The 124,090-nt window shown below is 50.2% G+C and overlaps 3 protein-coding genes across 8 annotated transcripts; 2 read left to right on the top strand and 1 right to left on the bottom strand.

Annotated features, from left to right (window-relative positions):
* The first annotated feature begins 13,239 nt into the window (after positions 1–13,239).
* Positions 13,240–84,697, top strand: LTBP2 (latent transforming growth factor beta binding protein 2). 6 transcript variants are annotated; one of them, XM_041471935.1, is made up of 35 exons: positions 13,240–14,007; positions 21,900–21,970; positions 27,536–27,779; positions 45,559–45,740; positions 47,143–47,313; positions 48,866–49,066; positions 49,404–49,672; positions 51,188–51,290; positions 59,734–59,808; positions 63,553–63,675; positions 64,138–64,302; positions 65,074–65,304; positions 65,845–65,867; positions 67,562–67,601; positions 68,022–68,105; positions 69,145–69,270; positions 69,461–69,589; positions 69,997–70,116; positions 71,080–71,199; positions 71,408–71,530; positions 71,729–71,854; positions 74,212–74,334; positions 74,638–74,763; positions 74,861–74,983; positions 75,213–75,344; positions 76,303–76,428; positions 77,193–77,336; positions 77,611–77,802; positions 77,916–77,996; positions 78,591–78,719; positions 78,955–79,095; positions 79,341–79,508; positions 80,005–80,268; positions 80,504–80,653; positions 83,826–84,697. In XM_041471935.1, exons 1-35 carry the CDS (start codon positions 13,553–13,555, stop codon positions 83,990–83,992), a joined length of 5,247 nt encoding a protein of 1,748 aa, XP_041327869.1. In that variant the 5' UTR covers positions 13,240–13,552; the 3' UTR covers positions 83,993–84,697. The 6 variants fall into 6 exon arrangements, with proteins under 6 accessions (XP_041327869.1, XP_041327870.1, XP_041327867.1 ...); XM_041471936.1 differs by having other exon boundaries at positions 68,019–68,105; positions 77,653–77,802; XM_041471933.1 differs by having other exon boundaries at positions 68,019–68,105.
* A 622-nt stretch (positions 84,698–85,319) lies between these two features.
* NPC2 (NPC intracellular cholesterol transporter 2) lies at positions 85,320–87,461 on the bottom strand. The gene is made up of 4 exons (XM_041471940.1): positions 87,308–87,461; positions 87,114–87,221; positions 86,751–86,923; positions 85,320–86,127 (listed from the first exon to the last, which is right to left on the bottom strand). Exons 1-4 carry the CDS (start codon positions 87,390–87,392, stop codon positions 86,041–86,043), a joined length of 453 nt encoding a protein of 150 aa, XP_041327874.1. The 5' UTR covers positions 87,393–87,461; the 3' UTR covers positions 85,320–86,040.
* A 4,270-nt stretch (positions 87,462–91,731) lies between these two features.
* Positions 91,732–93,527, top strand: ISCA2 (iron-sulfur cluster assembly 2). The gene is made up of 4 exons (XM_041472040.1): positions 91,732–91,829; positions 91,991–92,159; positions 92,299–92,414; positions 92,610–93,527. Exons 1-4 carry the CDS (start codon positions 91,744–91,746, stop codon positions 92,782–92,784), a joined length of 546 nt encoding a protein of 181 aa, XP_041327974.1. The 5' UTR covers positions 91,732–91,743; the 3' UTR covers positions 92,785–93,527.
* Positions 93,528–124,090: the final 30,563 nt, after the last annotated feature.

Genomic DNA, 124,090 nt, shown 5'->3' with positions numbered 1-124,090 from the left:
TGAGGGAAGCTCACAGCATGACGAGATCTGATGTGCTGTAGATGATGTCTTGTTGGGGTCTCAGGGTTTATGATTTGAGGCTGAGGGTGTTCAGCTGTGGTGAATCACTGCAAACCACTTTAAGCAGCTGGTCTTGACTACCCCCTCTTGTACCCTGGATGGATAAAATCTGCTTTGGGAACGGGGCAGAGGGTCCTTTCTCTATCTGCAATTGTGGGGACTGCAGAAGTTCAAGGAGATGAAATGGGACACTTGGCCTGTGGGAACAGTGGAGGAAGTTTCAGCTCAGCAAGGGTGTTGGGGACAGCTGGTTGTGTATTGCCTGCCAGACTGCACCAGCTGCTCTGGAGTCAGGACTCAAACCCAAGCTTGGTCACCGTTCCAGACTTTTCCTTCACCTCTTTTGTTAGTGGCTTCAGATGCAAATTCAGTGGCCGGTACGTGGAGGCTTGGTTGGTTTTGTGGGGCTCCTGTCCAGTTGCCCTCACTCAATCTGCCTCCCTGGTGGGCCTGGCTGGATGTGAGCACTGCAAAGGTCTTGGAGGGAATGTGTGGGGCATCCAGGTTACAGTGCTGTCACCTCTGTGTGATGGCAGTGGTTGGCTTGGACAGAGGACAGGCCCTTCCCATGACACCAGTGATGCTGAGGCATCCAAGCACAACACAGAAGTGGAAGGTTTGCTCTGCAGAGGCTGTTCACCCCACCTCACAATAGTACAACACAGACAGCTCATGAGAGACGACCCTTCTTCCTGCAAAATAGCTTGTGCAGGCAGTGTGGACAAGGAGCAAGAAACAGACTGAAAAGAAATAGCAGGATAATGGAGAAAAGCTTGGAAAGGTCTCCAGGCCTGTAAATACAAAGACGTCCAGGGGCCGTGTAGAGGGGCTCCACTGTAGGCTTTGGTACCATGCCCAGCCTGGAGCTCTAGCACCATTTAGTAGGCTGGACCGGCCTTGTTTGGCTGGATGAAGCAGTTGTCATCATGTCCCAAGTACAGTATCATCGTCACTTTTTAATTCCTCCAATGAGGTGTTGCAAACAGATATACATGTGTTGTAACTGTAGTTTGGAATTAGACTTGTCTCTGGGGGCAGGCAGTGATAAGTGTTAAGAGCTGTTTGGTTCCCAAACTCCTGTGTTTCTGAATTTGTTTCTAACAAGAGCAGAAGTCACAAACCTGGGAAGAGGCTGAGTTCCCCGCCAGAAAAATCCTCTGGTTGAGGAAGGGATCCTAAACTGGTGATGCCCTCCCAGCAGCTGGGGTTAATAACCAGTCTAAGGTCATTGGAAGTGTTACCTGACAGTTGGGTTTGCCATTGTTCAGTGCCAGCCCCTGGGATTTCCTTGGCAGTTGCAGGGGCAGACCTGGGTCTGTGGACATGGGACCCCTGTGGGAAGAGGCTGCTGTGATAAAGGACCATCGATGAATAAGAGAATAAGGGATAGGAGGAGAAAGTTGCCAAAGCTTTAACTCTGATGAGTGCAGAGGTTCAGCCTGGTTCAGATCTGCTGGCAGGCAGGGAAGGGTCCTTGGCCAGCAAGGGTGTTAACAAGCCAGAGGTGAGCTTGGGTGAACAGGACATCAGGACTTGTTGCATAAGTCAGACTTAAAGTGCCAGAGAAAGCCTCCAGGGGAATAAAATGTCTTAAGTGTCATCAGCTCTGCAGAGATAACAAGAACCAGAAAACAGCAGGAGGTAAAATGGCACAGACCTGTGAAAACAGGCTTGTGGGCCTGGGATCACTGTGGATCTGTGCTGCCTGCAAGAGCTGGAAGGGAGGATGGCCATGGGGTAGTCTGGTGTTTATGGAGGGGCTGCAGAGTTAATCCTCCTAAATCTTAGAGGCAATCAACTCTGAAAGAAAAAAGTTTTCCTCCCAAGTGATGTCCCCTGCTCCCCATCCGTGCTTGTTCAGTTGTCTTGAACAGAAAGCAAGAAACCAGGGAAACAGCAAGGGTTGGATATGCTGTCACTGTGTTTGCATGGTCAGGGAGAATGAGGGTCCGGGCTTAGCCTCTTGACCAGCTTGGGGCTTGAGGGAGCCTCTTGGGACTGGAGCCAGGAAGTGCAGCTAAAATCATGTGTGGGTCCACGGGTGTCACATCCCCAAGAGGGGCACCCCACCCATCTGATGGTGACCAAACCCATTATAGCAAAGTTGGTGGATGGCCACCTGTGTTAGAGGTCAGAAAAGAGTTAACAATGCTGGAGCAAGTTGCCCAGGGGGGCTGTGGAGCCTCCATCCTTAGAGGGGTTCAAAAACTCAGTCGAATGTGATTCCGGCATCCTGGCCTGAGCAGGGGACTGGGCCCTTCTCCAGAGGTCACCTCTCACCTCAACCAGTCTGTGAGTGTGTGGGAGAGCACCAGGGAATGATCTGCCAGGACAACCTGCTTGCTTGTCTGCGGCTGAGAGGTTCATAACTGTCTGAGGCAAGGACAGTAGGAGCTTTTTTCTCCTTACCTCCACTGTGAAACCAGAGTGATGGAGTCCTTCACCACTCCCTTGCCTATGCCAGTCCTTGCAGGGCTGTGCTGAGACCTGCGGGGCAGGAGCACTCCAGGGCACAGCAGAGTGCTTTTGGAAGCCATCTCAGCTGGGCCCCACAGTGGTAGAAGTGACTTGGTTCCACGCCTCCCAGGGGGAGGCAGGGCTGCAAAGCAGCCGTGCAAGTTAGGCACCACCTGGCTGTCTTTGGCATTAGGCCTGAACTGGTGAGGGTGAGGGCAGGGCTATTTCACAAAATAGTGATGAAGTATCTGGTGGGGGTTTGTTTTCCTAGCTGCCTCCTTGCTGGTGCCCTGAAGGTGTGCGGTAAAGGACAGATGTTTGCACTTACACCTGTGCCTCAGGTGCGTGCCTTCCTCTGCCCACAAAGTGTTCCCAGGCTTGAGAGAAGCTCTGTGTTGGCTGTGAGATCTCAGGCTGGATTAAGTGGCAAAGGCAAATCCTCAGCTTTGGGAAGAGCACACTTGACCTTTGCCTCTACAGGGTTATGTTCTCCCTCGGGAGGAAGTGCTGGCTCAGCTGCTAAACAAAGCGCTGGCTGTCATGAGCAGGACCTGCCTGCCTCAGGGAGGAGGGCCTGGGGTGGGGGTCAGAGTTATGGTCCAGGGGGGAGAAAGAGACAACACACCCATTGACCTGTAAGCTTAGAGGTGACCAGCTCAATTTAATGAGAAATGTGAAGCTATGCTGCCTCCTCTCTCAGTAAAAATACACCATCTGGAATGGTCTGAGCAGATGGGCTCACTGGCCCATGCAGAAGGAAAAGGGAATTTAGCTTGGCAAGATCCAAATGATATTTTGAATCCCATTCCCTTATTTTCCAACCTCTTCTCTGTCTTGCAGTACCTCTTAACCTAAATTCCTTCCAGCAACTTTGTAGGTTCTCAAGTCCAATGGAAGAAGTATTCAGTAGTAGAACCAGGCCCTGGCATGGACTTCTGACAATGTTATATGTGCTCAGTGGAAGGAGCAGCTAAACATGGTGCTTCCCGCTAAGCAGTGACCTGTGTACAGCTCTCACATGAATTCAGGTGTTCTCTCCTGCCCTTTGTTCTATGCAATGTGGCTCACTCTAGCACCAGAGGGCCTAGCAAGGTTTATGGGCAAACACAGAGTGGGTGTGTGGGGTGGTCTCATTTCCACTTTCCCCCCAGGTTTTTAAAACAAACAAATAAAGACATAGAAATTGACTGAGTGCAAAGCACCATAGAAATGTATCTTCATCACTACAGGTACACTGTTTGAAGATTGGGGTTACTCCTGACCTTCACACCTTTATCTCTCCCCAGGCTCCTCCATTAAATCCTCCTGAATTTGGAACCACTTTGAATTAGTGACTCTAAAGAGGTAGTTCAATATTACTGAGAGCATGTGAGTTTGGGAGGGAAGGTATTCACTGGGGTGGAGCTGATGGAAGAATCTGTGTTTGCCCCAGTCTCCAAATGGCTCTATGGTCTCCAACAGTGCTCAGCCATTATGTTAGCAGAGTGGTTTCTCTTTCACGGGTGATGAGAGCATGGAGTGGTAGTCAGCACTGCAAGACAGGAATGATGCCTTCACCTGCAGGTGGACTGTCAAAATGGAAGGAGATGAGAGTATTGTTAATCAGCTGCTGATTAACTTTGGCCCAGACCATCTGAAGATCTTGTGGGAAACAACCACCACATTACCAAAGCTCTCCTGCATGCTGGGGCTAGAGCTGCCTCCTGCCCTATCAGCTTTACAGGTTGTGTGTGTCTCTTGCCTCTGTCACTCAGACCCCAAAGTATCGGCTGTGTTTCTGTTGGTGTGGGATGACTGGAAAGAGACCAAAATCCATAGAGCATGTTACTGAACACTGATGTGGGAGGTCTGTTGTTAGCACCAGCGTGAGTGCTGCACATCTGAGAAACAAATACGATGAGCAGGCTGTGCACATGGAACACTCAGGGCATGGGCCCCGTTCCTCCTTTAGATCTGCTTGGCGCTGACAAACCCATTAGTGGCAGCTTGGTGCTGCTGCTGATCAGGACTTTGCTGAGAGCAAAAGCCCTGGAGCCTGTTGGCAGCTGAGCTTTGCACAGGACCAAGCTGGTGGAGTCACTTACGCCCTCCCAACCCATATGGTGCATATTCACAATCAATTTTCTGAGCATGTGGAGCTTCTGGGAGACATTTGGCTGAAGTCTAGGCTTTGTGTAGCTGCGTCAGCAGGTTCTGGGGTGGGAAGGGCACTGGATTTCACTTCCCTGTTTCCTTCCTAGAGCCTTGCTGACACAACTTCCTGGACCACTAGTGTCAGGAAGGAGCAGTTCAGTTTCTAGAGGAAGGTGGGAGGGAGGAGAGGCTCAGTCCAACCTGCATGAGGCGTGAGAAGGGCACCAAACCATCCTTGTAGCCCAGCTGCTTCCTCCACTAAAGCGACTAGACAGAGTTTCTGCCATACTCAGACTGTTTGGAAACATGTTGATAAACTTCCAAATGTCTATTTTACAATCCAGATGTGCTAGTCTTGGCTGTAAACCCTCATCTGAAGAACAGGTGTGCTATAATATTTCTAGCAGTGGCTCTAAAGCCAGCTGGAGGCTTGAACTGAGCAGAGGCCAAGGGGCTGATGCCATATAGGATATGGATACTAGGGCAGGGACAGGTGAGGCAGAGAGCTGTAGTTCAGCTGTAGTTCACATCAACTCAGAGTCAGACTGTGAGGGAAGAAAGGGACAAGCCAGAATATCCCTCAGCCCCCAGGCTCTGCTTAGCAGCACTGGAGCTGTCACTGAAGAGGCTGTCCTGCTTGTATGGGTAACACAGATGCATCCCTGGGGTGCATTGGCCTTCGTTGGATCTGTCCTGGTGAGGAAGCACAGGGCTAGAGCTGGCCACCAGCCTCTGTGGTTTCTCTTGACATCCCCAGGAGCTCTGTGGTCTGGGAGGCAGTGCAGGTCAGAGCCTCCCTGCTGGCATTGCCATGGGAACTTAAATAAGTGGGGCAGCTGCTTCCTTGGGCCAAACTTCACATGTACTTTTGTCCTGAAAAGCAGGTGTTCCTTCTGGGCTGGGAAAGGTGTCTTGCTGGGCCTGAATCTAGTTTCTGAAAGCTGTGCTGAGGAGAAGCACAGTCCCAGTGGAAGGACTGGTGGCAGCAGTGGGCTTCCAAAGAGGAGCAGCAGTCTCTGGTGTGGGAAGGACAGCCAGCCCTAGGTGCAGGCTGACAGGAAGCTTGTGGATGGTGGGGATGAGGCAGGGCACAAGGTGCTGATACCACACCACTGCCTGATACCACACATGGTGCCTGTGAACTCAGACACGAGGTCTGTGCTGATAGCCTATTGTTCTACTCCCCAGGTCCCCAAACTTGCTCTCACATGGGATTTTAGCTCCACTGTTACCTCTTGGTGATTTGTGTAGCCTAAAGCTTTTGTCAGTGATGTTCATACTCTGCATAGCTCCCACAGATCCAGCCAAACTTGCAGGGAAGCAGAGCCTTACTGGGAGCAACCTGCCACAGGAGCAGGTGCCTTTGCTGAAAGTGGGCAGCAAGGTCAGGGTGACTCAGGCCAGGGGCCATATGGGTCCCATCTCCTCGTGGAACAAGAAACCAAAGTGGCATTGAGAGGGATGCCCAGAGACAGCACTTTTCCTGCCACCTGGGGTGGCCCTGGCCATGCTCTGAACCCAGCCAGGAGCATTCAGCATCCAAATGTCCCTTACAGTGGGCATAAGGCTAGGGAGTGCTGTTGCTGCATTTTCATCTGCTCCCAGATTGCACTCCTGGCTGGGGAAGAACTTTCCTGCTCTGTAGCCCTGCCTGCCTTCTTCCTGATCCTCTGCAGCTGGAGCTGCCCACAGACCAGCCCAGCTTGCACAGCCTCAAAGCAGGCAGTTCTGACCTGATGCTTTTGATGCAGGGATGCTCCCCAGAAATATCAGGAGCTCCCCAGCTCCTTCAGTCCTGCCACTCTTCAGGAGCTTCCCTTGGCTCAGGGATGCAGAGGGCCTGGCTCTGGGAGGGAGGTAGGAAGGATCTCTCCCATGTGGATGGTGCCAGCTGCCTTCCTCAGCTGCCACCTCTCAGGGCTTGCCAGCCCTGAGAGAAAGCAGGTGGCTGTCTGCTGTTGGCACTGATTTGGGCTTGAGCTGTGCAGTCTTCCTTGCCTGCTCAGATGGGCTGAAATGAGGAAAGGGGCGAGGGTGGGAAGGCACAGCCTGAAAATGCTAGAGCTAAGCACAGAGGTAATCATCGCCATCAGAGAACATTGTCCCTGCTTTTGTCTTTAGCTCCAAACTCCTCTGGGAGACATAGGAGAATCACAAATGCCATCTCTTTAATCATGTCATGGACTTCTGTGCCTGGCATGGCCCCTGTCTGGGTGGGAAGTTGATGCTTCCCCATCTCAAGCTCCTTGTGTTTCTCAGAAGATTATGACCTGATGTGGTGTGGTAAGAAAGGGGGCTTTGCTCATCTTCTCTGCAGCTGACCTGCATTTATTTATTTGTTAGACTCCCATTCATCATTATTCTTATTTCCTGTAAGAGTGTGGGTCCTTTCTTAAGGCTGTGTGCCACACCTATATGTAGTCACCACCTGACAGTAGTCAGCATGGCAGCTAGTGAGGGAGACTTGTGGAGCTGTGATGTCACCAGAGAGCTGGATTCCCAGCCTATGAAGTCATAGCTGGGAAATTGGGTACTCAGCCTAATCCCAATAATTACCCAATGGGACTGTAAAGTGTCAATGCATTAGTCTCCTGCATGATGACTATTTAAGCTCTAACACATGCCACCTAATAATTGCCACTTTTTTCAGTTCCCTAAGATTCACTTATTAATAAGCTATTAAACATCCCCTTGAAGTCATTGCATTGTAAAGAGCTGAGATCACAGCTCACACAGTGATTGCAGTGTCCAAACTGGTAGGAAAGCACCTAAAACCCTGTGATGAGTGTGAGCCAATCTCAGGATGGCAGAGTAATCAAACTAATATGCAGATATAACATCACCCCCACCAATCATTCTTATTTCAGGATCTACCATCATCAGTTTTACTCTGTTATGCAAAGTTGAAGAACTTAAAGTTCAAGTACCCCATGCCCTGGGCAGCCATGATGAGGTTTTTAAGGAAGGAACAGCAACCTGAAGGAAACTAATTGCTTTTTAGAAAGATTGCTTTGGAATCAGAAGTAGGAATGAAACTACTTTAATCACAAACACTCTGTAAAATTTGAAGTTTGATTCAGGTTTGGTTTTTTTTCTGATCTCTTTGTTGTTAAGAAGTTCAACATGGGAGGAATTTCTCAGGAAGAGCTTCTTCATCACAGTCTGAGCATTGCCTGGTTTCTTCTGTCTTCCCTGCTGGATCAACTCGTTTGCATCTCTTATATTTTCTACAGGCTGTGGTTTCCTTCAGAAGTGCTGCCTGTGAGTTGTACCAGACACCAGAAAGGGGGACTTTTCACTTAGGAGAGCACCTCAGGCTCCTTGCATACCCTCAAGCTGCAGTTCCTGTTTCCCTGTTCCCTTCCAGTCTGTGACATGCTGGTGTTCAATAGCTGCCACTGGAATAGCCTCCTGGCATTGAGACCCCAGTGAAAAGGGGAAGAGAAGGTTATGGCAATTCACACTATCAGGGCCCTTTCCACTGTTTTCAGCAGTGCCCTGACCTCCCAAGGAGAGGATCACAACCCATAAAAATGGCAAGATGTTCTGCTTCTTTCTTCCCTTTCCCTTTCCTTCCTTAGCGAGGACAGCTGACAAACGAGTGCAGCAGATGAAGTCCCCCATCCGGCTGATGTCCTGAGCAAGCTTGTTCCACAGGGAACATGTGATGGAATGGATTTCCTGGTCAGGGCAGCCTCTGTGCTCTTAGGGCACGATCAGGCTTTCCTGATTTTCAGGCCCTGTTCACTGCCATGTGCAGTTCCAGCCACAGGTACTGAAGAAGCAGAAAGGCCAGACCAGCCTCTTGGGAAGAGGGAAGATTGCAGTCAGATCATTTCAAACAGGACTTCATTAATTATAAATGAACAGACTCCCCTGAGCTGCTGTAGCTCTGCGTGAGTCACATTCTAACTGAGCATTCTTTTTTTTTCTCCTGAGGAGTTGCCAAACGGGCTCTAAATAGTGTGATGGATAAATAAGGAACCAGCTGTGCTCTGCAGCCAGCCCAAGCAGGGCCTTTCTATAGCAATAGCCCACAGCAATCTCCTCTCTGCCTCACTCTGCGCTCCCATCCCTTGGGTTTTGTCACCCGATCATTCTCTCCAGGTTTCTTTTTCCTAGTGGCATGTCTTTATCTTCTCTTGAACCTCTTTCTCAGCATGTGGTCTCAGCCCTTGGTAATGCATGGACATATGCATAGACAACAGCATGAGCAGGAAATCCAGTTGTAGGACTCCAGTTGCCTGGTCTGTGCCTCCTTCTCAGAGATTGCCCTGGTTAAATAAAAGCAGAAGGAACGATAGAACCAATAAGCCTTGGCTTTAGACTAGGAACTGGACAATTTCTCTTCTGTTTTCTGACAACAAACCACTGCTTACACATCTCTCAGCTCCCAGGGAGAAGCCAAGATGTCCCTACGGCTCTGAGGGATGCACCATGAGTGTGTGGAGGTGGCTGAAGGACCAGGCTGTGTGTCTGGCTGTAGTGGCTTGTCTGTTGGGTGGGAATGTCTACTTCCCTGAGTGCCCATAAATATGGGTGTGCTGAGGAGCTGCGTGCATCTCATGGCAAAGGCAATGGATGTAAATGCTGTCCACGGAGGATTTGCTGGCTGTGTTTGCAAGTTCAGAAGCTGCTTTTCCTTCCTCTCTGATGCCCATGGTTACAGAGATCCCCTCCAGAGATCTCTCTGTGTTGCTGCCTTGAAATTGTTTCTCGATCCAGCTCTCCACAGCTGCCATGTTCTCCCTCCTGGTGTGAGATGGCTCTTTTCAGAGAAGCTGCGTGTTCTACCTCTACAAGGCTGGCTCCACACCCTGATTTTTAAGCCAGTGAGCCTGGCCAACCTTCCCCTGCCCTTGAGCCCGGAGCAATGGGAGCATTCCTTCTTCCTCTGCGGGAGCTGCAGGCAGCTTCTGAATCCCTGGAATGTGTCCCATCTGCAGTGTGTTACGGGTATGCTCTCAGCAGAGGAAGGAGCACATGTGGGTTGTGAACCCTTCTGAAGAGGAAGAAAAGGGGCTAATTAATCGAAGGGATTCAGTGCCAGGAGCCACATCTGGGGGCCACTGGCCCTGGAAGCATGGCTCCCAGGTGTTAGCACCCCAAGGGAATTGTGCAGATCTGGTGTGGACCCAATGGCTGGGGTAATGAAGGTGTGAGGGGGCCTAGCACAGAGGGGCCCCCATCAGCACAATCTTGAAGAGTCTCTTCTCCCTGTCCTTTGAGAGGGCTCAAGATGAAGTGACCTACGCTAGTCCCTCCAGGTCACAGCCTGCTTTGACCCCTCTGCCTTTGGCCCTGTGGCTTTGGTCCTCAGCTGCCCAAGCACCCCACCCTGCCTGCCATAGACAGAGCAGGTGAGAAGTGTCATCAATGCAGGCCACACTTGCTCCTCTTCTCTGCAGGGTCTGATGAGCCCCTTGCTTTCTGAGCTGGCTGCCAGGTCTGCCTCATTCAGCTCAGTGCCCTGGCCCTAGAAAGCATGGACTTGTAGAGGTGCTGCAACCATGTCTGCCCTCGGACTCTCCTTTGGTGCCATTTCTGTCACCTAGAAGGTCACATGGTGAATTAAGGGAAGTGAAGGCAGCAAAAAGCACTTTGAACTGCCCGCCTGAAGGTCATGTCCCCAGAGGTGCCCTGTGCTCCCTGGGGGCTGGGCTGTCAAACCCTGCTTGCTGGCTTATTGCCCCATCCTCACTCTGCTGCTGCTGTTTTCTCTTCCCAAGTGTGGGCTTGACCTCAGAAGCAAGCAGCCCAACCATCCACACTCTGTCTGTGGGAGTTCCTGAGCAATGAGGTATTTCATGTTTGACTGCTGAGCCCCCACTGTGCCGCATGCTGAAGCCCAACCTGCACTAGGACTCCCCACACCCTCTGTCCTTCCCCTTTTCTAATGGGTTTGGTTTTGGGAATAGCTAAATATGAGCCATGGAGCACCTGCACACAACTCCTGTGTCCTCAGCTCCTCGTGCTCAGGTGGGGGGATTGGGGGCCACTGCCCTCAGCTGGCCCCTGTTCTGCTGCAGCACTCCTGTGGGATCAAATGGCATCAGCACATCGCTGAAAAGCTAAGGAGTGTTTGCCCGTGTGAGGCAGCAAGGAGCTCAGTGTCCAGCTCCAGGGGGTTACTGTAAACACGGAGCTAAGCTGATTTGAGAAGGGATGCCAACTCCCTGGGCCAGGCTCCACCGCAGCCAGGGGTGGCTGCAAGAGGTGCCAGGGGGCAATCAATGGCTCTCTTTGCACATCTCATTGCTCAGCGCCATTAGGGGGCACAAGCTCCTGGAGCCCCACTAGCGTTGGTGCCCCAAGTGCAGGCTCCTGTGCACATATTGTCCCCTGAGGATGCTGAAGTTGTCTTCTTCTCTGGGGTGATCCAACACCTCTGGGAAGGAGGAATGCACTTGTGCCTCCTGTTCTGGGGTCTCCTGTTCTGGCTTTGAGCACTATCCTGGCTCTTGGCTGCTTTGTTTATGCCTTTGTTTATGGCATTGATAATTTTCTCACGTCAGGTTTAGGCACAAGCATTCTTTCCACTGCTGCATAAGAAAGTAATTAGGTGAGGATGGAAAGGACATTCTTCCTCCTCAGAACAAAGAAACAAGCCACGGCTGTTAGTAGGCATTGCTTATGACATCCACTGTCATGCAAACCCCTGCCCAAGTGACTTCTCTGCCCTGACAGGACAGAGAGGCAAGCTGATTGCATCCCATGAAGTGCCAAAGCACCCTATGAAATTTCTGCCTGCCCTTCAGCTGCCAGTGCCAAGGTAAAGCCTGAACCCACTCTGCCCATTATTCTGGTCACACTTGCTCACCCGTGAAGTTACCTCCTATCTCCCTCACTTGCCATCCCCAGCCAGAAGGAATGTGCTGAGGTCCTGCTCCACTCCAGACCCAACATGCTTTCTGGGGGATTTATTCCCTGTGCTTTTGCTCCTCCCCCAGCTCCTCTGCATGCTGGAGGGTAGGCTGCAGTGCTCCTATCCCAAGAAAGAGGTGGCTGTGGTCTGAGAGAGGGTAAAAGTCGAGGGGCAATGAGAAGAAGGGAGATAGAACCACTGGTTTCAAATAGGAGAGACTTTAGGAGCACAACTGCTGGAGGCTGGAGAGATAGAACAGGGTGAGCTGGACAGACCCCTCTGCCACAAAGCTGTTGGAAAGCAGACAGCTTGGTGAGAACCAGGGAAGGCAGCACCTGTAGTAGGAGGCTGAAGGGAGAGGAGCATCAGTGGGATAGGGCTGTAACAGACTGGGGGAGCAGTGGGCACAGAAGAGGAGCCAGTAGTCCTATGTTGCAATCACCTCACAGATCAAAAGAAACAAAAGAAATCAGATAAAATCATGGACTGATATGACAATTTGCCTTTTAAAACCAGTGGCTGCGCTGCACCAGCTGGCTGGAGGAGCCCCTACCCTGCAAGCTGCTGGAAGACGTAAAGGTGCCCCTGAAGGATCACTCTGTGCACACACAAAGTTCCTTGTGTTCTCCTGCAGACATCCAGCTGCTGCACTCAGGGTCACCACAGGACCCACTCCAGGCCCAGAACCCACTGAGTATCTCCTTTCTGTGAGCATTTGCAGTGCCCTAATATGTCTCTTTGCATCTAGAGATGCAGCAAGAGGCCTTTAGTCACCCACTAAGGTAACCACTGCTTCTGTGGGTTGGAATGAACCCACCCCAAATAAAGGATAGTGTCTGCACTCCAGTGGGAGGATTTGCTCCTTACCCAAGATGGCCAAGAGCAGCAGAGATCTGTAAAGATGTGACAGAGCACGAGGTTAAGCTGATGTGTGTGGCTGAAAGGGGATTTGTGCCCCTGTTCTCCTTCCTCCTACTCTTCTCTCAGTCTCTCTCAGTGCATATAAAGCAAAGCAGTCATTTTAAGTCCTCCCTCGATCTCTTGGTACTCAAGCAGAGGCAGATGGGGGGAAGGATGGGCATCTACTCTAAGTTCCTGATATGTCTCCTGAAAGATCTCTCAGGTTGAAGGACCTCGAGCTTGTAGCTGGGTCCTTTTCTAGCCTGAACTTATACAAAGAAGATTATAAAACCCTGAATGGGGTTGAGAGGATCTAAGAGCTCTGCAGCCAGCGTGGGATAGCCAACAAGGCTCTTCCCATTGCCGTGCCTTTCTCCTGGTAGATGTGATCCAGAACAGCGAGAGGGCTAGCGGTGCTGATGCATCTCCAGAAGTCCCCAGATGCTGAGGGGCAGCGGTGTATTCCTCCGGCCTCCGTGTCTTCTGCTCCGCGCTCTCAAAGCCGGGGTCGCTGCGCCTTTCCTTTGCGTCCCCAGCTGCGGCGGGTCGCGGCGGGCCGGGTGTCGGGGCGGGCTGCGGAGGCTGCACTCCGACTGCCGGGCCGGCGGCGGCCGGGTCTCCCTGGCCAGGCAGGGGTTAAGGCTTCTCTGTTGTAGTTTGTTTCCCTTTGCCAAAGTGGGTGTTGCTGGAATGTCTCCTCTCCTAAGAAGGGGGGCCGAGCCGTGTCCTCTGGAGAGGGGGGATGTCAGCATCAAAAAGACACAAAGGGGGAGGTTTCCAAAAATAAAACCCTCCATCCCCTCCAGGCGCTGCCAGTGCCAGAGGCAGGCGCGAAGGTGCTTGGAGCTGCCTGCGGAGCGCGGGATCTCGCTGGCAGCCCGGAGAGCGGGGCCGGCCGCTCTTCTCCTCTTCCTCCTCCTGCGGGGGCCGCCCGGCAGCCCTCTCCCCTGCCTCAGCACTGCTCTCTGCGACCCCGGCCCCGGTGGGCGGCAGGTCCCGTCGGAGTCCCGGAACGGGATGGGGCGGTGAGCGGGGGCGGAGAGCCGGCGGTCCCCGCTGCCCCGCGCCCGCCGGGGGATGCCGGCCGGGCTCTGAGCGCTCCGCACCGCCCGTGTCCCCTCGCCACCGGCTGACACCATGCGGGGCGCTGCCGCCAGCCTCCTCCCGCTCACCTTCGCCGTCCTCCTGGGCTTCGCCCGCTGCCGGCCGGACTCGGCCGCTAGGCTGGAGCCGGGGGGCGGGGGAGCGGCGCGGCTGCGAAGCCGCGGGTCTGCCCTGGGGGCGGCGGGCACGGCGAACGGCCTTTCCCCAGCGTCCCGGTCCCCTCCACCGTCACGGCCCCTCCCCGCAGCCCTCCACGTGGATCGCGGCTCCGCGGCCGCCGCGGGGAGCCCGAGCGGTGCCGACGGCCGGAGGCAGCGTCCCGACCGCGGGCTGCCCACGCCCCGGGGCCAAGCGGGAGATGCCGGGCTCGGTCCAGGCATGGGACAGAGGAACAGGCAGGACGCCTCCCGCCAGCGGCAGGGCAGCGGGCTGAAAGCGCGAGTGGTGCCCCGGGCGAAGGAGCCAAGCGGCAGAGGGAGGATGGCGGGGTAAGTGCTGCGGTCGGGGGATCCTGCCGGGGGTGCGTAGCGTGAGCCCCGGTGGTCCCGGCGCTGGAGAGCCCCGGATGGAGGAGCAGGGTCCCATCCCGAGCCCCGTGCTGCACGCCCTTTTCCATCCCACGGGCGCTGCCACGTCCCCCGCGGGATGGCGGGGCAGTGCTCCCAGCGCTCCCGGGGTCCGGAGCGGCTCCGCTCGATGCTCGCTGTCCTGCGGCGCCTCTGCCCCGCACTTGCGGCCGAGCCGCTCGCAGCCACTCGTGGGTGCGTGTGTGTCGGTGTGCGCGCAGGGTGGCGTGTCACCCGGCTGTGCGTGGGCTGCCCGTCGCGGCCGTGCGCGGCTCGGGCGCGTTGTTCGGATGCAGAGCCCTCCTGGCAGATCGGAGCCTCGGCTGGCAGACAGCTGCGCGGCAGCGGGCAGCGTCCCAGCTGCCCTCTGGAGCTGCCCACGGCCGTCCCGGGACTCATGCAGGGTGGGGAACTCCCGAGGGGGATCTAATATGGTTTAGGTGGTGGAGGAGCTGGAGGGGCTTGCTTGGCTCTGCGGGACGGAGTCTGTCTGCTGCGGCTCTTGCTGCAGGTACCTGGCCTCTTGGCTCCTTCCTCCCATAATGGGCCCCTTGTAAGCACTCCACGCCGCAGCTTCCCATGGCTTGAGTTGGCTCAGCCGAAGGAGGCTTCCTATGACTTGCCTGGCAGGGCCGCTTCCAGCTCCAGTCTCTGGCTACAGCCCTGTGGAGGTGGAGGGGATATCGTATGGCGAGGCCAGCTGCTCGATCGTGAGGGGAGCCTGGAGCGGCCGTCTGTGCGGGACTGATGGACTTTCAGCCCAGGGCCCCTGCCTCGGCCGCTCCCTCGCTGCTCTACCGTGGCTGATTAGCTCCTTTGCCACTTGGGCAGGGCTGCCAAAACCATCACGCAGGAGTTTGACCAACCCATGTGGCACTGCGTGTGTCTGCTCTCATGTGAGCCTCGCTAGGGGGATTGTGGGGGCAGGCTCTGGGTTTACAGCCCTCTGACATGGGCAGAAATGTCTTCTTCTAACATCTGGCGGGGAGCTTCACTAGAACTTCTCTGGGTTTTCTCTCTCCCATACTCATCTCCTTGTAAAGTTCAGAGACAGAAATGTCTTCTGTGCCACTTTCCTTTGACGCATCCACAGAAGCACCAAGTTCACTCTACTTCTATTATGTTTGATACACAAAGTATCACTAACAGCTAGGCATACAGGTTCTGAGCTTACCCAGCTCATTATCTTGGCTTGTCAGCCACCCAGAGAGGGAGTCTTGGGAAGATTCAGTCCTGCTCAGTCAGATTTGGACATTTTTGGGCTCAGAAAGATTTTACCCTTTTTGCAGTTGGAATGTTGTCAGTGTTGCTTTGGGATCATATAGCAGTTTGGTTGAATTTGAGTCATCTGATACCTAGCATTAGTTTGTTTTCAGAGTGCAGCTGCCTCTGGTGACAACAGCTGGCCTGTGCTGCTGTCAGGAGCATGAGGGCAGCCCCAAGGCTCACACTGTGCTCAGAAGAGCGCTGAACCTTTTTGCAAGCAGCTTTCATCCCTCAATCCCGGGTGTAAACAGGGATGGTTGGTCCAGCACTTACAGTTTGCCTGTGACCTGAGAGTGCCATTGCCTCCAAGCTCAAAGTAAGGAAGAGCCGTGTCCTAGTGCTGTGTTCCATATGCAGGCTCTGCTGCACTTTCTGCCTCTGCTCTGCACTGGAAGATCAAGGCTGGGGGTCAGAGCTTTCTGCAATCCCCAAGAGCTTCAGTTCTGTAATGGCTTTCTGTCTGCTCCGGAGTCCAAAGTGTCACTTTTGAAGCTTCTCTATAACTTCAGAGCTTAAGAGAAAGCCTAGCTGAAATAACTGTCCATGAGTAACCCCATGGTGTTGCCCCTCATGGAAAGCTAGCTGCTGCTGCCTCCAGCCATTCTGGGAGACTCTGTCCTTCCACCTCATCCATCTTCTTACACCCCTTGCTGCCCCAGACACATTTTCATCCAGGAAACTCAGGGCCCTTAAAAAACTTCAGCTTGTGATGTTTCATTTTTTTGCCAGGTGGGATATTTTCTGTTCTGCTATTTACACTGAACTCCTGCTAGTCTCTGGTATGACAACCTTCATTTTCCCTTACTCAGGTAACTTTGCAGGTACACTAAACCCCAGTACTATTTATTTATACAATTATTTTGGCTAAAAATTGCAACTCCTACATGTGTTGCCTTTTCAGATTCCCCAGTGAGAGCTTTCTGCTGGTACCTGCAGGGGCCCTGTGGAGTTCTGTGGCTGAAAAAACCCTTTTATTGGCACTCTATGTTTTTCTAGATAATTATTTTCTCACCTTGTCTGATAGTTGCCTACCCAAGATTGAGTTTCTTTCCTGGGGACTCTTCGGATGCCATCCTGCTCATGTCTGAACTTTTTGCAGGTGTGACTTGTACAAACAATTTCATGAATGCATCCAACTTCAAGACTTGCAAGAGCTGGGTTTTAGTATTTTCCCCAGAAGACTCACTGTGAGGTGACTTTTGATATCCCAGGAAACATCACAGAAAACTACTGACTTCTGGCACTGAGTGAAGAAAACAATCCAGCTCTGAAAACATCACTGCTTTGCTCTGCTCAGCTTAACATCCCTGTTTCTCCAGCTCCCCTGACTAGAAGGATTTTCCTCCTGAGTGTTCTGTGGTAGGGTAGCAGGGACACATGCCAGCTATGACTGTACTTGTGTGCTGGATGCATCCCTAATTTGGGCTGGCCAGTCCTGCTTCGAGGACACTGTGGGCATAGCCCTCTGTGTCAGTGTCCCTTGGGATGTGTCCCCTCTTGTTCTTCTGCCCCGTGGCTGGGAGTGTGGGTCACAGTGGTGAGGAAGGTGGGTAATGGGAGAGTAATCTGGGGAAGCCCCTACTTCTGGTGCCTGCCTGGACAGTTTCAAGGGGAATTTGAAGCTTCCCAGGTAGCAAGCAGAGAGTCCCAGACTCATTCTTTCTCCATCTCATTTTCTTTTTGGGCATTCTACACCCCAGTCCATGTTTAATCACTGTTGTAGACACCATCTGTGGCTGTATAATCCTGATTTACTCCGGCTTTGTGGCATATAGGCTCTCGCTGGAGTGTGTTTACAGGATTGCTCAGGAGTGGAGGCAGTTAAATGCTGGTGTGGACTTGGCAGAGGGTTTTCAGTGACTCATCGATGCCAACAGCCTTTTGCTAATGTTCTTCACTGGGTCTGGCTGCAAATATTTCATATGCATTTGGATGAAATTCACTTTCCTTCAGTAGAAAGGCAGACCTGATGATCTAATGGTCCCTCTGGCCTCCTGTGAGGATGCTGTACATGGTCTGAATGGAGTCAGCATATCTGGCAGCACAGAGTTCTGCGTGAAGCTGAAAGATGATGCATAGATTGCTGTTAAAATAAGTGGTGAGAAAAAGTGTTCTACTGAATGCTTCAGAAACAGTATGTGATCATTACTGTAAAAGCCAAGATGCCAAGATCTTACTACTGTTTTCTTGTTTTCCTTCCCCTGGTGCCTGTTATGGTTGCTTGATCTTGTTTAAAATAGCACTGCAAGGTCTTGCAGGCTTTTCTCATCCTGGGTACCTCTGCATGCCTGAGTCTGATCCTGTTGGTGGCCTCCGGCTGCAGCAGCAAAGGAGGGGATGAAGGAGTGGCTTGCAGCAGCTCCTTTGCTCAAGTCCAAGGTTGTGCCAGTGCATTCAGTCAGGGCTATGAATGGTTCTTCTGGGTGCGGGGAGGCTTCATGACACTGGCTTCAGCTCTCTGGGGAGTTTCAAGGAACTGTCTGTCCCAGAAAATGAGCAGGTGGGTGAATAGTGCCTGGGAGCTCCTGTACACCAAGCTCATCATGCCAGGGATTATACCTGGGCATGGATGGTGCATGCTAGCCACAGAATGAAGAAAAAGCTTGTTTTGCAGTTGCTTGCTGTTGCCTGTGCTCTTTGGAGACCTCAGGGTGCACCTGGTACTTGAGGCAGAGACTGAGATGTGGATCCACTGCCCCACTCTGCATTTTCCCAGAAATCCACTGAGTTGTGCCTTAGGGTTTTCTCTGGTACTGTGGCTATTAGCTGTCTGAGCTATTCAATGCCCTTTCTCTTCAAAAAGGGGGAACTGGCTACTGGAAGTGGTCTCTGTCTGCTTTGGTCTGAGCTGGGCTGGAAACTATTTTGGAAGGTGCTAAGTGGCCCATGAGCCCTGTAGCAGCACAGTGTTAGAAGCAATCAAGTCTCAGTGCCTTTGAATGTTCTCAGCAATGTTTAATTTCACAGGATATGTGCTAGTTGACCTGACCCTTAGGAAGGCAAATACATTATTAACATCTTCCACTGGTAAGGAGACAGAGATAGGAAAGACTGATCGTTTGCTGAAGGCTTGTTTTGGCATCAGTGTTAGGGCTGGGATTAAGGCATCTCGTGGAATGTGACCTAGTATGAGGTTCAGTAGAACTTCAGTTTGCAAGACCTGTGTGAGGACATGCCTTCCCTTCTGCTTTGACTGTTGAGTTTCTTTCCAGCTGGGAGAGCTGCTGACCCCTCCACATGCCCATTCATCCTCTGGTCCCCCTGCAGCCCAAGCTGCCCTGGATGAGGGTGTGAGTCATGCTCCCATTTCCTTTCTGCTGTGCTTCCTGTTCCAAGCAGTGGGTAGCAGGAGAAAACCTGCTCAGGCAGCCGCTGAATGCTTCAAAGTTCCGATCATGGCTCTGGCTTATGTCACTGTTAGGTCTGCCAGGGGCTCGGTGTGTCACGGCACACAGCAGCTCCTCTTGTCAGGCAGCTCTGCCCGATGCCTTGGAAGTCCTTGTTCCCTGTGTGATGAGGGGTGATCAGAGGCTGCTCAGTGTCTGCAGGTAGCTCCTCAGGAGTCACCCCCTTTGTGGTGACACTAGACCTGGAGGGACCTTGCCACTTGTTTGTTCTCCAGAAGCAGCACTGGATGGAGAGGCCGGACATGCCCCACAGGGGCCTCGTGTTGAGCCACATCTTTGCCTAAAGTGTTTGTGGTGTCATGTGCAGCAGGACAAATGGATATGGAAGTCACCACTCTCTCTCAAGCGCCATCCCACAGTATGGTAAACATGCCACACTCCTTAAATTTGATGGGACTCATTCTGAATTCTTTGCAAGGCAGTACAAACCCTGTGGTGTGCAAACCAGGCAAATGACAACAAAATACTTGAAGTAGAACCAGAAGTGCTCAGGAATGGGTCCATGCAACAAAGCTCCCATAGCCATCTATTTTCTTGCAGCTGATACTCTTACTTACCTGTGCCTCGTGCTCTGTGGGGTCCTGCTCACTGGGCTTTCATCAGGAAATAATTGTGGTGTGGTTCTTTTCTATTCTCCAGTAGAACTGGAGAGAAGGAACTCTGTTCCTTCCAACTGCTCATTTCCAGTCTAGGAGGTCCTCCCTGCCTTCATCTGTCCCCATTCTGTCATCCAGGACCTTGTGGTAGGAAGGAACATTCCCATCCAGGTATTCCTTTTGCCCCTGCCCCTGAGGGCTCCCCTGCCAGGTTGTCCTCCCTCCAGGAGGATCTCCCTGGTTGGTGCTGGCATCAACACCAACCCCTTCACCTGCGGCTGGCAGTGACACAGAGTGGCTCTGTTAAGGAGGGATTTGTGCTGAACCCAACAGGGGTTTAATGACTTCAGGAGTGGTCTTATCTGCTCAGGTTTGAGCCCCTGTCTATTTTAGCCTCATACCTTTTTTTCCTATGACTTCTGGCTTGTTGTTGGCATTGAGAGCAGCTAGCAACATGCTCTCTCCAGCATGCCTGTGAGAGATGTAGATGAAAATTAAACATTAATCCCACAAAGAACTAATAGTATGACTCAAGGCCAAAACAGCTTCTCTGGATAAGGTAGCTATTTTGCCCACAAGAAACATGATTTTCTGGATAAGTTGAGGTGGGAAAGGACAAGGGCTTTGCTCACTGAAGAGACTGAATATGACTTAGAGGTGTGTTTCACCTGTGCCAAAGGAAGAATGGGAGCTGTGACAGTCTAAGCAAACCTGCTTGTGTTGCTGCTTGGAATAGAGTCCCTCTCAGGACCTTAATTGTCCAAAGACCTGCTCCAGCTCAATAGTTTTTTATTTTTACTGATCAGGACACCTTGAAAGTGTTTAATGCCTTTTAAGCTCTTATGCAGTAAATAAAGGATGGGTTTTGGTTTTTTTAATGGATGCTTTCTGAGAATGTCTTAAGGAAGAGACTCATACATCTCTTTGACTTGACAGACAAAATGCTGGAAATTGGTGGTTTTGCCCAGCCAGAGCAGATATGAGTGGGTGCTAGAATTACTTTGGCTTGGTCTGCTTGCAGGAAGTTACACCAAGGGAATTTAAGTGCTTTCTCCCCATAAAAATCTGCCCAGATTAATAAAACATGGATCCTGAAGGACTAAGTAACTCTTTTAAATGATGTGTCTTCTCAGACTACTTCCCTTTCCCATACAGAGCAATTGTACCTCGGCAGGCAGCTTCATTTGTGAGCACCAGAGCAATCCTTGGCATACCTGCCACCCACTGTCCTTGGCTCTCCTAAAACGTGAGCCCCACAGCTCGAGCCCTGGCACTTCTGGAGTCTCATCTCAGGCCATGTGCACGCAGGAGTCAGGAGGATGCCAGTTTAGAGCAGGATCTTCCTCTCACCCTGCTGTGTTCATGTTAAAGTCAACACAGAAGACAAATATGCATGTTTCTGTGGTTCCTGTAAATTCTGTCAGCGGCTCTGACTGCCTTGTCCAGCATTAGAAATAAACCATACTCTCCACTTCTATTCCAGAGGATTTCCAGAGCTTTCTGGCTATTTCTAAGTTTCTATCTTTTGACAACTGTTCTTTCTCATCTACCTCGACATGCAAAGGTTACCTATTTCTAAAATCTTCCCTCCATGATGATTAATATTCTTGGAGAGCACCCTGGAACTTGTTATTCCTTCTCATTATAGACACTTAAATATGATGTGACCAGAGGAGCAGCATTAGCTGCCTGCTTGGGCATTGCAGAGCACCCTTTAGATGTCCAGCACTGTCTATGATAGCTTTATGTTGACACTCATCCCTACCTGAAAGCACATAAGAAAGGAGAGGTGGGAAGGATGTAAGTGCAAAAAGTAACTGCAGCTAAATCCTGGATTCAACACTCATGGAAATGATTTCAGCATCTTGGAATTAGTGTAGCTCTATGCACATCAGGTAGACACAAATTTCATGGCACCAGAGAGTCCTCAGCACCCTGGGTCACTGCACTAGAGACAGATCACAAAGGCAGGACTGGGGTGCTTGCAAAGGGAGAGCAAGCTGGGGAGCGTCCCAGAGTGCAGCTTCTGATGTGCCATCCCTGCCAGGGCAGGGCTGGGCAATGAACAGGCACAGGCAGCAGCAGTTAGGTGGAGAATGAAGTGTTGTTTTCAGCTGGAGCAGCTCAGGACGTTGGCAGAGGCAAGGTACTATGACCAAAGTTGAAATTTGGCCCAATTTACACCCCAATACCATGAAGAACCATGAGATCTTTAATGATCTTTGGCTGCTGGCCTCCAATTGCTCTCAGGAGGAAAATGGTGCTGTGTGCTGTGCCAGGAATGCAGCATAATGCCAGTTCAAAAGGGAGCTCCTCTCTCAGGGATCGCTCACACTGCAGCATTCGCAATCCTTGGGGGTTTCTTTTCCAAACACTTAAACAACTCAGCCCTTGTCCCTTCGGTTTTGATCTCAGCTGCCGGTCCATCTGGAAGGAAATATCATATGCTGCAGGAAATAATTTTGTGGGTGACTCAGAGGTGATGGCTGCAGCAAGACCTCAGCTTCCCCCTCTCCTAACCACACTGCTTTGTCTCTCTGCTTAGGCCAAATGTCTGTGGCAGACAGTGTTGCCCAGGATGGACCACAGCTCCAGGCACAAACCGCTGCATCAAACGTGAGTATGACAGTCTCGGCCAGTGCAAGTCTCAGATGCACTTCTAAAAAGTGCTTGAATACTTCTGTGACCCCACACACCCCCCATGCACTGTGCCAGGGCAGGAGATAAATCATGGGGTCTGTGGAGGCAGTGCCACAGCCTTGCTCTAGGACTGCCAGGCTGTAGGTCTGATCTTCCTGTCTGCCAGCAAAGTTTGAGTAGAGTAATTATGGTTTTACTTCATTATTGTTATGAGTGTCCATCCATGGCAGGATCTTGTTGGGGTGCATTGTAGTGGCAAATTTATGTGTGAGTTTTGAGCCTTGGGCTCTCACTTATCCTGCTTGGAGCAAAGATGGGTCTGTGAGAGTCCCAGCAGCTGGGAACTGGCAGACTGAGGCTGTGCTCATGTGAGTGAGCATTGCTGATGCTGAGTGGGAATCAGGGCTGCAGATTATCCGAGTGCTATTAACGAAAGCAATTAATGGATTTGGCACAAGGGCTGGGGTGGGTGGGGCTGGGGTGTGGGGTGCCGAAAATGGCAGTGAGGCACAGGGTGCTAATGCAGTGCAAAACTGCCTGGGCAGGACCCTCCTGCCTACCCAGAGAAGTAGTATGGAGTGTTCTGCTCATCCAGGCAGCCCTGGTACGGCCCTGGGGGCTGCGGTCATTGTGGGCTCCCTGACACAGCACTGGAAGAGATGTTTGGGTAGGCACCAGTGCAGTGCACACCAGAGACAGGTGAACTGTCACCTCCATCCTCAACAGCTCCGCAGCTCTGACTAACCCCCGCTGCGGTCCCTGTCCCTGGACAACAGGGCTGCACCACGCAGCTCCTCTGTGGGCCTTCGCCAGGGCCTGCTGGGCCTGTGCACCTGCTCGGTCCGCGAGGAGCGGGGCTGCCTGTGGTGCTCGGGCAGCTGGGAGGGCAGGAGCACGGGCAGCCCAGAACATCTGCCTTTACTTGAGTGGCAGCAGCTGCCCAGATGTTCAGCAGGGAAGGAGCCTCAGCTTTGTTTGCCGCGGGATCTCACGGCACTTTGGCCGCGCTGGGGTAATTGCATTAGCAATCGCTGTTTGGGAGCAGGGGGCCAAGGGCTGACTCACCTCCCTTCTCCCTCTCCCCCATGCCGACAGAAGCCAAACGGTAGAGAGCGTGCTGTGCTGCCAGACAGTGTCTGTAAACACAGCGCGGGGCCAGCCATGGCAGCATCTTTCTCTCATTAGGGATTTTGGTAGGAGCAGTAGATCTGGGCTTGCAGCCACGCAGGCTGCCTGGTGATTGCTCAGGTGCTGAGCCCTTGTTCCCAAGGATTCATTAAAAGGACAGTGTCAACATGATCAGGCCTGACAGTGTCCCCCTGACCGGGGATGGTAATGCTCAGCCAGGACTTCGGTGGAGACTGGTGATGTGTAAACATAATTTCATTCCCAGCTACCTCCCTCCCTGAGCTTTTCTGCTGGAATTCAAGCTGCTGGAGACATACAGCTGTTTTTAAAGCTGCCAAGGCAAGCTGGACAGCCCATCCCCATTAAGTTTCTGCACTGTAATGCTGTTTAATATCTGTTCCCATGGTCTTTGATAAGTGGCATATCAAGGAAGTCAAGTGGGGTAGAAATGCAGACAGAGAGAACCTCTTAAGAGTGATGAAACATGGAAGAATTGGTATTCAGATGTTGGACAGATACTTGGTTTTCAAGGATTTGAGCCTGGGTAAAGGAAAGAAGACATGTCAAATTGTTGTCATAATCTACTTCCTCTCACCTACCAAGGGTGCTGGTTTCTTCCTTCACCCATGCTTTTGTAGGCACTTTATTCTTTCAATATCCCCGCATACGACTTAACTCCAGCCTTAGGGAAGTGTCTCTCTGTATGTTTCAGATTTGAGGACCAAAGTTGCAGTGAGGACTTGTGGAATTTTCAGACAGTCTGTGACTGGGAAGATAAAAAGAGAAACATGTTTCCCTGAACAACGTCTCCTGGGAAAGTGGAAATGAGCTAAGGGAGTTTAAGAGGAAGACCTTGCCTGTTTGCAGTGGGCTTGATCTCTGCCCACACGCTGCCAGGTCATCCCACTGAGCTGCGCACAGGGGCTCTGTGCCATGCGGCTCCAGAGGTCTTCTTGCAGAAGGGGCCATTAGGGATAGTGAGCTGCATCTGAATGTAGACCTGAAGGGTTCAACCTCCTGCCTGTTTTACTTTGTTCTGGAGTGAGACTCTGGCCATTTTGTTCTAGTTTGGTGGAGAAGAAAGATGTATACACAAGTAACCAGATGCCCCCTTACACTGGCCACATTTTTGGGGCTGCAGTGTACACTTGTCAGTAATTTAGCTGCTGCCTATTAGTTCATCATGCTCAGCCTCCCCACATTAGTTTATCAGCCTCCACTTTTGTCAACTTTATTCATGATGGTTCTTTGCTGCTTCCAGAGATAGTACCCTGGGCTGGGCTGGGAATGCAGCATGAGCTTTTTTCCTGACATGAATATTTTAAAGTTTAAAAGAAACATTTTTAATCAGTGTGTCAGGAAGGACTAAATAAACGAATGGGCTTTCCAATCTTATACAGATGGTCTTGCAGTTAAGATGGTGAATAGAGGTGCAGGGATTCCAGGCTGAGTCTCTGGCTCTGCTGTGGCCTCACAGCGTGACTTCAGACAGTCCCATTAGCATCCCTAGGGCTTTTCCACATCTGCAAAATGACATTCACATGCCTCTTCATTTGTCTTTCTTCTGAACAGTGGCTATAGGGTTTTTTGAACCCTGGCTGTTCTTCACTGAAATTCTGCTTTCTCTGTTATTCCTGCATTCCTGTTGATCTACCTCCCTGTCACTCTGCACAGATCTCACTTGTGGTAAACTGTCCATCCCTTCTGGGTGTGCTCCCACAGTCAGAGCTGTAAGTTAGAACTGAGTTTGCGTACATAACTTTTCCATGAGAAAGTGGACTAAATAACCCCAGTGGTACAAGTCCTTCAGCATCCTTCTCAGTTTTCCTATGGAGGCCCTAGCTGATGGGCAGGTTCCCCTGCATTTTAAATGGAACTGCAGAGGAGCTGCTTACAGTGAAGATCTACATCACTCTCCTAGATGAAGAGCATGAGCAGAGCTTCAGGGACTCAGTAATCGAATGTTACCTTGGATGTCATTGCTCAGCCCTGGGCCAGGTGTGCCTGCAAGGCAAAGCAAGGCTGAGCTTGGTGGCATTCCCCTCTGACAGGGCTGGCTGGGTAGTCAGAGTCGTGCCACAGTCATCCCTGCTCTGTGACCTTGCTGGGAGGACTTACCTTATGCACTAAGGACTAGACTTGATCTGTGGGGGCACTGCTAGATGTTCTTGAACAAACTACATCTTCTATTAGTGATACTTCAGCAGTGCTTCAAGTCTTATTCTTTTATTAAGAGTTTTGAGATTACTATTTTTTTTCCCCTAATCCCCAGCTCCTGGAACAGGTGATTACATGAGACTCCAGTGAGAAGAAATGAATGCCTGTCATCTTAACAGAAACTGTTTAGAGTACCCCAAGCTGGGGAGCAACATGTCAAAGTAACCCCTGAGGTCAGAAAACAGAGAGCAAAGAGAAAGGTTTCAAATACATATATGCATTTTGACCATCTTGTTTCTTCAGCTAATGTTATGGTTTGGGGGGCCTGACTAGTGATTTCACACACTTGTCAGAGGCAGTGCTGCCACTGACTGATCTGCTCTCCTTATATTGCATAGCTGAACTGAATGAAAACCAGCAAATTTTAAAGCTCTTTCAAGTCCTCCCTGAGTCTGTAAAGGCATCTAGGAAGGGGATTAATCCTAGAGCCAAAATATTTCAGCTAGGGCAGCTCCCCTAGCTTGAAGAGACCAGAAGACTAATCCCATTCCCTTCCTCTTCTCTATGTAAACTGCCTTAGGGGCTTTTTGGAGTGCCTGGTCACTTATCAGCACTTTCCTGCTGAAGGGTACAGCCTAAGGTGACTCTGTTAGTGGGAGAGGTTGTGAGAACTGCTGTGGTTCCAGGTCCCAGCATCGTGGCTCTGCAGTATTTCAGCATGTGAAGTGGTTGTTTTCAATGGCAGGCTTCCTGGGCTGGTGGCCTTTGTTAAAAAACAGGCATTTATTGGGAGATAACAGTAGGGACTGGCAGCCTATTTAAATCACAGCTGAGTTTTGTATTATAAATTACATCAACTTCTGGAGTGCCAGACTTCCCAGAGACGCTTAATTCCTGCCTGACTAGGACCTTGTCCCTGTTCCAGAGACTGCAGTGTTGGCTGATTTATTTTACTGGGAGATTTCATCAAAACCTCTGGCTTTAACCTATACAGCCTTACGTGACTTGGGGTCTCCTTTTCCTTGAGATCTCCCTCTCTTCCTGAGTGTTAACATGGTAATAAATGTCACATGAAGCATTCCAGTGAGCACATCCTTGATCTAGTTAGGAAAAGCTGATGGCAGGCTAGTTTTGGGATGAGGGAAGGGTTGTGGGGGCTATGCTGCTGTGAAAGGAATTCAAGTGTCTGCATAAGGACTTCTCTCACTTGATGACAGCAGGATGATGTATGGATGGCACACGAGGAAAGAGCTGTCTGTATGTTTGTTGTCCAGAAGCAGTGTTTCTCAAAGGCATGCTTGTATCTCACAGGAGTGGAGAGCACAGCTGGAAGGGGAAGGACACGCTCTTGAAAGCCTTACAGCTGTGTGTAAAGGTGGTGAGATGCCCCTGCAGTCTCCCTGGGGTAGTCCTGGGAGAGGGGGTTTCAGCAGAAGCAGTGGCTTCATGGGTTGAAACCCATGTGGCTGGTTAGTGTCCACCTTGTGTTGGCCAACAAGGTTGCATTACCCTTTGACCAGCTGGCACCTTCTTTCTATGAAGGACAGCCCTGTTTTCCAGTGCCTTTTCAATTACCCTTGCTCAGAACAATGAGCCCAGTCCTACTGGAGCAATCCGTGGATTCCTGGCTGGACACTGCCTGTGTCATAAACCCAATTTGGCATCTGTTGACTTGGGAAGTGTTAGGGTCCTGTGTATAATTAATAGCACTTTCCTCCCGGGGTGCATACTGAAGCTGATGTGCTGTAATTAGGAACACACAGGCTCAGAGGTTGATTTAGGCATAAGGTTAATGAACTGTAAGTCCCCGTAGCAGTGGAGGAATTTGAGTGACTCCAAAATCAGCTGCGGAAGGAAATCTGGAAAGCCCTGAAGGGGACAGGCCAGGGGCACTGTGCAAATCAGACCCCAAAACAGACTAAAGGTAACATACAATCCCTTGCTTTACGAATTAGGACCTATTCCTGTCCAGAGCACTCTGGGCAATGCTGGCAGCCGTGTGCTCTCTGCAGGCCGTGCTGCTCATTTCTGAGCTTTCTGAAATCAGCTTTGCTGGAGAAGAGCTCTGCAGAGACCAGTGCGGAGAGAAGAGGTGACCTTGTGTCAGGGGCCCACAGCAGTGTAACACCAAGACTGTGAAGGTCACCTGCCTGTAGAGATGAGATGGGACTGTCCCAGTTGTGCTGCCCCAGCTGGGTGTCACCACCGTGGGGCTAAAGTCCTGTGTCCACTAACTGCCTTTCTGTGTCTCCTCAGCTGTCTGCGACCCGCCGTGCCAGAACAAGGGCTCCTGCAGCCGCCCCCAGGTCTGTACCTGCCGCTCAGGCTTCCAGGGCTTCCGGTGTGAAGAAGTTGTTCCTGAGCAGGAGTACCACCCGCCTGGTGCCGCTGCTGCCTTCCAGCCCCCCACAAGCTCCCTCCGGAGGAGGACCAGCACAATAGGGCGGGATGCCTCCCCGCAAGGGGCTCAGGCGCCCATCCCACGGCAAGTCCCAGCTGTGTAAGTCAAACCTGAGTCCCGGCATGATGCTCCGCCGATCCCTCAGGCAAATAACACCTTGGTCAGCTGGGCCACAGTCTCTGCTTCGTGAGACCAGGCAACCTGGCTCTTGATGAAAACTCCTCCGTAGGCTGTGGTAGCTGACATAATGGGGTCAGGTCCTGCTGTCCCTCCAAGGGACTCAGTTTGTTTCCAGCACTTTGTCACATCCCTTGGCATACGCAGGAATGAAACAGGCTAATGATGATCCCATGAGGAAGGAGTACTGTGAAGGTTGTCCATTTGCCCTTGTCCTGTTGGTGAATAGCCTTCATGGTAGCAGCAGGATGGACAAAGGAGTGGTGGGTAATCTCTTTCCCAAGAGGATATGTTTAGAGCAAGATATCCAGGTAGTACCCACAGAAGAGTACATCTGAGGTGTGCTTGTAAGTGCTGCTGACACTCACAGATGTCTTCTGGCAGACTCCAGCAGTTATTGAGCCATTTGTTCTATATTTCTGAGTAATTTTGCTTTGGTTTGGGTCATTTTGGTACACAGGTGGATACCTGAATATTGGGTACAGAAGCAAATGTGGAGCTGCTGGAGCTCAGAGGTCCATACAGGAGGGACTGTGAGGAGTGTGTTAAGCTCAGGGTGACAACTGTGGCATCATCGGGTCTCTTCAGAGAGGAAGGACCTAGCACTTCAGTGCACCTGCCTCAGATCAATGCTGAGACGCTCCTGTACCCGAGCTACCACTCCTTTACAAAACTTTGTGTTTGTGACGTCCTACTGGAGCTGTAGCTGTTTTTGCTGAATGTGTCAGTAAAGATGGGAGAGGTATCTTTCTCTAATAAGCATTGCTACTGTGCCAGCAGCTTTTTGGGGATGGAGCATTGAGAGTAGTGCCTGCTGCTGTGCAACAACCCACACATATTATTTGTTTGGGCTTTTTAGACCATCTCCACTTCTCTGTAAGAGTCCATGAATGTGGGAGCAAAGTGTTAGACTGCATCACCCCTAAAGACCCCTGTGTTTCTTGGAGCTGTTCACCCAATTGCTGGGCCAGAAAGACTGGTTTTGTTGGTAGCCACTAAGGCAGAGAATTTTCTTATGGCTTCCAGCAGGAGCCCCTCAGTTGCAGTCAGGAAGACAATACAGCAACTTGCAGGTGCTTAACCAGGAAGCAACTTCAGTTCTTGCTTTACCTTCTCCGAACTTTTGGCTTTCTCTGTCAACATCACTTTGAGCTGCCTGAGGAGAGGGCAGTTTGGCCTTTGTTTTTCTATTTTCCTGCAGGTTGTTTCCAACCCATTGCTGCTACTGTAGCTACTGCCTTTCTGTCTCTTTTGAAGCAGAGGCAATGCACGGGCTGGAGACAATTCTAGACCCTTGGCTGTCATCAGTTTTGGAGAGGCTCAAATGACTGGCAGAGATTTTACTGGCACTAAGTAGTTTACTGAAGCTGACATATCTTGGTGCCCAAATGGAAGACTATCTGATAGAAACCAAATTCAGGAAAGGCAGAGGTGATGCTGGCAGGGAGAGGTGGCCAAGCCCCTGTCATTGCTGCTCTAAGAGAGGCTTGCTGCCCAAGTGAGCATACAACCCTCTCGCGTGCCTGTAATCCTGGGCATTGCTGATGAGCTTCCCTGCGGTGATAACCTCCTCCTACCCCTCTGTGCTACCACTCTGTGCCCAGGGACTGGAGGGGAGGGAGAGCAGTGTCCTTGGAGATACAGCACCTGTTGAAGGCTTTCCCTGTAAGGAACATGACCTCAGGCTCCGCACAGAGGACGGAGGGCTGTGCAGGCACTGGCAGAGCATTCTTGTCCAGTCAGTCAGACATAGCAGCTAGTGATCACTGAGCTGGGATTGCTGAATGCCCAGCTGCCCGACGTACCTTAAATCCTCTGGCACTATCCCAAGGAAACAGGACTCCATTAAGGACTGTGCTGTGCTGTTCCTCCTTCTCTGCCCATGAAGGCCATAGGATGTCACCTTTATCCCATGCTTCAGCAAGAGAATTTGACTATCATCCTTTGCAATGGCCACAGGTAGGACACCGGGACACGTTCACCACTGACTGCCTTCTGGAGATGGCCTGAAGGATTCGCTGAGGCTGCTGTGTGTCTCTCCAAGAGGGAGTGGTCACCACTCCTCTGAGTGCTGTGCTGCCCAGGCAATGTTTACCAGCCCTGCTTTGCAGGCAGGTGGAGGGCTGCCTGCACCCTGGCACTGGTCTGCATTGAAATGCCTCTCTTCAGCCCTGGGTGTTCTTCTGTGCAATTCAGTCACTTGGATTTTTTTCTGTGGTCTGTGGAACTTATAACATGGTGTGGTACTGCATAATTTAAAAGTCTTTTTGCTGTTAGAAAAGTTGTTTCCCAAAAGTTTTTGAGTGTCCCTTTCAGCATTCCAACTTCTGGGCTAGCTGCAGAGCCTGTAAGAGTGAGCATCTGCAGCCAAAGGCATGGTCTTGCCCATGCCCTCCCATTGCTTCACTTGTTGGTCCCCACCTGGTCTCTGGGTGAGTTGGCTCAGTTCAGTAAACCAGCAAAAAAATGAACACAGCAAAATAAAAGATAATTTTCTGCCACTTCAGTGGACTAAATTGGCTTATTGCAAGATCATGAGACCAGAAGAATTGGACAGAATTGCAAGTCTAGCAGTGAAGGGGAGGAAAGGAGGGGTGGGGAAGTCACTTCTGTAGGCTGGTTATTTGTCTCATGAAACCACACTCTTAGACTTGTCTGAACTTGCAGTGACAACATCATCTCTTTCCACTGAAGTACTTTCTGTGCTTTTGCATGAAGCTTTCTTCATACGGTTGGGCTGTAGCAGCAAAAGCAAGAAGTTTGTCTTAAAAGAGCTAGGTAGTGGTGGTTCACGTTTGCCAGTATGAGGATTGGTTTTTAGGCACTGCAAACTCAGAGTTGCATTCGCTGGAATTCAGTTCACTGTCAAGTGTGAGAGGAACAGCTTCTGGCATCTCTGGTCCCTGGATGAGGGTGGGTTGTGCTGGTGGACACTGACTTTTTCTAGTCAGCCTGGCATGATTTCACAGGAGCTGGCTTACTTGTCTGATTTGTCAATAAGGAAGAGGTAGAAGAAGTTCTTGAATGGTTCAGTGGATGGAGGACACTGGTGATTCTAGGTCAGTGTTGTGAGAAGACTGAGTTCCAGGACAAATACCCAGTCCCCAGTCTCCCTGTACATTTGCATTGCTTACAAGCAGGAGTTGCACAAGAGTAGGAGCTTATAGACATCTAAGCCTTGCCTTGCTGTTCCAAGACAGGAAATCAACCCTCACATGAGTGAATTTGCATTCTCTTTTTGTTTATTTGTATCTATATTGGCTTTATTCGTGTTTGTTTGTACAGAGCTAACTACCAAAAACTCTGAAGCCATGCACTAGAACAGTACTTCATTAGATTCCCTAAAAACATGCAACAAAATCCATGAATCCTCCACAGAGACCTGGTCTGTAAGAAGTAATTGGGTTGCTTTTGGTTTCAATGTGTTTTGAAGTGAGTCTTCAGAGAGAGAGTTAAGAGAGCAGCCAGCTGAAATAGTTAGGAACCGCCTGGACCAAAATATTCCCCACTTACCTGAGTGATGGGACTGCTTTAAAATTATTTCTTGTCCTCATCTAGTTGGACTTGCTGCTTATCATGGCTGCACCTTCATTATGGGGAGTAACCTGGTCTGGAGGTAGGAAATCTTTGGGAGTCTGTAGGAGCCGACAAAGTGCTGGTGAAGAGCATGACCAGACAGCTGCCTGTTTTAATGGTTCTGCTTCTGGTATGTATGTGCTTCTGGTTCTGCTTCATGCCCTCCAGAGCCACAGTAGCTTTCTGTAGCTTCCCTGCCAGGAGAGCCCAGGAAGCGCAACTGGGACAGCAGGAGCTGTTACTGTCAGTCCTCTGGGTGAGAACTGGCAGCTCCTTGAGCAACAGGGCTGTCCCAGTCATACACAACTGGTTGTACTGATCGGTTGGTATTTTCACCTGTCAGATGTGAGGGCTAGTGAATGGACCTGTGAGCATTCCCACTGTAGCTGTCATGGATCCTTTTCTGGTTGTGCTGGCAGTCTTGGAAAGATGTGGATGTAGAGGTCAGCTTGAATGTTGTGCTGAGCACAAGCATCAGTGCTGTGGAGTTACATGTAGCCATCAGTGTTTCTGTTTGGAGAGGTACTGGGTAAGAACCACTTCATCCTGGGCTTGCCTCTGTGGTGTGCATTCTCTCTTCTTCCTGGGACTAAAGAAGATGTATTCAGTCTTACATGAGCTCAACTCTTGCCCAGGGAAGGACAAAGCTAGGAGAAGGGCAGCTCTGGGTCCACTTTGCTGACACCAGAGCTGGTGATACTCCAGCTGCCATCCCTGGAAATACAGGCTAAGCAACGAGTACCACTTCCCAAGTTCCTTCAGCAGTCTGTGGCTCAGTGCAGATTTGGAGTCAGGTGTCCGAGAGAGCCTGTGGAGACTTGTTAGCTGCTGCACAAGCTGAGAGGCCCCCACTCTGTGCTGGCTGGAACAGCAAGTGCTCTGGAGAGCAAAATCCTGGGGGTGTTAGAGGCCCTCCCAGCATGGACTAGCTGCAAATCCTCCCTCTTCTTGATCTCAGCCTGAATCTCTGCCTGGAGAAGCAAAGCCTTGATGGATGATTGTGCGGGTGGAGTTGCACCTCAGCCCAGAAGCCGAGCTAAATGGAAACAGCTTTGTTTTCCTAAGGCTGGAGTATCAGCAGAATTCATGTTTATTTAGCAGGGAGTGGAAAGGGTTTGTTCCCTTGCCCCTTACCCTCAGGATGGCTGACCAGATGCCTTGACTCTGGGCAGCGTGTGTGGAGGGTCCTGTTGCTGCCACCTGAGAAGGTCCCTTCTGCCAGGAGTGTTGTGCATAAATCTGTGCAAGGGAGCTGTGCTGCCTGGATGATGGCTGCTTGCAAAGCAAGGCATCCTTCATCAGGGATGAGAAGCAGAGATGTCTGAGACCTGCAAATCATTTCCCCAGAAATGCAGGCAAGGGAAAAGGACATAGCTGTGGTGTAAGGTGCTGAGACACTGTGCAGACAGCTTAATGCAACTAAGCTCTTGAGGGCAGGGAGCTTCCTCTGAGAGGGTTCTGTTTAGGCAAGGCAGTTGCTGGGAGTTGCCTGGTGTTTTCAGGATGGAAAAGGAAGAAGGCTGAGTTGCAACATGCCTGGCCCACTGATTTCTGATCTCAGACTCTCCTCTGCAGCACTCTGGAGGAGACATCTCCTCCCTTCCTGATGAGAGGAAGTGCTATATGCAGCCCTTGAGGAGCTGTGGCAAGCGCTCCTGGCCTGGGAACACTGGGAACCTCATGCCAGCAGGCAGGCTCTGCCAAAATCTCTGTTCTTTCCCCTGGAAGCAAAGGATTAGAACAGCAGGGAGCAAGCAGATGGGAGGATCTTGAGTGTGTGGCAGAGGTTGCTGGATGGAGAAAGTGTATTTCTCCTCATTTGAAAATTGTTCTCTTTCATTTGAAAATCCTGTCCTGGTGATAGTCAAATGTCAAGCATGATCCTTTGCAAAGGGGAGTTGGTCCCATGGATGGACACAAAGCTGTCTGCCCTGGGGTCACCACTTAAAACAGGACATTGAGAACTGTGGCTTGGCAAAATCAGCTCGATGAGCTTGTTGTCATTGAGGACTAGCAGATAGAACAAAAAGTTCACTGCAAGGTCACTTGCTTTTTAAAGATGCTGCTCCAAACAGAGGCAGATTTGTCTTAATTGTTAAAGCAGGATCTGGAGCCTCCTGTCTTGCCAGCTTTGAACTTTCCACATTTATGAGAAAAAGGGGAACTTGCTTACTGCCTTGCTTGGGTTGCTGACGAGTGTCCAGGACTGTCCACCATATGTCTAGCCCAAGGAGGAGGTCTCTACTAGCTACACACATAGTGAATGCATCTTTACTCTTCTGCTCACTTATGACTGTCACTCAGTCCACATTTATGAGTGTTACAATTTATTAATATCCAAATATCAGAGAAAAAAAGCACCAGCCCTAGATGGGAAGCATCCCCCTGTTTAAGTGCATTCCTGTGGCATAGGCTGTGGCAACTTTCCCACTTCATTTGGTATGGGACCAGCCCAGGGGATCCATAGAACATGATGTTGAATTCCCGGGGTAAAACACCGGTGCCAGCCTTGTGCCACTACAGTGTCTCTGCTTGTAGCTTGAATGGCATATTTTCTCAGTGCAGATAAGCCCTAACTGCAGCTTTCTAAGGTGCTTCCCTTTGGCAGTATGGTTTTTACAAGGTGGCCAAACATTTACATTCCTTGATCCAAAGCCAACTTTGAGTAGATATCTGAGACATTGTTAAAACATTGAAACTAAAAAGCCAGTGCCACTCTGGGTGAGAATATGTGGAAAGGAAAATATGTCACTCAGGACAATGAGATCTCCATAGCTCCAGATCTCGGCCCCTTTCCTGCCTTGACATAGTCAAAAGTCCTTGGCAAGCTGAATGAGAAGCCTAAAGGAAAAACTCAAGCTACTCAAGAGGAGTGTAAATGCCATTTTTCTTATATAAAAATCCTCCTATTTTTAAATTACATTATATACCTTCTCTAGTCTGGCCCCAGATTCAGTTGCTTTATTTTCTGGTGTTTTAAAGCTGTCAGCACCATTATGGTTTACATGTTTTATGTATTTACTTTCTGGGGGGTTGCATGCCCTTCAGAGCAGCAGGAGAATAGCTGGCTTTCAGGCCCCTCTTCAAAACTCCAAATATGGTCTTTACATTAGACCTGTTTTTTCTGCACCTCCTTGGGAACCATTCCTATAGCTTAACGCAGCCTTTAGGCAGTACAAATGCACTTTTCCTTCGAACTGAAAGAAGAGTGCTGCTACTGTCAGCTCAAGCTGAGACTCCACGCAAGAGAGTAGGGTGCAGGGCAAATACATTGTACATGTGGTAGGTAAGGTAGTACAGAAAATCCAGTTTATAGCCTATTTTATATACTATACATATATCATTTGGGACATTTATGACAATACAATTTATATAGCAGTTGTATAAAAAAGAAAGTTGTTAGAAGAGCACTAAGGCCATATGATCAAATGCTGGGAAGAGTTTTCCTAATGCCTGAATTTGGATTGCCATCTATCTTGCTTTCAGCTCCCTTGTGCCTGTGGATTGCTGCAGTTTCTCATACCTGACTGTGTGTTGCCTTTTTTGGTTTAAACTGGTACTTCACTAAAATCAAAGCTGTTCTCTTTAGTTGTGAATGTTTCACATAAATTACCAGTGCTAGCAGGAAACAAGGGATTAATTGAAGTTGATTTGATACAAGAAGTGGTTGAAATGAAGATCTAAAAGTCTCCATATAAAATCTACTTGTTCTCTTTTCCTTTCTTCAGAAGCATCCTGAGAAATGCTGCCCTGGGTTCTTGGTGCTTGGTGGGATTGCTACCTTGCTCTCCTCACCACCTCATTGTTTTTCCCACATGTGTGAAGGCTCTAATGTAGGCAGAAACTAAACATCTAGGCAGGAATTAAGAAGACATTCAGGCTGGAAAAATCTTATCTGTTACTGCTGAAGGAAAAATATCCTCTATGGAAGGAAGAAATCTGGAAGGAGAGACTAAGATTTTTCAGAGTAGGAGTGAAAAGCAAATTAGTCAATGGAGGGTAACTCATGTGGTGCCTACCAGGGACTGATGGTGCTTAGGACCCAAGTCACATGAGTTTTTTTCCCTGTACACCCTGGGCTCCTGCTCTGAGTCAAGGTATTCTTTATTGCCAGAAAAGATCTTGACAAGTTGGAAAGAATTCTGAGGGAGGGAGGGAGCTGAGTGGAATGGTTAACAGACCCACATCTGCAAAACTGAGCCAAGTGTTGGCCTTGGGGGATGAGGAGCATATTTGGAGGCTGAGGCTATCAGGATGGGGCAGCGTGTATTAGGTTGCCTGTAGCCTTGGCAGGGTGGCCATGGTAATTTTTCAATGGTATGGCTTTCTAATAAGCAATGTGCCAAACTATTCCGGGGATGTAATGACAGGTTGAAAATGACACTGGAGCTTTGCCTTCTCTGTGACTTTGGAGCTGTGCTGTTGCAGAACTGCAGTCCAGACACTGCCAAAGCAGGTGCAGGGCTCCACATCCACTCTTCAATGAGGAGTCTGTGAAATCTGTTCCTCCCTTATAGTCCTTGGTTTGGGTACTGAAGGCTACATGAGAGAGGTCTAGAGCAGACTGATGGTCATGGTACTCCTGAAGTCACTGGCTTTGCCTTCAGGCATCACGCTTACATGGCCAGGAGTGTTCCTGGTTCCCAGACACCCACTAGTCATTTGGCTAGTGAGCAAGTGCAGGGATATAGTCAGTGCAGAGCAGTACAGACTAAAAATCACCAGGATGCTCATTCCCTGATCCCCGGCAGGGATGAGACTTCAAGAATGGATAGCAAAGGTTACATCCCAACTCAGCTCTCATGGATTGAGTGCTGCAGGTGCAGGAATCCTGTGTGTGGCTGGGGACGGAGCAATGTGAGAAGACCTAACAACACTGAGGTAATAGATCCAAAGGCCAGGACATCCTGCTGGGTGTTTAACCATGATTTTAGCTTAAAATATGTCTTAGATCTACAGTGTTCCCAGGATGAGTGGGAGACCACCTGCTGTAGATGAAAAGCCTTCACTTCTTCAGATGAGAGCACTACACACGTCTCTTCACGTTGTTGCTCTCATGCTGTGTGTGTGTGTGTGTGTGTGTGTGTGTGTGTGTGTGTGTGTGTGTGTTCAACATGCCTGGGATGAGAGAGGCTTTTCCAGCCCTCTCTGTGTCCTCTGTAGAGCAGTGGGCAGGCAGCTGGCTCCCCCCATTCCCAGGGGTGCATGTGGGTGCGAGGATGAATAGGCTAAAGTGTTTTTTCAGGGCTTTGAAGCTGGCAGCCTAGTGAAGGGGGTGGGTGTTACTAGTCAACAAGATGGAAATGAAACTCAAATGTGCTTGTTTTCTCCCTGTGTTATGGGGGAGATGAGTGACCTCCCTGCAGCCAACGTTGAGCTTTTCTCTGGCTAATGCCTCTGCGGCAGGTTTCATTAGATGGCAGCCAGGCCCCCAGCTCGCAGCTGTTGTGTTTTGTGGAAACAGAGGGCCCTTTGAGATGGAGATCTGTGTGCTTGTGTGCACAAGCACAGGTTGATATGTTGTCTTTTGCTCTTGCATGCCACTGCCCTAAACACAGATCCTTCCCTGCCAGGTAGGACCCTGTAGTGGGGAGCATAGGGAGTAGGAGAGGGGCAGAGGAGGCCTTGCTGTGGTTGGGGGGGGTTGAAACCTCACTGGGGTGGTCACTTTGCATGACTGACAGCCCAGCTCTGACTATGCCAGCAGCTCGTGCCGGGTTTGTGATGGTGCCCAGTGTCTGCAGTAAGATGGTGACACCGATGGAAACCTGCACGTGATGGCAGCTGTTAGGATGCTTCTGGATGTGTCTCTAATCACTAAGGTGTGAGACTGCCTGTGTGACTGTGTTTGGCAGCAGTGCTGTGCCTGTTGATTGTGCTGCTCAGCACCAGCCCCTCCATGCAGCAGGGGAGCCAATTGAGGCAGCTTTCTCATTGTTCCAGCCCAAAGGAGTGTGCAGCTGAGCACCACAGGCCAGCCTGGGCAGTTCTGCCAGAGAGGTGGTAGCTTGCCTGGTCTCCCTCACCATCTAAATCCCTGTTTTAGTCTATGGAGTGTTCAAGGTATGGCCCAAATGTGGCATTTGTAATCATGTAACCTGGCATGGTTCCTCTGTTGGCTCCACTTGGAGCTCAGCCTGCATAAAAATGCAGGCTGCATTTTTATTTTTGGCATTGGCCTGCACTTCAGCTCTGGAGACAAGCAGATTGCAGACAGCTCTTTATCACATTTGGCATTTGGAAATCATGATTCTGGCCATTTTATGGGTCAGCACTATGGTCTGGTGGATCCAACCATGAGCACAATCTGCAGCTCCTGGGGACCACCTGATGCAATGTCCTTGAGCAGGGCATGTTTCTGCAGCCTCGCAGGGCCAGGCAGGTGCTGTTCCCATGCTTGGAGAGTTGGACTTCTTCCAGGGAGTCAGTTGCTCACTGCCTAATACATGACAGCAAAGAAGAGCATTCAACAGAGTGGCAGGTGGCATGTGTGGCACATGTGGCAAGGGAAGGGCATTTAATGTCAGCAGAGAGCTGTGTGGAGGCATGTGAGCAGCCACTTTGGCTAAGGAGAAAATTGGATCCCAAGAGACTGGTTAAAAAGAGCTTGTTAATTGTCTGTGAGCTTAGAGAGGTTCAGTTATGTATGTGGTGTCTGGCAGCTCCTGAACAGATAAAATTAGAGTTCAAGCCCTCTCCCTCTCTGTTCTCACACAGTACACAGCAGGCTGGGAACCAGCTAGGGTGGCTCTGCAGCACTGGCACTGCTTTGGGGGCCAGAAGAAGGAAGATGCCAGGGTGGTGGTGGTGGAGTCTGAGCTTGGTGGCATGAAGCAGACAGCTGATGACTCTGCTGTCCCATGGACTTGCACATCTATTGCTACAGTTTGTAGAGAGAGATTCAGGGAAATCTTGGCCAGCCACTGGCACACATGTCAAGTGGAGCAGGCAGCTGGAGTTACCACTGCAACACAGGTGAGAGCCCAAAATAAGAGCCATGTGGGCTCTGTGAGAGCTTCTTGGTCACTGTGGTAAGGGACAGGGCTGGCACCGGGGTGCTGGGCTGACATGACTCTTGGCATGTGCCAGTGACAGAGTATAATGTGTGGCAGGGAGCCTGACACATGTTCCTGGCCCTGCAGCCCCACTTTGTGAGTGCTGTCTGTGCCCTCCCACACAAAGGCAAAGGGTGTCATCACTGACACTCTGCCAACAGCAGTCTTGAAGGGGAAGAAAGATTTGGATGATTCACACCTTGATGCTCCTGTGCTGGTCCAGGTGCCTGTGTCTTGTGTCCCATCTTGCATGACATCTGGCTATAGGAGTATGTGAATCTGGCACAAAGGCACTGAGCAGCCGTTCTTGTGGCATTCATGGTGCATAGATTCTGCTTAGCTCTCCCAAGAAGGTCTCATGCCTGTGGGAGGCTGGCAGCCTCTTTCCCTGTGCAGGAGAACTTCCCTTGCCTTCCATCAAATGCTGGGGAGGAGCATGGGCTTCGGACTTCAGGGTCTCCCTCATTTGAATGCGAGGTACCAGGGCTGAAGACACCAGCAGGAGGGACAGCAGGCAGGTTTCAGTGGTGTATCTGCTGCCCCTGGAGATAATAAACTGAGCCAAAATTTATGGACTTAATGTGGGTGGGCTTGAAGTCAGGTACCTTGTATGGTGTGGTTTTCCCCCTCCTCCCAGAGTCTTAACAGAGCTGTCTTCCTCGTCAGCATGTTTGTGAGCTAATTGATAATAAACTTGAGTGCTCTCTAAGCAATGCCTCTCCTGTGCTCTGGGGCCTGCTGACTGAGCCATGAATCCTTTCTGCCTGCTGAGGAACCTATTTGGAATCCAAGAAAGGGGAAGTTTCTGGTTTGCAGTCAATTTACTGCTTTCCAAGGCTGGCTGCTTCTCTTTCCCCCATAGACACAGATGCTGGTGTTAAGGCTGCCCATTCTTCTGTTATGGTTTAGTGGAAAATCAGCAACTGCTGAGCATTACAAAGCGGGAAGTGAATCACTGATTTTGGTCCCTGTGGCCCCAAGCAGGGAGGGCATCTTGCCAGAAGGACAGGCAGATGGACCAGACAGACACCAACTATATTGTTCAGCATTTAAAATCCAGGGGAGAACCTGCCTGTTGCCCTGGCAGGTTATCAGGGGCTGAGCATGACTCAGTCCCTGTCCTGGCTGAGCCCAGTCATCTTGGAGATGCACATGCAGGCTGTGGTCTGCAGTAGGTGGGGTGGACTTACAAGTGCTGCAGTGTCTGCCCTCCATGGGAATCTGTTCCCAGCCCCCTGGGCAGCACATGTCCTTTCTGGGTACCTGGAGGCAGCAAGTACTGGCTAAGCAGCAAGCTGGTTATCTTCGGAGAGATGGAGCTTGTTGGGCCCTGAGATGGGGTTTTCTAGACCCTGGGAAGATAGTTTCTTCTATGAGAGCTGCTTATCTTCAGATTTGTTTTGGCCAGTGCTATTGTTGCCCTTCTGAGAGTTGCTCCTTAGGTCTCAATAGTCTCTGTCATCTCTCCGTGATGTTCAGCATGAACATCAGAAGATTTGTTTCCAGCTGGAAGGGTAAATTTCCAGTCCTCATCTCTCCAGCCCTTTCCTTGTCTGGGGTTAGCGCCCCTCCCTGCTGACCACACTGCCCAGGACTCACTCTCTCCACAGTGCCTCAAGCCATCCACCCTGCTGTGGTCTGTCAGGCTTTGGCTGCAGAGAGGGTGAGGCAGGCTGGATGAAAAACCAGTAATACTCTTGTGGTACTTGGCTCTGCATTTCTTTTACACAAATAGAAAAAAACCCCACCGTTTCCCAGCTCACTAGTAGTCTGGCCAAAGTCAACAGTTGGATGAAGAGCAGCCGATAGAAGCTAAATCCAGGAAAGACTGAGGTGTTGCTGCTGGGGAGAGGGAAGTGCTTTGAAGAGTTTGCCACCTTTGCCTCCAGCTCCAAGGAGGATGCCTGGTGTTAAGTCACTAAGAGAACAGTTTGCCCACCTGTATACTCCCTCTGGCTTTTGCTTACCCAGAGAACTATGATCACCAGAAGTGATCAGAGATTTGGAAATGCTTTCTATATACAGTGGGTTAGGAAAACACTATTGCTTTCCGGATACCTCAGTCTCAGTGATTTAGACTTGGTTATTGTGACTCTGCCTATCTAATCTTGAAATTGCAGGCTTTAAAAAAACCCTGTGGTTGATTCAGAAAACAGAGATCCTCCTATCCATCTGTGCAGTTTCTGGGAGTCTGCCAGCTCAGTCCTCAGTGGAGTGAGAGGAAATCACTCACCTGCTCTGTTCAGAGAACAGGCACCTTGTCGGTTCATCTGGGACTGGCAGGAGAGCCATGACATCCAGAGCATACAATATTTTTGTACCTTCTTTACCCTGCTAAGACTAAAGTAAATATAGAGCAGAGTGCAAGTGGTACCAAAATTCATTGAAAATAAAATGTTTACACACAAAAGTGCTGTGACAATGTGTGGGATCCCTTGTTGAAGAAATACAAGTGTTATTTGGGTCCTGCAGGGATATATGTAGGGGACCAGACCTCCCTTAGCTCTGTTGACTTCTAGCCTGTGTCCTCAGGCTTATAGAGAATCCAGCCATTGACCTGCACCTCAGAATAGGGCAGCTAAAAGCGCTTGTTGGATAGTTTTGTACTGTTGCATATGTGGGTCAGTCTGTCTGCACAGCTCCCTCCCATCCCAAATCTTTTAATTTTGATAAGCAACTAATACATTTAGGTATTTCTATGTGAAGGTGACTGAGGTCTCTCAGCTGGACCTTTCAGCTGGTAGAAATCAGCAGCAGCACTCACACCCATGCTCCTGGAAGGAGAACTCTACTCCCTCTGCCTTCCCTCCTTGCCCCATGTTCTGTCCTGGACCATTGCCACTGTGAGCTCCAGAGGTGGGTGCTACAGGACAGCCCAGAAGGACAGGTGTCCTAGGAGTCTGCATGCTGATTTTGCCCTACAGGCTGTGCCTGACACAGAAAAAGTTGTCAGCAGCTCTGATGGATGAAGAGCAGGCAATTGTCTGTAAAAGAAGAGACCACTGCCTCTTTGCAGAGATCTGTGCTGGCCATGTGACTGAAGTGGAAGTGAGAGATACCATGTTGAGGGAGGCTGTAAGACTGAATTAATATGAGGCCCTGGGACTTTTAGTGACTGAAAGTGCTTGAAGTGTCAAACTCCTCTGCCTCTTCATTGCCTCTTCTCAAGCAGGCGGAGGCACGTAGCATGGTAACACAAGCTCCACACTCTGTTGATTTGGAGCTACTCCATCTGTTTCCCATCCTCACTCTTCCCCCTGGGACAGCCACACCACTGAGAGAACCTGTGGCAGTGCAGATCCCTGGAACCTGGCCAAGCTCTGGCCCTACGTTTATTAAGATCCATCAAATGGACAGGGATTGCTAATGGCTTCTGATCAGATCCATACTGCTGTGGTGAGCTCAGGTGCATTTCCTGAGACACCTCAAGCAAGCCAGTTCCTGTCTGCCCAGCATGGACTGACTCTGAAGGTTTGGAGGGAAAAAACTCTGTTTTGTTTTCCCTGACCATGAGCCAGCTGCTCAGCATGACAAATTGAGATGGAAAGATGCCTTTTGCCATTGACTTCTGTAGCCCAGGCTTGAATGGTATTACTCAATGCAGTCCACAAATCCCAGTGCTCATCCGCCTAGAATAGAACCAAATAAACAAATTAATTCAAAGCAAATCTGACCCCCCCCACACCTCCTCCCTGCTTCAACTCACACTGGAATGCTTTGCCAAAATGGGATCTCAGTAGGATGACTTTTCCTCAAGTGTTGCAAGCCATAGAGTAATGTTCCTACTCTGTTTTTCCTTTGTGAAGTTGGCACTGCCCCTTGTAGTAAGGTCATGTAATCACTCTTTCTTTGGAACTGAAATGCTAATGATTATTTTATTTAAAGCCCTTCACATGTTGTTGTTATGGGGTTTTGTGGGTTTTGTTACAAAATTTGGTAATCCTGGGAATGACAAGAGATGTTCCTAATGACAAAGGGTGAAGTTCCTTCAGGCAGGCAGTGTGTAGAGCCCAGCCAAGCTCTGCTGCTTGCACATAGCATGCTCCCTTTTCTCAAGGGTAGATATGATGTTAGGGTTTTCAAGCAGAAGAGCTGATATTTCCCTGTGTTATGCTACTGCCACCTTCACCCAGTGACTCTTCAGATCTCAGGGCCAGCACTAGGACAGTCACTGGTGTTTGGGGGAATGCACGTCTTTTCCTCAGAGTGCTTCCATCTCTGCAGTAAAAGACCGTGGAATCCCAGCCATAATCACCCATAGCACTGTGCTTGGGATCTGTTACTAGAGATCAGAGAACAAATGTGCCTGAGCTTCCAAGGCTTGGTAGCTCCTCCCTAGCCTCCCTAGAGTTCCATATGGCTTTTCTTTTGTCACTAGCAAAGCTAGCACTAGCACACCAGGTGACAAAGCAGCACATAACAGGCATCAGAAGTTCCTTTTCTGGCTGCAGGGCTGAATTAGTAGCTCAGAACAGTGTGGGCAGGTCATGCCTTGCTGGCCTGGCCATGTGGGGTAGGTGGTACTCTGCAGAACCTCAGGAGAGCTTCTGAAAGGGACTGAGGCAGAACTGAAATAAGGTTCACTTTAATTATTCTGGCTAGCCTTGCTGATTATTGAAAAAGAAGCATTATTTGCTGTCCTCATCTCAGTTTAGATCTTGATTTTAACAAGACAAGAAATATTTTTGTCAGCACACTCTCCTCTCCTGAAGAGATGTATCGGGAGTTTGGGAATCCACTGCTGAGGTTTTTGCAGAAGGAAGACAGCTGTAGTGCTGCATGTAGGAATGCTTTCTAGTAAGGAATCATTTGGCTTCAGTTTGTAGATGTTGTCTTTACACCTGGCATTTTGTTCCTGTGGAGAAGCCTGTCCCCTCTAATCACAGCACCTCTTCTTTATCCTAAATTGAAGAGGTTGAATACTTTAGGTTTCTTACAGAAAGGCATTTTCACCAGTCCCCCAATTATTTCTATGATATTTTTTCCTGTATTCTCTCCATATTTTTGACATCCCTTAGAAGATGTGACATATTTTACGTCACAGCTAGGATGATATTATAGCATGTATACACCCTCCTGTGATGAGGACGTGTAGGGAGGCAAAAATACCTCCCTGTTCCTGCAGTGTTTCAATGTCCTAATGTCATGGCATTGAACTGACAGTTCATATTTAATTGCTTGTCATTAGCCCTGAAATCTTTTCTGAATTGCTGTTTTCCAGGATCATCTCCAACTATCTGCAGCTGCTGCCTGCATTCCTTCTTCCTAGAAGTGTAATCCTGCATTTGGCTCTATTAAAATCCCATGTTGCTGGGATGTATTTACCCTCCACAGAGATCCAAACTGCTCTGTGTGATTGCTCTGTTCTCATCACGATACACCACATTGCAAATTTTTGTGTCAGCAGCACACATTATCAATGTCGATTGTATGTTTATTTAGAAATAAAAATATTTATTTCCAGATGAAATTCTTGAATCATGCCAGGCCTCATACTGATCACCCTGGAACCCATCTAATTCCCTCCCCAGTGACAACTACTTCTTGTGTTCTCTTTCACAGCCAGTTTGTTATTAATTTTGCATGTGCCTGATTGACATCGTACTGCCTGTTTATTTTTTATTGAAATAGCATAGGCTCTTAGACGGTTGGTGTGCATGTGTCTAATTCTATCAAATTATGAAAATGGACTCCTTTGACAAGAATGGTTCTTCACAGACTTCCTTGGCTCTGATGTCACTTTGTATTCCTTTTGTTTAGTTCCCAGTTAATTAACCTGTGTGTCATCTTTTCCATTGTTCAGGGCTGATTTTGGGCTTGCTGGCTGACACTTACCTTGTGTGTTGTTCTTGACCTGCTTGAATACCAGCACAGCATGAGTTCCCTTTCCATCTCCCCAGATCTTATTGTTATTCCAAGCTATCCAAGGAATGTCTGCAAGGCAGAGCTGCTGTCAGCCAATTCTCATTGAATCACCCAGTCCTGTTTGGTTTAGAAATTTGTGTTCCCTGTAGACACTGTAACACATCTCCTCTGCTGACTGGAAGATGGCAAAAACCACAGAATGGGATAGAAGTGCCACTCTTTGCCTCAGCCAGTTCATCAGAGATGGAGGTGTTGCACAGGGTATGCAGAAGAGTTGTCAGGACTGAAGTTCAGTTACAGAGGCATCCAAGGCTAGGACTTTCAAAGAAGCTCAAGGAGCACATGGGCAGCCAACTTATTTTGGCCATTGGCTGTACCAAGCCTTTTTCCTTGCAGGTAGTGCAGGTGAGAATGAGATACTTTTGTTGGAAAGCAGAGTACCCTCTTGGAGGCTTAGTGCTGCAGTCAGTAAAAGGAAATGGGAGCAAGTGCAGTAGATCAATGTCTAACACAAAGAGCTCTGCCTTGTGGTCTGCATGGCTTTATAACAGAGTGTGTACGAGATGTGACCTTGAGAGCTGGATGGCTTCTCTGTGCTTAGTCCCCCGAGAGTACCAAAAGCCATAAATGCAGTTAGTGCAGAAAGTTTAACTGCCCTTACAGACTTCAGTTCTTGTTTGTGACTCTCTTGTTTGTGACTCTCATGGGCCAGGTTTTGTGTATTTGCTTGGTCTGGCCTCTGCCCTGACTGTCTTACTGTGTTTTTAGTGCTTGTTTGGGGCTGGAAAGGCAGGTCCTGTGAAAACTTCCACCATAAGAACAAGTGTATTTGGAGCTGCTTATGTTTGCTATGGTCAAGGAACAGATCTTCAGTGTGATGGGCAGGCAGAGGTTCTTCAAGGTAGCCGAAGCATCCCTGTGGAAGGACAGCCTGATGTGATGGTACAGAGAGGGTGTCTTGGTGAATACCTTGTCCTGCCAGGCTCAGGACATGGGGCATAGTTCTAGAGGGAAACAGTGTGCCATGGTGATGACTGAAAGTAGGGGAGGAGTGGGATCCTGCACAGGTAGATGAATCTCTATGTCCAGGTGGCAGCTCAGGCAGCTTGGCAGTGAAGGTTGCTGCAAGGTACATTGGTGGACAGGCACTGTGGGTTAGTGCAGTCACTTGTGAGGCATATTGGTCCATTTTTTCTCTTCCACAGGATTCAGAGCAGAATTGGCTCTCCTGTCTCCCCTCAGCACACAGGGTCGTCAAGGACTGTCCGGCGCTACCCAGCCAGCAATGGCCAGCTCACCTCTAATGCACTCCCCAACGGGAATGGACATGAGCAGAGCAGATCTGGCCCACACGCTGTTTCTCAGGAGCACACCTTGTCTGCAAAAGGTAAGGTCTGTAGGGCTGTCACTCCTTTGGGGCTTCTTGCTGGGGTCATGGGAAGGGGCAACACTTTAACTGGGATCCCAAAGCAACCATGAACTCCCAGGACTGTGCTCCTCAGTGGAATGAAAAGGGAAGGCCAGCATGCTGGTAAAGGGGCCCTACTGAAGGAAAGCAGAATGCTGATGGCTTGAGACAGGAGCCAGGGAATATGACAATTGCATCTCAGAGATCTTGAACATCACCCCAGCACACTTCCCCACAGGGGAATTGCCTCAGTCTGTAGGAATGGTGTCTCCCAGCTTACTCCTCAGTCTGAGCAGCTCTCAAGGTCAGATTGTGCAACCAGCATCTATTTCTTCCCTTTGGCTGCTACTTTGATGCCTTCTGACATGAGCAGGGATTAGGCCAGGCTGCTGAGACATGCAGATGCTGAGCTCAATGCTTTCCCAGCTAGGACAGGTGCCAGTTCTCTTCTGCAGCTTGGTTCCCTCCTGAAGCCGTGATCCCCCAAGGAGGCACCATGTGGCACCTCAGCCCCTATGAGCAGGGCCATGAACCTGTCTGAAGCTGTAATCTGAAAGTGGGGATTGAAACAGGGAGTGGGGTGGGCACAGCAAGGGCAGCACATGACTGTCCCATTGGGCCAGGATGGAAGGCTCTGGTGTCACGCCAGCTGGTTACACAACAGTGCTGTCTGTTGACCATTTTCCACAAGTCCCAAAGAGATCTGAGTGTGATTTCCCATCATGTGGGAGAATGGTGAGGGACCAGAAGAGGACCATAGATAGCTGCTGGAGGTCAGGGGACACTTGTAGGGTGACAATGGTTTTCTTAAGACCTGATGCTCTCACTTCTAAATGACAGTGTGTTTATATGGGAAGACTTCCAGTGGTTTAAGAGCAGCCAGTCTTCTGACTACTGATGTGGCTGGAGAAAGAATATTGCTTAATGTGGAAAAACTCTCTTTATGATGAAGTTAGTGCATGTGTGTCCCTTCACACTTATGCCACTCCAAATTAGCAGAACTTGCTGCTTGCCATCGTTCATGTGTTGACAAACTCTTACAGATGCTGGAGCAGAAAACAGGCTGGAGTGAGCAGGGGCAAAGAGAGACGGAATCACAGAATTGCAGTCAGCTAGGTTGGAAAAGATCTTTAAGATCATTGAGTCAAATCAATGATGTAACACCACCTTGTCAGTTAGGCCATGGCACTAAGTGCCAAATCCAGTCTTTTCTTAAACACCTCCAGGGATGGTGACTCAACAGCCCTGGGGAGGGACATAAACCCCTCTTTGCACTGGGAATGCTCTGGAGCTTGAGCTGTGAATGACAGCTTGAGCTGCAAATAACAGTTCCCCTGGCCTGGAGATGCTGTTTCCACTTAGCACTCTTTTTCTTTCATAGGGGCCAACCTGACAGAGAAGATTAGGAAGATAAAAATTGTCTTCACACCCACCATCTGCAAACAGACGTGCCAGAGTGGGCGCTGCTACAACAGCTGCGAGAAAGGAGACACCACCACTCTCTATAGCCAAGGGGGGCATGACCACGATCCCAAATCTGGCTTCCGCATCTGTGAGCACTCCCATGTCCTCCACCTACTTTCTTGCTGGTCTCCCCACTCTTCTCTTCCTGCTTTTCCTGACTCTACAGACTGAGGGTTTGGGCTGCTGTAGGGAGGGGAAGCAATGGCTACTCTCAGTGCCTTGGGAGATGTCTTCTGGAGTCTTTGGGGCTTACTCTCTCTCTGGGGGAGGAAGAGAGACTTTGCCTCGTTGCTCTCTTTCCTGGGCAAGCAGATCCTGTTTCCATCTCACCCTGGGTAGAGGGGGATGTATGTGCTTGAGTCAGGCCTGCAGCCAAGCCTCACCACCCCCTTCTTCTCAGAGCCAGCTCACTGCTTTAGTTGGCATCCAGTCTTGGGGCTGACTTTCATCACCTAATTTCCTCCTGTTCTCTCCTTTCACTCACATGGCAGCCAGGAGAGCTGGCTGCAGGTTGCAAACTGTTCTTATAAACAAGCCTCGCTGAAACCACTGCTCACCTTTCAGAGCCACTGGGATTGCTCATCAAGTCATTGGGATATCCAGCTGGGGGTTGGTCACATTGTCTTGGAGCGAGCTGGTGGGAGAAACATGCTGGACTTGTTGGGACTTGTCCTCTGAGTGCCTCTGTATCATGCAAATTCTTCTCCTGAGAGAATGAAAAGTCTTGCTGTTGTGGGCACTGATGGAAGACTGTGTTCACAGAAATTTCTGCAATGTGTCTCCTCCCCTTAAACTGGGTGCTGGGCTTGAGCAAATGAGCTTGAAACAGGATGGATGTTCATCCCCTGGGATGAACCTGACAATCCATCCAGGAATGTGGAGCAGCAGTGTCTCATCTCATACTGAAATTAGTCAGGATAATCTGTCAAAGAATCCCATGTATTGCTTGAGTTTAGTTCACATTGAGAACTGCTCTGGGTTGCTCCAAGCATGATGAGGTCAGAAAGGACATGACTTTGGTTTCATCTGTGGATGCTTTTTCTGAGACTGTGCAGATGAATTGCTCCTGATTATTTTGTCCCACTTCACACTTCTCCCACATGAACTGCTGGCAGGGCCAGGGCTGGATGTGAGACAGGCTCTGAGGATGTGGCTCTCTGCCTGTTCTGTCTGCCTCTCCCATCCTGCTGAGTTCCCTTCTGGGCTAGGAGTAAAAACCCTGCCAAGTGGGGAGGGGGCGATGCAGAAGGGAAGAAATTAGGCAGACTTGGCTACATATGGCTGCCATGGCTCCTGACGCACTCCAAAAGATCCTGCTGTGTCAGCAACACCACCTTGGCAGCCCCTCAGGACATGGGTGCCCCAGCCTGGCTGTGGCCCCAGAGCCTGAGGGAGGGCCCATCTTCTTCCAGTCATGACTCCAGTTGTGAGCAGAGCTTGGGGAATGTGGTGTTGCCCAGCAGGGACCTGAGCCTGCCTCCAGGCTGCAAGTGCTGACCCCAGCCCAATGCTGGACCTGGTCCTTGGGATATCATGGAGTTAGTGCTGTCCAGGTGCAGCTGCCTGGCATCCCCCAGCTGCCCTTGGCTAGAGCCAGTGTCTCAGTTTCTCCTCTGAGCAGACCTCTCTTTGCCTTGCAGACTTCTGTCAGATCCCCTGCCTGAATGGAGGGCGCTGTGTGGGCCGGGATGAATGCTGGTGCCCCTCCAACTCCACAGGGAAGTTCTGCCACCTGCCAGCTCCCTCTTTGGAAAAGAAGCAAGGAGGAAGAGGCCCAAAGACCCCAGCTGGCAGCTCCATGAAGCACTCCACATATACCCTGCCCTTGTCCAACCAGCTTGGTGAGCACGGCCAACGGCTCCAGGCTCCACATTTTACTTCTACCTGTGTGCTCCTCAGATCTTTCCTAACAGGCCTGATGAAGCCACTACCTCCTTATGCTTGCTGTTTCAGGCCAGGTTGTTAGACAGGAGGTTTCCATAGTTTCTTGTGGAGATTTTGGTAGGTTTGTCCTCTTTTTAGGCCAGAGAAATATTTTCTCTTAGATGCAGTCTTCCTCTAGATTTCCTGGTGGGCTCAGTCTACCTCTCCCCCCACTTGACTTTGTTCATGATGATACTCTTTGGGTGCCAAATTGTTGCCAGATTGTCACAAATGTGGTGTAAACTCATCTTCCAGCTTCCCTAAACCCTTCTCTGGTGAATGTCCACATCAACCACCCTCCAGAAGCCATCGTGCAAATTCACCAAGTGGCCAGGGTGCGGGGTGATGCAGAGGCGTCAGAGGAAAACAGTGTTGAGGCAGTCCTGGTGCCTCAGCTGGCTGCTGTGCCCTGGTACACCTATTCCCATGGGAATGGGAACAGCATTGCCACTGAGAGCAGACAGCAACAGCAGAGAGCCCCAGGGCTGCTGGGGAGGTGCTTTCGGGAGGCTCTCCATGGGCAGGTAAGAGGTCATCTTCAAGTGTTGTGTATTTCTTGTTCTGTTTTGGGAACAAAGAGGGTGGCTTTATTCTGTAAAACTGTTCAGCATCAGCATGGGCATCATGCAGGTGCCATGGGCACAGGCAGCAATGTGTTAGTACTTGGGAAGAAAAAATTTCCTTGCTCTGATCCAACAGAGAGACCTCACTGCCTTGCCCTGACCAGGCTGTGCCCTCGGGCAGCACAGCCCAGACTTGATGGCTTTCACACACAGTCTGGTTTTAAAAGGGTGCCCTATTTATAGCAACATTTACAGCCACGCTCTGCGATTATTGTAGGAAACGTATAAAACATAGGAAAATTCCTTTCCCTCTCAGACGATAAATGGAAGTCTGATTTCCATGGAACCATGCCTTCCTGGAGAACTCGACTGGGGCTTGGGAAGCAAATGCACGTGAGGGACTTTCTCACCCCTGTCCCACAGTCATCATAATTTCTTATTTTGTCTTTCCCCATATGTTTCTCTTGCGTCACTGGAAAAGCATTGGAGGTTTTTGGCACCCACAGGAACACCTGTGAGCTCCCCCAGAGCAGTTCATGCTCAGAGAGACCCCCAGCCTGGCAGTCTGGGACTCAGCCCTGTCCCCACTGCTCCCCAGCCTTTTTGGGGGGGCTGCTCCCAGTTCCCATCCCGTCCTTCAGTCACTCCCATCCAAGTAGTTTCTAGCAGGAAATATTCTTAGCCATTCTCTAGTGCAAAAATAGAGGAGATCAGAATGGGGGGCTGGAAAAGCCCTGCTTCTCTGTGGGGAGATGGCAGTGCTGCGACCTTAGGAGCAGAGGATGATGATGCACGAAGATGCTTACGGATGCCTGGAGAGGCTGTAAGAGATGCTCTAGGGGCGGCAGGGGGTACCCTAGCTACGCTCACACCTCAGCCAGCGGGGGGATGCCGTGCCTGGGAGAGGGTGAGCAGTTCGGCGGGAATGCCTGCCTCTCCCGCCCCGCCACAGCCCAGCCGATCGGTATGCGACGCTGGGCAGGCGGCCACGCGTGCCTGGACGGCCGCCAGCTCCAGCCTGTGGCCCAGCGGCTCCGCTCTGATGGGGAAGCCTGTAATCCAGAGGGCCTTGCCGAGAGCGGGGAAAAGAGAGACTCATTCAGCAGAGGAAAGTGCCTGACAACAAGTTCCCTGCCGGGCTGGAGCGGTGCACCCATTTCACAGGCTAATCAGCCAGGCAAGGGGCTGATTCTGGGGTTTTGCCAGGTGATATCATCTCTGCTTCATCTCTGCTCTGTTTGATGGCCCCTTCCCCTCTCAAGGGTGCAGTCAAGGGAGGTTCTGTCTGCACAACTTTTTACTATCTTAATCCACGTCCCTGATCCTGCTGTGTCCCAGTGAGGAGCGGTGCCAAGAGGGCCGTGCCAGCCTCTGACCCCAGACAGCTGTTCCCTGTGCTGGCTCTGCTGCTGTCCTACCAGCTGGGCATGTTTCCTCTGCATCCCACAGAAGCCTGATCTGCTCCTCTCTCCGCAGTGCACCAACCCCCTGCCAGGGCTAACCAAGCTGGAGGATTGCTGCGGCAGTGTGGGGCTCTTCTGGGGCGTGGACCAGTGCCTGGCCTGTCCCCCTCGGCCAGGTGAGTACTGCTGCTGGCCAGGAGCTGGGACAGTGCCAGGGACAGCCTGCACCCTTGCCAGGCAAAGAAGAATGGCTGCCTCGTGTAGCCGAGGCAGGGAGCAGAGCTGCGGGGATGGGCAGCACGTCCCAGGTGAGTGCAGGGTCATGCCATCTGCTGCCCCAGCCCACCAGGGAACAGTGCTCTGGGCTGAGTGCTGGGCCCAGGCTCATGTGGCCAACGGTTCCCACCATGCTAGCCCCATTCTGAGGGAGAAACAGGAAAAAAGCAGCCGTGGTTTTAAGAGGTGCAGTTCTAGGCTGGAGAAGGAGGCTGCAGACTTGGCCCTATAGAGTTACGGGCTTGCTCTGGGCCCAACACGGGTTTGGCAGGGGCTCTGGAAATAACACTACATCAAACAATTGGCAGGAGCACACCCAGGGTCCGTTCCAGGGGCATGGGCGTCCAGCTCTGTTTCTGCTGCACTTGGGAGCTGGACAGACTGATCTAGCAGGAGATGGGGATTCCTCATCTGCTCTGCTCAGGGTGCTTCATGATGAGCACGGCCCCTTGCACCATGGTCACATCCTGTGTTGCGGTGGAGAAGCCATACAGGAGGACTCCTGGCTGGAGAGGAGGCAGTCCTGTGGGCACAATGGCTCCAGCATCCAGTGCTGTGTGGGTGTGCTGCAGGGCAAGGTGCACTCCCCTAGTGGAATGTGAGCAGGGAGCTGCTCACCTCTTCCCTACCTGTCTGCCTGCCTGCCCCCTTTCATTGCTGCCTGCCTGCTCAATCACATCCCTTCACTGGATCAAAGAAGTAAAGAAAACTGACCCCATGGTTCAGGAGACTTTGGACTCCTGAAATACAATGTAGGAATCCAAGGTAGCAGGTTTTGCAAGCAAGTGCGGTGTTGGTGACTTCTAGGTCTGCTCGGAGTTTTCCTGCTCGCTTACACACACATTCCCAAGAGCTGAATTTGCGTCTCATTATCCTCCCTCAATTCGATTCCTACTCAGCCAGGGGTAGTGCTGACTGGAGCCAAATTCCTTGCAATCACAGACGAGGTTGTCAGCATCCTGGAACCCAGTCCAGATCTTGGGAGCTCTGATTGCTGTCATCTTCCCAAGCAGCATGGCTGTGCTGTGGCCTTGGCCATGCTACTTCTTGCCTGCCCTCACCCATGTCCCAGCCCCAAAAAAGTCCTGGGCATTTGTGGTGTGGGGGTGACCCCAGGGTCTGCAGGTTCAGTGCAGGCAAGGAAATGCCCCACACAGGCCTCAGCCCCTCTTCTTTGTCCCTGGCCTTCACAACCCCAGTCATGGCTTTCTCTTCCCCATCCCACAGCAGTCTCCCTGTTTCTCACCCATCTTTCTGTGACCCCTCCATTAGAAAGCAGGGGGGCTGCTTAATCCTTCCGTTGGGCTGCAGACTGCTGCAAAAACTCTGCACCTCCTTTCTCCTTCTCCATGCAAGGTGCAAGATGATTGCAGAGAATGCAGCCAGAGCTGCAGCAATGATTTGCTCTGCTGGACTTAGAGCTTCAAAATGCGTCTAATTACAGGCTTCTAAGATGTGAAAACAAACACAAAATACCCCCATGTGCTCCTTGCAGTCAGCCAACCAAATGCACTTAAGACATGACTCCTAGCTGCCAGCAGACTCCACAGCTCACAGCTCCACACATGCTCTGTGTCCCAGGAGCAGCTGCAGCTCAAGGCAAGTTGTCACTGCTGGTCTTCACTGAGTGGACAGATGCTTGTCTGGCTTTGTTTTCAGACTAACTCCAGGGAGATATAAAAAATGATGGGTTTTTTGTATTCCTGTGCCACAAGAAATTCCCTCTGGCTTTGGGTGATGAAGTTCCTCCTTGGAGACTTAATGGCTCTTGTGATTTTGGCAGGAATTCAGGCTAGTTGAAGGAGCCATTTTCATTCTGTTCAATGGTATACAAGTATCTTCCTGCTTTGGCCACCCCTGGTGTAAGGAGCTGTAAGGCAGACACATGATGGAGGCAGCTTAAGAGAGCCCAGGTGTTGTGGAGTGAGGAGGCCAGGCAGATGGCATGCCTTTCTCTGGCGTGTTGTCTTCATACACTTTTAACAGCCGCCAAGCACTGTGACCTGTCACTGCCTTGTGCCTTGTCTGCCAGTGTTTCCAGTTCCATGCCAGTGTGAAGGCATTGTTCCATGTACTTCCTGCCTGTAGACCACATCCCACACTCACATTCCTTCTGCCTTCTGGTCTCGCTGGCCTGTATTGTGCTCACTCAAAGTCACTGGGCTGTAGTTCAGTGATCTGGTGTCTCGTGCACAGAGATAACATGTCCAGTTTCCAGCTTTCTTCTTAGCATTGTGATCTTCAGAGACAGCTCCTTGCTCTCATGTGTCCCAGGGAAGCATGAACCAGGGCAGACTTGACAGCATTGGGAATTTAATTCCAGCAAGTAGAGACAGAAATGGCAGAAGCTAGTTCAGTGTAAACACTTACAAACGTACAGAAGTGCAGCCAGGCAAGAGCTAGACAAATGGGGAACTTGTTTGGATTGACTGTCTGCCCGAGACACTGATTGTTAGTAGAGTCTGGATACGTCCGGATGTCTCCATCATCTGCAGCTTTCATGTTTGGTACGTGTTTGTGTGCGGAAAGACATCAGAGAAGATGAATAGGAGGCAGGCATCTCTCTGAGCAAACTTACCATGACCAATCCTCTCTATTTTTTATGTTTTGCTCAGCATCAGAAAAGCCAAGGCACTCAAATGCTTTGTCTGCGTCCTAATGAGACCATGTTAAAAGATGAGTTCAAAATTAAGGGTTGACCTAGCCAGGAGTCTCTGTAGTGAGTGTTACTTTAGCCTTAGATATTTCCTTAGGCCACGCACAGGCTGTGTGGTTTGCTGCTGGGGGGCTGTATATCGTTGTCTTCAGAGAAGTGGGCAGAGAGTTGGGTGCTCCAGCAGGCTATAGTAGAAGTTCCTGGGAGCTGCTGTTGCTCATGCAAGTGAGAACTAAAGATAGGACCCCCATGACATGTCAGAGACAGCCTGGGGAGAAGGGGGAGAGCCAAGAGCTTGCTCCATGAGCTGTTGGAGCAAAGGCTGGTTGTTGCCTGGTCCATGAAAGAAAGAGATGAGCCAGAGACAGGGCCCTGGAGGGTGGCAGGACACCTGCTGCCATGCAGCTGCAGTCCTTTAGTTTTGGCCAGAATTTGGTGGATGAAATGTGTTGTGTTGCAAGATCGGATAAAACAGGTGGAGACATTCCGTGACCCTCCTGGGTCTTTAGTACTTGGAGAAAGCAATGGAACACACACTGAAAGGCTAGAACAGAAGGGCAGGGGCAAACAGGAGCTGGAAAGTAAAACCTGGAGAAGACTGATAGTAGGAAAAGAGAACTAGAGGCTGGTGGAGCAGCTGAAGTAGAAACACTAGGATGTGACTGAAAGGGAGCTCAGGAACCAGCACGGTAGTTGTGCGGTGCTGGTGAGGAAGCTGCACTGAAGCAATGACCTGTCCTGTGGCAAGCTCAGGATGCAGGGCTAGTAGCAGGTACACTGCTGGGCAGAGCTACTCCTGCTTACCTGCCAGACCATAAGTTGTTTTGGGGAATACAGTGGTCTGTGGAAAGAACATGTTGGAACAATATTAAAGAGATGGTCTGCAGAAATTAAACTCAATGAGACTGGAGCTACAGCTCAACACATACCCCATGGCAGGTGTGGATTTGGATACTGGTTTTCCCAAAGCCTTGGCCCTTCTCAGGCACATGGGGATAAAGGAAACTGGTAGCAGAGAGTTCTGTCCAGAGGGGATCACAGCACTGCTCTTCTACCTCCTCCCTGTCCATGAGACCACACACCTCTGGGACCAGCAGTCTTCCAGGAAAACACCCATATCAGTGGACACCATCTGCAGTACTGCCAGAAGCTACAAGTCTCACCCTTCTGTGCAAATGAGACTTTCTGGGTGCAGGAGTAAACCTGCATTTTTTAGATCCTGATTTTTCAGTGCCCCCTGTCCCTTATTTCCAGCTACAGTCAGCCTGAGCATGGGCTGGGCTGTGCACCCACTCATTGTGCTCACTGCAGATCTTCCTGGGCTGCTTTCTCTCCTCCTATGGGTTTTAACTGCATTAAGAAACAAGTCTTTGAAGGCTATTGTTTTGTTTTTATTCCCACTCCACGTGTTTTTTCAAGTTTTTTGTCCTAGAGAAAAGTCTGAATTTCACTGGAAAGTTGGATCTTGTAATGTCTGGCTTGGCATCCGCAGCACTCCCTGAACAGACCTCCCACTGTGAGAGGGGTGGCAGCTCACCCATGGAGCCGTCATCGTCACAAACACCAAGTGGCTCTGCAAGCCTCACGCTCCCCTGCACTGTGCCTGCAGGCATTGAAACAGCCACAGGAAGCCCCTTGAAAATCAACCCCCTGCTCTGCTCCTGGGAACAGATGGGGTAGGATGCAGGAAAAAAATTCCCTGGATATATGGGAAGGAGGCTACAGAGGCCACTGTTACCGTGTGCCACAGGCAGTCTGTGCGGAACAGTAAAGAAAGGCTGGAGGTGGGGAAAGAAGCTGAAACCTCTGCAAGGAAGTGCCAGCACCACAGAAAGCAATGCCTAACCTGGGAAAGCACAGCATTTTCAGGAATGCTTTGTTCTGCATAGTGCTTGTTTTGCTCATCGTTCACATACAACATTGTCCTAGCAGCACACAACAGCAGTGTTACAAAACTAGGGGGTTTTAGGTACAAGGTATCTTGTTGGAGTTGGAAGCACCTTGGGAGCAGAATGAGGATCTCTCTGTTGAAACACCAAATGGCAAAAAGGAATTATCAGATGCTTCCTTCAAGCATCTTTTGCACCTTCAAGATCTTTACTGATCATGAGTAGAGCCAGAGGCCTTAGTTTTGTATCACACATGTACACTGGTGCATGTCCTCCCCACAACTACTAGCATAACTCTTGTTGGGGCATTGGAGAAAGTCTTGCTGGAGCCTCCTTACAACAGGCCACCCAGAGGAGAGCAGGCATGACAGACCTAGGCAGAAGGATTTCTCTCTTTCCCTCGTGTCCATTCTGCCTTAGAACTCAGCTGAACCCCACAGCCACAGCCTGCTACTTGCCGTGGCACCTCTAATACATCTCTGGAGGCTGCTGTGGGGCCCAAACTGCTCTGCTCTTCTGCCACTGAGCCCAGCAGCTCATGTCCTCTGTGCAGTGGAGGCTGATCTTCTCTACTTCACACTAAAGCAGGCTGAGGCTTGACTGAGTCCACCATCCCCCTTTCTCCAGGTGTCATGAGACCATTCACTGCTGCTTCTTTCACCTCCCAGGACTAGAAGAAGCACCAAGCTACCCTCAAGGTTTCTCAGTGAGTTGATGTCTTTAGTATGGTAGATGGAAAGAGTCAAAAGAAAGGGGCTAGCTTTCAGGAAATGGGCATTTCCTCACTTCTCATCTGACCACAGGCTTGCTTCTTCCCCTTTTAAAAGAGTGGTATTGTATGGACTAATGTAATGTCTCATCCAACAAACATTGTCTCACTTCACACCCTTGTGCCTACCACCACTAGAAGTTTTCCACTTCACTACCATCCTGAACTTCTCCAGACAGTGTTTGGGTAGCCAGGGCTGTTGGGCAAAATCTCTTCTCATAGGAAGTGATGAAAAATTAGCCTAATTGCTTAAAGATTATCCTGCTAGGTGACAAAATCTCCCTGCCCAATTTCTGTATATTCATTTCCTGTCATATTATGATCCACTTGAGTATTTTTCTAGCCGGGGACAAAGATGCTGGTGGGAGTCCTGGGCTGTGGCTGCTTCACACTCATCTCCTTTCTGAGCTGGTGAGCTTATGGCATGCGTGCTCCTTTGTATGAGCCCAGCCCTGACAGGGATGCCTGGTGCCTGCAGAGCTTGCAGAGAGCTAGAGGAAGCAATGAGGAGAGCCAAGAGGGACTCCTAATGTGCTGCTATCTGTTGACCACATTGGTTTGGCACAGTGTCCCCATGGCTGAAATGCCCAGGAGGCAAGGTTGTGAAATCACACTCTTAAATCAGGAACCAGGGCTCCCTGCCCTCAGCAAGCCTGAAATCTGTCTGCCTGACAGATGCAACTCAGCTGCTCCATCTCTAGCATCGGGTTCTGGGAGAACCCTTCTTGGAGAGAGTGTAGACAGATACGGGAGACTGGGGCCTCTTCAGCTCTGGATGCAACAGATTTCTGCCCTCTCTGATCATCAGATTAGCTTTTTCCTTTTGGTGGGTTCCAGAGGAATAGCCTCCTACCAGCTGCATGAGAGAAGGTCGGATGCTGATCCCCTTTGCAGGAAACCCAAGTGTCCTAGGCTGTTTTTTTCAGGAGATTTTGGCCATCTCTGTTGTCGTTCAGCCACATCTGAGTGTGTGGAAGGAAATAGTCTTCTACTCAAGAAACCAAGCACAAAGCTGAGAGTTAATAGCTTATATCCTCCTGCAGCCACACACTGTCTTCCCTTGTGGACAGATCCTGGCAGCCTCCATCCAATACTTCAAAACTCTCTTGGTTCCACTCTTGGTACAGAGAGATCTGCTCACATTACATTACAATTATTCCTTCCAGGGAACATGGGTTTCTTTGCAGAGTTAAGACGTTTGTCCGTAGCTTCACAAGTGATTTGCTGAAGTAGAGGGGTTTCTCCAAACTGGAGTTTGGTAAGTGCTAAGGTGGCACAGTCCAGCAATTCATCTGCCCACCACTGGCATTTTCTGCCTTTCCCTCTCCCCAGCAGCATCTGTTGGAGGGATGCTGCAGAATCTGTTTCTCTGCAAATTTTTCAGAGGGGGAGCATGGCTCTGACATGTCATCACTGTTTGATCTCCAGCATGCTTGGCTTCTGCTCAGAGGGCTTGCACATAACAATGGTGCTTCATTTGAGTGTCTGTTATCACACTGTGCTGAGGCTGACAGATGTTTCCAAGCACAGTTAATGCCTGTCGGCATCCCCGAGCCCACAAGCTATGGTGTGGGAGGACCTGAAATCCCACTGGGGTACTGAGCCTGGAGCCCATAAGCCAGAAGTGTTTTTTACCTTCTCAGAAGGTTGAAAGGTACCCAGGGTTTCTCAGTATCACCAGAAGCTCCCTCATCCCTAACATCCAGATATTTGTTAGCACCTGCTGCCTACAATTCGTGACTAAACTGTTGAAGGGGGTAAATAGAATTTTTTGTCTTTGTCATTCACTCAGCTGCTCAGGATCAATGTACACATGGAAAACCTTGTAGCTTCATTTAATATACCTGAGAAAACCAGATTTTCTGTTCTCCTTCCTGGTACAGGCTGGTAACAATGTGTTCTCCTGTCTTTTATTTCCTAAGCACCTTTCTCTTAGGAGGCTGGTCGCTAAATTTTGCCTTAGAATAACTGTCCTAGAATGGCTTTAAATTGCTTTATAGAGTTCAAGTGTTCAGGACAAAGAGTTATGGACATGCCTGCTCTCTGCTCACAGAATGTGTTCTTAAACTTTGCAGGCTTTCTTTGTGGTCTTAAATTTTGCAGGCTCTTTCCCAGCATCTCCTGCTGTAAGGATGGTCTCAATTTGCCCCTGGTTCTTGAAGCTGCAATGTGTAAGGAATCTGCCAGACCCTCAATGTGACTATTGCCATGGAGGGCTTTCTACATATGACACCAAGGAGAGAGCTACTGATGCCAGGCAGGAGAAATTAGAGTGGCTGGAATATGGCTGGGCAGTCACTTAGCTGTTGCATTCATTCCTTGTTCCCAAGCAAAAGATCCAGAAATTTAAAAGAAACCCCACCCTAGGAAAATCCCTATCTTAGGCAAAGTACCCTTCTTCCTATCCCACCCCATTCTTATTCACTTCCCAACCCATCCACTCAGATTCCCTTTTCCTTGCTCCAAAATTCGATGCCTAAATTTGACTTCCTAGGAATTTATGGGCCACATTTTACTTGCCTTTAAAAAATTTGGAGAGGTTTAATTGTGCGTGTTACAGAACATTTTGAAACCCACAAAACTATTTAAAGCAGAAATCTGAATTTTTCTTTGATGAGAGGGATTGGGGAAGGAAATCACATGCAGTATAAAAATAAATGTAATAAACAGGGCCTGAGTTGTTATTTCAGCAGCTTGTCAAGGACCTCAGCCATTCCTTTCACTCTGATCTCCCTTGTCATGTGCCACCTGGCTATCCAAACTGACCTAGAAGGACACAAAGTGACACAGTGGTAGATATGAGGCATAGGCAGCACCCCTGGGTCACCAGATTGGCACTTACCAAGAAGCAGAAGACACTGCATGAATGACGTGGCTGCTCTTACCTTTCCCTCTGCCCTGGGAGTCATCAGAAGCCCATCCAAGGCAGGCCTAGGGACTCTTTACCCTCTGGAAGGAAGGCAGAGAAGGGAGGACACTGGTGGCTGGCTCTACTGCCAGTGTCCCACACTGTTTGCTTTTTTTCCCAGCACACCCTGTGATTGAGAATGGACAGGTGGAGTGTCCCCAGGGATACAAAAGGCTGAACCGGAGCCACTGCCAAGGTAAGGATGCTGCTTTCATCTGTCTCTCTCCTTCTCACATCCACTGTCAGTGTTGAAATTATCTACACAAAATACATTTATCTAAATCCCTGATATAGCTCTGCAAAGAATGTGACTTATAAAAATCTCCATGTTCTCACCAAGAATGAAAGAAAGCCAGGTAACAGTGGACTACGTGACTCTGCTGACAAGCACAGTGACCACATAGTTGGGCCAGTACAAGAGAGCTCCTCTGTTAAGTCCTACTGACCCAGGACCTGTGCTCTGCTAAGTGTGAGTGTAAAAACACTTCTTCCATGGTCTGAAGCAACAGAAATTCTGTTTCCTAAAAATATTTGTGAAGGTTATCAGCTTGTTCATTTGTTCATTTACAAGTAGGAGTGTGCTAGTTTGAACGTTTACAAGTGGGAGAGTGCCATAAAAGTGATGCCTTCTGTTCTGACTGTGTCACTTGTTCACGCTGCTGGGCTCCCCTGCCTGCCCCATGCTGCCAGGATTGATCCATTTCTCACTTCTGTGATCCCTCAGTTCCATATGAGGAAGACACCAATTTCTCCCCTTTTCTCTCTGGTTCATGTTTATTTGGCATTTCTTGGGCCTACACTGCTTGTGTTTTTCTGTCCTCTGACTAAAGAGGAATTTATTGTTCCCTTCTTGTGATCCCTGATAAGCTGAGAGGTGTCATCTCACAGATGCAGCAGGGAGCAAACCCAGGGCTGGCAGTCCAATGACTCATCTCTTTTAGCTGGGATTTTCCACCATTCTTACTTAATTAATGATTCAACCTCCCCACATTGTCCTGAGGGAGAACTTTCACCAACACAACAACTATTCATCTTGGTGCTCAGATCTCATCCCTTGTGTGGCCACAGACAGTGCTGTAATTATGAGGAGCTACCCAGAGACATCAAATATGAGTTGGAGGAACAAAGGAGCTGGAGGGAATCATGTCAGAAAGCAGAGATCTGCAGTGCCTGCTCTGGATTTCTGTCCCCTGTGGATCAGGGAGGAGCAGAGGGAGATGACAGTGTGGATTTGTCTAGGAAGATGTTTTTGCACAGGAAAAAGCATGAACCAGAGATTTGTGCCTCTGGATGCTCTTTTGTAAACTAGACTGGAGAAGTCCTGTTCTTCAGACACTACTGCTTCAAGGTGCTATTCCCATCTCTACTGTTGCAGCAGATTGTGTGACAGGAAGCCTTAGCACCTCACTTTAGGGCCTAGAGTGAGTAATTTGGTGGACAGATGTAGGAGAGGCTACATGGAGCCTTCTTTTGCCAGCCTACGTAGGAGGGGAGGCTTTGCAGGTTATTGTTAAAGAACTGTGACTGGAGGAGGACTCTGCAGAAGCCCACTTTCCTCTGTTCAGTATGGACAGGAAGGGTTTTCTCTAGTGCCTTCCAGCAGCGGAAGAAATAGTTCACCTTTGCAGTACCTCCTTTCCTTTCCTTGCTGCATCCATTGAACAGACCAAGGCTGCAAGGAGTCTGAGCAGAGAGTGCCTGTCAGAGCCAGCCAGGGATCCTCCCAGTGCCGCTGGGACTAGCAGGAAGGATGGCACTGGAAGAGCTCCTGGAGGCTCAGGGATAGGGAGGTGTGCATGCAGAGCAGTCACCGCACATGACACTCTGGCACCTTGGTGTCTGTAAGTCCTGGGAGGCAATATGTGTATTTGGTGTCTGTTGCTGACCTGAGTCCTTTCTGCTGACCAAGCACTGGTCAGCCTGCACCTTTCCACCACAAGCTGCCTGACTCAGTCTGGCTGATTCTGAGGAGCTTGTGTGGGGTGGGAAAAAGCAGCTGAGGCAGCACATGGATCTCAGTTTGTGATCCCTGAGGCCTCTTCTTGTGGGCTAGCCCTAGCCCTGGCATGCTGCAGGGTAGGAGTGTGTAGCTCTGAGCGTACCTGCCTGCTTTTATTCCCAGTGGGGACTTCCACTGTGGCTGACAGCAGAATAGAAGGTGTTGGAATGAGGCCTGGATGTGGCCCTGTTTTAAATTAAGGATATAAAGCCTAGCCTTTGGTGCTTGTTTATTTTGTGCTCTCATTACTCTAATCCCTCCAATCCCTTTGTTCATATGGGGTCAAACACTTTGTCCAGTTGGTCGGTCAGAATGAAAAAATACTCTGACCATGCTGTGGAGTGACAGGGATGAGCCACAAGGCTCCTCCAGAGAGCTCTAATGTCTTTTCTGAGTGGGGTTCCCAGCATATTTGGGGTTGGTCACTGGTTGTTCTCATGAACTCTGTCCTGTGCTTGGTACAGAGCAGGAAACACTACACTGTGCAGCCAAATCCTACTCCTCCCTGTACTTCTGCAGATCCCTGTAGCATTGGTACTGCTGATGGACTTAACTTCTGGCCTGGTCTTCATGGTCCTTGTATGTCTCACCTGTGTATGGAGCAGCTGGTGGGATGAATGGAGGAGTTTAAGAGCACAGGACTGGGGAGGACCACTAGGTCATTAAGTCTGAACTTCAGCTGTCATTGCTTGCTGTGTGTCTCACAAGACAGCCCGCTCCACCAAGCAGCAGTGCTTTGGCTCTGAGGAATAAGGCAGTGCTGGGAGAGCTGTTCCTGAGTCTTCAACCCCATCCATCTTGAAACAGTCCCTAGAGCACCACTGGGTGCTCTGAGGGCACTTGAGGTCTCACCAGGGCCATGCACCCTGCCACTGGGACTGCCCTATGTCTTTGGCCTAGCATCATGTTGGCATTTCTTGGTCTTGACAGCTCAGAGCTGTCCTGTGAGCAGTGAGTGGACCCCAAACCCTCTCACTGATGGCTTTCACCTCTTAGCTGGCAGTATATCTTCCTGTGGTTTGTCTCAGGGTGGTGCTGAGGTTGCTCCCAGTCCTGCTGCTCTGTGTCTCATCCAGCTCTTCCTGCACTGCTTGTGCCTCCTGACACAGCACATGTCATCAGCATTCTGACTTTTCTGGACCAAGCTCTTTAGTGAAGATAGGAGGCTACATTATTCCATGAGGACACCTTCCTCCTTAGTCTCCATCTGAAAACTGCCCTCAGCTCTCTTTAATGCACTTTTTGCCAAACCCTGTCTTCTCTAGCTTAGCTCATACATTCTTACATGGTGCTGTAGGAAAGCCTTTACTGCAGGCCAAATGGATGAGCCCAGTGGTGTTTCCCTAGGATAAACCCAGCTTCCTTCCCAAAGACTGTGTCTGATGAGTGCTGAGTCGGGCAGAGGCAGAACTTGAGGCAGGGTTTGAATGTGGTGACTTCACACTTGATCACCCTATTCTTAGAAGAAGGCACAGTGGGCCACAGCCTGGCTCACCACCCCTGTGCCTCTGGATGGGATCTGTCAATGCCCTCCCTGGCACTGAGTTTCTCAAAAAGGATCCTCTGTGGATGATAGCTCTATGGAAGCAGTACCAGGAATCAGGAGAAAGGACAGGACTCACCATTCCTGGCTTGCAAACAACCATGATAATAGTGACCCTGACAGAGTGTCTCACTGTAGGGGCCACATCTGTTTTCCACAAGGACCGAAAGGAGAGCAGTCACCACAAGCCATCCTGCAGCTGCAGCAAGCAAGCTCTGCAGATGTGTGACAACTATCACCACAGAGGTCCCCACTGTGCTGCTTGGTGTGGTGGCTGCCTCGGACACCAGCCCAGCTGAGACCCCTTTGGTTTGCAGCACCTGAATGGGAGGCACTGGGTTGGGAGTTTATTACACCCTCAGCTTCTTCACATCTGAAAGGTTCTCTTCTTTCCACAGATATCAATGAGTGCTTGATGCAGGGCCTCTGCAAAGATGCCGAGTGTATGAACACCCGTGGCAGCTTCCGGTGTACCTGCAAGCCTGGAAGCATGCTAGACCCATCCCGTAGCCATTGCATCTGTAAGTGCTCCAGGGAACCCCTCAGTCTGGGCAGGGACCTGAGCAGAACCCTATGGCTCAGTGGAAGCCACAGCGTGCTTCACATCTCCTTTCAGGATACCTGAGTTGGGTTGTTCTGCACTTGTGTGCAGAATGAGTCCCATCATGCATTATCATTCTCCACGGACATTTCATGTCCCTGAAGAGGCTGAAGGGAATGTGCATATGGTGTGGCAGCAGAGGACATAGCCCCCATGGGATGAGAGAACTCCCACATGAGCTGGATTTTCTTGGGGATGACACTGTTGGGGTAAAGACCCAGTGGCTGATGGCCAGGGGGTGTCCTGGAAAGAAGGCAGGGCAGTCCTTGAACAGGCTGGGAGGCACAAGCAGAGAAAGAGCCAAGGGGGAGAGCTGAGTGTCCCCCATTCTCTTTGGAGAGCTCGGGGCACCTCGGGCACTGACCCGGCTGTTGTGTTTCAGCGGACAAAGCGGTGTCGATGGAGCAGGGGCTGTGCTACCGCTCGGCAGCCGGAGGCGTGTGCACCTTCCCCCTGTCGCACCGCATCACCCAGCAGATCTGCTGCTGCAGCCGCGTCGGCAAGGGGTGGGGCGAGAACTGCGAGGAGTGCCCCATGCCCGGCTCAGGTGAGATGTGCCTGCTTCCGCTTTGTTCTGGTTACACTGGGGTTTGGGTTTGCCTGAACACAGACAGCTGCAGGACCCAGAGCTGAGCAGTGCAAATGCTGTCCTGGGAGATGGGTACAGAACCCAGGAAGCAGACCTGGATAATACTGGGAAGATGGAGAAGTCCCTGATGGGAAACCACTCTGTATCAGAGGGAGAACACAACCATGTGTATGCCTGGCTTTATTCAACAGCCCTTTTCTGTCCTACATCTTTTGCTGGGAGGAAGACAGGTGAGGATGAATTTGAGTACCTCAGCATGGGATTGGGTGGAAGGGAAAGCACAGAAATCCTCAGGGACCAGAAAAATGTTCAGGTGTTTTGAGCACGAGTGCTTAGTGCTGAGGTACTCCGGGTTTGCTTTTATCTGCTCCCTTGCTCAGCCTGGACCTTCCTGTGGCATGACCTCTTTCTAGCAGTACTGACCATGAGAAGGGATTTCATTTTGGGGGTCTGGGAATGCCTGTGAGAGATCCACCCTGCTCTGTGAGCACATTCCTTCTGCTTGAAGCATCAACCCACTGCAATCAAGATGTGTTTCTTTAAGAATTTAAACCTTAGAAATTACAGAAAATTATAGGATTGGGGAAACTGGCACCCACACTCACATATATGCCTGCCCATCTTCACTCCACTGTACCACTATTGTGTCTGGGTATGGTAAGCCAGGTGATCCCTCCACCAGCCTCCAAGCTCTGCTTTCTAAAGTTTTGATTTGATTTTCCTTCACAGAGGCCTTCAAGGAAATTTGCCCAGCAGGACATGGCTACACCTACTCCAGCTCTGATATCCGACTGTCAATGAGGAAAGCAGAGACAGAAGAGCTGCCCCTCAGCTTAGAAGAGCAAGGGGAGAACAGCAACTGGACTTTGGACTGGACAGCGAGGAGACAGCAACTGCAGGACAGCCTGCGTGGCAGCATCCTGGAGGCATTCCTCCACCCTGGCACCTCACCAAGACAGGGTAGTGTGGGGTCTACTGCTTAAAGCTGCTCCATCTGGGCCCCTAGCAAGGGTGGAAAACTTCTTAGGTCCTGTCATATACCATGGATGGACCTCTGGCTGCAAAGGGCTCCTACAGACTGTAGTGTTCCTGAGGCATGAGGCACGAGGTCTTCAAGTCTTTGGAAAGTAGGTTGAGTGTTTCAGGCTCCTGCAGCTGCATCTTTGCAGTTGGTGCTGACTGGCCAGGCTGCCTCCATCAGGATCAGGACCTCAGGCCTGCATGGCAAGCCTAGCACTCCAGTCCTTGGGCTTCTGTCCAGCCCAGCTGGAAGGCAGTGTGACCAACTTCTTGTGCCAGTATTTGCTGGAGCAGTTGTTCCTGGGGTCTGCACAGTGCCAGGAGTCCAGGTGTGTCGGCTTTGGGAACAAGCTCTTGCAGACAAATGTGAGGGACTGAATGGCAATGTCTTAGAGGTGGGGTGAAGTTAGGGCAGTCAGGGTTTCAGGAGGATGCCTATCTGACTTCTCTCTACTCATCATGCACTGTTTCTTTTTCCAGGTGAAATTTATCCTGCTGTGCAGGTGAGTAAGGTTCATCTTGCCACAGCTCGATGCATCCGTGGTAGCTGGATGGGCTGGAGGGAGATGTCATACAAATTAACTAAAAGAGTGGGGATTTAGGTTAGATATTTGGAAGAAGGTCTTTACTGTGAGGGTGGTGAGACACTGGAACAGATTGCCCAGAGAAGCTGTGGATGCCCCAGCCCTGTAAGTTTTCAAGACCAAATTGGATGGGACTCTGAGCAACCTGGTCTAGTAGAAGGTGTCCCTGCCTATGGCAGAGGGGTGGAACTAGACAATCTTTAAGGTCTCTTCCAACCCAAAACATCCCATGACTCTATTCCTGCTTACACTCTTTTACTGTTCAGCCAGGCAGGTATGGGAGTTGTGGCTCCAGCCCTGTCTACACTGCATCTGACAGGGACTGAAGCTCTAGACGAGAGGGATTATCCATGATGAACTCAGTCCTAAAGAGCAAAAGAGTGAATTACAGCAAGGATCTATCCCACTATAAAAGGACATCAAGGAGAATTTTGGTTTGAAATACTGGTCTATGCTGCATATTCAAGTTTGCTCTGCTTTCACTAACTTCAGTTAATATCAGCTGTACTTACACAGCTGAGGTGTGGGCACTCACTGTCACACTGGCCTGGCTGTAGGGCTGATGGGCAGCAGGATAAGAGGAACTGCTGCAGTCAGCTTTAGACGTGCTTCTCTCATGGAGCCCAGTGTCCTGCTCAAGCCCAGCTCACAGCCAGCTCTCTCTGTGTTGAGGTGGGTGCAGCAGAAACACCACTGGAGCAGCCAGGGCAGGAGTCTCCAGCACTGGCTGTGTGAATTCACCGTGTTGGATGGAAGCAGCCTGGGGACTGATTTTCTGCTAGGCTCTCAACTTTGCTAGGCTGTGTGAATTTATTTGAGTGTCACTTGAAAAATGTGTGCCTCTTGATCCATGCTGTCAGTAGAGGTTTGGCCATATCTCTCCTGAGCATATCTCTCTGTGCCCTCTTGCTACATCAGCTCATCCCTCAGACATATACAGCACCTCTGAGGGAAGGGACAGCACTGCCACTGTCACTGCTTCATAAACATGAAGTAACTTGGCTCAAGTACATGTGAGAAATCTCAAGACAGGGCAGAAATTTGAACCAAAGCCTCCAAATGTGAAGTCTGGAACTTACATTGTTCAGTTGCCTGTTTTCTTCATCCATTGTGGAAAGCTCCACGGGACAGGGACTTGGGACTCAGGTTGTGCTCCAGCATTTCCTTTGGCAGCCATAGGTTTGCCAGGAGGGGATGCTGAGAAAGAGCTTCTAGCACAAAACACCATTCTGGTAAGGGAGCACTGTTGATGCAGGTCAAAGCAGATCTCCAGAGCTGCTGGTGACACTGGCAATATTTACCGTGCCTGGATGACCTGCCTGGCCACCTTGAGGAGATGCCTGCCTGGTAGCAGTGCCCTGCTCTCACCTGCACAGTGTGCTGCCACAGTCCCTCTGTGGGTGGCCCGTGGGACATGGCCTGAAGCTGTGTTTTTGCCCAGGATAATGTGCTCAGGACAGAGTGGCCCTGCCAAATGCACCCAGATGGAGTAGCTTCTCCTCCTAGGATGGCGATCTTTGGGAGAAAGAGGAGCCAGGAGGTGGGTGGGAAAATGTCACAGGGGTGCTGCATCCCAGTTCCATGCACAAGAATCCTATGTTTCTGTCCCTCAGGGAACTGCTGATGCCACTGCAGAGCCTGCCATGCGCAGAGGTGAGTGCCAGGCTGGTGGGAGGGCAAGGCATGTATGGGGAACAGAATAGGGCAGTGAGGAAAGTGGGGAGACTGGGAGCTCAGGGCATGCCCCGAGGGCCACCCTTCTCTGCATGGCAGCCCCCAGTGCTAGGCAGGACGGGGTCCTGGCTGGGCTGGCTGTGGGCAGCAAGGAGGACCCCATCACACTGGGTGGCTGATGTGGGGCTATTGGAGTGTGGAGCGGTGATGAATATCCAGCAAGGTGAAGGAGGCTGTGTTAAATAATAAGACGATAGAGTTGCAACAACCCTGCAGCCTCATCCTATGTTCTCTTTTGGTGCTGTGGTTGCCAGGACAGCCAGCACAGGTAAATCTTGGGTGGTCATCTCTGCCTGGGATCAGGTAGCTTGACTTACCTGTCTTCTCCTTCCACGGCAGAGGAAGAGGAGTTCTGGCATGGTGCTCGCCAGCCTGGCCCCACTACCACCTGGGATGCTGCTGCTCCAACACAGGTGCCAGCAGGTGGGTGTGTGTCCACCCATCATGAGGATTTCCTGCCTCTCTTTGCCCGGTACTACAGTGAAATTGTGTCCTAAGTTCTGCCCAGGGGCTCTCTCCCTTAACCAGTCTGTTTATCTGCCCACATGCATCCTTTGATTTCCCAAAGAAAAGTCCCTGACCTTCCACGCCTGTCCCAGCCTGGGCCCAGCTGCTGCCAGCCAGGGAAACCTGGCCGGCCGTGGGGAGTCACAAGAGCGAAGCCCGATGGGGAACAAAGCGTTTGTATCTGAGTCCTTCCCGCCTGCAGCCCCCTTGCCGGGCGCAGCAGCGGCTGCCGAGCCAGGGGAATCACGCACGGCTCCGGTGCCTTTGGCCCCGCGGCCCTGCCGTGCCGTGAGCTGACTCATCGGGAAGGGGGAGCGCCGGGGGAGGCATGTGGCTCCGGGGCGGCTTGTTTACTGCGCCGGAAACAAGGGTACTGTTGTTCCAGGGTTGCTCAAGTGTCTGGGAGTGTGGTCCCTGCCCTGCGCCGGGGGCTGGAGCACCTTGGGGAGCAGGCCTGGCGGAGGCACCTTGCTGAGGAATGCGTCTTCCTCAATAGCCTTTTGTTTGGGGTTGGGCTGCCCCCTCACTCCCCCCGGCTGGCTTTATGCCGAGGGGTGTGTGGTGCCTCACTGCCCCTTCACTGCTGCCTGTGCTCGGCTTAGCAGGGTGGTGCGAGGCGGGGGGCCCTGCTGTCACCCCAAGAGGAACGCCATCACAGGTGTCTGGCTCTGCTGCCAGCTCTAGTTTAAGGCATAGGGCTGCAGTGCAGGTGAGCAATATACGGCACTGGGGCATGCCAGCTCAGGCCACAGGAGCCCCAGGAGGTGGCAGGGTCTGCTGTGCCCTCCCTGCTGTCCCGTGGGTGCAGGCTCTCTGAAGGAGAGGAGCAGGCTCAGCATCACTCCCCAAGAAGGGAAAAAGCAGCCTCCTGGTATGGTGTTGGGGACACAAAGCAGACACTAGATTCCATGCACCCTTTTGGTGCTGCTCCCAACCCCGTGCTCTCTCTTTGCAGGGGTCAGCGGCTGTGCCTCTTCGCCCCTTTCCTGTGGAGCTGGTGCTTGTGTTCTGACCCAAGAGGGATATAGCTGCTTGTGCCACCCTGGTTACACCTTGGACCCCAGCCGCCTCCACTGCATTGGTAGGTTGGCAATTGGTGGATTCACTGCTCTGTCTTCTGGGCCTCAACAGCCCATTCAGTCCTTCTGGACATTGGGAGAAGGTCTTGTGGCAGCTCTGCTGAGGCCCTGCTCACTGCTGCAAGGTAGGATGGCAGGGGGCTGCATGCAGAAGGTGGTGACTGCTGATCTTCCTTCCCTGCCTGGTTGTAGATGAAGATGAGTGTCTGAAAGACCCTTGTGCTGGAAAAGGTCGCTGCATCAATAGTGTGGGCTCCTATTTCTGCCTCTGCTACTCTGGGTACACCCTGGCTGTGTCGGTGGGCAGGCAAAGCTGTGAGGGTAAGTAGTGTTCACCTGACACAGAGCTGCCTCCAGGGCCCCTCTCCAGGGCCTCTTTGTTCTCTCAGCCTCACGCTGTCTCATGAATGTGCACACACACATGCACACCTGCACATCCTCCCTTCCCACAGGACTGCCATAGACAGCTTGATCCATGGCAATCACTCTCTCCTGCTTGCTCGGGGGTAGGACCTTGCCCATGATGATCCAGGCAGGAGTCTGTGATGCCAGCCCTGATCACTGCTTCGTGGCTAGGAGGATGCTAGGGCAGGTGGGGGATAGAGGAGAGCCCCAGCACAGATCCCTTGGGTAGAGCCAGCTGCAGGGGGAGCAGGTCCTCTCCCCCTACCCAGCCTTCCTGACGCTGGTGAGGGAAGGCTCAGGACTGTCTCCCTGTGTGTTGCCAGACCGAGATGAATGTGAGCAGCCTTCTGTCTGCCGAGGACAGCAGTGCATCAACACCCCTGGCTCCTACCACTGCCAGTGCAAGGAGGGCTTTGCCATGGGCCCCAGAGGACAGTGTGAAGGTAAAGCGTGCTGCTCCCAGCAACCCCTGCCCCTCCAACCTACTCTATACATGGCTGAACACTTTCTTTTCTCATCACTCTGTGTCTCCTCCTGCAAGGGAGGTAGGACACCCCCACATTTGTCTGCCCTGTGCCCTCCCCAAGGACTGCCTGTCCTCTCCTTTGACTGCAGGAGGAACAGGCTTTCCTGGGCAGAGGGAATGGACTTCTCCCAAGATTCTCCCATCTCCCATTGGGGAACTCCTATGGAGTTCCCCAATGACCAGCCCATTCCAGCTTCCCATTATGGAAGGACGTGCCTATATGTTTCCATGCCACCTTGATTTTGTCACAAAATTGTCATGCTGGCAGGTGGACTGCAGGGAGAGCAGGCTGGAGAGACTCAGGCCACCCATCCCCCACTGTATCCCATTCACATGGCAAGACCTGGGCCCTTCAAAGCTTTCACCCTTGTCAACGTATGTTGTGCTTGATCAAAGACTCCCCTTTTTCAGTAGCTCATCTCCATCACAGAGTGGAGGCTATTATAGGAGGCAGTACAGGAAACAGGGCATGCACAGAATGCTGCTTTCCCCCACACAGCCTCCAGAAAGCACTTGCCTTAAGGACAACTGAGCTGGAGGTTGCATCCTGATCATAGTTATGAAACGCCCTGATGAGACAGCCCTGCACAGATGTTCTCTGATCCCCTTCTCTGCCCATGCACATTCCTGGCCTTGGCAACACCCTGCAGCAGTGAGTTTTGCTGCTGACTTATGTCAGCCCTCAGATGTGGGCGTAGGATCCTGAGGGATAGGTGGGGCCGTAAGAGATTTTGTCTAAGCCCCAGCAAACTCATCTCAACTCCTATTGGGTATCACTGTGCCCTGGAGGGAAACTCTGAGGATGCAGCTGGAGAGGACACATTGGAGACTGCTGCACTATTTACCTTTGGGAGCCTGAAAGAACTGTGTTTCTTGGCAGATGTCAACGAGTGCGTGGATCCCAGCTCTTGCCCCAGTGGGAGATGTGTCAATACACTAGGATCCTACAAGTGTGTCAGCTGTGGGGCTGGCTACCGGCCCAGGAACGGAAGATGTATTGGTGAGAAATTTGCGCTGCCTCTGGGCAGCACCCTTGCCCCCCACGGCAGAGCTCCCTGTAAGCCTCAAAAGGAGCAGGGGCACAGGCAGCATCCTTCTCCTGCAGTCAGCCAGCCTCTTTGGCCAGGGCATATTGCACTCGTAGCTTGTGTGGAGGGACTGCCCTGAGCACCCTGCCATGCCACGTTGCCTTCTGCTGTATCACACAGATGTGGACGAGTGTCTCGTGGAGGGGACTTGCGCTCATGGACAGTGTGTCAACCTGGATGGCTCCTTCCGCTGTTCCTGCTACCGAGGCTATGAGGTGGCACCTGATGGGAAGAGCTGCCAAGGTAATAAAGAGCCATGCGTCCAGACACTCTGAAGTGTCACACACTCAGTCCAGAGGGTTCCCTAGGCTCTCCCTAAGCACTTGGCTCTGCCTGAGTCCTGGCCACCATGCTGGCTAGTTCCCCCAGCACATGTGCCCCTGGTCATGCTTGCTGTGCATTTTTTCCTCTTACCCCACTCTCCCTCATGTGTTTATGCAGACATCGATGAGTGCACAGCCCGGGCTCCCTGTCCCTCCGGACTCTGCCTCAATACTGAGGGCTCCTATTCCTGCATGTCTTGTGACACCGGCTATGCTGTCTCCAGAGATGGCAGCATGTGTGAAGGTATCCCTTCCCCAGGAACAGACGAGGGGGTGCTGGAGGAAATGAGGGAAGAAACATTGCCATAGCTGGGTTACTGGTGGGGCAGGAGGGCTTCTTTAGTCTCAGGATCCTTTTCCAGCTCTTTAGCTTCCTGTTCAGCAGAGAGCATGGAAGGCTGCGAGCAGATCTCACTTGCAGGAAGGTGATTTTGCTCACACAGGAAAGGGATGGGGGGAAGGACTCCCGGACCAATGATGATCTAGAAGATGCTGACAAAGGCCAGAGGAGCACAGGAGGCCTGTAAACAGGGGCAGAGTTGTGTGTCTTTTAGTTCAGAACTGTGTGCATATATATCAAATGTACGTCTTCAACAGAAGGAGAAACCTTGGGTCCACAGCCCATGGAGAGACTGTGAGCACCCAGGTTTCATCATTTTTCCCCAGCCCCTAATATAACTTGGACTTGTTTAAAAGGAAAAGCTTAGAACAAGGTCTCTGCTGTGCCAGATATGCTGGCAGAGACTTAACAGCAGCACTGATTTGTGTGGGTTGCAGTGCTGAGACATGAGAGTGCTCAGTCTCAGCTTTACAGCTCAACTGCCCCAGCACAAGCAGGAAAACTTCATCTCTGATGGCTGACTGAGGGGGATATCCTGGGCTTGAGATGGCTTGATGCAAATTCCCTGTTTGGAGCAAGGGAAGGGAAAGGGCAGAGCTGGCAAAGGTATTTGTTTAAAGAATGGCCACGTGCTGAGAATTTATCTCTGGAGCACTGCAGAGGCCTGCAGCCTGCACGTAGCTGGCAAATGTAAAATCTTGCCTTTGATGTGACTCTCAGAAGGATCCCCCTGTATGGGGGCCTCCAGGAGGGGAGGAGAGGGAAGTTTTCCTCCCTTTAATTCTCCTCTGTTTTGATGTCTGAGAAAGCCAGTGTGAAATAAACTTATTTTGCATTTGATTTTCGGGTGTGATGGAAGAGCCGTGGTTTGATGCCTAACATCTGCCCTCCCCTTTTTCCAAGACTCCACATGAGCTGCCTCATCTCAGCCACCTTGCCCCAGCCATTTTATGAGGGCATCTTATCAGGGTTTGATATTGTTTGGGTCACACTGACCTGATGGCAGGATGGTATGTTCCTCCCTGCCTTGGCTGGTGGCCTTGTCTGTGGATTTAGGTTTCATATTTGAAACGTGATAAGGGTTTTGTGATAGTTTTTTTGTAAATAAACTAGATTTTGGTTCCTCTCCAGAAGAATTCAATAATACTGCTTCTTGCAAACCCTTTGAGGCTGAAAAGCTGGGAATCCTGCCCTGAGGTGGTAGCGAGGGATGCTCTTTGTGCCTGTGGCATAGTCAGTGCTCTGCAAAAAGGAAAGTGTTTCTCCCTACCTTCAGGAGCTGCCAGTCTCAGGGCTTTACCTCCTGTCGCTGAAGTGTTCTCCCGTGCTTGCCCCTACCTCAAGGGCTGCAGGCAGTCTGTTGGCATCTTGCAGCCCTCTGTGCGAGGGAAGGTATCCCTCTCTCCTCTGCTGTGAGCAAAATCCTCAGAGTGCCAGCAGATTCTGGCCAAGGCCTGGGAGAGCTGGGTGAGAGAGGGTTTTTGGAGAGCTCTGCAGCTGGGTAAGAGTTGCTGTAGGCCCCTGGACAACTCTTCCATGAGAAGGACATTGTAGACAAGTCTGGCAAGTGAGAAAGCAGAGCCTTGGAAGGTATGGCTGGTGCTGTGTTGCTCTACTGATGTTTGCTCTTGTGCAGTTGGCTGAAGAGAGGATTTGTCAACAGCTATGACTCTGCACTGGCCTCTTGGTGGTTGTTGTATGCAGAGCAGAGTTCTGCTGGAGACAGACACCGGGGTATCCCTGTGCACAGTATCCCTGTGCTCACAGAATCACTGAATGCCTAAGGCTGGAGGGGACCTGTGGAGTTCATCTCATCAACACACTGCTCAAGCAGAGCCACCAACAGTTCTTCCCAGAACTACATCCAGATAGTTTTTCGGTATCTCCAAGAAGGGAGACTCCACAATGTCTTTAGGCAGCCTAGGCCAGTGCTCTGCCACTGTCACAGAAAGAGTGTTCAGGCAGGACCTCCTGTTTGTGCCCCTTGCCTTTGGTCCTGTCACTGGGCACCACTGACTTGGTACTGAGATAGTGTTTTACTGGTCCCTATGATGGAAGGGAGTGAAGAGTCTGGGCTGAATCTGCACACCCCAGTAACAGGGAGTCTCTACCCTCTTCTCACTGTGATGGCATGGTCTGGGAGGACAGCTCAAACACACTTTGCAGGCCAACAGCTGGGTGATGCTTCTGTGGATGGGGATCTTCTCCAGTGGTGGCAAGAGCTGGGGCCTCACTCTGTGCTGTGCCCTTCCTCTTGTCAGATGTGGATGAGTGTGAGAACCCTGCTGTCCAGTGCCTGGGGGGAGAGTGCAGAAACACACCGGGCTCCTATGAGTGCCACTGCCAGACTGGCTTTGAGCTCATCAATGGCACCACATGCGAAGGTATGAACCCCATCCATGCAGCCCTCTAGGTCCAGGACATACTGGATCCCCGTTCTTTCTCAGCAGGGAAGATACTGGTGCCAAGGCAAGTGATGCCACCATGCATGGCACATCCATAAGGCTGTAGTCAAACTCAGGCTCACCATGGACAGGGAAGAACCCTGTTTCCATGATGAGAAAACAAAGGGCCAGGAGCCCTTTGAGGGCTGCCTGTAAGAGACTGGGAACAGGGAATCCATGTGGCTTTGGTGAAGGATGTACCCCAGGGCTGGGTGCACAGTCCTAACTCTGCTCCCTCTGCAGATGTGAATGAGTGCCTGAACAGTGAGATCTGTAGTCCCAATGGCGAATGTCTCAACAGTCAAGGATCCTACTTCTGCATTTGTGCTCCTGGCTTCTCAAATGTGGCTGGTGGAGTCAGCTGCCAAGGTGAATTGAAGGGTGGCAGGAACATACCGTAGGTCCTGCCCTCTGCTTCCTGCCCTGCTGTGAGATCCAAGTTGATGTTTTTGTCTTGATTTCACAGATGTGGATGAATGTGCAGACAAGTCCCTGTGCTCACAAGGCCAATGTCTGAACACAGAAGGCTCCTACAGATGTCTGTGTGAAAATGGATTCAAACATTCCCAGGAGACTGATGATTGCGTGGGTGAGAGATCATTGCTGGGGAGATCAGCCTCCCAGAATTTGAGGAGATGAATTAAGCCAGCGCAGGGGGGAGGGCAGTTCTGCTCTCAGCACTCAAAGTTGCTGGTGACTTCTAAGGAGGATTAGCACTGGTTCAAGGCCTCTGGCCAGGTGAAGTGGACCCAGGTGCTGCATTGAACAAACAGGGTCCCCATCTGACCATGCTCATTCCCTTGCTCTCTGCCCTGCAGACGTGGATGAGTGTAAAGAATATGGGGATGCCATCTGTGGCACATGGCGGTGCCAGAACAGCCTGGGCTCCTACCGCTGTATCATGGGCTGCCAGCCTGGCTTCCACTGGACCCCCTTGGGTGACTGCATTGGTGAGTACAGCCCTGGGTCTCCCTGTCCCTCACCCTGGCAGGAATAGGGTGGTTGTGGGACATCTCTGCCAGAGGCGCAGGGGAGAAGGAGGAGGAGGAGGAGGAAATGTGTGGCTGGTGGAGAGGCAGATAATGCTGAGAATTTGTTTTCTTGGCTGCGCTGCCTGCTTGCGTCTAGACTTCTCTCTTCCTGGCATCTGGAACAGACACTGCATTGTGCTGCTTTCCGCTTGGGGAGGGTCCTGGGCAGGTTACAGCCATTCCAGGCTTGGGACTGGACCGCAGTTCCCTGTAAGCTGTGCTTGCTGGGGCCACTGCCAGTCACCTGCCTGGCAGGCCTGGGTGAGTGGAAAGGCTGCTGGTACCAGAGCATGCTAGGCTAGCGAGTCTGGATTTGAAGACCAGGCTCCAGCAAAGAGGAAAGAGCAAAAGGGTTTTTGCAGTTTTTGAGGCTCCCCCCAGCTCAGGGAGAGTTGCAGTAGGGAGAAGCTGCTGCCAGCCACTGGGCTCTGAGCCGAACTAAGACTCAGCCTCAGCACGTGGAGCTGCTCCTGGCCTTGGGAACTGTGGGCTGTGGACACATAGCTGTTCTAATTGCTCCAAGAAAACTTCCATGCAGCAGCTGGAGCTTGTAGGCTCTGTGTCACTTTACACCTCTGAAGGAAACTGCTACCCTGCCACCCCTGCCAGTCACCTCCCATGCTTCCCATCAATTTCCCATTCCTGCCCTGCCCCTATTTCTCTATTCACATGGCTTCTTTGTGGCTCTCAGTGTTGCAAGAAGCTTCTCTTAACATGCACACTCATAGGTAACTGGAGCAGCCAGACCCAGTCCCTCACACTGAGGCAATGCCTGTCCCAGTCCCAGATCTTGGGGTGAGAGCCCAAGGGCCTGAGTAGGATTGTCCATTGAGAGAAGTGGGGACTAGGACAATTCTTGTTTTGGGCTTTGCTGCAGACATTGATGAATGTGCCAACGAGACGCTGTGCGGGAGCCACGGCTTCTGCGAGAACTCGGATGGCTCCTTCCGCTGCCTCTGTGACCGTGGCTATGAGAGCTCACCTTCTGGGCACTACTGCATTGGTGAGTCTGCCAGGATCACTCTGCCAGTCAGTAAAGGAGAGCCACTGGCAGATGCCAGGCTGGCATCCCTGCTGTGTCATGGCTCCCAGACCACAGACAGGGACTGCTCTCACACATTGAGAATCACACACATGGACGGGGCTGCTCATGGAGTCAAAACCCCTTCCCTTATCACAGCAGATCTTTGGGATTGCAAAGGACCAGGCTCTGAAAAAGTGAGTGTTTAACAGTGAACATGGAGCCCTTTTCTGTCCAGGTGGAAAGGAGGTCCTTGGGGATGGAGGCACTGAAGGTGCTAGAAAGGCCTTTGCACTTTAATAAGGTGCCTGTAGAGAACAGGCAGGGTGTATTATAAGGAAGAAAATGTTCATTGTGAAGATAGGCAGGCAGTGGAACAGTTGCCTGTGATGTTTGTTCAGTTGTCATCCTTGGAGATTTTTAAGACCCAACAAGAAAAAGCTCTGAGTAGCCTGGTGGGATCCTGTAACTGAGTAGGGGCTTGGACTGGAGTCCTCCAAACCTAGATGATTCTGTGATCCAGCAACCCGCTGGATTTCAGCAAACTGGATTCAGGCTCTGGATCCACTAAGAGCAGGGCATGAGGCTCCAGACTTGTGTTGAGCCACGGTGTGAACATAGTTCTCAGCTCGTCCCTAGCAGCTTTTGTCTCCCTACTGCAGTGTGGCTTCGTGCTGCAGACCATGCACAGGCTGCCCATGCAGAGGCAGGGCTCCTGCTGCCCACTGCTGCTCTTTGCTTTGCAGATGTGAATGAGTGTGAGCTGATGGTCGCCGTGTGTGGAACTGCACTTTGTGAGAATGTGGAGGGATCCTTCCTGTGCCTCTGCCCCAGTGACCACGAGGAGTACGACACAGAGGCAGGGCAGTGCAAGCCCCGAGCTGCCATGGGTGAGTAGGTAACTGCAATAGAGCATGGGTGGCAGCTGGAGCAGGAGCGTGGTAGCCATGTCTGGGGTGAGATAAAGGTGAGGGGCTGAGAGGGCTGTACAAGCCTCCACAGATAATGGGCAAGTTTTAGTCTGGGAAGAGCTGAGAAGCCTGAAAGTGAGGACCTGGGAAGGCCACACTGCTGGTGAGGGGTGTGCTCTGGGACCTCCTAGGTATGGGCTGCTGTGTTGGGGTGCCAAGGACCCCATCCCGTCCCTGCTCTGCTGTCTTTTAGAGGGGTCCGACACACATGCAGCCCACCTCTCTGACAGCGCAGAGCGCAAGCAGTGTTACTACCACATCAGTGACGTTCGCCTGTGTGACAGCGTCCTGGCCAAGAACATCACCAAGGAGGAGTGCTGCTGTACAGTGGGGGCAGCCTGGGGTGACAACTGTGAGACTTACCCCTGCCCCATTCCAGGCACAGGTAGGACTGTGGCCCCACCACACCAGGCAGGGCCAGTGCTCTGCCTGCCAGCTCCACCTTGATTGCACTAACGAGCTGCTTCTTTTCTTTCTTGGCATCTGTATCTTGGTCAGTGGAGTACCAAGAGATCTGCCCCCTTGGGAAGGGCTATATTCCCCAGGAAGATCTGCTCTCAGGAAAAGTCTCTTTCACAGGTACTAGCGCCATTTTCTTTCATTTCTTCCAGGGGGAAGAGGGAGAGCACTATGTAAAACCCTGCATGAAAATGCATTGACAAAACTATCTCCCCAGGCCTATCGTGGGGGATGCCAACATCCTGCTGCTGTTTTCCCCATTCCAGAGAAATCCCAGACTGCCAGTATTGTTGAGCTGGAAGTGCCCCTGCCTCCAGTCATGCCTCATTGCTGGCAGTGATTCTTTCTTGGTGCAAGTCTCTCATTATGAACCAGGGATGGGGACCATTTAGACACAGCTCTTCAAGTTACTGATCAGATCTCCCAGTGGCCTGCTCGCTTAGTCTTTGGCACTTCACCTCCATGGGGGTTGTGTGCTTAAGAAACATATGAATTTCCTTTTTGTGAGTGTCCTGCTCACACCATCCCTCCTCCTGCTCCACCTGGGGGTGCTTGTCCCTTTGCTTCCAAGCATGGGGCCTGTGGGAGAGGTGGGGGGCTTACTCGGGGACCTGTCAGCGATCCAGACAAGGTGCTGTGACAGCTTTCTGCAGGTATAGCATGCAGCACACCTTTTTTCCTGAGACACTTGCCCTCCCTCCATCCCTCTTTCAGACATGGACGAGTGTGAGACATTTGGCTCTGAGTTCTGCCGCAATGGACAGTGTTTGAACACGGTGCCGGGCTACAAGTGCTTCTGCCGTACAGGATACTTCTATGACTCCAGCAGGCTTGAGTGTGTTGGTAAGATGGCCTCAAAGAGCAGTGGGCACCCCACTGCACACGGGGGGACAGCTGTGCTGCTATACCCAGACTTGCCCCTGCTGGGCCAGGTCTAGGTAACAGGCTTCCTGGGACCCTCCTGGGGAGCAAGAGAGGAGGGCCTGAGGGCCATGAGGTCCCCATTTGGGCAGGGGAAAGGGTCACATTGCTTATGTCTGCCAGCCTGAAACATTGCCCTGTCCTTGTGTGTGGGCAGATCAGGATGAGTGTCAGAACGAAGTGTACTGCATCAATGGCGAGTGTCTGAACACAGAAGGCTCCTACCACTGTTTCTGCAGCCTCCCTCTTGTGCTGGATGCCACTGGCAACCGGTGTGTGAATTTCTCCAGCAGGGCAGGTGAGCCTGATCCCCCACTGCAGCACACCTTTGCCCCACACATCCTGCCCCATGGCTGGGTCCTCCAAGAGGGAGCAACGGGTGGGGACTTGGTGTCTGGCTGAGGTGTGTCAGCACCAGCACAGGCTGCAGCCAGGGCAGGGAGGGGGCAGGAGCTGGGGCACATGGTCATCTCTCTTGGGACAAGATGGACAGTCACTCTTCTGGATGATTTCCTTGGCATCCTTTGCATGTGTCACTGACAGATACCTCAGAGGAGTATGAAATCCACCTGGATGTCTGCTGGCAGACCGTTGCTGACTACATCTGCCAAGACCTGCTGCATGGCCAGCAGACCACGTACACTGAGTGCTGCTGCCGGCTCGGCGAAGCCTGGGGCCAGAACTGTGCACTTTGTCCCCACAGGTCCTCTGGTAAGTTGGGTGGCATGGGCAAGCATCTCCCAGCAGAGGTGGGAATGGGCTGGGCTGCCACTTGTCATGTCATGCAGGTCTGCTGCATAAGATCTCTGCACTGCTGGAGCCAGCCCAAGGAGTGGGTAACTCCACACACACTTCTCCAGGGCTGAGCTGCAGCAGTGGGTAGAATGTACCTGAGATTGGTTTGCAGCAAGTCCAAGGTACTTAAGGGGAGAGTTGCCCTGTGCATCCCACTGCTTCTGCACACATTAGGAGGTAGTGGTAGCTGGGGATGGGAGCACCCTGGGAACTGGGGTTCTTTGCTGCTCAAGAACCTGCTGGCCCCAGACAGGAGCTAGTCTTGACAATCAACAAACTACAGAACTGCAGCTTTGGAGGGCACTGAATGCAGGCTTGGCTCAGCTGACCCAGTGTGGATGCACACCCTCTGGCTATATAGTGGACCCTGAGCCAGGCTGGACTGACCCTTCCTTTTCCTCACCACCTGCAGCTGATTTTGCTTTCCTGTGTAATGGGGCCAGCGAAGACAGTGAGAGAGGGGTTGAGCTCCGAGAAAGACCTAGGTATGAGTACGGACCAGGCTTGGAAGACCCCCACTATGGCCTTCCCAGCCCCTACTACAACTACCTGGAGTCTGAGTACGGAAACCCCGACGCCGGTTTCCCTCGGAGGGAACCCAGCAGTGAGTTTCGTGGCAGCCCTCTCCACCACGGCCCAGCACGGTCTCCACCCCGCTACCTGCCCGGCCAAACTGGTGAGTACTGAAGACACAGAAAAGTGCCTCCCCACCCAGACTGTGTCCATGGGGACTGCCTCGTAGTTCCCACCCTGCCCGGGCTGCTCCAGGCTTGGAGTGAGCTCTGTTCCTGGCTGTTCTGAGTCAGTCCGGAGTCAGTCCTGGTCAGTCACTGTCTTGCTGCATGCCCGATATTCCCTTTGTGGCTGGGCTGAGGCTCACCCTGCTCTGACCCCACCTTGCCGCCCTCCAGGTCTCTACGAGGGCTTCGAGGGGCTGCAGGCGGAGGAGTGCGGGATCCTCAACGGCTGCGAGAACGGGCGCTGCGTGCGCGTCCCGGAGGGATACACCTGCGACTGCTTCGACGGCTTCCAGCTGGACATGGCCCGCATGGCCTGCGTGGGTGAGTGAGGCCCCGCGTCCCCTGGCCGCGGCTGCTCCCTGCCGGTGCCAGCCGGGACGGCAGCAGGAGCACTCCCGCTCTTCCCATTCCTTCCCGCTCTTCCCATTCCTTCCCTTCCACGAGGGCTGGGAGGGCCCTCGTGGAAGTTCCGCCGGCCACTTTCTGCTGGCAGCTAGGTAAGAGCAGCTCGGGGCATCACCGAGAGCAGCTGATGTCTCCTGTCTTCTCATACTATTCTTGTACATCACAAGACATTGTTACTGTGATTAATGCCCTCTACATTTTCCACTGCCCTGGTGAAATTCCTCACTTTCCACCCTGCCCTATGAGACATGGTTTCTAAATCTTCTCTCTGCATTTCTTCTAAATCCCTATGCCATGTCTCCATCCTTTTCACATTATCTGTCTCCAAGCCAGCTCAGACCTCAGGCACTCATCAGAGCACATGAAGACACTCTCTTTTTCCTTAGGCATGGCACTTACTCCAACTCAGGGCATCCTTAGTGTACAAAACAATGGTGCAGCTTCTTCATGGTCTATACCATGGTATTTTGCACAGCTGCAAAAATGACAGCCTGTGATGTTACTCCCTCTTCTGCATTTGTACATTGTTTTCCTTTCATTGGGCGTAATGCTTTGCATTTGCCTTAAGTGAATTTTGTCTGGTTGAATTTGGACTGCTACTATATCAGAGTAAGTCTGAACCCTGCCAAGTGCTTGCAGTCTGGTGTCACACACATATATTTATAAGCATGGGGATTCTTCCTCTGTCTACCTTAATGACAACATTTGCATGGAGTAGGGGTAAGGACAGACTACTGCAGCCTGTGTTTTAAAGGTTTTTTGTTGTAACAGCCAGGTATTGCTAATTGTCTTTGGAGTGCAGCTGTGTGGTCCATTGTGCAATTGCCACAGTTTAATCTAGAGGGTATTTTCTCAATCTGTTTGAGTGTGTCATGTGCGAGTGTGTCGAAATCCTCACCATGGCCAAGGAACATCATATCCACCACTTCTCCCTTATCTGACAGGCCAGTTATCAGGTCAGGGAAGAGAACCAGATTGGCTTAACGTAATCAGGCCTTAACTGATCTGCACCAGCTATTTAATGATCCTGTTATTCTTTAGAGGGTTATGACCTAATCACTCACAAACTTGAACTGCTTAGGGGTAAGCAGACTGTAATTCTGGATTTTCTCTTCTCTGTTTTTGAAGATGGTTATGAGATTTATCCTTTGTTCCTTTTCTTTATGCTCCCATCTCAGAAAGAACTGTCAGCTTTTCAGGGACTGCAGGCAGCATTAAGCACATGAATTTGCATTGTAGCAAACCTTTATGGATGTAACTGCTTTATATCTGATTGTTGAACCTCTCCATCACAGTGTGACCTCTCCCTGCCTGTGCTCCTGCACCCTTGTTTAAACACTTCAAACATGGTCTGTGCCCTGTCTGATCAGCACGAGTGTTTTTATGATGGCTGGAACAAAACCCATGTTAGCTGCTCCAGCCAGCTGGACTGGCTTTTGTTTTCTCTGTTGATAAGAAATAGACTGACATTCCCCATTGTTTCCTACTAACATATTTATGGAGCCTTTGCTTGTTGCTTTTTCTATCCTGAACTAACTATCCCTCATTTCACACTGGAGCCTGTTTTTTTCCTTTCAGTTCTCCTGCTTGGTTCTTAGTCATCACCATGTTTTTACCTTGCTGACTTCAGGCCTTTAGAATATTCCTGCAGCTTCTGCAGCACTTCCCCTCTCACTTCCCTATGGCAACAGGTGGGCTGTGTGTCCCCACCCCTGCCCAAGCGGGCAAACTCCAGGACTTGGTGCAGACTGCTAGCAACACTATGCTGTTGCTTCTGGCTTTTCGGTCTCTCTGGGCTAAAGTGTCCTTGTTTCATTTCTCCTCTTGATTTGGTGGCCAGACCAGCCTGTCTGCTCTTTCAGCTTTTCTTTTCCCTTGCTTCTGAGGCTGCAAAGCACATCTCCCTCCCTTGATGTGCCTGACTTCTCCTTGGGCTTCTCAGCAAGCCATCCTGTTCATGGCAATGTCTGATCCTGAGGTTTAGTGTGAGTCCACACTGTCAGTTCAACAATTGGTTTGGCTGTGTGTGAAGACTACCTTGTTCCTCAAGCTCTCTCTTCTCATGTTTCCCCTCCATCTTCCTCCTGTGACTGCTGTGCTTTCTCTTACCTCCCTTAAATTTTTGCTTGCAGCATCCCTCCCTGAGGTTGCACTACTCTTTCTTTGTCAGATGGCCCCCTCCACCTGTGCTAGAGATAATCCAAGGTCCCTGGGGTGGCAGAGCACTTTGGTCCTCCCAGGGTCCATTGGGTGGCTAGCTGAACCCATCAGCTGCTCCCCACTCCCTGCTGATCAGTGGGGGTTGAGTCTGGAGTTTGTGATGAGAGGGGTTGGGCCTGCCTTGGTAGGTGAGGATTTGGGCTCTGTTTGCAGCTGTGGGTGCAAACAACGGTTCTGGGGTTGTACATGGGTGTTCTGTCCTGCTCATGGCCCCACCACAAGTTGGTGTATCTCAGGCATGTACTTTGGGGTAAGTACATGTAGCAGAGCAGACCTGTCACAGTAGGGCAGCTGCTGTAGGGCTCACATGCACACTCCAGCCTGACAAACTGGCCAACTGAGCCCTTTGGCACAGTTTGCAGGTTAATAAAATAAGCTGTTGTTTGTGCAGCACGAAGTCCCTCTGTATTTTGGTCCTGGAGATGATAACCGGCCTCTCAGGGCCACCATCATTTGCCTGGTTGACCTTGCTGGATCAGAAAAGGGCATTTTCCAAGGCTAGAAGTGGCCTTTTCCCCAGATCTTAGTCTGTTATAACTTGTTAGCCAAAAGCTGCTAACCAGGGGTGTCACCAACTGCAGAGCTTGGAGGGGCTCTTGTCTGGTATACATGGGGCAGGGGTCAGTACTGTGCTGAAGGACACTGGGGATAACACCCTCGGATACTACAGATGCTCTGCAGATATCTGAGGGCATGGGAGGCTGGTGGGGTCACTGTGGACATCCTGAAGGTACTGACTGGGAGACAGGGCAGGCAGAACCTGTGTGGGAGTGCCAGGGGCGATGGCAGGGGCACAAGGAGATGGCTGTGGGTGTGGGCTGGGACTACTCACTGGGCCACCAGCTCAGCCCAATCGTTCTCCTTGCAGATATCAACGAATGTGAGGAAGTGGGCAACCCTGAGCCCCTGTGCCGAGGTGGCACCTGCGAGAACACAGAGGGCTCCTACCGCTGCCAGTGCTTGCCAGGCTACGTGGCCCTGGCCCGGTCACACCACTGCATGCCCCAGACAGCCCAGAACCCAGCAGCTGCGTAGCCCTAGGAGAGCAGGGGTGAGGGTGCTCCCCTGCGCATGGCTCTGGGACCTGGGAGCACAGAGAAAGGCCTCCCATGGCTGTGGGTGCTTCGAGGCTCTTTGTTCCTTTGCCTTCGAAGTGCACAGCTTCCCCACCACCTCTCTCTATAGGTCAGGGCTGAGCTCCCAGCCTCTGCCCCCCTCCTGGCCCTGCCAGCCCCTGCTCTTCCTGCAGCAGAGCCCACTCCAGCCCTCAGCACCTGTCACATTGCCCTGTGTCTTGGAGGCTCACAGGACACCTTCCCTTGCCACACAGCCCCTGCCTGTCCCCCTCACCCTGCCAAGAAAGGGGGTTCATCTCCCTGCCACTGCTGCACTGACCTAGTGACAAGCCTTACCCACACTGCGGGTGCTGGCCCCACTCCTTGTGAAGCATCCAGCCCCCAGGCTGGAGCTTAAGATGGGAGTTCCACCCCAGCTTTCTAGAACTGCTGCCTAACCTTGGGGCATGGGAAAGAGGCCTGGAAGCCTCAGGGCCAGCGCTCCCTGTGGCCTTTAGCCCTGTATTTTGTTCCCCATGCTGGCTGGGCAGGGGGAGGGGGAGCAGGTCCAGCTTCCTTTCTGTAAAGTTGTTGGTGGTTATTTTTTTTAACTGAGTCTGCTGGAAACTTCTCTCATGTTGTTAAATAAAACATTTATTTTGGGCCCCTGTGGCTCAAGACACTGGGGCTTGTCAGAACTGTGCCTGTCTTGCCTCTGCCAAGGGCAGAGCCATCCCACTTGTAAGCCAATTCTTAGCCCTCTCAGCTGGCACAGGCCTCCTCCTGCTCCCAAACCAGAATAGAGAGCTTTGCCAGGCCAAATCCCCAGCCCAGCACCAGTGGCAGGAGCCAACTCCAGTCCCTGCAGACAGCACAGAAGTTGTAGCTGTTCACACTCTGTCTTGTTCTCACACAAGGGGGCTGCAGTTCCCACGTGAGAAAGTACAGGTTATTGCAGTTGGTAAGGGCTCTATGGCAGCCCTGGGAGCTGTTTTTCCAGCCCCAGAGCCCTCAGTATGAAGACCTTTACCTATGCTGCAGCAAGCAAGGCTATGTTCTATGCCACCACCTCTTCAGGGAGTCTTTGCACAATTACAAGCCTGCATAGGATTAGCAAGGCAGGAGCACAGCCAGACGTTGCCAGCTGGATACCAGCAGATGTTTGGCTGCTTCCAAGTCACCCACACTTAGGCCAGCATACCACCTCTATTCACGCCTTCAGCTAAGAAGTAAGACCAGCCACTCTGGGTGCCTAGGCGACTTTGCTTTTCCTCCTGATCCTCTTCACTCACAGAATACAACGCAAACAGATTTTGTCTAGCCTTTATTAAAAGGAAAGTTATAAAAAGAGATTCAGGAGCTCACAGCAGCTCCAAGTTAGTAGTAGTGCAAACCATTGGTTAGAGAAAGAATCATCCCTGCAGAGACATTGAACACCATTTGGCTTTGCATCCACAAAAAGGAAGTTTTCCCAGCTGGAGTCCTGCTGGTTTGAGCAGAAGCCCAGGACATAGCAGGCTGTCACCTCAGGGAAAGACAGACTCCTCTCCTTCCCTCTGCTTCAGCTGCATGGAGAGCAAATGCAGGTCCCAGGAGCATCCCAATCACAACAGAGCAGGAGAAACACGGGAGGGTGGATGCAGCTGGCATTCTAAAAGAGGCACTGAAGGGTTATCAGGTAGCAGCTCAGACAACAGCCAGGTTCATCACTGAGAAATTCTTTTGTGAGGACAGACAGCTCCATGTCTAACAGATGAAGTGCCTCCACAGAGCAGCTGGAGGATGATGCTCAGTCACTCCTGCAGTAGACACTGCTGCCCTTTGGGCTGCTAGGAGAGCACTCCAGGGGTGTCACCTAAACACAGTAAGAGCACTGCCAGGGGCTGTTCTTGCAAGGAACACAGTGCTGGCTGCTCAGAGGCTGCAGAGCTCTGAAGGAAGCAGTAAGAAATATTTATTATATAAAAGAATTTGGCCTGTGTTGTTTCTAGTTTTTCCCTCCCCAAGCCCTACTAATGCCAGAGCTCCTCAGCTGGTAATCTGCACTGGTATCTTCCAGCAGAACAACATCTGGTCCTGGTCGTCTACCAGCTCCCACTTCACAATCAGTTTAATCTGAAAGAGAGAGAAGTAGAGGGAAATAAGAACAATCAGGAAATCTTAAGGCAAGAGCATGAGGAGAAAAGTTATCACTTGTGTGGAACAAGGAGGTCCTGGGAGCTCTGCACAAAGAGGACAGAGCTGGGGCCTTGCCCTTGTGTGCAGTAGGTGGGCCACGCTCATGCACTGCTTCCTGGAGCACATCTGTGGGTGGAGAGCGCCCAGCTACGTGACACAGGAGACCTCCACACACTGCACTTGCATTCCCACTCCCTGTGAAAGCAGAGTGGAAACACCCTGCAGCATCCCTAGCTGAACTGCACTCCAGAGTCAAGCACACCCAGTATGGGAGCATTCAGCTGCATGCAGCAGGCTCTGGTGGGAAGCACAGCACAGGAAGACACTGGAGCAGCTGAAGCTGCTTCTCAGCAGTTGGAGCTGGGCTGCTTCCTTTGCCTGGGCCTGTCCCAAAGTGGGAACTTGAAACTAGAGTCATATAGCAAAAAGAGCACAGACTGTCTAAGGAGCCTACTCTGTCTCACCAGAACAGAAGAAGGCATCTTCCCTTAAAGGCAGGTGGCAAGACTACTCCAGTATAGGCAGTAGCTGAGAAGCTGACCAGCTGCCTGCATACTTACACTGGGGTACTCGCTCTTCACAGGCAGTTTATTCAGGTAGCTGTAGGAATGGCCCTTCTGAATGGGGCACTGGATCCCGGACTTGCATCCATCAGGCTCAGGAATAGGGAAGGGTATGTCCACGTGCAGCATCTCCCCATACACCCTTGCTTTACTGCCCTGGCTCTCGATCTCTGCAAAACACGGAGAACACACGTATACCACACGTGCCCTTCACATACCCCAGAGGCTGCAAGAACACAACTAAGGGACACTCTTCCTCCCTCCCAGATCCTTCTCCAGCCGCGCTTCTCCTCTCCCAGGAGCGGGACACAGAGGGGACCACCTGCCCCTGCCCACTCCCGCTGGGGATGTGCTCCTTACTGCTGGCGAAGGTGACGTTGATGCTGTAGGATGTCCCCTTGTGGAGCAGGCAGGGCTGAGTGGGGCAGGGGCTCACGTTCACCTCCTGGATGCTGCCGTCTATGGAACCTGCAAGGAAGAGTCGGGATTACCGGGCCGTCTCCGCCGGCTGCTCTCCTCCCGCTGCCCCGCGGCCGAGAGCCGGAGCCACTCACCGCAGTCAACGAAGCGGAGGGGCTCGGCCAGGGCGGTGGCGGCGGCGCCCAGCGCCAGGAGCAGGGCGAGCGGGGACGGCACCATGGCGGCGGCGAGAGCGGCGGGAGCGGCAGAGGGCACGGCGGCGGCGGCGGCTCCGCGGTGTCACATGAGCGCGGCGGCCCCGCCCGCCGGTCCGCTGGGGCGGGCCCCGCCCGCGGGGCCGGGCCGGAGCCGGGAGTGGCCCGGGGCAGGGACAGCCCGCCCCTGTGGCCGAGGACAAGGCTGCTCGGCGGTGGGAGAGGCGTCGTGACAGGGGAGGACAGGACAGCCCGGGGGTGGTGATGGTGTGCTGGAACTACAACCCTTGGACAAACACACTGACGCCGTCTCCAAAAGCGCTGCCACTGGACATCCCCACTCCCGGGCTGTCCCGGGACAGTCAGTGTCAAAGGCAGCAGCCGGAGGACAGGCTCAGACACAGGCAGTGCCGTGGACCGGGAAGCTCTTTTGCTGCCCCTACTGAAAGGGGATAAAACATAACGCCCACGAAGCTGCTGTAGTAGACTCGTCCGTGCCTTGTTCGTACATATCCCATGCCTCCTGTTCTGCATGTTGAAAGCTGTTTGCGTAACATGAGTGCCAAGAGTTACATCTGCCGTGTACCTGGCGTGTCTGCCACCTTTCACAGAGCACACACACGTCAGTTCTGTTTCTCAGACTCATGAATTGCTAGAGACTCCCTGCTTTGTGCTGTGGATGCCAAGGCAAACCAGATGACACTTCAGAAATCGTTTGACCCAGGCTGAAGTTTACAACTTTTCACCAATTTCATACGGTAGCAAATTTTAGCCTTTCTGGGGTCATGTTAGAACACAGCAGAGAGGCACGTGAGTGCTGATTTGGTAGGAACGTGGCAGAGCTGACACAGCGTCCCCGCTTCAGACCTCTGTCCAGTGAGGTGTCTGCCTGCTCGGCTGCAGCTCGCACACAAGTGACTCAGAGGTGCACCCCACGCTTTGCTCACACCCTCTGCAAAGGGTGTCACATCAGAAAGGAGTGGGGGCTTTTTAATGTTGTTTTTGTTTTTTGGAAGTTTTTTTTGGTTGTTTTTTTTTTTTTTTGGTTTTTTTTTTTTTTTTAGATTTCAAATAAGCATTCAGTTTCCAGACACATGCATAGCAGGATACTTACCAAAGCCCTTTTAAAACAACAACGACAACAAAACACCCCAAAAAGAAACAAACAAACAAAAAACCCTACACCATCCTCAAAAAACCCCTGGTGAGGCTAAGCCATGTATTTAACACTACCTAGCACACTTTATAACTGACCCAGATAAAGGCTTTTCCTTGCACATGGAAAGCATGCCCTTCAAAAGGCTTCCCTTATCTCCATCCCTCAAGTCTTACAGAAGATAAACACAGCTGCCTATCTGACTGCTGGTAACAGAACTGCAGTCAAGTTAGAGCAACACCATAAAGTGCTGTCACACATTCACAGGATAAGCAGTGCTTGGAATTTGCTTGGGAGCAAATTCCACAGTCCATGTAATCAGGATGCCCCCCTGCGAAACAACTCACCACGTATCTTTGCTTCACAAATGCTTTTACACAATGGCAGTGACTATGTACATACAAGTCAACACATATTTCAAAGGCTTTGAACTAAAAATCATTGCATCTAGGATCAAAATTAACATTTCCCCTCCCCACACCCCAAACTGGAGTAGTAAAAAGCCTAATAAGTGTAAGTCTGTAAATCCACAGCCAAGGCCTTTACAGAAGAAAGAAGCAGAAACCTTCTGCCCAAGGTTTTTAGCTGATATTATACATTACTGTGGTGTCAGTTTTGCAATAACATTACTAAAGCTTAAATTCCCCAGGGCAGCACAAGCATCTTGGGCCAAACAGACGTTGCTTTTAGGCACATGCCCCCTGTGACATCTGATAACAGGCATAAGCCTCCAGGTTCCCTTGGAGACAAAAATTGCTAAAGAAATATTCAAATCAACTTCAGGCTGATCTCATTATTTTGCGGATGGAGGTCCTTTCAGATTACCAACATCACAGAGAGCTTATGCTGCAGTGCAGAAACACCAGTGGAAAAGGCTAAGAAAGCTAGCAGACAAATTCTCTCCAGCAAGACTGATACTGGACTTGTTAATTTTTGTAGTTCAACGAACTCTATTACACGAGAAAAAAGCCTGAAGTTCCACTTCATCAGCTATCTACACTTGATTAATCCAAATCCCTCCAACAGCACAGCACTTGCAGCTCAGTAAACAGATGTGCTTGCAGGCAATACAGTGTCAGTGAATACAGCAGGCAGGTTCTCAAGAAAATCCACATGCAGAGACTAATCAATTTAACTGTTCTTTCAGCCAGAACATGCTCCTTTTGCTACAGATTGTCAGAATTCACATTTAAATTCATCACATCCACTCTTGCATTCAACACCACGCCAGAGGTTTTATTATCACCAGTTTCTGAAGCACTGAAACAAGTTTTGTTTCCCTTCAAAATAGATACAAGATGATTTTAGCATCATATTGCAGAGGAGAAATGAGCAAAATATCTAGAAAATTCAACTCCCAGATAAATCTCTTCAGTACACTGTGCTTAAAGAGAGCTAAAGGAACTCCCCAAACCAAGACATCACAAACCAGAGTAACAGAAAATCAAAGCACAAACTTAAAAACACATTATGCCTACCTATCAGAAACAAGATGGCCAACAAAATCAGAACCCAAGAAGGAAGAAAAACTAGACTGTAACTCTGTGGAAAAAAAGCAACCAACCATCCCTGCACCACATAGCTGACTGAAGGAAAAAATGGCCAGTGATAAAGAGAGGCAAGGGAATAGCCGTTCTCCTTAATTACCCCCACCTCCCCTTGTCACACCAAAAAGTTGTCCCCAGAACATGAGTCTCTCCTCAGCACAGCAGATTATTAATTATATTAACTGTGAGTGACACTAGTTGGCCTTTTCCTCATTCTTTCAGTCTGCAGTAATCATTTCACAATGTCCCAAAGGCCCTTGAAGCTGCTTGCCACACTTCTGTCACTTAACACCTTTCTGTCACTTTAACACAGTAAAAATGAAGGTAACTCCAAAGTAAGCGTTTTTTGGGGCTACATCCATTCTCCAAAAAGCAATCACAGTGAATACAGCCACAACATGAAGAAATGCAGCAAGATCAATCTAATACACCCTACAGGAGTGAGAAAGAAAGCTAATGCAATATGGAAAGAAATCAGGCATGATCCCTCCGTGTCTTTTCTCTGAGGTTTTCATTCCCTCCTCCAAAGCTGTCAGCTTGTCAGTTGTCAGGGATGCCACATTGATAATAACCAAGAAACACACCAATATGTTTTTATTGAAACATTCAGTGTTCCAATATGCCTGATGAGGATTCATGAACTATTGCAGGTGCCTGCATTAGTACCACTCCTGCTAGGACCCTGCCTGTGGTACTTTCCTGGCTTTATCCTAGCATCATTAGAGCTAACACAAGAGTAGGCAAAATTAAACAGCTCAAACCAGTCTTTATTTACATGCTCAGGCTGGAGCAAAAAGCAGAAGCCCGTGGTTACAGAAGAATCACTTTGCTTGGAGCAGAATGGTGAGAAAGCAAACTGTGACAAGGTCCTGAAGTCCTCTGACAGTAAATCACCCCCTCCTGCTGGGATGACAGGTTTTCTTCCACCAGTCTTTCACACAGTCACTGTATGACGCTCCACAGGCCTGGCTGGGGCTGAGGAACAGGATTCCTCCCCCAGAAGCACATGAGGAATAAAGAGATAAAGACTTTTTTAACCACGAGCGCTCCGTGATCGACCGGCCGGGCCACTATCACACGGCAAACGACCAGGAGGAGCTTAAACCACCGTGGGAGGGCAACGTGCCCCGGCTGGCCGTAGGGCCTGCCTGGAGTCGGGCGAGCCCTCCGGGGCCGGGGCCGCCTGCCGCCCTTGCTGCGGTGAGAGGCGAGGGGCAGCGCGGGCGTGAGGCCGAGCACAGCCGGCAGCGCCGGGCAAGAGCTCCGGCTAGGGAACACTGGCCTCCACCTGATAAAGGAGAACGAACCAGAAAAGCCGGAATCAGGGAGAATCCCTAAAACCCCCGTGTTTGCTTTTCAAAAATCCCTAAAACCCAACTCCCCTGCGGCGGCACCTTGATGCTTCTCTGGGCTCTGCTCAGAATAACCTTACGGCTAGTGCCGGGACAAGCATGCGCGGACGGACAGCGCTCACTGTTTATTTTATTACTCTGCACTGCTTCATGGCTGCGAACACCCCGAAAAGCGAACAGCAGCTTCGTGCCTTTGAGCGGCTGTAAGCGGGCCCCGCAGCCGAGCACTGCCCGAGGACCGGCAGGGGCAGGGGCACCGCCACGGGCACCGCCGCGGCCGCCCCGGCGCCGCCCCGCTGTGGGCGCGGCCGCACTTCCGCCATGGCGGCGGGGCGGGGCTGGGCTGGCATGGCGGCGCCGGCGGCGCTGCGGTGGTGGTGGGTGTTGGCGCTGGGCGGCCGGACGAGGTACCGTTCCCTTGGGCGCTCGGCCCCTTGGACCCTCCCTCGGGGACACAGAACGTCCCCGCTGCGCGGCAGGGGGTGGTGGCTGCAGGGGCCGGGCCCGCCGCCCGCTCCGGCGGCGCAGACCCCTCTGAGGCGCCCCCTCTCCCTTCTTCCCGAGGCAGCCGGTGCTCCGCTTCACCGTGCCCAGGCCGAGCGCTGCCGAGACCCCCGGCCGGCCCTGCCCGCCCAGCTGGCTCCCTGCTGCGCTGGGCGTCGTCCTTCTCCGAGCCGGGCCCGACGGAGAGCGGCCCCAGCGAAGGACAGATCTTCCTCAGCGAGAGCTGCGTGAAGGTGGGGACCCTGGGAGGAGTCTGGTGTCTCTGGGAGGGTTTCCGCCCTGCCTGCCCTGCCGTCACGCAGGGGAGACGTTTGAGTGTTCACTAGTTTGTTCAGCAGGCCTTTAAATCCTCTTCCTTTTATTTATTTGCAGAGGCTGCTGGAGATTGCAGAAGGATCAGAGTTTCTCAGGCTGCAGGTGGAAGGAGGTGGCTGCTCTGGCTTTCAGTACAAGTTTTCCTTGGACACAGTTATCAATCCTGATGACAGGCAAGGACAAAGGACATTTTGGTGGTCAGGTGTTACTACTGTTCTTGGCAAAAATGGCAGGAGGGGTATGCGTGAGATGATAGTGTCTTGCATTGAAGAGAAGAAGCCTGTGAGATAACGAGCATGCTGAGGTTGTGCTTCTGTGTAAGGTTTTTGGCATAGTTAATAGGTAAATATGCTGCTTTTTTTTTGCAGGGTGTTTGAACAAGGTGGTGCCCGTGTGGTTGTGGATGTGGACAGCCTGGCCTTTGTGAAAGGATCCATGGTGGATTTCAGCCAAGAGCTGATCCGAAGCTCCTTCCAGGTGGTGAGCAACCCCCAGGCAGAGAAGGGTTGCTCATGTGGGACTTCCTTCTCTGTCAAATTCTGACTCGACTTACCTTGGATGGACACTGTTAGCAAACACTTTTGGCAGTCTCCAGAGGGTTTATGTTTGTTCTTTTCCCTGCTGCTCCCTCTCATCTCCCTTACCCTGTGACACAGCTGTAACACAATACTGCAGCTGTGTGTGTGTTTGCACTGAGCCTGTCTCCAAGACTTCCTGGCCTTCTCTTCAGAAACGATGAAGTAACCATGAGCATGCACACAGGAGCATCTTCAGCGCCTTGTGAACCACTGGCCAGGTGGTGCTGACTGGCCTGCCCTATCCTGATTGTGGAACTACTTAACTGTCTCTGCAAGAGAAGGCTGTATATATATGTGTGTGTGTTTATTGAAAGGTCTTACTAAAAAAAGTCTATGAGGTTGATTGGTAGTGCTTGTGCATTTACATACGGGTAGGATCTGGGTTCTTTCAGGCTAGTGTTGCTTATTCCTTATCTTCCAAACAAATGGCACGTGGAGTCTTTCTCACATGTACTGCTGACTCTCCACTGCCCAGCTTACTGTGGCTTTTCCAGATAAGTTTCTTTTTTCTTGCTGAACAGGATTCTCTTGGTCCCAGGAACCTATGGTGGCTTTGCTGTAAGTTTCTGTGATGATGGTTTTTACTTGTTCAGAGTAAGTGAAACCAAAAAAAAATGAGGTAGGAAGAATTAGTAGCTTGTGTCTTTTATATATAAAAAGAAGAAAAACCTTGTATATATATATATAAATAAAATACACAGCTCTCTATGCTCCAGTGCTATTTCAGCCTGACTTGGAATTTTAGGTCATATGGACTCTCAGGTTTCATAGTGTGGTTGCTGCCTGCTCTTGCCAGCAGGAAGGGAGGTTAAGGTGATAGAGGAGAGCAGGAGTACTGCCTAAGGCTTCACAAGTCCTTTTGACTTACAGTTGTCTGGGAAGCTTTTCCATAACTTGGTTTACCATTTGGTCTCTGTCTAACGTACATGGTTTGATGAAAGACTGGAATTGCTCCACTCCTTTCTATGACTCCCATGGAATGGGAAGTCTAGAAGTTTCCAGAATAACATCCTTTCAATTAGTAATTTTCTACAGTTTTTTATCTGCCACTAGATGTCTTTTAAGTCAGTGATTCACCTGCTTCTGGATGAAAGGAGAGAAGGGGAAGCTATTTTTATTCCCTCTTTTGTGTTTTATCTGATCATAACCAAATTGTTTAAGACTTCAATCTTTCACGTGAGTGTGGGAGCACTGCATGACTTTGGTCTCAAGGGAACCGCCTATGGCAAACTATGAGCTCTTCAAGACCATGCCACAGGCATTTTTTGTTAAGCTTCCTAAAAGCCTTTTTAAACTTTTTAGTAGTGTTCAGCCCTGTTTTGTCTATTTATTTCTAGTGCTCCAAGCTGATAGCCAGCTAGTTGCAGTTGCATCAGCAGATGTTACAGGAGCTCATATATGATCTGTTCTGACTTTGTCACGTGGGGATGCATGTGGATAAGATGTGGAGCAGTGGCTCTTTTAGTTTAGCCCTTTCCATTTCCTGTAGTCAACAATCTCTGCCTAGTAATGTTGGTATCAGAAAGAGCTGTCACATTTTGTAAAAGGAACTAAAAGGATGTGGTTAAAAGATTTGTCTAAACCCCTTCAGGGTGTTTTAATCCTACCTTTATGCTTCCAAATCTTGAAGGTGGTGTTAGCCAGAATTGCCTTTAAAAAGTGTAAGACCTTAAAGCTTGTCTAGGTAGAATACGTTAGATAAAATCAATTTCTTCCAGCTGGGATAGCTAAAAGTAGGCCAGAGGAGTTACTGTCTGAACAAGGAAGATCTATTCTTGATCCATTTCACACAGACTGACCTAGGTCAAGTCTCTTTTGAGATCTTTTATGGGAAATAAAAGTGCAGCAGTAGTGCTGGAGAGGTAGCAAGCCAGCAGATACCAAGGCTTTTCTTCCCTGGACTAAAGTCAGCCTTCAAGCCCCTGTAAACATGCAGGCTTCATCTTGGATTAGTGTTCTTGCTGAATGTAAATGTGCTGTGTCTGTTCAGCTTGCCAGGTTCCACTTGCCTACACTTGCGCTGTGCCGATGCAGTAGACGGAGCAGGTGGTGACCACGAGGGGTGCTGCCCCTTGCACAGGGTCTGCCTCTCGCTCCGAGGGACTGTGCAGAGCACAAGGCTTTGGTGCCCACCAGTGTCACTTGCAGCGTTGCTGTGCAGCTCGCATGTGTGCTGTGCTCTGCCCGCGGTTCTGGCAGTACTGCTCTGACTGCACTAGGTGGACCCCTTTCTCCTTGGGACTCGCTGCCCTGGACATACACAGGCATTCTGGGCTGAGGTTGGATTTGCTCCGTGCAGGACCTAAGCAAGAGCAAAAGTTTCTTTGCAGCTGTCTGTTTTGGAGGCAGGCTGGTGTTGCTGCAGCGTGGTTTTTAGATCAGAGAAACTGCTAGGAGCTGGAGAGATTCCAGCCCATACACCGTGTTGCTCTTGGCTTCCTAGACCTGCTTCTTGGGAGAAGGTGTAACTTATTGGCGAAAGCTTTTCCAGTTCCCATTAGGGAATGGATGCAAAGGGCTATCTGTCTCCTCCAGAGTTGTCCTGGCTCTTTAGAAGTCTGTCAGTACATCAGAATTTCTGTCAATGTTAGGAAGTCAGCAAAGGGGCTCTTGTTGACAGAGTGGTACAAAGGTGATCTTGGTGTATTTTTGGCTGTGTAGGCAGAAAGGCTAGGTCTTGGTTCCTACTGAAAAAGCCTAACCTGTCAAGTTTTGTGCACTGAATACGTGACAAAGATGGCACCACACTGTAGCCTGTGGGGCAAGACTTGTGGTGCCAAGAGAAGGACACAGAAGATTAGACAAGGAATTTGATGCTGCCTAGACCATGAGGGACTGCCAAGGTGTGTCTGCAGGAGGTCTGCAGTGTGGGAGTAGTTGGGAGCCCTTGTACTGAGCCACTGAGAAGGAGCTGGAGGTGCTGCCTTCACTTCATGCCAAATGAGAAACTGCAGTGGAAAATCTTTCTCTGCTCCCACATAAAAAGAAGGAGGATTCTCTCAGTTCACCCACCTGACAAGGAATGAATGATCAAGAAAGATATTTATGGAAACTTTAAGATGAAACTTCAAGGGAAAAGGGCACAATCATCAGTGTCAGTGACAAGAAGGTAGAAGAAGATGGAATAAAAATTCTCCCTTTGGTGAGAGCTTCTGGGAGCTCTGTAGAGACTTCTTGGTAGATGACCAGCACATCCTCAGCCTGTGACTGGCTCTGTTCTTCAGATTCAGTATCTGTCTGTCTTAACTGAAGGTCCCACTTCAAGGCCTCAAGCCAGGCAGTGGTAGGGAAATAGGAGATCTTCGTTATCCCTGGTTTTTGTGGTTTAGGGATATGCACAAGTGGTTTGCTTGTGTTGGTGGGCCCATGTGGTATCATTTACTACAGAAAGCATTTTGGGGTGAGTAGCTACAATAGGACCAATGGCCAACCTAAGGTCAATGTTTGGGGAATAGCAGTCCGTCTCACCCACAAATTTTCATCTGCAAAATTTCACTATTCTCAGACCTTTCTCTTGTGTCATTATACATCTGTATAGAGCTGTTGGGTGAGTCAGGAAGACAGCTAAGGTTGTGGATCCAGTACCCTCTGGGTGACACCCACTGGGACTTCTGCTTCTCCCACACGGTAGTGTAATTTCTTGCCACTTTAAGGGCTTGTCTGAATCCAGCACCTGGGGGAGGAATCATTGAACAGTGGAGGAGGCAGTAATAGAAAGGCAGATATGCATGAAAGAAGGCTTCTCTTGTCTGTTTCCCACGCTGGGAAGGCACATGCTTTGTACTAAGACTGCCTTCAACCTTACCAACATTTCAAACATCTGGTGGCAGCTGCAAGTAAAAATCAGAGTTTTTAAAATTTAGTTTTTACTCAAGCTGGGACTGGTCAGTGGAGTTTATTGTATTATAGGTTGTCCTGAGTTGGAAGGGACCCACAAGGATCATTGAGTCCTACTCCTGGCCCCACACAGGATAGCCCCCAAGAGTCACATGTACCTGAGAGCATTGTCCAAATGCTTCTTGAACTCTGGCAGGCTTGGTCCTGTAATCATTTCCCCATGGAGCCTAATCCAGTCTCATTCACCCTCTGGATGAAGAATCTCTTTCTAATATCTAACCTGAACCTCCCCTGACAACTTAATGCCATTTCCTTGGTCCTGTCACTGATCACTACAAACAAAATCAGTGTCTACCACTCCTCCTCACAAGAAAGTTGTAACTGCAGTGAGGTCTCCCCTCAGTCTGCTCCAGGCTGAACAGTGACCAAGTGACCTCAGCCGCTCCTCATACAGCTTTTCTCAAGGCCCTCATATCTTCATTGCCCTCCTTTGGACATTCTCTAATAGCTTTGTATCCTTCCTATATTGTGGCACCCAAAACTGCCCCCAGCACTCGAGGTGAGGCTGACCCAGTGCAGAGCAGAGCAGGACAATCCCCTCCCTTGCCTGGCTGGCCGTGCTGTGCCTGATGCACCCCAGGACAGGGTTGGCCCTCCTGGCTGCCAGGGCACTGCTGGCTCATATTCAGCTTGCCATCAGCCAGGACCCCCTGGTCCCTTTCCATGGGGCTACTCTTGGGAGTTCAGAGAAAAATTCAGAGCAAGTGTGCTGTATTTCATGACGAGCTGCTACAACACGTGCTTAAGGACTGAACCAAACATTGTCTCCACAAGCAAACACCACCATCAAATTCATTAGCAGAGAGCATGACAGTATGTACAGTGTTTTGATACTCCCTTTTCTCTGCCTGTTTTCATGCACACCAGCCAAAGCTCTGACCGTGCTTCTCTGGAATGGGCCATAGCTGCCAGAGAGACTGGCAATAGAGGAAGGGATAGCCTTGTGTAATGGTGTGTTTGATACAACTGTCAGCCAGCCTGGATAAAGAACCACAGTTCAAGGACACAGAGCATTGGCAAGAATAAACTGCAGCCACCTGTGTTGTATCAAACTTCTATTTGGAGCTTGCCATCAGCCAGGACTTTTTCTTCTTTTTTTTTTTTTTTTTCTTTTTTTTTTTTTTTTTTTCATTTTCCCCCCTTTTTTCTTCTTTTGGTTTTTCTACTTTTTATAAATTTTCTAGTTTTTCTAAATTTTCTAATTTTCTACTTTTTCTTTTTCTAAATTTTCTTCTTTTTTTTTCTCTTTTATTTTTTTTTTAAGAGGATGAATTCTCAAACCAAATGCCATTAGGGGCTAGGTAGAGGATTAATGGTGCAGTTCAGATCCTGCTGGGTTCTAAGGAATATGTTTGCTCTGCATGGTTTCCAGGATTAGGCTGCAACTGGCTTTGATCTGTGCAGATACCTGCCCAGGAAGCAGCTCAGTAGATCATGAACTTTGGGTTGGTTTAGTATCCAGCTGTGGACAGAAATACTGTGTGAGTCAGCTGAAGCTGTTCATGACAGTGAGATGGGCCATTACACCAAGGCTGTGATTCTGCAGCCCGTGGGGAGCAGTTTGTGTGCAGTGCTTCCTGCCACTGGCCTTCCCAGAATTTGTATGGCTCTTAATATCTCCTGCTTGAGCAATAAGAGTTTATGGTCCTAGTCTTTGTTGTTGATTAGAACCCAAGTTTGTGCCCCTGTTTTAATCAGTGCTCATTTACCTTTGGCATCCTTCAGAGGAACAGAATGGTATGTCTTTCAGTTGCCATGGAAACAGTGAGACTAAATGCACATTTCCATGGCAACCTGCCATTATCTTCAGCTCTATCTGTGGGTCTCATTTTCTGACCATGGGGGTGGGGTGGTGAAAATGGAACTTCATCTCTTAAAAAAATTAAAAAAAATAAAGAAAGATGCTACCAACACCCTCATCACCACCCCCTTTCCTCCTCTGGCTCAGGCTTGGGGCTGAGAGAGGCCCATAACTACAGCCACCATGCCATGCACCAAGGCTCCAAGGTATTCTCTTCAGCTCCTTCTCTTCTTCACCCTCTAAAAATAGATACATTCAGAACAATTTAATGACAATGTTCCAGCACTTCTCTGAATTCTTTGTTTCCTCGACTAATGTTCCTAGCAAAGGCCCTTGAAGTTAATTGAACTTTCCAACAGGTTCCAAAGGTCAAAGTGTCCCAGCTTCTTTTGGTCCAAAGGGGCAAGGGTTAATTACAGGGTCTAAGACTCCAAGGAGAAGAAGCTTTTGTCTGTTATGACTGGAGGCACCAGGGTACATCCCATTAACCTCGAGAGTTAGGGATGTTCTTGCAAGGAGGGCAGCTTTGACTGTTGCAGGAGGCAGCACCCATCAGAGAGTTAGGGATGAAAAGCAATGCTTATCTGTTTTGTGTGTGACTCAGGGCATACAGGGCAGAGAAAACAGGTATATTCTTATGATGCATCTAACAGTCCACCACCCAGAAGTGCTTTTGGCCACTGCTAAAATTTCTGCCTCCCCCAGACACTGAGTCAGGAAAAGGACAAAATCTGCTGTACTTTGAGCAATTCCACACAGCTGTTCCTTAAGCCCGCTTTCATTATTCTTGTTCTAGCTGGCTTGACCTTTAGCTAATTCCTTTTATTCATGGTCTAATCTTGGTTACTGAGGGAAAAAGCTTGTGTCTTGCACAGTTCTAGCCTGATGCAATAGTTATCTGGGGAGAGGATGTGGTAGAGCTCTCCTTCTCCATCTGCTCCACTAGTCTTTACCACATGCTGAAGCAGAGGATGGTAAGGCTCTGTCCATTCAGAAGTCAGCATGGAGACAGAGGTGATCTTCACAACACGTCTGCCAGGTAAGGCAAGTGCTGCTCAAGCACGGCTTTCCTTGCTGTAGCAGATCATACATGACAAAGAGCTGTCTCAGTCAGCCTGGGTTTGTGTTGTTTCATAAAGGGAAGAACAAAGACCAGTGAGTCCTCTACATTGCTGACCTTGCAGGATTTTACCCTGGAAAGATTACTGCCTGGACACATTGCCAGGGTTTGGCTGGGAGCTGTTTCTTGAAAGCACTGAGAATGTTCTCTAAGCTGTGGGGACCTCCTAAGGTGCTGAGCACTGGGACAAGCTCTGTGTGGTTTGCATGGTCAGAAGCTTGCTGGAGGATGTGCTGCTGGTGCTGGACCAGGCTGGCTTGGCCCCAAGAGGTGCCAAGGTAGAGGGTACAGAGAAAGTCTTGCTGTACATGCTCTGTCTGCTGTAGGGAGTTAACTTGCTGTACAACAGCCTGAGAGTGGAAATAGTCTCTTCCTGCTGGGGGCTGGCAAGTTTGTGCTGTGGGCTAGCACCCACAGGAGGTTCCTGTGCTGGCTCAGTCCTAGCCCTGCAGCTGTGGCTCAAGGCCACACAGCCAGGGTGGCTTTAGGTGCTTCCCCTCCTCTCAATAGCAGCTGAGCAGGCACTGACTGAGGGTGTGACAGGGCTCCCTATTCAGCTTCTCCTTGGCATCCTGTGCTGTGTCCAGGTGAGCAGGTTGGGCAGGCTGCATGGCAGGCTTCCCTTCACTTCCCTGCCTGTCCATGCATGATTGCCACAAACTTTAGACATGGAAGATTTACATTAAATATAGAAACTTTAGAGGGAAGAGCTAATAGCATTTGGAAAAGAAAATTCAGTAGCTGCCTTTGGTGACAAAGGCAGAAGTAATGGGGCAATTGTTAGCAGAACTTTATCTGCTATTGTTAGCAGAACTTTATCTACCAATGTCTGCAAAAGCTTGGTGGGGAGCAGGAAAGCAGTAGGACTGTGTGGCAGATACCTTGGCCTCTTAATAAAATGCTTCCCCCTGCTGCCACTGTCCTATGTTCCCTGATAACAGGCACAGGCAGAAATAGGACTGCCATGGTGAAAGAATTTACTTAATCCTCTTCAAGCTAAGCAAAAATGTATCAGTGAAGAGCCGATTCACAGGGCAGAGCTGAATTGCATGAAAGAAAATTGTGTCTGCAAATCAAATAGAGCTCAAAGGATTGTGAGAGAGCAAGGCAAAACAGGATGGTTTGGGAGAAGGGGGAATAGCTCGGAGAGATGCTTAGGGGTGGAAGGCAACAGGAGGTATGTGCTGAGCCTCCCCCAGCTCTGCTATGGAAACACAGTTTGGTGGGTGGATGAGCCTCTCAGAAAGTGGGAGGACACTTAGAGCTGTCCAGGTATTGTAAGAGGAAAAAGAACCTGGTAAGACCCATGGGACTCTGAGAAGACAAGAACTGGTGAAGGGTTGGTGTATAGTTCAAGTAGACAAAAATGAAGGGGGTGGAGGAACAAAGAATAGGCAGGTGGACCAAAGGAATGAAAGGCCTGAGGAGTGCATGTGCCCATGCCTGCTGGGCACCTGTCACCTCAAGATACAACTGTTGGGGGTGCCAGATCCATGAAGTCACTTACCTGCTCTTCTCTGCCTTGGCTGAACTTTGAATGGAAGCAGTCTGTGCAGAAGGACCATCAGCAAACTGAAACTGCCAAAGTCCCAGAGGTGAAAACCTGCCAAAGGACTGGAAGGTTACCTGCTTTTCAAGAACTGGGCCCCACTGGCTCGAGAAAAGGCAGCAGATCTGAAAAGCAAGGGTGCACAGAGCCTTGGTGATTGTTTTATATGCTTAGGAGCAAGGGCTAATTCTCAAAAGCAGTAAAGGCTCCTGTTTTAAGGATTTGAGGACTGCTGCTTGAGAGTGCCTACTTCTGCAGTATTCTGGGTTTTGCAGGTTGATGTCCTTTTGATCTCTGCTGGATGAGATAATTTTACAGGGCAGATGAGACTACTCAGTTTGGGGGACTTTGTGAAGTTTGAGCCTTGGGGATGGACAGGGAGGTCCTAACTCTCCTGGAGGTGCTCCAAACACCAAGTAGTTCAGCAGAACAGCTAATTGAAAGAGTTGTTTATCCCAAGACAAAAGGAGGGCACACTTTGCACAGCATGTTCGATGCTGGGCACAGAGAGGTCTCACTTACTGCCTGAGCTCCTCACTTACTGATCAGATGTGAAGGGCTTGCTACACACGAGCCTGCAAGCTACCTCTTGCCCAGAGGGACCTGATTGCATCCTCCCAGGGAAGCTGATTTATGTAACTTCTTTTGGAGTCCGTGCTCCTTTTGTCCCCTCTCCTCTTGTTCATGTTTTTCAGATACATTTGATTTATACATGCTCGTTCCCTTCCTCACAGGAATGAGTTTTGGTGCGTGTCAGTTGCGTGAGAGAAAAATTTATAGAGCAAGCTGCAGAGGAAAGCAGCTGGGATCTTTCTTAGGAGAGCCGCAGTCGTTAATTATAGGAGTCTAACTAAACCTCAGCTCAGGCAAGAAGCATTTTCCAGATCTCCCTGCTTTCTTTTGTACTTTCCTGCACAAGTTGTCACATCAAAGTCAGGATTCAGGAACGACTGAAAACAACACCCACCTTTTTACATAAAAAAGGGATGCTGAGTGCCAGGGAGCAGCTCTCTTTCTGGCTCCCTCTTCTCACAAACTGGTGTGAGGGGCACTGCACCATTCCTCAACAAGGGCTGCAGACAGCATTTGTCTGTCCCTTAGGCTTGCTCACGTTTCTTCACTGCTTCAGGCAGCGTGGTGATTCAGCTGCTACCTTGCTAAAGTCTCTCAGGTCTGATCCGAACACCTGATTTCTCTCTCCAGCTCAATTCTGTGCAGGCAGGCCGGTTCCTTGGGACAGCAGGTTTCCCAAGAGTATATTTTATTAGCAGAGTCACTGTAGAGCTGGGCAGCTGGGTCCCAAACATCTTCACATGTGCATTGCTGGCGGAGCAATCCACTGCAGAGGATTTTTTTCTGTATGAATTTACCCCAGGGGAAGAGAGGGAGGAGATATAACCTGGACATCCTTAAAAACCTAATAATTCCTATGCGCGTGCCTCTCTGATACGGTTTTGGCTGATGATCCCAGTACAGGCCATGCTATTCAGAGACTGCCTACACAGATAGCTTGCCTTAACTTTGCCAACATGGCCTTTGCTCATGTCACCTAATGACCTGTAATGCTGAGATAAGAGTATCAGCAGGAGTCTGCATTAACAGCTAAGAGATACTAAAAGGAAAGAACTGAGAACATGCCTAGGGTAGATAAAGCTGGCTTGGTGTCTTTGACAAAGAAAGTTGTTACATGTTTTCCTCAGAGTTTCACAGGGCTGCCAGGACACATTTGTGTCTAACCGAGGGCACTGTCATCAGAAGCTGATTTTGGTGCCCCAGATGGATGTTCATGGCCTTTTGCTGGGGCTTGGACAAGGAGAGAAAGGAAGGGAGGCGCTGGCTCACTAATTAAGAGGCATTCTCTCTCTGCTGTCTTTCTGCTGCTCAAAGGGGAAGGCAGAACCTGTGCCTGATGAGAGCCTCTCACTGGTGCTGAAACCCCTCTTAAAAGCTGCTTAACATTAAAACATGAGAAAGAAAAGAAATTCTGTGAGCACTTTGATAGTCCTCACAAGAAAGTCAAACAGGAGAGCCTTTGAGCTGCACATGAGAAAACCTCTGTATATTGGTAGGGGAAGAAAGGCTGGTGAAGCTGAAATCTGGCAACAGTTCCCAGCTGGTGAGGGAGGTGCTTTTCTGCTGCAAGCTCCTGTCATGACTGATGCAGAGACAGAGCAAGGAAAAACACAGAATACTCTGTAGGCAATAACTAGCACCTCAACCCCCCGGGGTGTCAGTGGGATGGGGAGGCTGAGCCAGTGCCCATCCTCTGCCTTCTTGCAGGGGCTTGGCCCTGGGCTCACCCCAGCAGAAGCACCAGCCTTGCCACATCAAGCCTCCTCCTGCGGGACCCCTTCCCACTGCGGGAGCCTCCCAGCCAGGCAGCTTTCCCCTGCTTCCCATCCTCCCGGGTTTCCATAGCAATCGGTGGTGGCAGCTGTGCGGGGAAGTCAATGGAGGGAAATGAGGGTTTCTTCCTGTCCTGGGTCGTCTGAAGGCTGGGAGAATAGGAGCATCATGATGCTTCTGATGAAGGTAGCAACACCCAGGCTGCCCCAGTTCACCCCTGGCCAGGCCAGGGACAGGAATGTGACAGGAATGCTCAGGTCCCAGGGCTCTGCAGGGCAGGTTTTGGGGGACAGCGTGCACCTCAGAGCCATCCCCACACACACCCTGCCCTGCTAGAAAGCTACTGATTTGGAACTGATGCCACCCCTGATTTTTTGTCTTCTTCCATAGCCTCCATGTCTTTCACTCCTCAGCCTGCACCATTTTTTCCCTCTTGGCACATTATCAATCAGTGAGGTCAGAAAATAATCTTTAGCTTTAATGGAAAACACACTGGAGGGAGACAGGAGGATGAAGAGCAGAGAGGCACAGGCAGCCTTGATAGCAGCATTTTTATTTCCAGGATGGGGCAACAGGGCAGTAGAGTAAAACCTCAGGGAGGGAGAAGAGGGTGGGGAATACAGGTATTCAAGACAGTGCTCCAGCGCAAAAAGAAGTAGCATCCTGGGTAAGCTCCCTGTACTCTTGGCTCCATGGGGAGACTAAATTTCATCATCTGCTAACCCATCCCTATTCCTCCATACACAGATAGGAGGTAGGGGGAGACCTGTCCAAACCAAATGGAAAACTTGAGGGGGTTATTGCAAAAAAATAAAATTAAAATGTCAGTTTGAACCCCAAATATTTCATATTATTTAGCTTAAAAATAATCAAAAGATAGGTTAGTTTTGAAATAGAACTGTCATGTTGAAAGAAAGCCAAGCTACTTGATTTGTTAAATGTCCAAACATAATGTTTTGACATTTTCAGGAAAAAATTTATTCCACACATTTTCAGATTAATCTTGCCACAAATGTGTCTGAAAAATTTGGCATCCTGAAAACTGCATTATGAGGCAAGCATGTTTCACATGTTCTTGGGCAGAACCCAGGCATCTAAAGCACAGCAGTGTTGGGCAAACCCCAGAGAGCTGCGCAGGGAGCAGAGCTGCTTGACACAGTCTGGGCAGGTCCCTTTGTGCCCAGGGCAGCTCCATGTGGCTGCCTTATGGTTTCCCCCTGAGCCAGATCTCACCAGCACTTCTCTGCCTGCAGTAGAAGCATGGCACAGGTACTCACAGGGTGATGTGCCTGTTCCTGCCTTTGGCTCAAGCCTCAGCTCTGCTGTCGGGGTGAAATCGGGGGCCCTGTTATTTTTAGCATATGATAGTGGGGAAAGAAACTATAAATAAGCTAGAACCATCCTTCAATTGTTCATGCAGCATGGGGAAGGAAACACAGAGGTTTCTGGCATAATCATGTTCATAATCAAGGGGACTCTTGGAGAGCTTGAATGCAAGATTTATAGATTGGAGAGAGGGGAGCAGGTACAGACACCAAATGCTGTGTCCTGTGTAGCCTATTGAGAGATTTATGTGCTTTTCAGCAGCAAGATTAGATGTCAAGAGGAGATTACCATTTACAACACAGTGTACCACTGCACACTGAGACCTCTGGTCTCACACAGCACCTCTGGGCTGGGCACTGGCTGCAGTACAGCTTTGACCGCCTACACACCTCTCACCAATTCCCACCCCAGGCCTCAGCAGGTTAGAGAGGATAAGGGCACAGGCCTGGGAGGGGATTTCAAAATTGCCCTTGCCAGACAGGGCTGGGCTGTCTGGGGCTTGTTTTGAGCTCAATAACACAGACCTTTACAAGACATGTCCTTGAATTGGGAGGGTGACAAAAGCTGGTGCCAGGCAGAACCCTCTGCCTCATTTCATGGCTTACATAGCTTAAAGCTTGCCTGTCACTATAACCTGTTCTGGCACACTGTGAGACCTGAGAGTCTTTGACCTATTTCCATGAATTCAGCATTTTCTTGTCTTCACTGCTTCTTCTCCTGCAGCCTGGAGGAGGGAAAGAGAAGTTTGCTGGAGGAAGTGTGAGGAAAATACATCTGCAAAGGTAAGAGAGAAAAAAGCAAGCAGCAGTTGTGACTTGAGCTGCCTGCAAATCCCTAGAGGGACCAGAGGACTGCTGAAAGCATCTCCACTGAAGCAGCTCACTCCTGAGAATGCCTTGTGTCACTGCAACAGGCTTGACACTAGCACTCCCAGACCAGAGCCCTGAGGACCTCTCAGCCCTGACAGCTGCCAGAGACATTTACCTTAAGCCAAAGCAGGTTTCAAGGTTAACATCCTTCCCCTCTGGGGGACTGACAACATTCCCTGGAGACTGATTCCTTCAAATTAGGCCATACATAGCAGCATCAGATGGTGATAAAGTTTTGTCTCAGGGCACAGGTCTTCTCTGTATAACTTCCTGCTTTAATACAAAATAGCTCAAGAAATAAAGCTGTTTCCTGCCTGCAGCCGGGGCCAAGGCTCCTTGCAGCAGCCAAGGACCATGGATATGTACAAGATGGCCCCCGTGGCAGCTGTGTAGTCCAGAGGAGACAGATGGAGCTGCACTCCCTGCCCACCTGGCTCCCAGCACCACTGCCTGCAAGCTTTTCAGAAGAGAATTCAGTTGTTCTGACTTTTAAAATAGATTAAAAATCATTACAGGTTCTTCTGGAACATTTTAGAAGGTGAAGCTATTGATTTAAAAACTCAACATCAGTTTTGTAAGAGAGTTGAAACCTTCCTGGTTTCCACCTGTGAACACCAGTGCCTGGCACTGACTGACAGCAGCAGTACGTTTATCACGCTGCTCTCTGTCCCTGTTTTGTCTCTGCCCTATGTGTTGTGCAGGGGTTTGTGACAGAGCACTCAACTCCCCAAAAGCCTCTCAGTATATGAAGGGTGCTTGATCTCTTCCATCTTGCGGATCAGCTAGAGACTGGTGTATTTTGGGGTCTAAAAACAGCACCATGTGAACATGCTGCTCTTTGCTGTGTGGTGTTGGGAGCATTTTGGATGCTCCTGAATCCCAAGGACATGCCACCTTAGCCAAACCACTCATTTCCTTCATCAGGATTGCCCCTAATGCAACACTACCCATGTTTCCTGGTTGCATAGTCCAGCTTACACTGTGGCAGGCTAGATTTTTTTTTTTAATATATTAACAATACTAAAATCTATAAAAAATTTTATTTATAGCTCACAGAAATATGCCTGTAGACCCTGGCCTCAAAGGAGGGGTGTCAAACTCCACGACCTTCGGAATGATGTTGTGAAGACTGACAGCACTGTCTGCATGACAAGTGTTTGTGCTCTCAGGAAATAAGTGGCCTGGCCCTCAGTGCTCCACATGTCTCCTCCTCCCCTGTTCCCACTCAGAGGACCCTCTGTTTGAGGAGCAACTTCACACCTTTTGTCATTTATATCTCCTCCTGTCTTTGCTGCCTCAATCTCAGATGCCACTTCCCCCAGCTCAGTGTAGCATCCTGCTCTGGTTCATCATGCTGATGGCAGTTAATAACCTCGCTGGTTTCACTCTAAGTACAGGCAAAGGGCCTTCTCTTCGTGCCTCCTGTTCATACCTGCACACTCACCTACTCTAGCTTTGGCTGCAGAGTTGAAGAGCTGCCCAGATTTTCCCCACTTGAGCTTTGCCCTGTTGGATGCCAGGACTACTGAGACCAATTGTTCCTGGCCAGCTGGCCTCTCTGGGTCATGAAAGACCTCCAGCCTACCTTGGTGAGTACATAGACTTGCTGCATACCTCAGACCACTGCTGAGGACAGAGATGCTCAAGCACTTGTGTCCCTGCTGTGAAGTGATTTGTGTTCTGGCCCATGTGCAGAGCTCACTGTGCTGTGACACAGCCCATTTCACATGGTATGTGGCAGCAAGACAGCCAGAAAGCACTAGGAACTTCAGTTCCAAGAGAATTAGGCAATACGTCTAGTAAAGACATTTTGTCATGCTGAGGTGTGAAAGCCATCACAAAAGTGCTACACATATGACACAGGGTGACACCAAGCTTAAACACACCCATGTGCTATGATGGCTTCAGCCTGACTTTGCTTTTCTTTACCAGTCTGGGTGTTTTGCACTAACGATGAAAGAGCAGAGGCGATGAGGTGCCAGGTACCACCAGCACAGGCAGCAAGGGCCTGGGAACCCTCTGCCCTCCAGGTGCTGAGCAGGAGGATGAGCATCTCACACTGCCCCAAGCCCTCATGTTGTGTTCACTGCCAGATGACAGCCAGCTGGCATGATGCCTTCCTGGCTGAGCTCCTCAGCATCCATGAGCTCCTCAGTATGCCCATGCCCACTGGGAGCAGGCAGGTCCCTCCTGTGGTGACATTAATGCAGCAAACTGCAGCAGTCCTCAGCCCCTCAAACTTCTTCCTCTGTCAGCAGAAGTGAAATGAAATTGCCTCTCTTGCTGGCTCTGGTGCGAGCTCATATCTCCTAGCCCTTAATCAGGGCAGATATGAAATTTCTTATCTGTTAAGTAAAACGGTGCTGCACTTCAATCCATCCAATTATTTTTTCCAATAAGTGTGAGTGAGGGGGCTGCTGTGGGAACTTGTAGTGTCAGCAGTGTGCTGGCAGTGAAGGGGCCCTGCCTTGGCAGGCACTTCAACCAGAGCAGCCTGCACAGGATCAGCTAAAAACATCCCAAAACACATGTTCTCCTGGGTTGTGTGACCCAGGAAGGGCTGGGGTGGGGTGCTGTGGGGGCAGGCTGGCAGGCAGGTCCTTTGCAGCTTGTTGCCCATCAAGGTGATTTCCAGGAATGCCCCACCACGTGGCCACAGCGTGGTATCTCTCCCTTTGACCTGCAGAGTGGGCACTGCAGACTGTGGACACTCTGCTTGGCACTTGTAAAGCAGAGATAACAGGTTCTCTGTCAAACATCAGTCTGTCTTCAAGGCCAGCAAAACTGTCATTGAAGACCTGCCCAGAGGAGACCCATCCAACTCCAAGAGGATGCCTGTGCTTATCCCAAGAGCCTGAGATCACCTCTAGTGAGCACTCAGCTGAGACCACAGAGGCCAGCCCAACAAAGACAGCAAAAGTCAATGGCACTGAAGCAGCTTTCCCATCCTGGATCAGAGCTGAACCCTTTCCAACAGCATTCAATGCCTGAGTCACCCAGCTGAAGCATTTCTTCATTCCCAGGAGGATCTACCTATCTACCTTTTCTTTCTTGCCTCTTGGAAGTCAGCAATAGTGTGGTTAGGTGTGAAGGAGGATCAGAAATTCTGACCTTGTCACACATAGCACTGCTGTGTGGGCATCTGGAAACTCCAGACAGGGATGGGGGCACAGAGAAAAGGGAAGTGTCAGAAAAGGAGGAAAAAAACGGGACCAACCAGAAGGTGGGAGAAGGGATGCAGGAGTCCTGCAGTAAGAAGAAAAGGGAGATGAGTCAGAGAAAGAGGTCTTGTAGGAGAAGACTGGGCAAGGTAGCAAAAGAGAGATAAAAATGACAAATAGAATTATCACAGAAGAGTCCTCCCTGCATTGTCCTGCTTGCAGTCATGCTGAGGGGCAGGTCTAACATTACTTTACTCAATGTGGCAATGACTGCAGCCTCCTGCCATTTCCCTTGTAGCTGTCTCTGCATCTCAAGGCACTAGCCAGGTAGGAGTAAGGCCTCCTTTCCTTAGCACTGCTCTGCAGGCTGAGCAAGCTCCACAGGAGGGGTACCCAGAATTTGGGCTCTGCAGCAGTGAGGCTAAAGACAGGGTCAGGGACAGCACAGTCAGCCACTGCCTGGACTTGGGTGCTCCTTGATGGTCCTTAAGAGCTCAGAGCAGCTCCGGTCAGGTTTTGCTTCCCTTCATCTTGCACCTCACTGTTACATTTGTCTGGAACCTCCCAGTTCCCCCAAGTCCTCTGCATTGCTGCACCCACTTCCCCAGCCGGTGCTCCCCCCGTCCCAGCGGCTGTGCCAAAGCCAGTCCTGGGCTGTGGTCCAGCTCCTCTAGCCCTTATGGGATCAGGGTGCTAGTCCTTTCTGCAGTCTTATGGATCCCTCACAGAACCATGCTGGACCCAAATAATTCAAACAGTAACCAAAGTCCCTCCTTTGGGGAGGGGGGAGCAGGCACCAGCCTCAGCTTTTGCTTGATGAGCTCTGTATTTCCTAACAGAGTGAAGATGGAGGCTTCAGGGGGCTGGAAACACTGGAAATCCCCTGCAACAGTAGTTCCTATGCCAGGCACCTTTACAGACAGACCTCCACATCAGCAGCAGAAAGAGAATGTTCAAATGGAATAAGGGAAACAGTTCCTGATTGTCGTGCTGCCCTTCCCAAGCCATCAGGCTGTGCTGCTTCACCAGGTCCATGCAGTTGCCTGCAAAGATGAGCAGCCAAAATACTGGGGAAGTAGAAATCAAGCCTCAGCTTCATGAGATGAGAGCTAAATTTTACCCCAACTTTCCAATCATGACAATATAAAGTAATAATATTTTAATGCAATTCAGCAGTTAACATGCATACCATCCCCAGTTAATTGGGAAACTGTTCTGCAAGCTTCTGCATTACCAAGAGCAGAAAGAGAAGCTCATTCAAGACAGAGAAAATTGATCTCTATCTAACTGATAAAAATAGCAATTGACCATTTTTTTTCTCTAATCTTCTGAATTTCTGACTTTGAGTGAAACAAGGAGTCTTTCCAACTGAGATTGTGGGAAAGGTTTGGGGTGAAAAACCTGCCATCCTTGCCCTCTGAAATAAGGCAAGATGGTAGGAACTCTGCCCCAGACAAGTATCTCCAGTGTAGTGCTCAACACTGAGTTTGAGTCAGCCCCATCAGTGAAACCCTTATTTAGTATCTGTTGCTTTCAAGGACCATGAAAACAACCACCAGGAGATCACCCTGGAAAGGCAGTCTTGTTGCTGAAAAAAGCAAAGCTAGGTGATGCAGACTTTCACCATGGTGATACTGGTTCCCACCATTTTCTAAAATGTTTTCTCTATTTACATATTAGTTGCAAAGTGGATTTGCTCTTGAATCCACCGACTGAGCAGCAGGGGAATTAATACAACAAGAATGTGGCTATGTAGAGCAGTTCTCCACTGACCTCTCAGCCTTCCTCTGATGGTAGGCTTTGAGTCTGAACAGGATTAATTTGGTTTCCTTTCCCATTAAAGAGGACAGCTCCAGCTCACCCCCTGCCTGCCAACAGCATAGCTGAGCTTTTACTCTGTGTCCCACCTAATGCTGCAGACATTGCCTGGATGAAAAAACAGGCTGAAGAAAATCTAATTTTAGGGAATAGGTGGCTCCTGATTTTCTGTGATGAAACTTCAGCCAAGAGTACTCATTCAGAGCCAGGGTTGTGCATCATCCCCAATCTTTTAATACCTCTGGGCACTTCACTAAAGCACCTTACAGGGATGAAGGATTTTCTAAAAGGAGGATATAAGTGCTAAAATCTGTCCTTAATATCTGGACGTGGCTGTTTGAATCACAAATGGACTTCATCACCTTTTTTCCATCTCTTTTTTTTTTTTTTTTTTTTTTTTTTTTTTTTTTTTTTTTTTTTGTCCCCATTACTTTGTGACACATTTTTAAAGCAAAAACACCCATGTACACAAGGGAGCAATTCAATACCTTGAAACCTTAGGCTAGTTTCCCTTGTGGAAGAGCACTTTACATCCTGTGCACTGGCTTTGTTTCACACAGAAACCACATATTTGTTATGAAAAGTAATCAAACAGCTATGAACTGCCTTGACCCAGAGAAAACAGACACAAAGTGATGGAAACAGCCCATTCCCCTGTGACACCAACCCCTAAAAAGATGTAAAACACATGCATCCTTCCAAAAAGTCTCTTTTTCAGCAGTTGCTGGTAAAGGTCCTTCTGACATGACATTTCAAACAATTGCATTTTAGAGCAGCCCAGCTCGAGATCACTCAAGGGAGAAGTCGGTCTGGGCTCTGCTTTAAATAATGCATGTGCAGGTGACCTCCTCTTTGCCAGCCTGGCAGTGCTGCGTGCATGATGGCCCCTTGATGCTTCTGGCAGGGCATCCTCCTCTGAAAGAATTGAGGACACAGCATAAGGGTGTCTTCATCATCAGGGAAAATGGCATGCCGAAAACTGTGGTCCTATATTTTGAAAAGGAGGCTTAACAAGAAGGAATTTGTTTTAATTTAAAAAAAAAAAAAAAAAAAGAAAAAAGGTTTGACCTCTGGCTAGTAGTCATTCCTAGGTAGTTCTCAGATTAGGAAGCCTGTGGGCCTAATGCTCCATGCTGAGGCTTCTTCTGCTGTGCTTAGACGCTATTCAAGCCTAACACACATTCTTCCAAAAAATAGGATGCTGACATGGTGGACAACCCCAGCACATTTACTGTCATTATCTCCCACCAACCAAAAAAGTCTTTGGCAAGGCTGCCAGGGCTTCCTCCTGCCAGCAGCAGGGCACAGCAGCCAGATCAGAAATGGTTCATCCTCCAGCAGTGATGCTGGAGAGCTGAGACCCACATCCCATCCTAGTCAAGGGGATGATCCCCCCCAGGTCTCCAAGAACCTGTGTTCTTGGGCAGGAGCTGTACTCCTCCTCCTGTTTGCCAACAAATGGGGATTTTGGGAAATGCTAACCACTGACTTGTCACTTTGACAGCAATGTTTTCTTGATGGCCTGTCAGCTGCTGATAATAGCAACATCCTCATGCTTAGGAACACAAATCCCAGCATAATAAATCCCATGCTCTTGTCTAAGATTGAGTGGTGGAGAGAGATGAAATTGGGTCACTGCTGCTGCAGATTTGTCAGTGGAGTTGGGGGCGCATTCAGCCGAAAGCTGGTGTCTTGTGAAGGCCCTAATCCCCAGCTTTGATGAGCCTCACAAACATCCCGTGGCACTGATGAGCTGTTGGGCTGGGGCAGTGAGGTGTGTGAATCTCTGACAGCAGAAAGCAGAGGGGAAACAACAAATACCAGTGTTCTCTGTTGGGAGCACCGAGGAGGGACTGCTTCTTCAGTGGCCATGATGGATGGTCAGAAAGCACCAAGTATGGTGCAAACATCTTTGTAAAGCAGATCCAGGTAGTGGTTCTGCACACCCCAAGGAAGTGGTGTCAGGAAAGGATGGGTCCAGCTCTGGGGGCAGAGGTAGAAACAGGAAAGCAGATGAAGAAATCCCTGCTCTGCCACCTGCACCACAGAGCCACAGGGGAAACAGTCCCATAAAATGCAACTTGGTCATGTACACTTTCACAAAACTGGGGACTTCCCAAGGATTCAGGGTAAATCTGCTTTGGAGAGGAAATGACTTTGATTAGAAACATCTCTCAGAGTAAGTTGTGTCCTATTAGCTGGACCCCTTTGCCTGTTAAGAGTTCCACTAGAGTACAAGGTAAATCAGTGAGTGAGAAGATGCCTATGGACACAGAAAGTAGTTTTCTGAGAGATGAGAGTGCATTTTCAGAGCAAGAGAGACAATTAGTCCAACCAGCCCTGGAGATTCAGCACCAACAGATGATCAAGTCATCTGTTGCTGCTCCAGAACCAGATGTAAAAGTATCTGGGCTAATGTGTCCTGCCTTAACCTAGCCCCAGCTTCAGACACCCATCTTTCTACTACACTGGTCCACCCCAGGCTGGCAAGGGTTAAATGATTTTTTTTTACATGACAGGCATGTCTTTTTCTACTTGCCATAGCATGCTTCAGAGGAAATCCAGAAACCACACAGTTTCTTATGGTCTATACGGACTTTGAATTTTATGGGCTCTGATCTATAATAAGGACTCTGAATTAGAGAGCTGCTCCCACTGTGTGCAGAGGCTATTTCTGCTCCTTATAATTGTTTCCTGTGCCCCATGGTGTCCATGACTGAGTTCACATCAGACAGCAAGGAATAAATATAGCATCCTAGGGAGAGAAGTGGGGGAAAAAACCTAGAGCTTTGGGTGTGCAGCCTTGAAGAAAAAGAATAGGCTGGGTTATAACTTCATACACTCTACATGCTTGTACCAAATAAAAGACCTGCAATGCAAGATAGCCTCAGAGCCGTAAGAACAATGGAAGGACCCATATATTCAGGAGAATTACCTCTTTTTTATGTATTGGTGCAAGTGGCCAGGATTCCAGCGGCAAAAGCTGTGCTAAGCCTAGAAACAAGATCCCATGGAGTGAGCAGCAGGGGTCTGTGCTTGATGTTTAAAGCTTTAAGAGGCTGGACAAGAATAAATGGCTAGAGCCTGACAGATACTAAATAAGAGTCCTGAGAGCCCAGCTTCATCCAGACCCTGTGTAAAGGGCTGTAGCTTTTGGATTCACAAGCAGAAGTATCAATTTATCATCTTTTTATAGAGAATTTGATATATGTGAATGAAGCCACTGAGCCTCCAAACTCCAGTGTTTGCTTTTATTCCAGAAATGCAAGTTGTTTGGATACACTCTTTTTTTTTCACAGGGATTCCTGATACACAAAAGAAAATCTGTGATTTTTTTTTTAATTTCTCCCTACAAAGATCAGGTGAAGTTAGCATGGCTTTGCATCACGTGGTTGAACCAGCACTGACCTGCTTTTTTGAGTTGGCCCTTTTGAGAAGACATTAAATTTTTCACTCATTACTGCAAATGGACAGAAATGTTGGATCTAGGTGTCTGTCCCTGATTGGGTATCCACACCCTTGGGCCACCCTCCATCCTCATGTCACACTGTGCCCTTGTGGAGAGCTGTGCATGCTTTCAGCAGAGAAAAGAAAACAGAGAGCTGGTCTATGTGCTCCTCAGAACCACCACAAGAACAACCACTGGCTTTGTGGATCTCACACATGTTGACCAAGTGCCCAGTGATACTGCAAGAGGAGAGGTGGGGAGACATTGAAACGAGGAGGCCACCACTTTCAGTGGGAGGCTCTCCTGGCCCAGGTCAAGTTTTCTTTCCATCTACTGAAGGCACTTGCTGCGAAGTGTGTCTAACTCAGCCAAAACAGCCCATGGGTGCGGGCAGGCTCCAATTTGTGGCATTCAACTTGGAAACTGTTATGAAGACAAATGGTCCACGTCACATCAAATCAGCACCTTAGCAGCTAGCAGTGGCTTAGCAGAAATATCTGTTCAAACAATGAAGTGAGCCCTGTGTTCTTCAGAAGGAAGAGCATCTGTTCATGAATGCTTGACTAATTTCTCATTATCTTATCAAAGCATCTTATACCACTGGAAAAGCGTCTCCAGCACGGCTAATGTTCAGCCAACAGTTGGTTACCTGCTTGATTTACTGAGATCATCAAGAATGACACATGCAATATGAGAACAGGTGCAGGTATTTCAAGAGGAAGGACAGCCAAAAAGCCTTTGAAGAAGAGAGGTAACTAAAATCCCCTCCTTTAAAGGAAAACAGGATGAACAGGAGCAGAGCTGGTGGCTCTGTGGGCCTGGCCTCTAGCTATGGCCAAGGTGAGATGATGGGCTGGGTTTGTCCAAGGACTGCTTGGATCAACTTCCAATAAATCCATCTCTTCCCTGGGGTCTGGGTAATGAGAAGGTGAGAGTTTCTGTGAGGCTATGTTAACTATGTCTACCTCTCATGGCATTTGCTATGCCAGGGTCATATCCATTGCTGTGTTCATTTGCTCTGTCACATTCCCTGCTAAAGGGCTGCTCCCCTCAGTTTTCTCCAGCAGACAGTGTGTTGCAGTCAAGGTCCAGCCTTGGCACAGGCTCCCAGTGAGTCAGCCCTCTGCCACCTCAGCAGCAAGCTGGAGGCAGAAGAGTGTCAAAGTTTAGGCTGAATTTCACATTTCAGATTCCAGATTTGCAGTGAAAAGTTTGCTACTGCTCCCACTGGGAGAGTCAAGTTCAACTATGGTTGGTCCCTGGGGCCAGGGCCCTTGAGTGATATTTTCCATCACAGCAGAAAGGGAAAGCACTCCGCCTGTGTTCCTCTCATTCATTACAGAACCAAATGATTTGTTTCAACTTCTCCATCTGTGTCACAGAGATAAAGCAATTTGCCTATCACTGCAGAGCACTTGGCGATGGCTGGGTGGAAAGCACTCCGAAGCCAGCCCTCACCTTGCTCCAGCTGTAATATCACAGCTTCCCAAAGGAGCTTAGCCAGGGGAGATGGCCCTTTCTGACATACTTCATCAATTTTGCATCTGCTGGCACGACGTGGATGCTCCCCAGCCAGGCTGGATCTCTGCTGCTCTGGCTGTAGGAGACATGGAAAAATGAAATATGCCTGGGGTGTGAGGGGAGGAGGGAAGGGACAGGTAGGAAACTGATGCCTGATGTTTTCACATCTCTGGTCTTTCACCATCATTATAGTTGTAAATGACAGTATGCAATTTATTAAGAGACAGAAGTAAGGAGAAAAAAGAGTGGAGAGGAAAGGAGTTTAAGGAAAGTTTAAGGAAAGGAGCAGAAGGATGAACAGTGTCAGACTTTGGAAGCAAGACAGGGACAAGGGAGTGATAGAGAGAAACAGAATCTCACAGGGCAGCAAGGGAGACAGGAGAACAGTTCTCAGGGAATTAGCTGGAAGAAGCAGAAGATGGCTGCTTCCCTGGTGCTCAGAAGTACTGATGGATTATCGACAAAAGGAATCCAATGTGTCTCATCCAGCATATTTCATACCTGGGAAAAGCAGGTGATGTTTGGGAGAAGAGGGAGCAGGGACTGTGGGCAGCCTTCCTTCTGACTTCAGACAACATTAGCACTCCCAGGGTTAAATCTGGATTTCAGAATGTAGAGAGAGAGAGAGAGAGAGCAGGGATTTTGGAGTCATTCAGCCTGATGGGACAGCTTTAGAAATAAAAATAAAGGAATTAAGAGGTGCAGAGAAACACAAGAGACAGTGAAAAATTGTTTGTCTAACATGTAGCAAACCAGGGTTTCTCACAGAGGTCAAGCAACCACCTACAGCTGCAGCCTGTGAATAATGCACTGATACTTATTTGATGAAGAAATATTTTTTATTTATACGAGCCTCATGAGAATACATAAAAAATTACAGCATCTACAAACATAAGCAGAGAATCTAGGATGCCTACACTGAAATAAAGTGACCAAAGGACAGACCCAAGGCACTTTGGTTCACAGCTGAGGGCCAGAAAATACTATGGTATCTGGGATTCAGCTCCTGACTGAGATAACTCATTAGCTTTTTCGCCAAATGTCTCTAATCCTGGGACTTGATCCCAGCCTTTGGTCTGGAGAAAGACCCTTGCAAAGTTCACCTGGCTAGCTTCTTCCATTTAATTTCTCCCTCTTCCAGCCTCCAAGAAATTTTTTCCTTCCTGCAGGTTTTTTATCCCAGAGCAAACGTCAGGCCTGCGTGCACTGACTCTCTCCGCCAGAAGGTGCTGCCTCTCCAGGCAGGTAACAGCAAATCCTTGGACAACTTATGAGGGTGTTCTTTCAATGGCTTGGTGAGTGTTGGGTTTGAAGGCCAGGGCAGCATCAGGTGCCAGCAGTAAGTCACAAGCAGCCTGTAGGGCTCTGCACAGGTGTGTGATGAAGTGCAGGCTGTGGGGAGGATGAAGGGTCTCATTGAGTGAAGTACAAAACCACGTCTGGTTTTCTTCAGGAATATGGTGGCCTCTGCATTTCTTGGCACTTCTTGGGTGACCTCCTGATCCACAAGCAGAGGTCAAAGTGCCATGAAGAGGAAGGAGTTGCACATGGCTGCTTAGCCAATGTCAGGCTGGGTGCTGGAGGATGGTGGGCAGCAGCCAGCCAAGATGGTTCCCATGTTTGCTTGTCACCCTTATACTCCTTTCACACAGGCATTGAAGTCTGCTGGCAGTTTGTGAGCTGGAGCAGTGTCTGGCATGCTTCCAGCCTGGAGAAGTCTTGGGAAGCTGAGAACCAGCACAGCTCCCTGGGTAGATGCAGTGATATCCCAGAGTCAGGAATGCAGCTGAGGTCCTTGGAAGGGCCAGCTGTGACAGCCCCCACATCTGGTAAGCAGCTGGGCTCTGGGCTATCTCCCTCATGAGCATAGAGTGTCTTTTGCATCCCTAGCCTCAAAGAGTGGTGAAGGGTGGATGATCACCCTGGATGAGCAGAACTGTTTTCTTCTCCCCCAGTGCAGAGCAGGCAGCAGCTGCTCTCCACTGGTGGCTGCACTCTTTCAAGGTTTTCCTGTGAGAGGATTTGGAGAATGGCAGACGGACACAACACAGGATAGCAAAGGTGAGGCCCGCAGGATCACAGACCAGACTGCCCTGTGACCACAGAATGGCTGTGGGCTGAGCTGCTGGGGATGGCAGCTGGGGGAAGCACCCACGAGCAAGATCATGTCTGTGTGCATGGGTACCTGAAGGAGGTTGGAGGACAAAGAGAACGTGAAGCAAAGACATTAGATGGGCACTTCCTAACTTCTTTAGCTCCATGCTGCCTCCTTCACCTGCCCTATTCTGCCCTAGCACTGGGACCCTTGGGAAAGGGAAGGAGCTACAAGAGCAGAACCATGGGGAGCTGAAGGAGTTTCCACCAGCTCCATAGCCACTCTCACCCAGGGACATCATGTTCCCAGTGGGCTCCAGCACCAAGTTGTCCCACTTTTCAGACCTGGCCAATTTAAGGTGGCATTCTTTAGCCTCTCAAATAAGGCCTTTTTCCTGACTGGTCCTTTCTGCTTTTTATACAAGTCTTAATGAATTTCAGGGTTTGCCCCTTGCAAAGCTAGGATTAGACAGAATTTTAATGAATATTAAGAGTAATACCTTTAACTGAAAGAGAGGGTCCATCTGAGGTGAAATCTTGGTTCTGCAAGAGTCAGTGAGAAGCTTGCCAATAATTTATTAGAGCCAGGATTGTACCCATTAGAGTTCAGGGCAATTTCAGGGCTCTGGCTAATCCACAGGTTTAAAGAGAAAATGCCACAATTTTTTTTAATAACCCAGCTCCCTTTAATGAGCAAATCAAAGGAAATTGGTGCAGAACAGGAGGGAAAAAGAGGGTGGCAAGGAGAATTCTTAAAAACTACCATACCAGCGGGGGGACATTCTCCTGGTGATGCTCCCCACACTGTGACTGAAGCTTGAAGATGGAGTGAGCACCTTCATCCATCCTCCATCCCTCTCCTTGCACACCGAGCCCATGTCCAAGTTGTGCAATTCAGTTCTGCCTGGCCTTTCTAGAGCCTGGCTTGCCCTCAGTACATGGACAGCTCTAGCTCTAATCAGGTGCTGGTCAAAATCATGCTTTGATAGCCTCTGCTTTGCAGCTCCCAACCATGCTCTTTTATCTCTACCTTCTTCAGCCCATGCCCTATAGCACCTGCTTCTGTCTCCAGGATGTGATACCAATTGCTTTCTCTCTGTTGGCTTCTTCTTAAATCAGGTCTGAATATCTCATTCTTGACTCCTTAACTCTATCCTTCCTCTCTTTTTTGTTTAGCTTCTGATCACTCTTCCTGGTCTACTGACCACTCTATCTCTGAGCTCTCTCAAAGGCACTTCTGCAGAGTGCTATTCTGACTGCACTTCTGGCTTTGTGCTATTATGTGCAGCATCCCAGATATGCCCTCTATATTTCCCTTTTTCACGTCCATGCAATACCTGCTGCCAGCACACTGCCTGTCACTGACATCTCTGGGTATTAGAAAATGGTAATTACTTCAGTAATTACCATTACAAATTACACTGCAGCTGGGTGAGAAACAAGAATAATACCAATCGTGCAGTGTCTTCAGGGCCCCGCCCTTCCCCCTCTGTAGCAGCACTGCTGAAAGAGCAGAGAAGGCTAAGGTGAGGACAGAGGTTTGACAAGATTCGACAGGCAGTTCCTCTGTGGATGGAGAATGGGATTTTAAGACATGCACAATAAACATTGATGAAGGCTTTAGGGACTAGTTAGACCAAGTCAATCAATGCACTGCTTTACAGGTGGCAGAAGTGAAGATGATATGATAATGAAGCTCCAACCAGTAAGCCAATGTGCTGCTGCTTCCAGAACAACCTGCAAGGCACAATGGAGAAGCCCCGTGGAGAGGGAATTTCAATAATTGAGCCAAATGGCCATGTAGGTGTTTACTGCTCTTGCATGGTCATCAGGGGGTGCAGTAAATCAGAGTGCAGCCTGTGAAAATTGCACTACTGGCTCAAAACAAAGAATGCACTTTGGTCCCCCACCTTCCCCACTTCCAGAGCCAGCTGAAGGACCCTGATGTTTTGAAAGTACACTGGTATGGGGCGCAGTGCAGGGCAATGATACTCAGTTGTAAAGAGCCGAATCAGAGCAACTTTGTAAAGCTGGCACATCAGTCTAGAGCAGAAGCTTATTTTTAAAAATATGGGACCTTTGGACCATTGAGAGATGCTGCAATAGGGAATGACCACTGAGAGATGCTGCAATAGGTCATCTCATGCTGCTATGAGATGACCCTGGCTGAGACACCTGAATCCAGGAGCTACATAGCCATTTTGATACTCAGGCTGTACCTGCTCAGACCCAGAGCTGTGGCCCCAAGGCTACAGGGCTGCACATGTGGGTCTCACCAGCAGGTGGAGGGAGGTGAAGGAAAAGGGCAGGCAGGCCTTTGGGGCAGCAATGATGCCATTTGTGCTGATGGGTTTGACATGTTGTATTAGAAATGCTGTATTAAAAATGCATCAATGAGAGAGAGGCTTGTAAAATATTATTATTTGTATTCTCAGCTTTTAGAACAGTTTTTATGAGATTGTATCTGTGTCTCACAGATAACAGTATCCTAAGACAATTGATTATAGCACAGTCCCTCCAAACTATACCCATTTATGTCATAGCCTGGCACATTCAACACTTGAAATACTTTCCTGTTTATAAATTATCTCTAGTCTGAGGTTGAGGCAGTTAATGATATAGCTAAATCTATAACCCTGAAAAGGCACCCAAATAAAAAAAACAAATAGCTGTATGGACTTCATGCACAGTTTGCTTTTACAACCAAGCATCCACAAGAACACAAATATATTGGCCACTTCTTAGAGTCAAGCTCCCCACCATGGCCTATCTGCTTGTGAATGTACTTTGGAGCTGGTCTGCAGATGTTGCAGCCTTGTCACAAGTCCAGCTTGGGGGATGGATGTCCTGGGGTTGGGGAGGCAAAGCTGAATGGGCAATTTGTATGGCTGCTGTTTTCCTCTGGACCCCACTGCTATTGTATTTTTATCTCTATCTTCAGGCAATCTCACCTCCCAAGGTTTGTAGGACTCTTCCTCCTGCCAACCTGGCCTCTAAAAGGTATTTCAGCAGCTGATGTAAATGATTATTGGCCTGCTATGGATTTCAGATGGTGCATCAGTGCTACCCATGACAGCGCTTGCTCTTCAGCAGGGAGAGTACTGTCCTTGTCCTGCTGCAATGATTGAGAGGGAGCTTCAAATGTAAGCAACTTGTTCTTGTAGTTCATCACTTTTTCTGTAAATATTTCCTTTTGAGATGCACTTTCTCTTGCTTCCTTCAGCCCATACGTGGTATATTTTGTAAACTTTGATAATAATTTTTTTGGCTGATCTGTTTCTTCAGATAGCAGGGTAATGTCTGTTTAGCACCGCAGGTATCTTCCAAATTGTGTTTTTTCTTTTCCTGCAGTTTAATACAGTAACTCCAGCATAGCCCTCAGCTACTCTGCTCACACCCAGATTCAATGTTGTCAATACGCTGGAGGACAATTTGGTTATGAGAAGTGGTTTTAAGCTGACAGCACAATATTTAGTAGGGCTCAGAACCTGGAGGAGCCATTGCCCTGAGAAGGTGAGACCAACCCCAAAGACAGCTGTAGGAAATCCATCTTGCTATGGCACATCTGCCGCTGCTCTGCACCAGGATTTGTCACCCATCTCTTCAAAGCCTTATCCCAGGGCAGGTCTCAGCAGGATGGGTACTTCCCAGCTACACAGAGGTTTCTGAACAGCCTCTTATGGTATCCAGCCTGTGACCTTCTGCAGGCTCCAGCAGTCACTTCAGGACTGCTCATTGTAATCCCCCACAGAGGACTCCATCCCTGCTTGGGTGCTGTAGCTCTGCCAGCACAAAAACAAGGCAACTGTGGCCAGCAAGTAATATCAGTTGTGCTTCAAAGCCCATGGCAGCCCTCTTGGAAGTGGAGTTATGCTACCATCAAAACATAGCTGTGGTGTAGGCAACCAAAACTGTTCCCCTGGCAGCTCAGTGCATCCTTGGCTCATATCCCAGAGCTACATCTCTTCCATTTTGCCCTGTGACAGGTTGTTCCCGGGGACCTCCTCACCTTTACCTCTCATTGCCTGGTAATTTTCTCCCACCACTCACCAAATTTTTATATAATTTGAGTGTTTTGGCATTGGAACAGAGGCAATGGTCCATTAGCAGTGTTTTGGGTGTGCTTGCTGTCCTCCCACCCCAACAGGGTGCAAGAACCCTCCAAAACAGCCTGGTTGACCTCATGTGGCAACAGCAAGGCTGAAATGGTGGAGTGCCTTGGTCTGACCAGAGGAGCTAACATCATCCCAGAGCCATGACACTTCCCCTGGCCAAGTGTAATGGGCTGAGCCCACAAAAACTGCAGCTTCTGCTCTCAAAAAATTGAGGTTGTCTTCAATGAGTTGCCACTAGTTCATTCACTTAATCCCCTGCATTTGTTGCCCCCAACTCATCCATCTTTGTATCACATCTCTTGTGCAACATTACCCCTTCAACTCTGACCCTCCAAACTCCACCAGCCTCCAGAGCCCTGTTTCACAGGGCAGAGGGTCAGTGCTAGCTCTGGTCCTGGCATGTGCAGACAAACAGAGGCTTGGGGATGCACAGGCTGCTCTGGGTGGTGTTGGCTGAGCGGCTTGGGCTGCCAGAGCTGATGTCCATCCCTGACCAGCACAGATTTGCACATCAAAAAATTTGTTGGGAGGATGCTGAGGGGGTCATAGGGTTATAGAAAAAGAATCCAAGGTCTTTCTGTGGAGAGGCAAAAATGGAAATTTTGACCTTGTCTGAAAATCAGAAATGGGCTGAAGAGCCTGGTTTGACATTAATGAGCTGAGAGCAGAAGAATGACCTCTCTGGAGGTGCCTGCCCTCAATTTATCCATTTTCTCCCTACTAAAGTCATGGCACTCTTGATGATGACAGCTACAAAGCCCATCTCAATTTGTCACTTGAATGAAGTGTTTGAGCTGAGAATTATTGTTGTTGTTGTTATTATTATTATTTTAATATTTGGAAGTTGATCATGCCTTTGACACTAAGACAGAACTTATGAGCAAGACAGTTCCCATCCCAAGGCTTTGGGAGCACAATTCCAGCTTCCAGTTAGTCACAGGACATCAGAATGCTGCTCTTAATGAAAACGATATGACGCATATGTGGTATGAGTCATTATAATGTTAACTACAGTTACTTCAAGCCCAGACATCGCCAGAATTGCTTTCCTCCCTGAAGATGATTCATGTGCCTCATGTGTGACAGCTCAGTCATTTTTTTGCTTATTCGAGTGAATTTCAATACTTTTTAAGGGTTCGGAGGGCAAAGTCCTTCTGTTCCTGTTTGACAAGCTGAATTTCCTTAATATGTTCACAGTCAGTTTCTCAGAGATTGGATACCTGAAATGAGGAAACAAGGAGAAATCAAAAGATTTGCAGGTCTGTGTGCAAGGGGTTGCATCAGGAGGCTGCCCTGGTGCAAGGTCCACTCCCCATTACAGCCATCAAGTGGAGGGTGCTCACAAATCGAGCACAAGCCCCCAGGGGAGGGCAGAGGGATGCTAAAAGGTCTGCAGGAAGCTACAGGATCCCAAGGACTGGGATGCAGCCCACCATTGCTCCTCTGAGCCAGCACGGGACTGAGCACAAATGGGGAAGGTCCCTGTGATGAGCACACAGCCGCTTGCTGATATTTTCATCCTAACCCTGCTGCCTGCCTTTCTTCTGGGGCTTCAGCAGCCTGGTAAAGCTTCATTTCCAGAGGCACTGCCTCCTGCTAATAGCTGCTTAAGGAGGTCTCCAGGGATCACTCTGCCAGCCTCTAAAGAGAGTTTATTCAGCAATTAGTCAGTGGGAGATCTGCTATCATGCAAGTGATGGCCACCTCAGGTAGCAGTGGTATTTCCTGGGGTTGGACTTAAACCCTCTGCTGCTGCATCACAGCATGTGGACAGTCTGAGAGCCCCCAGCTGCTGTGGCTGTCCATGTCCCCACATGCATAGGCTGGGACACATCCTCACTCAACATGGGTTTTTTTGGACAGAGCGGGACAGTTTTGAAAAATGAAAGGGAACAGGAAAAAACAGTACGTAGAAGACTCTTTAACGAAGTGAAGCACACACCACAGCCCAGACAACTCTGTTGTCTCAAAGCCAGCTGTGGGACATGTGGGACAGTCTCTTTGTCATCTCCTCTGAAAACATGGCTGAATGCTGCAATTTGCTCCGTGCCCTCCAAGGCCCTAGGGACTAGTGGCTGCAGTCTGAACCAGCAGCAGAACCAGCCCTGGTAACAGGAAGGCTGGATCACATCTGTCAGCCATTGACCTCACTTCTCTCACAATCAGAGATGGGCAAGATTTGCCAGGCAACCACATGTCACAGACT

The sequence above is a fragment of the Pyrgilauda ruficollis genome, unplaced genomic scaffold, assembly GCF_017590135.1.
Source record: "Pyrgilauda ruficollis isolate IOZ18807 unplaced genomic scaffold, ASM1759013v1 scaffold28, whole genome shotgun sequence".
Taxonomy (NCBI): Eukaryota; Metazoa; Chordata; class Aves; order Passeriformes; family Passeridae; genus Pyrgilauda; species Pyrgilauda ruficollis.
Note: the sequence above shows the minus strand (reverse complement) of the source record. Positions and strands in the feature narration are given on the sequence as shown.

Coding starts and splice junctions, on each gene's coding strand:
- LTBP2 (XM_041471933.1), top strand. CDS start 13,553: ATGCGGGGCGCTGCCGCCAGCCTCCTCCCGCTCACCTTCGCCGTCCTC. Junction 77,997..78,590: donor AGGAAAAGTCTCTTTCACAG/GTACTAGCGCCA, acceptor TCCCTCTTTCAG/ACATGGACGAGTGTGAGACA. Junction 80,269..80,503: donor CTACCTGCCCGGCCAAACTG/GTGAGTACTGAA, acceptor GCCGCCCTCCAG/GTCTCTACGAGGGCTTCGAG.
- NPC2 (XM_041471940.1), bottom strand. CDS start 87,392: ATGGTGCCGTCCCCGCTCGCCCTGCTCCTGGCGCTGGGCGCCGCCGCC. Junction 87,222..87,307: donor CCTCCGCTTCGTTGACTGCG/GTGAGTGGCTCC, acceptor TCTTCCTTGCAG/GTTCCATAGACGGCAGCATC. Junction 86,128..86,750: donor TGAAGAGCGAGTACCCCAGT/GTAAGTATGCAG, acceptor TCTCTCTTTCAG/ATTAAACTGATTGTGAAGTG.
- ISCA2 (XM_041472040.1), top strand. CDS start 91,744: ATGGCGGCGGGGCGGGGCTGGGCTGGCATGGCGGCGCCGGCGGCGCTG. Junction 91,830..91,990: donor GCGCTGGGCGGCCGGACGAG/GTACCGTTCCCT, acceptor TTCCCGAGGCAG/CCGGTGCTCCGCTTCACCGT. Junction 92,415..92,609: donor GTTATCAATCCTGATGACAG/GCAAGGACAAAG, acceptor TTTTTTTTGCAG/GGTGTTTGAACAAGGTGGTG.